This window comes from Eleutherodactylus coqui, chromosome 12, assembly GCF_035609145.1.
Source record: "Eleutherodactylus coqui strain aEleCoq1 chromosome 12, aEleCoq1.hap1, whole genome shotgun sequence".
NCBI lineage: Eukaryota > Metazoa > Chordata > Amphibia > Anura > Eleutherodactylidae > Eleutherodactylus > Eleutherodactylus coqui.
This window is the reverse complement of record NC_089848.1, coordinates 107,159,943-107,304,121: the sequence shown is the minus strand read 5'-3', so window position 1 is coordinate 107,304,121 and position 144,179 is coordinate 107,159,943. Positions and strand designations below refer to the sequence as shown.

General features: G+C 50.2%; 1 protein-coding gene across 8 annotated transcripts; it reads left to right on the top strand.

Moving 5' to 3' along the window:
- The first annotated feature begins 54,037 nt into the window (after positions 1-54,037).
- ARHGAP12 (Rho GTPase activating protein 12) lies at positions 54,038-119,980 on the top strand. Of its 8 annotated transcripts, XM_066584971.1 has the most exons (19): positions 54,038-54,179; positions 64,414-65,117; positions 82,121-82,360; positions 85,430-85,573; positions 86,772-86,852; positions 90,977-91,105; positions 91,304-91,384; positions 97,752-97,826; positions 101,581-101,642; positions 103,803-103,875; positions 106,493-106,597; positions 108,488-108,586; positions 109,354-109,465; positions 109,551-109,667; positions 112,440-112,538; positions 113,934-114,011; positions 114,227-114,361; positions 116,486-116,588; positions 117,471-119,980. In XM_066584971.1, the coding sequence occupies exons 2-19, from the start codon at positions 64,479-64,481 to the stop codon at positions 117,643-117,645; spliced, it is 2,547 nt and encodes an 848-aa protein (XP_066441068.1). In that variant the 5' UTR covers positions 54,038-54,179; positions 64,414-64,478; the 3' UTR covers positions 117,646-119,980. The 8 variants fall into 8 exon arrangements, with proteins under 8 accessions (XP_066441068.1, XP_066441073.1, XP_066441070.1 ...); XM_066584976.1 differs by lacking the exon at positions 82,121-82,360; XM_066584973.1 differs by lacking the exon at positions 85,430-85,573.
- Positions 119,981-144,179: the final 24,199 nt, after the last annotated feature.

Here is a 144,179-nt window from a genome sequence, read left to right as displayed (position 1 = left end):
TGGGAGTCACCATTATTACTGGGGCCAATATTCCTACTGCGATTACCAACAGGGTCACTATGACTACTGGGACCACCACTTGGGCTACTAAGGAGGACACTACTGTGGTCACTATTACTCTGTCACTTCTGAGAAGTTTCAATGCTTCAAATGTGTGTTGGATAAAATGAATGAGGGGGACATTTCACACTTTGCCTCAGGCAGTATAAAGGCTTGGGGCTCCTTAGGACATTGCATGGCACAAGTTGTCATGTAGTCAGCAGTCGGCCATCACACGTCTACAGTCTAAGGCCTGAATGTCTCAGATTCTGTCTGTATTAACCCACAGAGCCGGAGGAAGCTGCACAAGTCATTCCGGGAGATACTCCTCATTAGTGACCTGAAGAGATCACACATGTAATATCAGGCTGGGGATATTACACTGCAATATCTCCTCCCCTCAACCAGGTTATGCATGAGCCCACCCAGCCTCCGGGGTTGGAGGGTGACGGGCGCAGGGCCGGGATCTGCAGCGAACGGTTCTGCCAGTGCGATTCTAGAACAAAATACAAAGGACAACAATGAATTGTTGCAAATAAAGGACCCCGATGAATAGACACAAAGACAAAGGCAGCTTTCTGGACTGTTTGAGTGGTGAACAGGACGGCCTCCACTCGTGACACAAGTGTTACTGTCTTCTCGCATCATTCGGGTTAGTTGGAGAACACATTATTGCAGATCATCATATACTGAATGTACAAGGACATCGGGGATTTCATGCCGAGCTTCAGACTTGATGAATATGTAGAACATCAAGTCAAATTCAACTCTGATGTCTGAATGTGCAGATAAATAACGAACCTACTCATCAAACCTCATTACAGCAAATTAAGAGCACAAGCAGTGGGATGTGTCGAGTTTGGGGAATTAAGCAAAATATATGTTGTAACCAAGTGTGCTTCTAAGGGCTCCAGAGGAGCATGAATGGCCTTTTAAGTCTCCTCCCTCACCGCCTAGGTGCTCTCCCTAAGGAGAAGAGATAGCGCTTCTAAGGGCGCCTTCACACAGACAGATGCACAATGTATTTGCGCTGTGAACGAGGATTTTTTGCATGCATATCGATGTATATTTTGCTTTGTTTTGCATGCACAAGCCATAAAAACACACAAACAAGAAGTTGTCATAATTGTCGCTGCCCACTATAATCAGCCATATATAGGTCACGTGCGGCGCCGCACTATTCCGCGGTGCTTCTTGTACTGTCTGGGTTTGTGAGAGAGTCGCTGAGCTTGGAGACTCGTCATCTGATGAAGAGGATGTTTTTTTTGCTTCGGTTGCGACCGTGCAGTCACATGAGATGCGGGCGTATGTGCTTTGAAGGAGGAGGTTCATCCTCGGGTGTCAGAGCGTGCACATAACGGGAATTTCCATACTCTTTATACTGACTTGAGGCGCCATGCGAACAAGTTCATGGCCTTCTGTCGTTGGCCGGTCAAAATGTTCAATAAGCCTCGGAGGAGGTGCTGATCCAGAATTACGTACTCTGACACCAACATGCATCGGTGTATATTAGCTGAGGAAAGACTCCTGGTCACCTGGAGGTAAGTACATGGCTCTTCTATCTTCTAATCTGTTTTATAAATGTTTTCTCAACTCCATTGTGTTTATTAAAAATTAGCATTTTTAGTTAAAACATTTTTTGTCTGCTTAGGTTGTGCGGGTTCCTGGCCACTGGGAAGCCGCATGCTTCGTCGCATTTGGCGTTTCTACAATTTCTGGGATTGCCAGACTTGTGATGTCCTTTGGAAGTGTGTTTGGTGCCTTTGGTGATGGCTCTGCCCTCTCATCAAGACTGGATGGACATCACCATTCCATGCTGCTGCGCAGTTTCCGAACCGCATTGGAACGCTGAAGGCAAACACATCAATGTTAAAAAGCGGTCGGACTCCGGGTCCCGGTATTACAATTATAAGCAGTACTTCTTGGTTGTGCTGTTGGCTTTTGCTGATAGTGTAGTGACCCAGTACACCATCCTGGTTCCCTTCATAAATGTCATACATGTTTGTCCTATGTAGATGCACTGTGAAAAACCTGTCTTGTCATATATAGCATGTGTGTTGCACAGATGCGGTGCTTGAGAGGTAACTTTAATAAAATCCAAGAGCTGCAAGTAAATGTATCAAGTCTGTCATGTCATGTGGTATGAGAGAAGGAATAAATAGGAGTGATGGAGAGCAAGAAAGGGTCTTCCATCTTGTCTGCTACCGGAGTTCCGTCTTCTGGAGTTGAGAGAGTCTAAATCACAGATCCACATGGAGACACCTTCAGCTTCCTTGTAGTGAAGATAGAAGAAGAGGAAAGCTTTCCCATTCTGGATGTGAGTGGAGTGAGCCCCCAATAGTGAGAGAGCAATTGTGAGTAACTACTACTTCTGACAAGGCCAGTGCAGAGATACACCCTTTAACTGTCACACCCACACATCTCCAAGTCAGAGTGGAGGTACTGCAAGAAAATAATCTTTACTACGTTTGAGAGTCATTTGCCTGCACTGTAAAGTCTTAAAGTGAACTGCCTTGTAATAATTGTTTCAAGTTTATCAAGTAAAAGTTTATGCAGGGCCCTAACCGTTCCTAGGGACTCGTCGTACTAAAGGACTGTCTTTGTCTGTGATTATTCTCTGCCGAGTATCATTCCAGTGTGTAGGAACAGTGGCGTCACCTGTGACAACCACTACTCCTGTTATCCTGTTATTGGTATTCCCTATCCTAGGTGGCCTGCAGTGATACTCTGACCTCGGCTGTGTGTTCTCCCTCAGGGAAAGGAGTCTGGTAAGTGCCGCTGTGACAAGCTATCACTTTACCCTCCCAGCTCCCCATATATGTCAGGTGTCCGGGGTCTCCTTATGGGACACTGCAATAGTAACTATAGATTTCTGCTTGTGGATATTGGGGCCTATGGAATCACTGCAGATGCTTGCATTTTCAGGGCTTTCAGACTGAGGCAGAACTTTGGTCTGACCAGCTATTTCTGCCAGAACCATAGAATCTTCCTGGCTCTTCAGGTCCACCTGCCCTGTTTGTCTTTGTGGTGGATTAGCATTGTGTTCTGACTACTCATGTTCTGCTTTCGTTTGCTCACAGAGACATGAATGCCAGGAGGCGAGTCCTTAATTACCAATTCACCTGTGCCTGGCGGTTCATGGAGTGTGCCTCTGGAATTCTCACCAACTAGTGGAGAATTTTCCACAGTGCCCTACAACTGAAACCTGACAACGTGTGTGCGATAATTACAGTCGGCATGGTTCTGCATAACTTTTGCCGGGACAACGATGTGGTTTGGAATGCAGAACAGGCCGAACCTGCAACTCTCCCAGCGAAAGTTGTGGACAACCCCAGGTTGCATCGCAGACCAGCAGCATCTGCTCCCTGAATCAGGGACATCTTCACAGACTACTTTCTGAGTCCTCAGAGAGCCGTTCCATTGCAGATGGACTATGTTTGAGGAACCAGATAAACTGATCTCTGCAAACAGCAATATTTCTTTAACTGTCTGTGCTTTCATTTGTGATGTAGCTACTTATTGGCACATGTTTAGTTAGGGACCAGAAAGGTAACAAGGACCCTTGACACGGGTTGCGAGCTTAAAATCCCTGGACAAAATTAATACACGTTATATTTATTTTTAACAACACTTTTCTCTTAGGACTTTTAACAGCGTGTATAAGTTCGCAAAATTATTAACCAATACCTCATTGTCGCTTTGTCCACCCACAAAAATAGACAATAAATATTTTTTAAAATGCTGTTTGTCATGGCCTTTTAATAAAACCATATGCCATCTATCAAAATATGTTTGACTAAAAATGCGTTGGATAGTTGTGACTGTGCCATTACAGCTGTCAGGCAGGGTAGCGAAATACTGCCGCCCTACTGTTTGCATGTGCACTGTGGGTATCATACACTGTGGGAAACTAAATGGGAGCACACTGTATGAAAACAATGTAATAGCAGCATCAACCATGTGTTAGTGTGTCTATAGTATATAGTCAGTAAACATACATGTAAGAACTGTGGATGTGGAACCACCGTGCCAACCTATCGGGTAGGTGAAGATCCAACCAGCACGGCTGACAGCCAACCCCAGCATGGGAGGTAAGATACCGGATGAACAGCCCTGTATATGCATGGAAACTAGGGAAGGTATTTTGCCCTGAACTGATAACCAGAAGAGGATGACTCCTGCCTACAAGCGGAGCAGTCGTCCCGATAAGGATGACCCTACGGTCTTCCTCTAGCTGCTGACTTACCCTGGCGGGCCAAAATACCTATAGGACAAAGATAGAACAACACTGGGGAGTAAAGAAACAAAGGAGGAGTGAGCGGACAAGCGGCTGGATATGAAGTGAAGGGAACAAACTCTCATCAACACCGCAGCAGGGTCTGAGAAGCCCAGTGCAGCTATATAGGGTGGTGATTGAAAAAAGTGCATTAGCTGAACTGGAGGCCTGAAGCTATTAACCTTAGGAATGCTGGAAGAGAGTGAATGTAAGCTCAGGGAACAGAGAATGGGACGACACTAGAGATGAGCGAACGTACTCGGATAAGCACTACTCGTCCGAGTAATGTGCTTTATCCGAGTACCGCTGTGCTCGTCTTGAAAGATTCGGGGAGCGCCGCTGCTGACAGGTGAGTTGCGGCGGGGAGCAGGGGAGAGCGGACGGGAGAGAAGTAGAGAACAATCTCCCCTCTGTTCCTCCCCGCTCTCCCCTGCAGCTCCCCGCTCCGCGGCACTCCCCGAATCTTTCAAGACGAGCACAGCGATACTCGGATAAAGCACATTACTCGGACGAGTAGTGCTTATCCGAGTACGTTCGCTCATCTCTAGACGACACCCATATTTGCCAGACACAGAAGCAGAAGATTGTGTCTGAACAGTGCACCTAACAATACAGTAGCTCATAATGCAACAAATGTATAATTACTTCCCCAAAACTAGACATTTGACAATAGCTACACTATAGACATGTACCAGTTTACCAAGTAGGATGAAGAAAGTGCTACAACGCAGTTTGCTCAACCCAAATATTGTTATCAATAATAAATATATACATTAATGTCATTAAATAAAGGTACCAAAAAAATACCCTTTACAGTGCCTGAAATAATGTTCAGTGGCCCGTGGGTCCAGTGGCTCAGGCCCCTGTGTTAGAGCCAGGCTGGGGGTGGAGAGTCAGGAAAGGAGGGGTGATTTTGAAGTGTGATGGGGGCAGGGTGGAGTCTTAATAAGCTTAAAAAACACGTCTCGTGCCTCTTTGAGTTAAATGGGATTGTGCCTATAATTACATTTTTCTTCTTAAATTTATCTCATGCCTATGAAACTGACCATGGATTCTATCCGATGAAGGCTGAGACACATGGCCAGTTTCATAGGGCATGTAGCAATGGTTCTGGGGTTGGGGAGGTGGTGGAGGCATAGGCAAGTATTCTGCAGGACCTTGGAAACTCCTTCTGTGATTGATCCACCATTAATCTGGGCAATAAAGCACTTATCCCTTTCATTGGGTGGTAGACAGGCCTCAGTGTCGCTATTGCAGCCTACATGGTGTGAACCTGTAGTTATGCGCCAAGCTGCAGCAGTACAGGTCTACTCGTTCCTCCTTTCTCCCAGATTGCAAGCAGGCTGGGACATTTGGTCTACTTGCAATCCAGGATTCAGAGTCGCAGTTTATTCTTGCTGCCTTGGTGCATCAAGGCATTGCCGCAGAGCTAGAGGGCTATGCAAGATCCTTGGCAGCTTTCTGGTTCTCAGCCAGGGGTGTAACTAAAGGCTCAGGGGCCTGGGTGCAAAATTTCAGCTTGGATTGGAGGTTCCGTCACAGATCCGTCTAAAAATACTGGAAGCACTTTTTCTTCCATCCAAAAGCTTGGTAACTGGGAAGAAAGCAGGCGGACCTCATTATAGTCAATGGGGTCCTTCTAACGCTGTTCGATTCCATCCAAACATGGAGTCGTTTGGCCGCAGTGATTCCACTTTCCTGCTACCTGAATGGAGCAGAATGTGAAACCACCCTAACCTGGGTATTTACTGCTTATATGCATTTGGAGCGAAGAACAACTGCCATTGGCTTGGTGTGCATTCGCCCCCATTCAGTTTCATGAGGAACCCTCGCACATTTCACTACGGTATATACAGCAGATGTATAACTTATACTAGCTATATATGTATAATTATATACAGGAGATACCCAGGTTATACCAGCATGCTCCAAATCACTATATACAGGAGATTGACAGTATATGTGTATATACTAAGGGAAAATCTGCCTCACCTCTGTGTGTATAAACTGAGGAGAACCTACATCACCTCTATGTGTATATACTGAGGAGAATCTACCTCACCTCTATGTGTATATATACTAAGGAGAATCTACCTCACCTCTATGTGTATATACTGAGGAGAATCTACTTCCCCTCTATGTGTATAAAGTGAGGAGAACCTACCTCACCTCTATGTGTGTATACTGAGGAGAATCTGCCTCACCTCTGTGTGTATATACTGAGGAGAATCTACCTCCCCTCTGTGTGTATATACTGAGGAGAATCTACCTCACCTCTATGTGTATATACTGAGGAGGACCTACCTAACCTCTATGTGTATATACTGAGGAGAATCTACCTCACCTCTATGTGTATATACTGAGGAGAATCTACCTCCCCTCTGTGTGTATATACTGAGGAGAATCTACCTCACCTCTATGTGTATATACTGAGGAGGACCTACCTAACCTCTATGTGTATATACTGAGGAGAATCTACCTCACCTCTATGTGTATATATACTAAGGAGAATCTACCTCACCTCTATGTGTATATACTGAGGAGAATCTACTTCCCCTCTATGTGTATAAAGTGAGGAGAACCTACCTCACCTCTATGTGTGTATACTGAGGAGAATCTGCCTCACCTCTGTGTGTATATACTGAGGAGAATCTACCTCCCCTCTGTGTGTATATACTGAGGAGAATCTACCTCACCTCTATGTGTATATACTGAGGAGGACCTACCTAACCTCTATGTGTATATACTGAGGAGAATCTACCTCACCTCTATGTGTATATACTGAGGAGAATCTACCTCACCTCTATGTGTATATACTGAGGAGAATCTACCTCCCCTCTGTGTGTATATACTGAGGAGAATCTACCTCACCTCTATGTGTATATACTGAGGAGGACCTACCTAACCTCTATGTGTATATACTGAGGAGAATCTACCTCACCTCTATGTGTATATACTGAGGAGAATCTACCTCCCCTCTGTGTGTATATACTGAGGAGAATCTACATCCCTTCTATGTGTATATAGTGAGGAGAATCTACCTCACCTCTATGTGTATATACTGAGGAGAGTCTCCCTTATCTCTCTCTGTATATATTGAGGAGAATCTACCTCCCCTCTATGTGTGTATACTGAGGAGAATCTACCTCACCTCTCTCTGTATATACTGAGGAGAATCTACCTCCCCTCTATGTGTGTATAGTGAGGAGAATCTACCTCACCTCTATGTGTATATACTGAGGAGAGTCTCCCTTATCTCTCTCTGTATATATTGAGGAGAATCTACCTCCCCTCTGTGTGTATATACTGAGGAGAATCTACCTCACCTCTATGTGTATATACTGAGGAGGACCTACCTAACCTCTATGTGTATATACTGAGGAGAATCTACCTCACCTCTATGTGTATATATACTAAGGAGAATCTACCTCACCTCTATGTGTATATACTGAGGAGAATCTACTTCCCCTCTATGTGTATAAAGTGAGGAGAACCTACCTCACCTCTATGTGTGTATACTGAGGAGAATCTGCCTCACCTCTGTGTGTATATACTGAGGAGAATCTACCTCCCCTCTGTGTGTATATACTGAGGAGAATCTACCTCACCTCTATGTGTATATACTGAGGAGGACCTACCTAACCTCTATGTGTATATACTGAGGAGAATCTACCTCACCTCTATGTGTATATACTGAGGAGAATCTACCTCACCTCTATGTGTATATACTGAGGAGAATCTACCTCCCCTCTGTGTGTATATACTGAGGAGAATCTACCTCACCTCTATGTGTATATACTGAGGAGGACCTACCTAACCTCTATGTGTATATACTGAGGAGAATCTACCTCACCTCTATGTGTATATACTGAGGAGAATCTACCTCCCCTCTGTGTGTATATACTGAGGAGAATCTACATCCCTTCTATGTGTATATAGTGAGGAGAATCTACCTCACCTCTATGTGTATATACTGAGGAGAGTCTCCCTTATCTCTCTCTGTATATATTGAGGAGAATCTACCTCCCCTCTATGTGTGTATACTGAGGAGAATCTACCTCACCTCTCTCTGTATATACTGAGGAGAATCTACCTCCCCTCTATGTGTGTATAGTGAGGAGAATCTACCTCACCTCTCTCTGTATATACTGAGGAGAATCTACCTCCCCTCTATGTGTGTATACTGAGGAGAATCTACCTCACCTCTATGTGTATATACTGAGGAGAATGTACCTCACCTCTATGTGTATATACTGAGGAGAATCTACCTGACCTCCATGTGTATATACTGAGGAGAATCTACCTCACCTCTATGTGTATATACTGAGGAGAATCTACCTCACCTCTATGTGTGTATACTGAGGAGAATCTACCTCACCTCTATATGTATATACTGAGGAGAATCTACCTCCCCTCTATGTGTGTATACTGAGGAGAATCTACCTCACCTCTATGTGTATATACTGAGGAGAATCTACCTCACCTCTATATGTATATACTGAGGAGAATCTACCTCCCCTCTATGTGTGTATACTGAGGAGAATCTACCTCACCTCTCTCTGTATATACTGAGGAGAATCTACCTCCCCTCTATGTGTGTATACTGAGGAGAATCTACCTCCCCTCTATGTGTATATACTGAGGAGAATCTACCTGACCTCCATGTGTATATACTGAGGAGAATCTACCTCACCTCTATGTGTATATACTGAGGAGAATCTACCTCACCTCTTTGTGTATATACTGAGGAGAATCTACTTCCCCTATAGGGCAAAAACACATGGGCGTATGAGCAACTACGCTCGTCACTATGGAGCATAGTTGTGCATGAACCAGTGTCTTTGTTTTGCTTTATTGGGCCATTCAAACTCTGTGCCATATTGTGTGAATTTGAAAAAACTGCGGGAAGCTATGTCCTGCCCTATCTCTTCCAGACTTAGTATTAAGGTAAGTCCTATCCTTTCTTGCCAATTCTATTAACATTTAACAATACTGCTAATGAAAACAATGGTTTTGTTTTGACTCATTATGCAGCTGTGATCACGACCGCATATCAGGACTAAAACACACCCATGGGAAGATGCCCTTATATGTATATACTGGGGAGAATCTACCTCACATCTGTATATATAAATGCAAAAACCCTCACTGAATGATTCATCACTAAGGACTTCTTCACATTAACTCGGACGAAGTGTATGTCAGGTAGTATAATTATATACAGGAGATATCCAGGTTATACCAACATGGTTTATATCACCACTACATACAGGAGATAATAATAATCTTTATTTATATAGTGCCAACATATTCCGCAGCACGTACAATACAGGGGAAATAAAACAAGACCATAGTTACATGAAGTAATCAATTGATGGAGACAGCAGGGGTGTGGGGCTCAAATGAGCTTACATACTACAAATAGTGCGGTGATACAGAAGGTAAAGGGACTAGAGATGTGCACGGTATGGCGGGGTGGAGATGTGCACGGTATGGAGGGGTGGAGAGTAAGGGATGCTATACACACAGACAATGCTCAGGTCATATAGTGGGTGAATCGGTCTGACTGCAGGGGGCAGTTGATGACGGCTAGCAGGGGTTGCAGTCAGTAGGTCAGGGAGCATGTTATCAGGGAGTTACAGAGGGGTTTGCTTTAGGGGATATAGTATGCCTCCCTGAAAAGGTGCATTGTTAGAACACGCCTGAAGTTTAGGGTGTCAGCGATTGCCCAGATATTTTTTGGTAGTGTGTTCTAGAGGACTGATTCTGCTCTGGAGAAGTCTTGAAGGCGGGAATGAGTGGTTTGAATTAGAGGGGCGCTTTCGTTAGCAGAGCGGAGAGCCTGGGCTGAGTGATGGATTGAGGTGAGGGAGGTGATGTAGGGCGGTGCGTTGCTGTGGATGAGAGATACAATGTAGGGCAGCGTGGTGCTGCGGATGAGGGATACAATGTAGGGCGGCGCGGTGCTGTGGATGAGGGATACAATGTAGGGCGGCGCGGTGCTGTGGATGAGCTCCTGTATGGAGTGATACGGTTCATGTTGGTATAACCTACGTATCTCCTGTAAATAATTATATATGTACAGCTGGTATAGGTTATACATCTCCTGTATATAGTGATATGGTGGATGCTGGTATAACCTGGGTATCTCCTGTATATAATTATATATGTACAGCTGTTAAACATTATACATCTTCTGTATGTAGTGATATGGAGCATGCTGGTATAAGCGGAGTATCTCTTGTATATAATTATATATATATCAACCATATAATTATATATGTACAGTTGGTAGGTATTAGTGTATCTTGACGCCACCAGGAAGCTAGGGGTTTGACAGGAGAAACGCCCCAGTCATACCCCTAGCTTCCTATTGGTTGATGTCAGAAAGGTGCTAGCAGGACACTGTATACATGATCTTCTATGGGCGGCCAAAGACTGCAAGAAGTGCTTTCTAGCTCCAGAGAGCATCAAGAGGGGCCTAGACGGAGTCTGCTAGGTAATGTATTCCGTTTTTTTTTAAATGTAATGCAGCTAGGGCTTACTTTCAGGGTAGGGCTCATATTTTAAGCCTCCCAGTAAATCCTAAAAAATCGGGGAAACAGGGTGTGTGTATAGCATCCCACACTCTCCACCCCGCCATACCATGCACATCTCCGCTTCACCATACTGTGCACATCTCCATCACTTTACCTTCTGTATCCCCCATTATCTGTAGTATGTAAGCTCATTGGAGCCCGCACCCCTACTGTCTCCATCAACTGATTACTACATGGAACCAAGGTTTTTGTATCTTTATTTTATGTATCCCCCTGTTTTGTAAGCGCTATAGAATATGTTGGCGCTATATACAGTAAATAAAGATTATTATCACTATATACGGGGGGATATATAACTTATACCAGCTGTACATATATAATTATTAGAGTTGAGCGAACGTACTCTGCCAAGCTTGATGCTCGTTCGAGTATTAGCGTACTCGATGGTGCTCGTTACTCGAACGAGCATCAAGCCGTGTACGACCCCGCCCCAGTTTTTGGCTCCTCCCCACTGTGACGTGCCTGTTTTGGCCCCTCCCAGCCACGACGCAGCGCACGTCATTGGCAAATTTTTTGTCTGGCAGGCGAGAGAGAGAGACAACCAAGAAAAAACAAAAAAAAGCTTGGCGCTCGGCGTCCCACATAGAAAAATGCTCGGGTCTCCCATTGTAGTCAATGGGGTTCGTTACTCGAGTAAAGCTCTCGAATTTTACGAAAAGCTCGACTCGAATAGCACAGACCCGAGCATTTGGGTGCTCGCTCATCTCTAATAATTATATATAGGAGATCCCCAAGTTATACCAGCATGCTCCATATTACTATATACACATGTACATCACCTGTATATAGTGATATAGCTGTTTTAATCTGAATACCTCCTGTATATAATTATATGTACAATATACATAATTTCTACCAGCTATACATAAGTAGTGGCCTAGAGTTAGTAGGGCCCCTCCAGAATGTTCTATGTCTGTCTTGTGTCAAAGTCTTGTCAGTGTGTTGTTTGTAGAGTGCATCAAGATATGTGTATTGGATGTCTGCAGGCATGAAAGAGTTAATGTCTGGTCCTGTCTGGAAAATGTATTGTTATGTGTGTATCGTTTGTGGTCACGTGATAGTGTTATATATATATGTGTTTGAAAGAATTCAAAGGGAGTGGATAAGACTGTCAGATAGTGAGTGAGCCACACGGACACAGATCGGTGTGTGTGAGGAGCATGGAGGAGGCCGAGCGACTTCCTTGTGCTCAGCCTGGGCCCGTTCAACTCAGGAATCCTCGGTGCTTCTGCTGAGAGAGAGACAAACTGCTTCCTAGCGAAGAGAAGAGAAAGTGTGAGTGGTTGCCGGTGGAGGGAGAGAGAGTACTGAGAGTAATGGAACCTACAGATAACTTGGACTGTGGATTGTACAAATACCCCATGAGCTCCAATCAGATATTATACTTGTGAACTGTGATTTCTACAACTGTTCAGCAATTCTTAGTGACTTGATGCAAACGTTTAAGCAAATGGACAAGATCGACCATTCCCGGTTTTGTTCCAAAATATACTCTTCTGGTGTTGGACTACTTTATTCATTTACGAGACTCATCCCGGGAGAAGAAACAGTGGCGTCACGAGTGACAACTGGACTTAAGGTAACCCCGATAACTATCCCTGTGATCTCCCCATGCAGTAACGTGGTCAGGTCCCAGGCTACCCCCAGGGGAGGAGATGGTAGAGCCCCGTGACCAGGATTTTCTCTACCCCACTGTCTCCTTGGCTGTGGGCCCGCTCCTTGGACGCTGCACATATAAGATTACATGTGGTACATACCTTAGTGCACCCGATGGTCTGCTCTCCTCTTCACTATCTAGCACCACTGCCTGGACCATTCACAACTGTCGTTTCTCAGAGGAATAGAGGACCGCGCTCCAGGGGTGTTATCAGATGACCTAATAGCAGAAAAAACAGACTGTAATCCAACAGGTTATTAGAATGCTTGTTGTTTTAACAAAGTTCAAAACAGGTGACAGATATAAGTCTATAAAGTTTTTAAACACAGGTAAGTATCGGGCGGCTCTTCAGGGAGCCAAGCTGGCGGATGGAAAGCACAACTAGTCCATGCAACTTTCCAAAGCTTGTTGGGCATTCCCATCATGCTTCTGTGGTAATTTATAGGACACATGAAGGTCCACGATTGCCCAGCCCGCTGTCACTTACTCTATAAAAATGCAAACTGATGGGACATCTCACTGGAGAGACAATGTAACTATTGGGCAAATGTCGCCTTTTACTCTGCCAGATTATGGCACAGAGAGATCAATCAATGAAGCACAGACTCAAAGTGATAATCAAACCCCAGAAATACAAAAATGTAAAACCCCTCCAGGGCCGTGTCTACCACCCTTGGGGCCACGCCTGGTTTGGGAGCCATATCTGTGCCGTAACTGGTCTGGGGCCGTTTGCCAAGTGGTTTTCGCATGATTCACTATATGGTTGAAAGAAATTAAATTGGTCGGTATAAACAGTATATACAATCAAATAAACAAAAAGTACTGCAAGAATATGAACACTGCAAGCAAGACTACAAGAAAATGCTAGTTATTACACCAGTTAGCATCAGGCCAACCCAAATAATCTGTACACGGCTACATTGGGCATATAATCTATGTACAGGCACATTTGGGCACAATATCTATATACAGGGGCATTGGGCATATAATCTATATACAGGGGCATTGGACATATAACCTATATACAGGTACACTGGGCATATAATCTATATACAGGGGCATTGGGCATATAATTTATGTACAGAAACATTGGGTATATAATCTATATACAGTGGCATTAGGCATATAATCTATATACAGTGGCATTGGGCATATAATCTATATACAGGGGCATTTGGGTATATAATCTATATACAGGTACATTGGGCATATAATCTATGTACAGGGGCATTTGACATATAATATATATACAGATACATTGGGCATATAATCTATATACAGGGGCATTTGACATATAATCTATATACAGGAACATTGGGCATATAATCTATATACAGGGGCATTCGACATATAATCTATATACAGGTACATTGGGCATATAATCTATATACAGGGGCATTGGGTATATAATCTGTATACAGGAACATTGAACATATAATCTATATACACACACAACGTCTAGAAGTACACTGAAAATTTAAAGGGGTTTTCCAGTGAAATACTATGGTGATTTATCATCAGGATAGGTCATCAATAATTGATCGGCTAGAGTCTGTTGCCTTATAGTGGCCGGCGCTTGTAACTGCAGGCACAGCTACCATTGATTTCCATGAGAGCTGTGCCTGCAGTTACAAGCGCCGGCCACTACGCAGAGGTTTGCGCGGAGACTTCTGCTGCTTCCACTGCGACCAGGAGCACAGCTATAGCGGATGCAGGGGTAGCAGTTGCTACCGGGCCCTGGAGCCTTAGTGGGCCCAAAGGCCCCTCCATCATGTAAGAAGACACCAGTGTTATAAACAGCACATGGTAGGTAGGGGGCCCTGTTATATATTTGTATTGGGGCCTAAGAGTTTATAGTTATGCCTCTGACCTTTGAGTATATATGGCACTGACAGCATGCTCCAGCTCAGCCGATCGGTCGGGGTCCCAGGCAACGGATCCCAGCTGATCAACTATTGATGACCTATCCTGATGATAGGTCATTAATAGTATTTCACTGGCGAACCCGTTTAAAGCTGCCTCAAACCGAAAGTGTCACGAAGAGCACCAGACTAGGCATATGAACAATGTCGGCATGGCACATGTCTTGCTGAAGATGTTTCAGAAATAATACATGGCAAAATACATGAAAAACTACTTACAGAATTGCTTGCGCTGCTGCAATGTGGCATTGGCCAGTCTGTCCTCAGAAAAGCCCCTCCTGCTAGAAGATGTCCTTTGTACTCAGAGTATCCCAGAGAGACGGCCTCTGCTGCACCATAGAGGTTAGTATCTCCATATCAACACCACGGGGTATTTTTAATAATATTAATAATAATATCTTTATTTGTATAGTGCCATAGAATCCTAGGCTGGTAGATTCGGAAGGGTCTTTCCAGGTCTTCGGGACCTCTAGGGTCATCAGGACCTCCAGGGCCATCAGGACCTCCAGGGTCATCAGGTCCAACCACCTGCTCAGTGCAGGATCACTAAATAATCCAAGACTGATATTTGTCCAGCCTTTGTTTGAACACTTCCATTGAAGGAGAACTCATCCCCCCCCCCCCCCCCCCCCCGTGCCAACTTATTCCCCACGGCTTTAGAGGCACATGGGGAACACAAACAATACAAAATCTACAGAAATTACAAGAGTCACATGTGGTATTCAATTATTTAGAAACAGAGGAGGTGGGGGTGATACAGAAGGTACTGGGGCGGACGGCAGAGCAAGGAGGAACATAGCAATGCCATGATACCATGATATACAGTTTTTAGAACACACTGAGTGGGGTAGTACAGGAGGTGCAGGGCAGGAAGGGTACATGATAGGCAAAAGTGGAAAGCTATAGGGAGGGGTAGGGGGCATATTGTGCGGGTGGTGGACTAGAGGAGGTTTGGTATGCTTCTTTGAAGAGATGCATCTTTAAGGCATGTCTAAAGTTTCACTTGTCGGGGATTGGCCGGATGTTTTGGGGTAGAGCATTCCAGAGGATCGGTGCTGCTCTAGAGAGGTCCTGAAGATGAGCATGTAAAGTTTGTATAAGGGAGATGTCTAGTCTGACTGTGTTGGCAGAGCAGAGCACGCGGGGTGGATGATGTACAGACAGAAGGGAGACAATGTATGGTGGCACAGCACCATGGAGAGCTCTGTGAGGGACCAAAGACCCAGCCCTGGTGGACCCCAACAGGGGGGGAGAAGAGAGGAGAAGGACAAGGACCAAGCCTTGGGGGACCTTGACAGCGAGGGGAAGAAGAGTGGAGGAAGACAAGTACCGAGCCCTGGGGGACCCCAACAGCGAGGGGAAGAAGAGAAGAGAATGACAAGGACCAAGCCCTGGGGGACTCCAACAGCTAGGGGAAGAAGAGAGGAGGAGGCCAAGGAGCGAGCCCTGGGGGACTCCAACAGAGAAGGGAAGAAGAGAGGGCCAAGGAGTGAGCCCTGGGGGACCCCAACAGTGAGGGGAAGAAGAGAGGAGGAGGACAAGGACCAAGCCCTGGGGGACCTTAACAGCGAGGAGAAGTAGAGAGGAGATAGAAACAGTGATGGAGATGCTGAAAGAGCAATCATAGTGGTAGGCGTAGAGCTGGGGGAGAGCAGTGTCATTTAATCTGATGGAGCAAAGCATAGGAAGAAAAAGGTTATGGTCGGGAGTCTTAAATGCAGCGGAGACATCAAGGAGGATTAGTAGGGAGTAGTAGCCCCTCGACTTTGCCATCATCAGGTCATTTGATACTTTTGTGAGGGCAGTCTTGGTCAAATATAGGGGGCAGAAACCAGACTGGAGGGGGTCAAGGAGAGAGGCGTGTGAGGCAGGAATAGACCAGTTGTTCTAGTAGTTTGGAGATGAAGGGGAGGTTGGAGATGAGTAATTGGCAGCACCAGTTGGGTGAAGAGTCATATTTTTAGCAGAGGGGAAATGATGGAGTGTTTGAATGAGGATAGGAAAATTCCAGAAGTCAGGGAAAGGTTGAAGTTGGTGGTGAGGTGGGAGATGACAGCCGGAGAAAGGGACCGGAGGAGGTGTGAGGGAAGAGGGACCGGAGGAGGTGTGAGGGAAGAGAGACTGGAGGAGGTGTGAGGGAAGAGGGATCGGAGGAGGGGAGAGGGGCCGGAGGAGGTGTGAGGAGAGAGGGACTGGAGGAGGTGTGAGGAAAGAGGGTCACTGGTGCAGGTGGTGGGGAGAGCAGTAGAGAGCAGTCTGGAGACTTCTTCCTCTGTCATTGGTTCTAGTACAGATAGTGGGTGAGTGATGGATGCAGTGCTGAGGAGACTGGGATCGGGGCTAGCTGTGTAATATGATTTTAAAGCCAAATAAGGTAAAAAATATCTTAAATTATCTGCCGAGGCTGCCGTTTGATTTCCAACAGACTTTATAGCATCCTGACAGGTGGCTGCACAATTACACTGTGTATCACGATTTGCCTTCCGTATTGTGCTCGCATTTGTCCATCCTCATTGACTTCTATGGGGACCTTTAGTGCGCAAATGTGCAGGAAAGTAGAGCATGCTGTCTTTTTTTGCACATACACAATGTAAAATATGTAAAATATGGAAATGTGAACAAATTCATTGACATCAATCAGTTCTTTTCTCTACATACTGCGAGTACAAATACGCCCGTGTGAAGGGGTTCTAAGTGAGTAAAATATTTCTGACATGGATTTAGAATGGCGTGAACAGGCCACAAGATGTCAAAGAAATATCTGTATGGGACCCGCAGTGAAACTGACATGAGGTGTGGATTCGCAGCATTTCTATTTACGCCATGGCTTTTCAGTACAGATTTCACATCTTTAGATGAAAAACTGAAATCCGCATCAAAATCCATGTCAGGCTCCATAAAGCAATGTAGTTGCTTCCTAGGTGTATGTGGTTGACTTTAAGAGGTTTATCTTGTTTGCCACTTATCCTTTGCCTTACAGCCAAAACTGTATTGGTTTTCAGTCTAGTAATACTAATGGTCCCTCAATTGCCCAGACAAGCTAGTTGGTAAGCTATTAGCAGACCTGTCATTGGCGGATAAGTCCTCCACACAGGTTGCTTTAGAGAGATCAGCTAAAAGGAGATAAGGGATACCGCAGCAAAGAGTCTAGGAGAGGAGTCAAGGGAAGAGAGGATGAAGAAGCAAGAGCTATACAGAGACAGTGCAGTGAGAAGGAGAAAGTGTGAGTACAAAAGGAGTATTGTGTTCAAAGAGAGAACAATCAATTTATGTAAAGTGGAAGAAGAAAGGAGCTGCTTGAGTAACAGCAATGAACAAAAGAAGAAGATTTCTAACTTAAGTAATAGAAGGCAGAGAGAGAGAAGCAGGAGGGCAAAGCATAATGGAGAAAAGGAATTCCCGTGCTTTCAGCTGTTATGGAGCCCTAGTGTACAGATGTGGTTGCTGTACTTAATGCCGGCATGTAAATGGATGTGTGTATTGACCTCAAGCAACAGAGTAATGAAAGCTGTATGACGGTTCCTAAAAAATTTTTGTCTCTTAAACTGTTTATTGTTTCATCAACTGCTAGAGTCCTTTTCCACCACTTTACCATCAGCACTGAGTACCACACTATTTTCCAGGGAAAAGGATAATTTTCATTTTATTTTAAGTTTTCAATTTTTATTATTATTTTGCCTGGCACGGGTCTCGGCTGTATACAGACTGGCGTGACAAATATTAACACCATACCCCATCTGACCCCATGGTTAGCCCTAAATCGCCACCCTTATTATTCCTGCCTGTGTGTCGCTGTCTGTGAGGGCGCAAGACACAGCCACACCTCAAGTTAAATGGCAATTTAGCCTTATTAGTTCCCAATCTGTTCTTTTCCTTGTGAAATTTGCACCTCCCCTGCCCCCCCCCCCCCTCCACCTCACTATAGACTCCGATAGGGTTTTTGGTACGCAAATGCGCACTAAAATAGAGCATGCTGCAATTTTTTTCCGCATGTGTGAAATGTGTGCGTGCAAAAGCGAAAATGAGAGTGAACCATGTGGGTATTTTGCGTGCAAATACGACCGTTGGAAGCCATCCTTAAAATCCACACTGCAGGTTCATTTACGCTGCAGTTTTCTCTGCACCATGTTGACGGGCTTCCTTGGAATCTTCTCAGCACTGCTGGACTGTGAAATGCGGCAGGTTTTTCACAGTCAAACCCACTTCTGCGAGGTCTGCAGCATTTCTGCAACGTGTGAACTTATCCTACATATTCAGCGTCGGGAGCAGGTAGATAAACACGATGTGTAATCCCGCACCTACAAAGACATCATTAGAGGGGAATGAATAGATCATGAGAACGCCCCATAGGAAAACATTCCAATCTCTCCGTATGCACAGAACTATGTGCACATAGAAACAAGACGTGATAACAGGTGGATACAGTGCAAGCATTTCCTCACTCGCAACAATCGTCAGCCACAAGGACAGCAAATATTTGACAAGGACGGCCTAAAATCTATTATTTTCGATTCATCGTAGAACACAGGGGTATTGAAAAAAGTTTGTTCCAGTGTCGCGAGTAGAGCAAAATCTGATTGTTCCCAGCGGGAGAAGCCAAGTCATCTTGTAGATATGATACCTTTTAATGACTAACAAAAATAAATGATGTTACAGCAAGCTTCCGAACCAACGCATCATTCTGCACTCAGTACCCTGTAATGACAAAGTGATAACAAATGGGACAAATCTTTGTACATTTTTAAAAAAATGAAAAACTCCCATTCTGCATTAACATAAGTATTCACAACCTTTGGTGACACTTGTAGGTCTACAGGCTCCTATTTCTCTTGATCATCTGGGATGTTTCTACACCTTGATTGGAGTGGGAAATTCAGCTAATTGGACATAATAGCAACCCCCCCACCTTGTCCATATAAGGTCTCACCGCTCACAATGCATATCAGAGCCAAAACAAAGCCACGAGGAGGAAAAGATACTCTTTTCTTATGACACCAAGATGGAACTTTCTGGCCCCTGAGCGTTCAGTCTGGAGGAAGCAGGCGCTGCTCATCGCCGGCCCAATACCATCCCTACAGTGAAGCCTGGTGGTGGAGCGTCATGCTGGGGGAGGGGAGACCAGTTAGGGTGGATGGAAACCAGGCGCTGCTCATCACCTGCCTAATGTCCTGGAGAGACCTGACAATGGCTGTCTGCAAATGGCCCCCATCGAACCTGACAGAGGGCAGAAAATCCCCAAATCTAGGGGTACAAACCTTGTGGCATCATCCCCAAGAAGAATGGAGGCTGGTATTGCTGCTAAGGGGGCTACAAGTAAGTGCTGAGTACAGGGGTGGGAATACGTATCTCAAGGACAAAACGTAACAAAATGTAAGAATAGTGAGAGGGTGTGAAGACTTTCTGAATACACGGTAATTCACTATATCTGGTCATAAACTTAGGTCTCATTTATTTGTGCTCCTTACAGCTAAATTGAATGGTGACCACTCTCTACTGATCCTCCTGGATCTCTCTGCAGTATTCGGCACCGTAGACCACCAACTCCTCCTCATTACGCTCCACTCTATTGGCCTTAAGGATACCGCATTCTCCTTCTACCTCTCTGACTGCTTATTCAATGTATTATTTGGCGGCTCTACATCTTCTCATCTTGCTGTTGGGGTTCCTCTGGGTTTGGTCCCTTTTTCTGTCTACACGGCCCCCACTGGACAAACTATCAGCAGATTTGGCCTTCAACCCCATCTCTATGCTGACAACACCCAATTATACAATTATTCCCAAGACATCACACCTTCACTTCTACAAACCGCCGGTGATTGTCTGTCTGCTGTCTCTGACACTAGGTTGTCAGAAACTTAAAGAGTTTTTCAGGTTGTAGTAAAATTGTGGACAGGGCAGGAAATAGTTAAAAATAAAAATCTATGATATACTCATCACTTCTTTCCCCAGTGTTTCAGCACCGCCGCTCCCTTCCTCACCACCTGTTTACAGCAGTGATGTTCTGTATACAGTTGTGACGGCTGCAGCCAATCACTGACCTCAGGGATGTACGGTTTGAGACTGCTAGGGTTAGTGATTGGCTGCAGTAGTCATGGGTATATGCGGTCTCATCACCGCTTGCCAAGAAAGACCAGCGGTGAGCACAGGAGTGGCAACACTGGACCAGCAGGGTAACAGAGTTGTGAGTATCACTTAATTTTCTATTTTTAACCATTTTCTACCCTCTCCTCAATTTTACTATAGCATAAAAAGCCCATTTAATCCTTCAAAAAAACAGAACTTCTTGTGTTTCTGCCATCTACTAATCCACACAAAGTTTTTATCTCTACCCTAGTCTGTATATTTGTAAATGTGTGAAATTGTGTGTATATCACTTTAAACAGTCAGTAATGGGTTAACCTTTAGTGTTCCTACCACCTAACACTGTACGACTGTGCAGAGTACACCCTAACCTGCTCTAACAGCTGTCAGTTACCCCTAGCTAGCCTGGGATTGGGTAGTCAGATTTCCCCTATCTTAGGATTGTTGGAGAAGAAGGGTATAAAAGGTAGAGAGTGGGCTGGGTTAGCTAGTCTAGTCCTGGAGAGAGCCGAGAGAAGACAACCAGAGATAGAGAGAGAGACCAGGGAGGAACAAGGCAAACATCTTAACAAAGTTTTCTAAAGAGAGTCCATTCTAGTAATCATTCCAGGTTAGCCAGCATCAAGGAGCCTTAAGAAATCCAGGGAGAAGGAGTAGACAACAGCCAACAGCGATGGAAAGCTAGAACATCTGAAGAGTGAGTACTATAAACCAAGTTATGCTGGGGAGTTACCAGAGGAGAGAGAGATAGAGGGACAGAAGAGAAACAGAAGAGCAAAGGAGAAAGAAGCCAGAAAATTATATGCAAAGCATCAGTCAAAGCCAGGGATGAAAGCTGGAAGTATTTTACTGCAATGTGTTGCCACGACCCCCCTAAGAAAGTGTTTCAATGCAATATCTACTAATGTGATTCCAAGTCATCAACTACTTCAAGTCAATGTGATTCAACAGTTACTGCAAGTGAATGTAAATTGAGCTTATCTACTGCAAGGTCCATAGGCCATCTCTCCCTGCAAATAAAGAGTTAAATTGTTTTCATCATCTAAGTCTACTTCCTGGAGTGCTTTCCACCACTCACAAAATCTGCACTGAGGTACCACATGACACTGCTGGAGTGCAAGGACTACTATCCCCATTATTGTTTAGTTCTCCAACTTTTATATTTATTATTTCTGTCCAGTATGGGTCCTTACCTATATATGAACTGGCGTCACGACAAACCAACATCTTCCCCTACCTGACTCTGCGGCTAGCAGATTATAACAACTGCCTATTTTAATTGATTTATTTAATATTTTTTTACCACTGATGCATTTAGTCCCTAGATATCGGCATCTTTTCCCCTCTGCCGGGAGGAGCGGCAGAGCCACCGTGACTACCATCTCATTTCCCCTCGCTGCTTAACCCCACCTACATCTGGGTCGCTGCGGTACCACCATAACTCCTGCGCAGCACGCCTGCAGTCTTGGGGTCATATTTGATTCCAACCTTTAACGCACTCCCCAGTTTCTTGCTCTCTCATGTCACCTGCACCTCAAAAACATCTCATGAATCTGCCCCTTTCCTCACTGTGGTGACATCAAAAACTCTTATTGTTGCCCTGAGCACACTCGGACTGAATACTCTAACTCTCTACTGATCGCTCTCCCCCTCGCTAAGCTCTCAGTACTAATGCTTCCACCCTGTGCTAGTCACTATGAGGCTCAGTAGTACATGTGGGCCGTAGAGGTTTGGTAGCACGAGTTGGCGGTAGAGGTTCGGTAGCACATGTTGGCGGTAGAGGTTCAGTAGCACGTGTTGGCGGTAGAGGTTTGATAGCGTGTGTTGGCAGTAGAGGTTCAGTAGCATGTGTTGGCAATTGAGGTTCGGTAGCAGGTGTTGGCGGTAGACGTTTAGTAGCACGTGTTGGCGGTAGAGATTCAGTAGCACATGTTGGCAGTAGAGGTTCGATAGCGTGTGTTGGCAGTAGAGGTTCAGTAGCATTTGTTGGCAATAGAGGTTCGGTAGCAGGTGTTGGCGGTAGAGGTTTGGTAGCACATGTTGGCGGTAGAGATTCAGTAGCAGGTGTTGGCGGTAGAGGTTTGGTAGCACATGTTGGTGGTAGACGTTCAGTAGCACGTGTTGGCGGTAGAGGTTCGATAGCGTGTGTTGGCAGTAGAGGTTCAGTAGCATTTGTTGGCAATAGAGGTTCGGTAGCAGGTGTTGGCGGTAGAGGTTTGGTAGCACATGTTGGCGGTAGAGGTTCAGTAGCACGTGTTGGCGGTAGAGGTTCAGAAGCACGTGTTGGCAGTAGAGGTTTGGGAGCACGGGTTGGCGGTAGAGGTTCGATAGCGTGTGTTGGCAATAGAGGTTCGGTAGCAGGTGTTGGCGGTAGAGGTTCGGTAGCACATATTGGCAGTAGAGGTTCAGGAGCATGTGTTGGCAGCGGTAGAGGTTCGGTAGCACGTGTTGATGGTAGAGGTTCAGTAGCATGTGTTGGCGGTAGAGGTTTAGTAGCACGTGTTGGCGGTAGAGGTTCGGGAGCACGGGTTGGCAGTAGAGGTTCGATAGCGTGTGTTGGCAGTAGAGGTTCGGTAGCACGTGTTGGCAGTAGAGGTTCGGGAGCACAGGTTGGCGGTAGAGGTTCAATAGCGTGTGTTGGCGGTAGAGGTTCAGTAGCACATGTTAGCGGTAGAGGTTCGGGAGCAGGTGTTGGCGGTAGAGGTTCGATAGCGTGTGTTGGCAGTAGAGGTTCAGTAGCATGTGTTGGCAATAGAGGTTCGGTAGCAGGTGTTGGCGGTAGAGGTTCAGTAGCACATGTTGGCGGTAGAGGTTCAGTAGCAGGTGTTGGCGGTAGAGGTTCAGAAGCACGTGTTGGCGGTAGAGGTTCGGGAGCACGGGTTGGCGGTAGAGGTTGGATAGCGTGTGTTGGCGGTAGAAGTTCAGTAGCACATGTTAGCGGTAGAGGTTCAGTAGCACGTGTTGGCGGTAGAGGTTCGGGAGCACGGGTTGGCGGTAGAGGTTCGATAGCGTGTGTTGGCAATAGAGGTTCGGTAGCAGGTGTTGGCGGTAGAGGTTCGGTAGCACATGTTGGCAGTAGAGGTTCAGAAGCACGTGTTGGCGGTAGAGGTTCGGGAGCACGGGTTGGCGGTAGAGGTTCGATAGCGTGTGTTGGCGGTAGAGGTTCAGTAGCACATGTTGGCGGTAGAGGTTCGATAGCGCGTGTGGGCGGTAGAGGTTCAGTAGTACGTGTTGGCGATAGAGGTTCGGTAGCACGTGTTGGCGGTAGAGGTTCAGAAGCACGTGTTGGCGGTAGAGGTTCGGGAGCACGGGTTGGCGGTAGAGGTTCGATAGCGTGTGTTGGCGGTAGAGGTTCAGTAGCACATGTTGGCGGTAGAGGTTCAGTAGTACGTGTTGGCGATAGAGGTTCGGTAGCACGTGTTGGCGGTAGAGGTTTGGTAGCACGTGTTGGCGGTAGAGGTTCGGGAGCACGTGTTGGCGGTAGACATTCAGAAGCACGTGTTGGCAGTAGGGGTTCGGTAAGGTAAAAATGATTAAAAAGTAAACACTTGAATAATTATACCTATTTACTAAATCAATATTTTTTTTTTTCTGGGACTTAAAATGAGCAAACAAGCAGCTGCCAGATCTCATCCAGATGTCAGTCACCTTTCCTTGAAACTTTTTGGATATTTTTTGCAATACGGAATTCATAAAAGCAGAGTTAGGAGTAGGTGTGGGGCGAGGAAACGGCGGCGCTCCACAGTCTCCAGCTGTCAGCCTCTCATGTAATTAACGTCTTACATCTCATTCAGAAGACTCGTTTTGTACATTCACACTGTGGGTGAAATTGGCAAGAGCTGTGACAAGTACATTAAGCTAAAGCAACACATTAAAAAGTACCGTACAACCTCCCCCCTATACCGCGTGGTAGATATCAGTAACAGGATGCTGTACACTTGGAAGGAGGTCGCCAAAACTAAAATAGGTAAACCTCTTGGGGGCCACAGATAGGATTTTAGCGGCTCCCTTCGTAGCCGGTTGACATTAAAGTCATGTCCATGTGACATTTTTTGGTGTGATGTGCAGGACTATACTAGAAGAGGATGGCAGCCCAGTGAGGAAGTATCGCCGCAATCTTGTAGAGCTGTAAAGAGCGCCTCCCGTGTCCTCAGAAAGCTTCAAGTGTTGTTACCGGTACCTCGATGTGGCCGCACTGATCATAGCCCACTTTTTCACTAGCCCCTACGTTCCAGATATTGGCGCACTGATACATAAGGGTGTGTGTGTGGGGGGGGGGGAGACCTCTAGCTGTTCAGCATGGACGACTTCAGATTGGCTATTGGATCACGTGAGACCCAAAGCAGCCAAAGTCCATCAGTAGAGGATAGTCTACTTGCCTCCCTCCCCCACGAGCTGGAGGAACGCCAAGGAAGGAACTGGAGTAAAGGAGAAGGGGACATGAAAGTGCCTGCTGTCCCCAAGCCCCTCCAACAGGTGGAGCAGAGGAGAGAATAATGCTGAGCCGCTCTCTTCGCATGGACTGGACGGTGTCAGAGCTGCAAGGCACCCCTTCCTTTTGCATTGGTATGCTGGTGTCCATTAATGCATTCAGTCCTCATTTGCATATTGAACATGGAAACAAGTAGCAGTAATAATCTTGTTGGACCATGTGCAGTTAGTAGACTTTGTGGCACAGTCCCACGTGAGTCACAACATTTCTTCCTTCTTCACAGGGGGTTCCCGCTAAGACCTTGCCGCCAAAAAGTTCCAGCTTTGGCTATCCGCAAGGTAGGGGGGTGGACCACCCCTACTAAGAAGGTTTGGTGCCAATCTCAAGCCCGCCCCCAAAGGGTGGAGTCAAATACAACCCAGGAGCCCCTGGACTTGCCTGAACAGAGAGCTTCCAGCTATCCTGCTATCAAGCCGTATCCTACACGCAGAGACCTGTTGACGATGTACCAGCAGGAGCTCCTGCAAAGCGACCCCAGTATCACTGGGGAGAAGACCTACAGCTACTGCCTTTACTTCCACAGGACTTTTCTACTTCTCCACCACCTCAGGGATCAGCAGGAGTCACAGAAGCCGATGCAACTGCAGGGCCTGCTTGCCCTGTGTGTACTTTCAGGGTGGCAGATGTGATGGCTCAAGCCAAATACCCACTGTGGATCCTTATCCACCGCCGCAACTGTATGGGACTGTTTACCAGAACTTTTGAGGCACTTCGTAGTAGAATACGGTGACCAAAACCTTTCTTTCCTGTTTATGGGAGTGCGCCGTATTCTACCAAACCTGTCTCTGCAGCCACCTCAGCGCGGACCTACTACGTCCCTCCTCTCCATCAGATATACATCTTCGGAAGAGGAGGACTCTATGCTGACATCACTCTCTACGGCCAATTATACTGTGTCCGAGTCTCCTGATGAGTGCGACGAGGAAGTCAGCCGGTTGTACCAGACCAGTTCCTTGGGGAGCTGAGTGATCAAGGTGCCTGCCCAAGTAAATGTACAAGCGCCCATCATTATCACTGACTCAAGAGATCCTGGTTGCAAATCTGATCCGGCTACGTAACCAGTTTCTGTTCTAACCAGATGAACTCTTTGGGTTAGAGACATTTGTTGCCCCCATTAAGTCCCTGTTAGTTAAAAAGGACTCAAAAGTAATTTTATTATTTCCCTTTTCATAGTCCACTGCTAACGTTATTATTTCATATTGAAAAATGTTATTATTGTTATGCAATGTTTCGTTCAAGTACCATGCAGGAGGAAGTAGTTTAAATATGCTCATTGCTTTAAAGTAAAAGTTGTTTAGAGTAAGACTAAATGCTCCTGTCTGAATGAGATTCCTTGATTGATATGCCTGATTTTATGTGTATGACTGGAGGTTTATTGTTCCCCATGTCTAGTCTTTAGTGCCAGTGTTTGCCTACCGTCCTAGTCTGTTTCAGTAGGTGGGGCATCTTTTCACCTCATTCCTTTAGGGCTCATGTCCACGGGCAAAATATGATTTAAGATCCGCAGCGGATCTCCCGCATGCGGATCCGCATCCCATAGGGATGCATTGACCACCCGCGGGTAGATAAATACCCGCGGATCGTCAATAAAAGGGATTTTAAAAAAAATGGAGCATGGAAAAATCCGGACCATGCTCCATTTTCGTGCGGGTCTCCCGCGGGGACGGCTCCCGCGGGCTTCTATTGAAGCCTATGGAAGCCGTCCGGATCCGCGGGAGACCTAAAATAGGAATTTAAAGTATTTACCATCCGGCGCGGGCGGGGAAGGTCAGCTGTTCCTCACGGCCGCATCTTCCTTGCTTCGGCTCGGCGGATGTGCCCGGCGCATGCGCGCGGCACGTCGGCGACGTGCCGGCGATGTGCCGCCGGCGTCAGGAATTCATCCGCCGGCCGAAAATGAAGATCCGGCCGTGAGGAACAGCTGATCTTCTCCGCCCGCGCCGGATGGTAAATACTTTTAAATTCTTATTTTCGGCGCTCATGTCCGCGGGGCAGGAGGGACCCGCTGCAGATTCTACATGTAGAATCTGCAGCGGATCTGATTTTCCCCGTGGACATGAGGCCTTAGTCCCAGGTGTGGGGTATTGACTTAAGCTACCACTTGTCATGGAGTCTATTCCCTTTTTCAGAAAAAGTGATGGTCAATCCACTTGTCTCTTGTTTTACTGCCAGTCACTAGAGATGAGCGAACGTACTCGGTAAGGCCGATTTCGCAATCGAGCACCGCGATTTTCAAGTACTTCACTACTCGGGTGAAAAGTACTCGGGGGCGCTGTGGGTGAGCGGGGGGTTGCAGAGGGGAGTGGGGGGGGGGAGAGGGAGAGAGAGGGCTCCCCCCTGTTCCATGCTACTACCCCCCGCTCCACCATGCCATGCCCCGCCCCGAGTACTTTTCACCCGAGTAGTGAAGTACTCGAAAATCGCGGTGCTCGATTGCGAAATCGGCCTTACCGAGTACGTTCGCTCATCTCTACCAGTCACCCTTCTCTATTTTGAAGTTTTGCATCAGTGTGTATTCTCTTTCTGTCAGAGGAAGTGATGTTAATTCCACTTGCCTCATATTCTTTGTCTTTGGGGAGAAGAGTCATGCATGTGCCCCATAGCTATACTAGTGCATCCTGAATTCTGTTCAGCCTAGAGGAAACTTTCTCAAATGTACTTGCAAATCATAATTTCATACACGCTGTCATAATAATGCTTTACTCAAAAAGTGACATTCTTATAGTAGTCTCAGAATACCAGAATGGGTTAATCTTTTTATAAATAAATGGAGGCTAGGAGTTGTGTTTACAGGTTTTGCCTTGCACACTCCGTGACTGTGTAGTGTTCCTAAAGGTGAATTGGAATAGAACACTGAGATATCCCTTCTCCGGATATTATACCCTGCTTTAGAGGCGCCTGGGTTGGCTTATTTTAAGTAGCGGGTAACTATAGGGGCCCGAAGTCTATATTTCTGGCCCCTCCATTGTCGTACATGTCATGTATTTTGTGTAGATTCACTGTGCAAAATGTCTAGTCTCTTGTTATGTATTGCACAGCTGCAGCATTTAAGAGGTTAATGTCTGAAAGTGGCTGGGATATGTATGGAAAAGTATCAATATATGTCCTGTCACGTGGTATGCTAGACACTATAAATATGAGTGATTGGCGTGTGGTGAGAAAGTTCCTGATCTTCAAAGGTTGAGTGTGGAGTGGAGTGCTGGCCACATGGGGGTACCTTCAACCCTCATGTGGTGAAGTGATGGAGGAATATGAGAGGTATCCTGATGTCCCTAACCCAGGAACCTTTTGAGAGGGAGAGCTGAGTGGAGAGAGAAGTCCGCCGTGCAGTGCGTCAATATCTGAATCAAGTGAGTGTGTGGAGTAATCCTACCCCGTCTTCTCTGAAGAGTTCCCCCTTAGCAGTACCTTACAGATAATGTGGACTACAGGACCGATATCATCCTGAGTTTTCCTCCCTGGCCTCAAGTCTACTGTCTTATATGCACCGGTGCATAATTAAGCTGTAACTGGTCAAGTAACAAGGAACAGTGGCGTCATGCGTGACAAGTCTACAGTCCACCACACGTATACAGGTAACCACTGTCCCAGTGTTGCCTGGAAGAGGCCTAGCCGTACTTGGCCTCCCCTCCAGGGAGGAGTCTGATAAGAGCCACCGTGACAAGTGCCAACTCTACGCCGCCATCTCCTCAGCGTGGGCCTCGTGTCTAGGTGGCCGCAGGGACACTGCAGATGTACTTATGGTAATAGCCCAGCCTTACATCATGCAGCTCGCTGCTGGTTCAGTGTCTGTACAGAGCATGCACCGACAATCTGTATTCAGCTAGGTGTGCATGCTCCATCGCAGCTAAAGTGAATTGGAGGTATTTGTCATAGATTAGTACAATCTCCAGGCAGCGATGGCGTGCAGCTCCTCCATAGAGACTGCGCAAATATTCACACTGAAATACAGGTTAGAATTCAGGAGTTGACGATTCAGCAGGAGAATTACTGATGGTTGCTTGGGGATGATAATGGCCTTCTAGTATATAAATGCATACGTGTTACAGTTTACGGATGCCAGCTTACCCCTACTGGTGGCTGAAGAACACTGCTGGGACTTGTGCTCAGCAGTGGCCAGCTGCCACATTACTGGCGCTACTACCAGAGTAACGGCCTGGTGACGCCACAGTAAAACACAGATCCCTATTGGTGGGGCTAAAGGGTGAAGACCAGGGTACCTCTGGTGTCGCCTCTGGCCCAAAGCCAAACCAGTGGGTGGCACAGCGGGTCCTCATCTGCTGATCCTGACAATGTTAGCAGGTATAAATATTGTCACAGTTCTTTTAATACACCCAAATTAGTGTTATAGTATCGGCCATGGCTGTCTTATTACATAATACACTGGTATTGTAACCTTACAGGACAGATTTCAGCACTTCCTTAATTAGTAAATCAGCCAAGGACAAGTACATTTTTTCCATTTGCCATTATGTTTTTCTACTTGACAAATTGTTTCCACTGAAACATCAGGTGAAACAAATCATTAATCATGAAGCGCAGCAGCCAAGAAAAGACCTTTCATGCACAATTTATGAATGGTAAAGCTAAGTTTGCAGCATATGGCAGCGAGCCTGGTAATAAGCGGGCCCCACAGCTGTACATCCAGTTATGAGCTGATCTATCATTTGTTTAAAAAGGTACCTGCGCTTTTGTGTGACGTTTCCGCATAATCTCCTATCTGGGTAATTGAGGAATAACACTATTTCTGACCACATCCTGCATTTATCAACAGTTTTCTCCTCTGCAGGCTCCATCTCTAATTCTGAGTTCTCCCTGAGCTGGTGGGTGCAGACTGCTGCTAGGATGTCTTCATACACTGCACACATAGGAGAGCAGGATCTCTTCTCTATCTCTGAGCTGGTGGGTGTAGACTGCTGCTATGATGTCTCCATACACTGCACACATAGGAGAGCAGGATCTCTTCTCTATCTCTGAGCTGGTGGGTGTAGACTGCAGCTATGATGTCTCCATACACTGCACACATAGGAGAGCAGGATCTCTTCTCTATCTCTGAGCTGGTGGGTGTAGACTGCTGCTATGATGTCTCCATACACTGCACACATAGGAGAGCAGGATCTCTTCTCTATCTCTGAGCTGGTGGGTGTAGACTGCAGCTATGATGTCTCCATACACTGCACACATAGGAGAGCAGGATCTCTTCTCTATCTCTGAGCTGGTGGGTGTAGACTGCTGCTATGATGTCTCCATACACTGCACACATAGGAGAGCAGGATCTCTTCTCTCTCTCTGAGCTGGTGGGTGTAGACTGCTGCTATGATGTCTCCATACACTGCACACATAGGAGAGCAGGATCTCTTCTTCTCTATCTCTGAGCTGGTGGGTGCAGACTGCTGCTAGGATGTCTTCATACACTGTACACATAGGGGAGCAGGATCTCTTCTTTTGTATCTCTGGCCTGGAGAGTGTAGACTGCTGCAGTGATGACTCCATACAAATAGGAGAAAAGGATCTCTTCTGTCTCAGGACAGATTCACCCAAACGTGTTTACAGGCGCAACATCTGCGCATGCAATATGCAGAGAAGACCCATTTATTTCAGGGTGTACATTTCTATCACTTGTTTCTGTGTGCGTATTTTTCATGCTTGAAAAAAAAACGCAGCCTGTTCTACTATTGTGCACATTTGCGCACCAAAGGCTATGGGAGGTGGGCAAATGCGCACTTAATACCCGCATAATTGCGCCATAGGAAAGAGAACACATCTCGAACAAATTTAGGCTAAATAGCCATTTAAATCTGGACGTGGGCAACCTTGTGCATATAAGAGAGCAGAATCTCTTCTGTCTCAGAGCTGGTAGATATAGACTGTTGCTATGATGTGTGCATATACTGTACACATAGGAGAGCAGGATCTCCTCTCTATCTTTGAGTTGGTGGGTGCAGGTTGCTGCTATGATGGATCCATAAACTGTATACATAGGAGATCAGGATCTCTTCTCTATCTCTGAGCTGGTGGGTGTAGACTGCTGCTATGATGCCTCCATACACTGCACACATAGGAGAGCAGCATTTCTTCTCTATCTCTGAGCTGGTGGGTGTAGACTGCTGCTATGATGTCTACATGCCCTGCATACACATAGGAGAGTGGGATTTCTTCTCTATCTCTGAGCTAGTGGGTGTAGACTGCTGCTATGTTTCCATACACTGTACATATAGGAAAGCAGGATCTCTTCTCTATCTGTGAGCTGGTGGGTGTAGACTGCTGCTATGATGTCTACATGTCCCGCATACACATAGGAGAGCAGGATTTCTTCTCTATCTCTGAGCTGGTGGGAGTAGACTGATGCTATGATGGCTCCATACACTGTACACATAGTAGAACAGGATCTCTTCTCTATCTCTGAGCTGGTGGGTGTAGACTGATGCTATGATGGCTCCATACACTGTACATATAGTAGAGAAGGATCTCTTCTCTATCTCTGAGCTGGTGGGTGTAGACTGATGCTATGATGGCTCCATACACTGTACACATAGTAGAACAGGATCTCTTCTCTATCTCTGAGCTGGTGGGTGTAGACTGATGCTATGATGGCTCCATACACTGTACACATAGTAGAGCAGGATCTCTTCTCTGTCTCTGAGCTGGTGGGTGTAGACTGCTGCTATGATGTCTACATAACACTGCATACACATAGTAGAGCAGGATCTCTTCTCTATCTCTGAGCTAGTTGGCGTAGACTGCTGCTATAATGTCTCCATACACTGTACATATAGGAGAGCAGGATATCTTCTCTATCCCTGAGCTGGTGGGTGTAGACTGATGCTATAATGTCTCCATACACTGTACACATAGGATAGTGGGATTTCTTCTCTAACTCTGAGCTGGTGGGTGTAGACTGCAGCTATGATGTCTCCATACACTGCACATATAGGAGAGCAGGATCTCTTCTTCTCGTTCTCTGAGCTGGTGGGTGTGGACTGCAGCTATGATGTCTACATGCCCTGCGTGAAATAAAACATTATTGGAAGCTGCAGTGACGTTTCCTTGTGAGTCTCTTGCTGACAGCATCTACTCCATTATCCTCTTCTCTCTGTAGACCGCTATGGGAAGCATGAGACAGCAGCAAAGAACGACAACTCCACACACTTTCTGTAATCCATCTGCCTATCTCTATGAAGTTGCATTTACATGGGAGGGAAAACTGTGCAAGTTCTGTGCGATTGCGAGACATACAGAAATCACACATTGTAAGGGCGAGCACCCACTGGCGTTTTTTTACCTGCGTTTTGCGTTTTTCCTGCACAGGCATAGAGATAACATGTGTTCCTGTCCACTGGCGTTTTTTTTGCGTTGCGTTTGCGTTTTTAACATAGGAACTGTCAGTTGCATATGTGTCCTTATTTTTCTCCTAATGCACCCATGAAAGTCAATGGAAATTAATGGAAAAGCCGCGAAAACGCCGCGAAAAACGCGCGGAAAAATCGCGGGAAACGCGGCGAGAGAAAAGGTTTGGCTGCCGGCGCAGGTGACAGGTGAGTTGCGGCAGTGAGCAGGGGGAGCGGAGGGGGGGGGGCGGGGGAGAGAGAGATCTCCCCTCCATTCCTCCCCGCTCTCCCCCGCCGCCGGTGCTGAACCTTTTCTCTCGGGCAGGCAGGTACTCGCTAAGGACAATGCTCGCTCGAGCAATTGCCCTTAGCAAGTATGCTCGCTCCTCACTAAATCTAAATAATAAAACAAAAATACATGTTTGGTATGGCCACGCCTCTAAGCGTCCGATCTGTCAAAGTAACGCATTATTTACTTTGAATGTCGTTAGAGGAAGAAAAAAAGAACTCCAGAAATGCGCTTTTTTAGGCACCTCCTCTCTAAGAAAAAATGAATTAAAAAGTGATCAAAAAGTCGTATGTACTTCAAAATGTGACCAACGCAAACTACAGGGGCGTCTCACAAACAAATACGCTCTAGCACAACTATGTCGACGGAAAAATATAAAAGGTATTGCGCACAGAAGATGGTGGCAGAAGAAAAGTTTAAAAAATGTAAATATCTTTAAAAAAAATAAAAATAAAAGTAGTACAGCAAAAATAAAAAAAACTATACAAGTTTGGTATGGCAGTATTTGAGTCATCAGGTCATTTTTGCTGCAGTTTGTGCGCCGTAGAAAAAAGAAGCACTAAAAGATGATGCAGAATTTCGTCCTTTTCTCATTTTACTCCACTTAGAATTTTTTACACGTTTTTCAGTACATTAAATAGAACCATTGAAAAATGCAGCTCATCCCGCAAACAACAAGTCCTCATACAGCGACGTCGATGGATAAATAAAGGAGTTACGATTTTTTTAAAGGGGGGAGAAAAAAACTAAAAAGCAAAAAAAACAAAAGGGCCGCGTCTTTAAGGGGTTAATGGTCATGGAAACTGCAAGTCTGCATACTGCACAGCAAGTCAGCGGGGTATAAACTCTGTGTATTACACGCAAAATATGGAGCGCAAATCCGCTGCTGTGAACGAGGCGCTACTGGCACACATCAGCTGCTGATAACACACACGGAATGATAAATCTGGGAATACAAGGATGTATGGAGGGGCTGAAGTGCCACCACATCTGGACCCCGAGGTGCCACCACCAGGGAGGATGGGGACAGGACGGGGTCACTGCATGACTGCCACCAGGCCGGACACTGGCGGCCCGCAGGCTACAGCTGCAGAGGGGCAATGCTCACAGTCTGCCGCCATCATAGTAGCTGCTCGGCGCCAGCCTCCACAGGCTCACTGTGGCTCAAAGGCATCCGGAGTGGAAAAAGCGCCGGCCGAGGCAGAGAATTCGGAGCACCGCCCCCTGCTGGTGTCTATGTGGCAGGACGCGGTGGGAGATGGAGGGAAGCATCAGCAGCGTACAGCGTCAGGTGGAGGAGAAGCGGCAGTGACTGAGGGGAGATGAGACTGGGTGGGTAGGACCACAGCTGAGTTGTCACCCCCTCAGTGATAGCACCTGGGGCATGCCGCATCTGACGTACCCGGCTTCCTACACCACTGGCCTGCAGCACTCATTGTTGTCCCGCTCTCCACCATGCTTCACTGTTGACAAAAATAAAAATATTAAGACTTAGATCCTTGAAAGCATTCTTACTTTGCAGCATTTTTTTCACGCCCGCGAAAAACTTTTGCACAGTGATGTATCTAACTATCTTGATATGGAGGGGTCGCGTGCTACACTCATGACAAGGCCCAAACTCTACGCTGCTGTCTCCTAGGCTGTGGGCCTGCTCCTCGGATGCTGCAGGGTGGGGCTTTATGGCATCATGAACAGGATGATTCTTGCGTGCCTGTTCAAGAAGATGCAGAGAAGAAGTGCCTCCGCCATTTTCCCAGATTGGAGAGAAAAGTTGATGTCTGTGTCTCTACAAAGTTCTTCTTTTATTCCAGCCCTCTGAAGAGTCTACCGGAGAGACAAGGTTGAGCACCTGCCAAAGATGCAGAGAAAGAAAGTCCATCGTTCCAGTCTCATTTCTAGGTGGCAAAGATGCGCTACAAGTTACAAAGGGACTGTGTTGTGTTGTTCGACCGCGTGGAATGCCCACACTTCATGGTGAGCAACAAAGTGTGTATATGGACTTAGACTGTCTGATCGTGCAAGATGGCGCCCAGCCTTTCTGTTCTTCTTCACCCAAGCCTAAGCCTGCAAAAATTTCCCGCCTTCCTGTTCCTGCCAAAGCTGTGGGAAAAGTAGGGGGGGTCAACCCCACTGCAGAGCAAAGGAAAAAGCCAATCCAGTTACAGCAAGCTGAGGACAGCCCAGGTGAGCAGTCAACGAGCTCGGTGAGCGGACCGCTAGACTTGTCTCTACAGACTCACCAGGACACAGCAGGAGAGGACATGTCTTCTCATACTACCCTGCATTATGTGCCAGCCGGGTATCCCCCGCCTCAACCCAGGTTTTACTGGGGGGGATGAACCCGAGCTACAAGAGCTTATCGCAAGTACCTCCTCAGCGTCATCACCACCAAGAGAGAAGGCCTGGGAGCCTGCAAGGAAAATGTCACCTCCCACTGCCATCTTTTTGGAGGAGGAAGAGCTGCCGGAGCCACTTGAGGAAGCCCCTCAAAGTCTGTGCAACAGGCCGCACCTGCCATGAAGCCAACCAGGAGGCGAGAGCTGCCATTCCTCCAACTTTGCTCACTCTTATGCGTGGCTTTGGGGATCCTGGCGTACGGTTCTATTTCTCTGATGGGAGCCGGAGAGACCCCCAGAAAGCCTACGTCAGCCTCTCAGCCGTCCTCCAAGGTTGCTTTCTTGCCCGGAGCCTTAGGACCGTTCAGGACTTTCCTGCTACACTGTGGACCTGAGCTGCTCTGAGCCGCTTTAGTCAGTTCATGGTTTCCATCTCTCTGATGTGTTTTGGGAGGAAAGAAACTGAAATAAAGTGGAAAAAACAGATGTCTTTTCCCCCATTGATTTCAATAAAGTTCAAAAGAAAAGGAAATCAAGTGGGAGGCCTCCATTCCAGAAGGTTTCAGATCTTTTGGATGGAAGAATAACACTGCAGACTGCGCTATTTTCCCGTCCAAAAAAATGGTAATTAACGGAATGGAAGCCAATCAGGTTTGTTTAAACCCCATTGAAATCAATAAGGAAAAAAACAGATCCGGTTCTGTCCTTGAAGAAGTAGAGAAGCCCTAATCAGAGCCCAGCAACGGGAAGGCAGCCTTACACCGGGCACGCTTGGCCCTTGGGACAAGATGCCTTATATAAAAATATTACAAGATTTCTATTACAAAACGTGTTCAATCTGGAAGGTTCTGGGACAGCTGAGCTCATAGGAAATGACTAATATTTGGGTATTTTATGATGCTCATCGACCTGCAGCTAAAGTCATTTATTAGATCCTTGGAACAGTTTGTGATGCATTTATAAGCTGCATTCTTACAGTCGGGTTGGTCTAGGAGTGACTCCAGCAGCAATCCTATCATGGTGAATAGGGAAGAAGGAGCATCCTGTGTAGAGGGGCCGCCTCATGAAGAGACCCCCTTTCCATATATCCTACTAGGGAACATTATAGAAGGCTGGAGCCGGCGGGCAGGGCTGCTTGCAAGGAGCCTGAGTCATTCTGGAGGAACTAGTTCATGCATCACCGGGTACCGGGCAGGTAATACTACGTTTCCACCTCTCAGGCCCCACATTGATCCTCAGAATGAAGCAGTTCTTCATCAGTGCATCTCCAGACGCGATTTGTATGTTCATCTTTCACTACCAGAGATCATTGATTTTTAACGTCCTCAAAAAAAAACAAAAACAAAGGCCTCAGTTCCTTTTTTCCTGGATCCATGAAATATGGAAGGGACACGGATGGCGTCAGCGTGCTCCAAATTGTTTTGCTCCCCGTTGATTTGAATGGGCGGGTTCACTTATTCTCATCTAGGAAAATTAGAAAATACCAGGGAACTCGCGAGCAACCCTCCAATCAGTGATACAGGGGACCTCTCGAGCCGCTGTCCGGTCAGTGATACCAGGGATCTCTCCAGCCGCCGTCCGATCAGTGATACTGGGGACCTCTCCAGCCGCCCTCCGATCAGTGATACCGGGGATCTCTCGAGCCGCCATCCGGTCAGTGATACCGGGGACCTCTCAAGCTGCCCTCTGGTCAGGAATACCGGGGAGCTCTCGAACCGCCCTCTGGTCGGTGATAACGGGGACCTCTCGATCCACCCTCCCAGTCAGTGATACCGGGGACCTCTCGATCTGCCCTCTGGTCAGGAAAACCGGAGAGCTCTCGAACCGCCCTCTGGTCAGTGATACCGGGGACCTCTCAAGCCGCCCTCCGGTCAGTGATACCAGGGGTCCCCGTCCTCTGTGTAACAGGCTAGAACACCCAAACCTCCTCCATCGTACTGAACCCATCTTGGATCACCATAGGATGCTACAATGTTATAAGCTCGGTGGAATAAACCCACGCGGGGCGCATGCATCCATAGTACAAACCCTAAAAGTCACTCATAAGGCGTTATAGAGACCTCATATAATGCTTTACACCAAAAGGAGGACAACTATGTACTTGGTTGTACTTCCCAAGGAAATAAGACATGACATACTGCTAATAAAACGGTCTGATTTCACCGCCTTCACGCAGATTTTAATGAGTTGAAGTTCTAAGGATTTCTTTCTGCGAGCAGGAAAATAATTTTGTCTCAGATTGAGGGCAGTTTTTTCCGTCAGCGACATATGCTGATATTTCCTCTCTGGGATGATGCTACGGGGTTACATCATTATCACGCTATGGTTTGTTAGTTAAGCCTCGTCACCGACTAATGAACTCTGCTTGTATGTAACGTATGAAGACCTGAAGGTTCCGGACTCCAAAACAGCCGATTTATTCAACCAACAATAGGAAAGACGATGCAGACCGAGGGGATTTATTAAAGGGGTTGTCCCGCGAAACAAAGTTGGGGTATACACTTCTGTATGGCCATATTAATGCACTTTGTAATGTACATCGTTCATTAATTATGAGCCATACAGAAGTTATTCACTTACCTGTTCCGTTGCTAGCGTCCTCGTCTCCATGGTGCCGTCTAATTTTCAGCGTCTAATCGCCCGATTAGACGCGCTTGCGCAGTCCGGTCTTCTTTCTTCTGAATGGGGCCGCTCGTGCCGGAGAGCGGCTCCTCGTAGCTCCGCCCCGTCACGTGTGCCGATTCCAGCCAATCAGGAGGCTGGAATCGGCAATGGACCGCACAGAAGACCTGCGGTCCACCGAGAGTGAAGATCCCGGCGGCCATCTTCGCAAGGTAAGTAAGAAGTCACCGTAAGCACTATCAGGTAAGCACTATCCTTTTTTTTTTTTCAACACATGCATCGGGTTTGTCTCGCGCCGAACGGGGGGGCTATTGGAAAAAAAAAAACCCTTTAAGCTTGGCCTTCTATACACCAGACCTAATCTGTACCTTGTTGGGCTACTTTGGGGTGTACTGTACACCTATTAATATAATTCATGCACCTTTGGCTGTCCTTACATCCTAAATTGATTTGCGGTATAAGGCTGGGTTCAAACAAGATGGATTTGCTGTGAAAATTCTGTGGATGAGCCAGCCATGTCAACGAGATTTTGTAAAAATCTCATCCACACGGGACGGCCAATCTGTCGTGGCAAAGCCGGGCGGGAACCGGCGGTGTGATGCGGAATTGACAGCAGCAGCATGTCAATTCTTTTTTTTTTTTGTGGCCTCACTCCTCTTGATGACGAGAGAAAGCCGCAACGGAATGCCGGTAGCCGAACCGCTCCAAAACGCACAGCGAAATGCCGCGGGTTTTGAAGCTGTGGCTCTCCTGCGGAAATCTTGCAGCTTTTTGGTGCAGCCAAGCCGCAAGATTTCCTCTGGATTGGCGTCCCATGGAAACCCAGCCTAAGGGCTTATCCACAAAGCTGTGATTTACATCTTAAGCATATTGACTTCGTAGAGGAAGACCCCAATCACAAACTATGATGTCATAGGCATCACAGAAACTTGGTGGAATGATACACATGATTGGAATACAAGACTTGAAGGATACAATGCAGGGGCATAACTATAGGGGGTGCAGGGGATGCGGTTGCACCTGGCCCCTGGAGCCTTAGGGGGCCCATAAGGCCTCTCTTCTCCATATAGGGAGCCCAGTCTATGAATAAAGCGTTATAGTTGGGGGCCCCGTTACAGGTTTTGCATTGGGGCCCAGGGGCTTCAAGTTACGCCTCTGATACAATGTATTTATAAGAAACAGACTTAATAAAAGGGGAGGAGGTATTGCGTTGTATGTTAGGACAACATTAATCTCCACAGAGATTCAAGCTTCAGAGCTGGGAGTTCTGTAGAAACTGTTTGGGTAAGAATACAAGGAGAGAACAACAGAAAGGACACCATTGTAGGCATTTACTATAGGCCGCCTGGACAAGCAGAAGATATGGAGGAACTCTTTCTACATCAGATGGCCAAGTTCTCAAAGAAGCCCAACATAGTGATCATGGGAGATGTTACCGATCCAGGCATTTGTTGGGAATCTCTCTCAGGTAAAAGTAATGGATCCAACAAATTCTTATCCGCTCTTGCTGACAACTTTATCCTTCAGAAGGAAGAAGAGAAAACAAATGGATCTGCTATCTTGGGTCTAATTGTTACCAACAGGGAGGGAATGATTGAGGAAGTAAGGGTGGCTGGGACCTTAGGAGGCAGTGATCAGGATATCTTTGGATGTTGGATAACAAGGGGATGAAGACCTGAGAAGACTCAGACCTCAAGGTGGGATTTCAGAAAGGGAGATTTCAATAAACTCAGAAAGAGGTGTGGCAAGTTGGGGTCTGCTTGCCACAGGATTGCCCACTTTGTGATACCGGAATGGCCACCTCACACGAAATATGCTCCAGCAACAGAAGTTTATATACAGTCCACAAAAGCAAATAGGGTTCCCAACCCACAGGGTTCTGTCACTAACTCCTCCTAGGGCGTCTGGAGGGCGTCTCTTCCTCCTTCAGACCTGGTGACAGATCCAACTGGTCCACACTGGACCTCCGCTTGCAGCCTGTCCTGCACTGCCAAACTGTATCTTCCCCCTTGCTTCTGGTAGGAACTGGCTTTTATGCAACCAATTCCTGCTACACCCATCGGGTGTTAATCCTTTACTTCTTTTTACATGTGTCAGAATGCCTATCTAGCACCCTCTGCAGGCTAGTCTGACACTGCCTTGCTACAGAAGATAGGAAGGATCCAATGGCTGGATGTTCTTAAGGACAGAAATGTCTAAGAAGGTTGGGAAATATTGTGAAATGAGATTCTCAAAGCATAATCATTAACAATCCCTAAAAGAAGGAAGAGTGGGAAGCATTTAAAGAGACCAGGATGGATGAACACAGAACTTACATACATGTTAAAAAGGAAGAAAAATATGTTTATCAAATGGAAAGAAGGGGGAATATCTAAAGAAGAATATAATGCGGTCTGCAGAAACTGTAGGACAAGTGTCAGAAAATCTAAAGCTAATAATGAATTGAGGCCTGTACAGAGGCCAAAGGCAATAAAAAGGATTGGGGGGGAGGGTCAAATGAAAAGTCAAAGATGCTATTGGATGCTTACAGGATGAAAATGGTCACTTAGTTAAGAATGATGTTGAGAAGGCCGAATTTTTAAATTCCTATTTTGTATCTGTTTTCTCTCAGAAAGAAGATGGAACATCAACTGATCTTCCCTGTGCTATTGGGGGAATAAAATAATGCAGCCTATCTATAAGCAGAGAGATGGTGAGGGAGCACTTAGCTAACTTAAATGAATTCAAGTCTCAAGGTCTAGATGAATTACATCCTAGGATACTAAAGGAAGCAGCAGAGGTAATTGCTGAACTACTCGCCATAATCTTTGAAAATTCTTGGAGAACAGGAGAAGTCCTAGAAGATTGGAAAAGGTCAAATGTTGTGCCCATCTTCGAAAAAAGGAAGAAGGCGGATCCAGGAAACTACAGGCCTGTGAGCCTGACTTCTACACCGGGGGAAGATCTTTGGACAGTTTATTAAACAGCATGTATGCAAGTACTTGGATGAAAATGGAGTAATTAACCAGAGCCAGCATGGGTTTGTAACAAACAAGTCATGCCAGGCGAATCTAATTTCCTTCTATGACAGAATCACCGACTGGGTTGATCAGGGAAATGCGGTGGATACAGTATATCTTGACTTTAGTAAAGTATTTGACAGAGTATCTCATACCATACTTATTGAAAAAATGACCAAATATGGGATTGACAAGGCAACTGTTAGGTGGATTCACAACTGGCTGAGTGATCGCACTCAAAGAGTGGTCATAAATGGCTGCACATCCAAGTGGAAGAATGTATCAAATGGGGTACCACAAGGCTCTGTCCTGGGCCCAGTGTTGGTCAACATTTTTGATCTAGAGGAGGGAATGGAGGGGAAACTGATCATGTTTTCTGACAACAAAGAGCTAGGAGGGATAGCTAGCACTAGGGAAGAGAGAGGATAAGCTGGAACAGTGGGCGGAGACTAACAGGGAGAAATGCAAAGTACTACATCAAGAAAAATAAAGAAAGCACATACAGAATAGGATGAATTAGGCTGAGTAGCAGCACATGTGAAAAAGACTTGAGTATACTAATAGATCATAGACTGAATATGAGTCAACAATGTGACGCAGCAGCCAAAAAGGCAAACACAATTCTGGAATATATTAAGAGAAGCACAGAGTCTAGATCATGTGAGGTCATTATCCCCGTCTACTCTTCCTTAGTCAGACCTCATGTGGAATTTACGACGTGCTTCAGTAGAAAGGAGTGACATGTCCCTTCTTCATACGGATCCACATGAAAACGCATCAGAAATTTTATAAGGCTAGATCCATGTGAGGATCCGCTGCAAGAACCACTGCAGAACAGATGCAAATTTCTGTTGCGGTCTCACAGAAAGATTCAATGCAGAAAATTATGCGGTGGAATCAGCCATGCAAACATGCTTACTTGTCTGCGATCAATGTGCAATCCATGTAATGCTGAAAAATAAAAAACAAGGCTCTATTCAGCTATTTTGCTTTCCTTGGTCTTCACTCACATCCGGGTAGTGCGATCATATTCCACTCAAGCATGTGACCACTGCGGGTAATGACTCGCCTCAGCCATCCCAACACCAGATTGAATGCAATGGTCATATGCTTCGGCAGCATGTAACCGGCAACCAGAAGGCAAGACGGTGACCGGAGAAGCAGAAGTGGTCAATATAGTGTCTTATAGAATTCCCCCACTTTATAGAGGAAACTACAGCGGCTGGGCCGGTAGATCCAAGCCGTCTTTCCAGGCATTACATAGTCACTAGAGATGAGCGAGTATACTCGCTAAGGCACATTGCTCGAGCGAGTAGTGCCTTAGCTGAGTATCTCCCTGAGTATCGGGGGCCGGCGTGGGTGACAGGTGAGTTGCGGCGGGTAGCGGGGGGGGGGGGGGGGGGGAAGAGAGGGAGAGAGAGATCTCCCCTCCGTTCCTCCCCGATCTCTCCCCCGCTGCTCCCTGCCTTTTTAGAGACGAGCGGGGAGATACTCGGCTAAGGCACTACTCGCTCGAGTAACGTGCCTTAGCGACTATACTCGCTCATCTCTAATAGTCACCATCCATTGGATTCCTGTGCAGCTTTCCCTAATGATGACCGTAAGGGGTGGCGAGATGAGAGAACTACTTTTAGAAGTTTGCCTCTTCTGCAATAAAACTTTCTAAGAGGGTTTTCCCGTCTATTGATGGACATGACAGTGTAGATGGGGGTAATGCGGCACATGTCTGGCGCTGCATGTACCGAGCCAAGTTCAGCCTTGGAAATTCAAAAGATTATTGTACTGTACCATGTGAATCACTGGTTAGTTTCCTAGGAAACCCGACCTGACATATTGCGCTTTGCTGTGTACCTAGTGATGGTTATGTAAGTCGCGCTGCATGTTCCAACAGATTATCTTGTATGAATAATAACTTGCCCGAGTCACGGGAACCGAGGCCGACTTCCACTGAGCTTTGCATTCACTTCTGCATTTTTATAGGGCCGACGTTTGTATTTTCTGAGCTATAGTAAGACAATTGTAAAGTGAAGCTGCCCAAAGTGAGAAAAGGATAGCTGCGAGTCAAAACCCGGGGCTGTCCCTAAGAACTGTGGCGAATGGCCAAGTGTGTGCAACTTCTACTGATGCCGCGTGCCGCTGCCAGCGCGCTCTTACTGCACACAGAAGTATTTGGCAGTCGTCCACGTATTCAGATTTAATCTGACCCTTAAAAAAAATTGCAGTGTAGGGATGAGAATGTAACAGGCCAAGACGGGCCTGCTGCGCCGCACTGGAGAGGCGATACCCCGCGGACAGCACGCCGAAGGCCATGTGAGATCAGTAAACGCTGTAATGTGTATTGCAAGAGGAGCCCGAAAAACATATGCGACATGGAAACTATCTGCAAGGCAGCTCCATTACCAGACATGATAGGAGAGCTGTAAGCCGTGTCTGATGTCTGCAGGCATATCCGCTGCTCAAGGGGGTCCCCAATAACACCCAAGCAGTTCTGATTTCGGCAAATTACTGCATGAAAACATGGCTTTTGATCGTCCGCAGGAATAATTCTGCACGGCGTTGCAAGGTATTTCCACAATGCAGCTGCTTTTCGACAGTATACCAACCCTTTAGAGTTCGCACAGGTAGGAATCGAGGGGAATTAAATTAGGGGTACACAGAGGGAATTGAACAGCACCCCTTGCCCTATCCTGGCAGGATGTCATTGGGGCAGGCTCTCACGGCTCAGTGGTTGTGTGCCATCTTGCTGGAAGTAAAATTGCGGGTAAAATGGATGCGTGAAGAGGTGGAGGTGCTCCGGCCAGTGACAGGGGTAGACCGGCCATACAACCTAAAGTTCCAGGCGGGCTGGTCGGGTCCTGGAGCCAGCAGAAAGGAGTGATGCTTTGGTGAAATGTAGAAAAAAAATGTATGACTCACCCCGCTACCGTCCACCGCAGACCGCGCCAATGACGTTCACCTGCTAAACTCCAGGTGGAGAGATTCCTGCTCTAAGTAACTCAGCAGGTAAGGATAGGGCCCCATGGGACCGAAAACCGCACGGAAATACTGCGAGATTTCCACGGGAGAAATGCAGCTTCAAAACCCACAGCCTTTCGCTTCGCCGCCTGCATTCCGCTGCGGCCATCTCTCACCATAGAGAGGAGAGTGGGTGGCGCGGAAATGGGGAAAGAATTGACACGCCGCGTCTTTGAATTCTTTCTGGCATATCAATTTTAGCGTGGCTTGGCCACAACATGTGGATGAGATTTGTGCAAATCTCGTCCACTTTGCTGCTTTATCCGGGGATAAAAAGCCGCAGGCAGAATTTCCATGCAGAAAGTCTCCACGGAAATTCCGTCCAATGGGAACTCAGCCTAAGAGTGCCGCATGAACTGCAGCGGCCGGCAGCGGGATGAGTCCGACATGGGAGTATAGCTTATTCTTAATACGTTCAACGGGCATTATTACTGAGCGCAGCGTGAGATAATTAAAGCTCCTCCCTCTGTCTCATCGCCTGGGTACCGCAGTCACTATTGACCGTGGCATCTAGGGGGTTAAATGACAGCAATCATTGTCTCCCATTACAGCGGGCTGTCAGTCGGCGCAGGGATGGTGCGTCTGCAGGACATGTGACATAGAGGCTAAAGACAAGTCTGTCATCATTGGGACTTAATGGGTTCGAAGCAGGCGGCACCTTAATGGGACCTCCGGCCCAACATGTTCTGTGCCCGCACACAGGCTCCTCCCGCTGACCCCTGCCTACTTGTATTCGCCCCACTTGCTGCTGGTTTGGCCCACCTACAACATCCACTGCTGCCAGTGACTGCGGCTACAAATTAAGCGCGGTCCAGTTACTCCGGATGGCGCCCAGATGTGGAGCCCGCTAACACACTTATGACAATTAGTTTAAATTGTGCTTCATCGGGCCAAACGATTTGCTCCCCGCGCTCCTTATTGTCATGTATGACCCTGCCTCACATACATGTTTGTGGTGAGTGTGCGAGGAGGCAGGCATGGCTGCTGTGTGGCGCCTCCCAGAACTTTGCTTGCGCACATCACACACGGCGCCACATAATGCCATCATCTTCATTTCAGATTTTAACCCCTTAGTGACCACTAATACACCTTTTTACCGTTAACAATCAGGTTTGTATTTGGGGATATTCGTCTGGCGCTCCACCCTCCAGTGCGTTTTGATACCGTAGGACAGTGTTTCCCACCTCCAGTGCTCAGGGACCCCCAACAGGTCATGTTTTCAGGATATCCTCAGTATTGCACAGGTGATGTAATTATTGTCGGGGCCTCAGACATTAACATCGGTGGTCTTACTATAGGATATCCTGAAAACATGACCTGTTGGTGGTCCCTGAGGACTGGAGTTGGGGACCCCTGCCGTAGGATACAATAGTCTTGCGAAGGATAACAGAACCATAGAGATCTGCTACTGCGGTCTGTTCTGGGAAGGCTAAAACCATAGACTGCATTACCTTAAAGGGGTTGTCCTGCGAAAGCAAGTGGGTCTATACACTTCTGTATGGCCATATTAATGCACTTTGTAATGTACATCGTGCATTAATTATGAGCCATACAGAAGTTATTCACTTACCTGCTCCGTTGCTAGCGTCCTCGTCTCCAGGGTGCCGTCTAACTTCAGCGTCTAATCGCCCGATTAGACGCGCGTGCGCAGAAGGGTCTTCTGCCTTCTGGACGGTCTGGGCACGAGCTGCGTTCTGGCTCCGCCCCCTTCTACGCGTCATCGCGTAGCTCCGCCCTGTCACGTGTGCCAATTCCAGTCAATCAGGAGGCTGGAATCGGCAATGGAACGCACAGAGCCCATGGTGCACCACGGGAGAAGACCCGCGGTGCACCATGGGAGAAAACCGCAGTGCATCCCTGGGAAAGGACCGGCAGCCATCTTTGGGAGATTTTTTAAAGTCCTTATTTCATCGGATCGGTGAGTAGCAAGTGGTTTAAAAACCGCTTTAATTTGCTATTTTATGCCAGGGGGGTGACAGGGGGAATGGGGTAAGGTCCAATTTTGAGGTTTGCAGCGAGACAACCCCTTTAAGAGCTTCCCTCCGAGCCGCCCCCACGTTACATTTCTTAACCTTTAACCAAACTTGTAACATTTTTGCTCGATGTCCTGATCTTGCCTTATTTTTTCCCAGCACTGGAAGGTCTTGTCAACTTCTATTTACAAAGGTAGCCCCCCATTTTGTTCCTGTAAGCGAGACAGCGAGGGTCTCCCCACAGGGAGTCAACCATATATATCAAAATCTTTACTTCATGAAGATTTGCTAACCTGCTTCTACAAAATGCAAGACCCTGCTGTAGTGGCCCAGAGTTAGCGGGGCCCCTCCATTATGTTATCTGTTTGTCTCGTGCCATTGTATTGTCTGTGTCTTACATGTAGTGCGCATTTGGCATGTGTATTGCACCTCTGCAGCACTGAATGGGTTAATGTCTGGGTTATATCTGGAAAATGCGTCATGTCGTGTGTTATGTGACTATGCTTTATATATGAGTTTGCAAGGGAGTGTTAGGGGGAGTTGGAGTCAGTCTGCAAGTGAGTGAACCCCACAGACACTGGTCGATCTGTGTACATATAATGGAAGAAGCTGAGCGATACCCGGCAGTTTGGCCTGTGCCTACGCTACCCAGGATGTGCCAGGGCTTCTACTAAAGCCCTGAGGGAGAGAAAAGCACATGAAGCACGAGTGTTAATCGGTAGAGAGTCAGATAGAGAGAGAGTTGCCAGGAGCGGGATCACACAGATAACTGGGACTGTGGATTTCCCCGAGAGATCCTCCCTGATCCTCACTACTGTTACTTGTTGGAACTTTGTTGAAGTTAAAGTAAATGGACATTACCGACCGTTTCCGGTTTGTCCAGAAAGTTATCCCTGTGTGTGGACTATTTATTACAACTTCAGGATTCACCGCAGAGGATGGAACAGTGGCGTCACGAGTGACAAAGGCCTTTAAGGTAACTGCTTGTTACTTTTTCCCTGTGACCTCCCCCAGCAGTAACTTGGCTGGGTCCCAAGCTAACTGCAGGGGAGGAGATGGTAGAGCCCTATAACAAAGCCTTAATCTACCCCGCCATCCCCTCGGCTGTTGGCTTGCTCCTTGGACGCTGCACTGCCCTATCTGTGGGAAGTGTGAATCGGGTAGGTTGAATGTGGTTATTGATTTGTGAGACTTCAGCCATCTATTCTTGCTTTCATGCATCAAGAGTCTACGCATCTCCTTCCAGGCCATTATTGTGTTCCGCAGTAAAAATCGAGCCTTTGATCTGTAGCGGCAGACAAGAGAAGTGCGCCTGTAAAATAGCGACTAGATCCCATGGGTGAGCATGGTAAGACTCAGCTGTACGACAAGTAAAATGGTCTGCATCCCTCAACCGTTCAGCAACGTGCCGCATTAAACAGGCTACATTGCAGCTCCTGATATTGCGGAAATGTATACCTCCTTCCATTCTCAATGTTTGTAGCGAGATTCATGGTGTTTTGTTTGTCCAAATGAATTTAGTGAAGGCTGAATTTAATTGGGTTACAGGTCCTCGTGTTTGAGTAACTTCAGGACAGTTTGCATGGGAAAGAACAATTTAGAGAAGCTCATTATCTTGATTAAGTAGCAGTGGCCCATTAGGAACAATGGCACTGCAGGATTGTTAGCAGCCCAAACAGGAGCCTCAGCTTGGCTGTGGAGACCAGCAGGAGTAAAGTAGACCTGGACTCAACACAAAGTGAACCTCAAGGCTGGGATAAGGTTCAAGCGCTATTGTGAGGGGATAGTGAAAGAACAGGAGAAAAGCTGGGAACACCTAAAGTAAGTGACTCCGATTTAAAGGGGTTGTCCCGCGCCGAAACGTTTTTTTTTTTTTTTTCAATAGCCCCCCCGTTCGGCGCGAGACAAACCCGATGCAGGGGTTAAAAAAGAAAACGGGATAGTGCTTACCTGAATCCCCGTGCTCCGGTGACTTCTTACCTGGTGAAGATGGCCGCCGGGATCTTCTCCCTCGGTGGACCGCAGGTCTTCTGTGCGGTCCATTGCCGATTCCAGCCTCCTGATTGGCTGGAATCGGCACGTGACGGGGCGGAGCTACAAGGAGCTGCTCTCCGGCACGAGCGGCCCCATTCAGAAGAGAAGAAGACCGGACTGCGCAAGCGCGTCTAATTGGGCGATTAGACGCTGAAAATTAGACGGCACCATGGAGACGAGGACGCCAGCAACGGAACAGGTAAGTGAATAACTTCTGTATGGCTCATAATTAATGCACGATGTATATTACAAAGTGCATTAATATGGCCATACAGAAGTGTATACCCCAACTTGCTTTCGCGGGACAACCCCTTTAAACTGCTGGCACACACTGGAGATACTACGGACTTCACACGTATTGTGATTGCTGTGGTAAAATTGGCTGCAACCTGCTGCTAAATGTTCAGTAAGCCTCTAGCTGCTGTTTTCAGAAACCCCCTGCCTCTTATTTGGCCTGCACTGAGCACGTCGTTCACCGTATAAAATACCTGCCGGGTGTCTTGATACTACAAAACTGGCATCACGAACAGGATCAAATGCGCTGTACCTTGTGTAGAGGCTGTGTTTGCTATAGCCCCTCAAGGGTTAATATCTTCAGAGATTTACCAGCTAAGGAATGTACCTCTATGACCCATTTATGCTGTGAGACCTCAGCTGTATAAGGCCTCCTTCCCACGAACGGATTTCCGCCGCGTAATTCGCGGCGAAAATCCGCTGCGTTGCCCGCAGCTATTAGGTTCTATTGAACCTAATAGCACAATGCTCACGATGCGTAATTCCACCGCGGAATTACGCACCGCGATTTCTCCCGTCCTCACCCGCAGCATGCTCTATTTTCTGCGGGTGAGGACGGGCTGTACGCACTGACGGCTTCCATTGCAGTCAATGGAAGCCGTCCGTTCACGCTATCTCCCGCTGCAACCAGCGGGAGATAGCGTGAAAAAACGCTTTCCCGCCCACCGCCGCGCGTCATATGACGCCATATGACGCGGCCGGCCGCATCACGTGACACGGCTGGTGACGCGGCGGCGGTGGGCGGTGACGCAGCGGCGGTGGGCGGGGAAGCGATTTCACGCTATCTCCCGCAGGTAAGTATAGGGGCTCTGGGGGGCGCCGTGACGGGCTTCGCAGCAGAATATTACGCGGCGGAGCCCGTCACGCTCGTGGGAAGGAGGCCTAAGTTAAGGTGCCTGACTGAATCGTTTGGCTTCTGAACAATTATCGTTGAGTGTAGATGCATGCACCACCGAACGACGAACAAGAATTTGTTCGCTTTTCACCTGTCATTTAGTTTCTGTATGCAGAAAACCAAATGAATTGGCGCGAGTAAATGGGCAGTATCACTTATTAACCCTTTCCAATCCACTGCCTGACGTCTGAAGACATTATGATTTAAGGCTGTACAGCTCCGATGTTGGAAGACGTCCGTCGGGGTTCTCTTACTGTATATTGCCAGCCTCTCTGTTGTCGGAGCCTATCCAACGTGTCACCTCATGCAGTACTGGCTTTAGCCAGCATATAGCGCCGTTGTATAATGGCAGAAAAAGAGTAAAACCCCTAGGAAAACCAGGATAGAAATTGGGTTGGAAAGGGTTAGTTTATTGTGAATGGAGGCAGGTGGGCTGGAACGATCCCTAGCTTGCTTCGCCTCCATTAACTAGCAATGATTGTTCCTGATGCAGGAATGTTTATCGATGGAACAACCTGTTGGGTATCTGGCGCCCAACAGCTCGCCCCGTGTAAAAGCACCTTTACTGACACAGAAGACTAACATTAAACTGTGATGTGAATCTGTTACTTTAAGAAGTTTGTACACTGCCAGGTCATGGTTCTGTGCAGCGCTAGCGAGATGTCCAGTGACTGCTAACTGACCAAGTGCAGCCCTAGCAAGATGTCCGATACTGCCGGGCGGCCCCGTCTCCGGTTCCCCCAATGCCGCCGGGCAGCCCGATCACCGGTTCCCCCGATGTTGCCAAATCACAGGTTCCCCTGATACCGCCGGGTGGCCCGATCACCGGACCCTCCGATGCCACCGGGCGGCCCAATCACTGGTTCCCCTGGTAGCAGACAAGACTGCAATACAGGGTAGCTAAATGTTCAGTGCCAACTAATGAACAGCCACTCAACTGAACCCAAGGTGGGGGAGGGGTGACTGCAGAGAACATTGTCTGCTCATGTGAACGGATACCAAGGATGCCGGCCATCGACAAGTGCTCACTGCCCAGCGGAGCATGCAGGAACATTGGCAGCCCTCTGCATCGCCACTGCGCCATATCTGGCCGTAGAGTTTCATACAGCAAGAGCTCCGTCACCAGACCTGTTAGGAGAGTGACGGGGATGGACGCTGGGTCACCGGAAGAGGATCCGGACAGCTGGGGGGGAGGAGATCCCGTGGGACCGGAGGGGGGGGGGGGGGGGGGATTCGGTATGTAGACAGCCGCAGAGGAACAGGTAAGTGTAGGATTTTTTTTTCTAACGACAGGCCCCTTTAAGGAAGCACATTTGGGTAAATTCAGAAAAACCTTCTCCACGACGGCGACGCTTCTGACCGCTTCCTCTAACATTAATTTTGTTTGTTGCGCGGAGCATCTGCTAAAAATGGCGCCTCCGGCATCCGAGCGCTTCGGGATGCGGGTCCCCGTGTTGGAGAAGATCTGCTAAGGTGGCATCAGTATTGGCGGCCGCCTCCTGCCGTGATATCTTTGAGGGCGTCTATGGTTGGCGACTTCTTGCTGCATGCACAACAGTCAGTAACCCCCAAGAGAACCCCGTGCGCCCGGCTGATGATCTCGAAGGACGCAGATCTTTCTGAATTAACCTGTAACCAAAATAGCGCAGTCTCCCTCCTGCTACGGTGGACGCGCCGCCATTTGCGAACAGAAACCGCTGACTTCAATGGCTTCATTCACTTTTTCGTATATCGCACGCACAGTTTAGTTGCGAAATAAAAGAAACAGAACGCACCGGACCCTTCTGCGCACCCAAAGGTCCACATAGAACTTAACAGCGGTGCGCAAAAAGGGTGCGGAATACGTATGGAGATACGCGAGATGCCACATGATTCCGCGGGAAAAAGAAGACATCTGGAGCTAATTAGGCGTTTGTCAGTTTATGTCCTGCGTGCCGATGACCGCCCCGCCGACGCGAAAAGTACGGCCGCGCCGATGACCGCCCCGCGGACACGAAGAGTATGGCCGCGCCAATGACCGCCCCGCCGACGCGAAGAGTACGGCTGCGCCGATGACCGCCCCGCCGACACGAAGAGTACGGCCGCGCCGATGACCGCCCCGCCGACACGAAGAGTACAGCCGCACCGATGACCGTCCCACCGACACGAAGAGTACAGCCGCACCGATGACCGTCCCGCCGACACGAAGAGTACAGCCGCACCGATGACCGTCCCGCGAACAGGAAGAGTACAGCCGCACCGATGACCGTCCCGCGAACAGGAAGAGTACAGCCGCACCGATGACCGTCCCGCAGACACGAAGAGTACAGCCGCACCGATGACCGTCCCGCCGACACGAAGAGTACAGCCGCACCGATGACCGTCCCGCCGACACGAAGAGTACAGCCGCACCGATGACCGTCCCGCCGACACGAAGAGTACAGCCGCACCGATGACCGTCCCGCCGACACGAAGAGTACAGCCGCACCGATGACCGTCCCGCGAACAGGAAGAGTACAGCCGCACCGATGACCGTCCCGCGAACAGGAAGAGTACAGCCGCACCGATGACCGTCCCGCGAACAGGAAGAGTACAGCCGCACCGATGACTGTCCCGCAAACAGGAAGAGTACGGCCGCGCCGATGACCGCCCCGCCGACACGAAGAGTACGGCCGCGCCGATGACCTTCCCGCCGACACGAAGAGTACAGCCGCACCGATGACCGTCCCGCGAACAGGAAGAGTACAGCCGCACCGATGACCGTCCCGCGAACAGGAAGAGTACAGCCGCACCGATGACCGTCCCGCGAACAGGAAGAGTACGGCTGCGCCGATGACCACCCCGCCGACACGAAGAGTACGGCCGCGCCGATGACCGTCCCGCAGACACGAAGAGTACAGCCGCACCGATGACCGTCCCACCGACACGAAGAGTACAGCCGCACCGATGACCGTCCCGCGAACAGGAAGAGTACAGCCGCACCGATGACCGTCCCGCGAACAGGAAGAGTACAGCCGCACCGATGACCGTCCCGCGAACAGGAAGAGTACAGCCGCACCGATGACCGTCCCGCCGACACGAAGAGTACAGCCGCACCGATGACCGTCCCGCGAACAGGAAGAGTACAGCCGCACCGATGACCGTCCCGCGAACAGGAAGAGTACAGCCGCACCGATGACCGTCCCGCGAACAGGAAGAGTACGGCCGCGCCGATGACCGCCCCGCCGACACGAAGAGTACGGCCGCGCCGATGACCGTCCCGCCGACACGAAGAGTACAGCCGCACCGATGACCGTCCCGCGAACAGGAAGAGTACAGCCGCACCGATGACCGTCCCGCGAACAGGAAGAGTACAGCCGCACCGATGACCGTCCCGCGAACAGGAAGAGTACGGCTGCGCCGATGACCGCCCCGCCGACACGAAGAGTACGGCCGCGCCGATGACCGTCCCGCAGACACGAAGAGTACAGCCGCACCGATGACCGTCCCACCGACACGAAGAGTACAGCCGCACCGATGACCGTCCCGCGAACAGGAAGAGTACAGCCGCACCGATGACCGTCCCGCGAACAGGAAGAGTACAGCCGCACCGATGACCGTCCCGCGAACAGGAAGAGTACAGCCGCACCGATGACCGTCCCGCCGACACGAAGAGTACAGCCGCACCGATGACCGTCCCGCGAACAGGAAGAGTACAGCCGCACCGATGACCGTCCCGCAGACACGAAGAGTACAGCCGCACCGATGACCGTCCCGCAGACACGAAGAGTACAGCCGCACCGATTACCGTCCCGCCGACACGAAGAGTACAGCCGCACCGATGACCGTCCCGCGAACAGGAAGAGTACAGCCGCACCGATGACCGTCCCCGCGAACAGGAAGAGTACAGCCGCACCGATGACCGTCCCGCGAACAGGAAGAGTACAGCCGCACCGATGACCGTCCCGCGAACAGGAAGAGTACGGCTGCGCCGATGACCGTCCCGCGAACAGGAAGAGTACAGCCGCACCGATGACCGTCCCGCCGACACGAAGAGTACAGCCGCACCGATGACCGTCCCGCAGACACGAAGAGTACAGCCGCACCGATGACCGTCCCGCAGACACGAAGAGTACAGCCGCACCGATTACCGTCCCGCCGACACGAAGAGTACAGCCGCACCGATGACCGTCCCGCGAACAGGAAGAGTACAGCCGCACCGATGACCGTCCCGCGAACAGGAAGAGTACAGCCGCACCGATGACCGTCCCGCGAACAGGAAGAGTACAGCCGCACCGATGACCGTCCCGCGAACAGGAAGAGTACGGCTGCGCCGATGACCGTCCCGCGAACAGGAAGAGTACGGCTGCGCCGATGCGCGTGCAAAAAGGCCTCATTCCATACGGAAACACGCAGCGCTGATGCCCAAGTGAAGCCGGCCGTAGGGAGCCTTTCCAGAGGACGGTCGGTGACTATCACGGCCGTGCGCGGCAGTCTGATGATCGGAGCCGGACGGCTTGTATCCGTGGGACGGCAGTTGCTCCGTGGTTCCAACAAGTGGGCGCACATTCAGAGCCGTCGGCGGACGCTTCTTCACAGGGCGACTATCGCCCCAATTCCCCGTGCCAGCGAGGGCCGCACCGCGAGAAGCCGATCTTTATTCTGGAACGCCCGCGGGATTGTTCAAAATAACTCATCAGAACTCACAAACTGAGGACAACTTGTGGCGCAACGACGCAAACGCCAACGCAGCCGCGCCACGTCCGTCACCCGCAGCAACGCTGGCATAGGCTTCGGGAGACATTTCTGCGCTGCCCCTAGCAACCAATCACAGCGCAGCTCTATTGCCCTTGTACGAGGTAAGATGAATGCTGCGCTGTGGTTGGTCGATCAGTCGCTGTGATTGGTCGGTCTGTCGCTGTGATTGATTGGTTGGTCGGTCGATGTGATTGGTTGGTTGGTTGGTCGGTCACTGATTAGTCGCTCGCTAGCAGTACACAGTTTTCATCCACCCGCTTCACGCCACTTGCAGGGTTATGACGGGATGTCCGCCGCCCCACATTCACGGCTGCTTTCTCCACAGTCGCCGCTACCGCCGCAGCTCCCCGTCAGCCCACCATCTCTGCGCACCGAGCGAAGGACAGTGGGCGGGGTTTACATAAGGGAGGCGTGGTGAATAGGTCCGTCGTGACGTTCCGAGAGAGGGCGGGGCCACATCATCCGGGGGGTGTGGCCGAGCACACTGGCGGCTGCGTGTTGACTTCCTCCTAGTGGTCTCTCTGGCGGCTGCTGATCCGACCGCAGAGCTGCCCGCCGTCCGCCGAGCGAGCTGTGAGGGGCGGCCGTCACTGCGGGGGCGCTGAGAGGGCGGTAAGTGCGGGAGTGGGGGATGGTGAGCAGTCGGTGCGGGGGGGGCGGCACTTACCCCTTTGTTAGTCCGGGGGCTGCTGGAAGTTACTGGGCGAGAAGGGGGTCAAAAAGAGGGGAAAGTCGGAGCAAAAGAGAAAACTTCCTCACCTGTCAGTCACTTCCTGAGGAGCACTTCCTCCTCCTGCCTCACCTGAGTCCAACCCCCCACCGCGAGCTGTCACCTGTCCTCTACGTCACCAGTCTCCTCCACTACGTCATTAGCCACGTCCTCCACGTCACTAGTCACCTCCTGCAAGTCACTAGCCGACATCTACAGAGATCTCTGCCATCATCCATTATACCGAGGACTGTAACAAGGGGGCGCTCTAATAACTATGTATAATATATCAGGGGTCACTAGAGAGATCTCTCCCATCATCTATTATACCCAGGACTGTAACAAGGGGGCGCTCTAATAACTATGTATAGGTAGATGATGGAAGAGATCTCTGTACTGTCCCCTGATATATCATATCCAGGACTGTAACAAGGGGGTGCTCTAATAACTATGTATAGATATATTAGGGGTCAGTACAGAGATCTCTCCCATCATCTATTATACCCAGGACTGTCACAAGGGGGCGCTCTAATAACTATGTATAATGTATCAGGGGTCGGTACAGAGATCTCTCCCATCATCTATTATACCCAGGACTGTAACAAGGGGGCGCTCTAATAACTATGTATAGATATATCAGAGGTCAGTACAGAGATCTCTCCCATCATCTATTATACCCAGGACTGTAACAAGGGCGCGCTCTAATAACTATGTATAATATATCAGGGGTCAGTACAGAGATCTCTCCCATCATCTATTATACGTAGGACTGTAACAAGGGGGCGCTCTCTAGATCTAGAGGATAGAAGGTTTCTGCACAACATAGAAGGTGTTCTTTACTGTAAGAGCAGTGAGACTGTGTGTGAGGACGCGGTGATGGGGATACGATATAAGCGGTTCTGGACGTCTTTCTGGAGTGTTACAATATTACATGTTATATCACTGAGATGGTATATTTGTATACGGGGTGAAGTCCAAGCTGCGCCCGCTGGCCGTGGCATGTACGTTACATCTGACGCTGGCGTCTTGTCGGAGTATCTTGGTGCGGGCTTCGAGCGCTCTTCACTCCGGCGCTGTTGGAGCGATGGATCTCCATGCCTGTATAGGACTCCTACGTGGGCCCGTCTGTCCGTGCTTTAGAAGTGGCGCGGCTCGCCGAGCGTCTGTTCACACGTATCGGATTCAACTTGGATTTCACTGCTTCAAGTGAGGGACTGAAATCTGCGCGGCCCACGAGGACTTGGATGCGGATCTGTTGTGGGCGTGCGCCATGTAGCCGAAGGGCGCCCGCACGCGGTGGAATATCGCTGCCATCGGGCACAAATGTGGCACCCAGATCCGTGGCGAAATGCGCATGATTCCAGTTTTGTAAATGCTCTGAGACTCCCGGCGCAGTTCGTGCCGCGCAGATTTGTCCGTGGTGCGGTAAGGAGTCCGTTGGGCTGCGGCACGGTAACAATATCCATGGTGGAACTCTGGGGTTCATCTATGAAGTCCTGCTTTAGCGCACATTGACACGGCCGGCGTGCTCACGCGATATCTGGGCGGATATCACACATATCACACAATCGGACGACCGGCGGATTCAGATGATTTAATCACTTGAGCAGTTTTTTTCCCCTCCTCGGCGAAGGGATGAGATAATCGCTGCGCGCCCCGTTTCTCAGATTTGCTGGAGATTCGCGGCGTTCTCGGGTTTTGTCCCGACTGCTGAGATATCATATCTGATTTAGAAATAATTATTGAAGCGCGCGGTTTGCGTATTGTGTGACTAGTCAGGCACTCGCACGCCCCACACGGGCGCAGACAGCTGCTTGATTGCGGTACTGAAAAGCGCGCCATTTTTTTTCAAGCGGTGCATGTTCTATTTTTGGGTGTTTCAGCATTTTTACACTGAATGAATGGGCAGAGTTTTCGGCGCCCGGTGTTTGACAGCGCCGAACGTCCTAGTTGCCCTACGTGAAAAAAAGCAATCCTCGCCTGCGCGGTCCGGGTCCGTCCTGCTCTCCGCAACTCCTGCAGGCTTCCCCGCAACGGTCAGCACCAACGGAGCATATATTGCAGGTAACAGGGATTGAAAACCCCGCCTCCAGCAAGAGATTGCGCCGATTGGTTCATTCAGTGCTTGCTCAGCCAATCAGAGCCAGCGTTCAATCAACTAATCACAGCGATTCAATGAATGGCTGTGATTGGTGCAGCGAGCATCGGCTCTGATTTGCTGAGATAACCAATCAGAGAAATCTCTTGCTGGAGGCGGAGTTTTCAATCCCTGTTACCTGCAATATATGCTCCGTTGGTGCGGACCGGTGCGGGGAAGCCTGTAGGAGTTGCGGTGAGCAGCGGGACGCACTCGGATGGCGCTGGCTAGGTGAGTTGTTTTTTTTTTTCCGTTTTCCTTGGCGCCACTCACTGCGTCGCTCAAGAACCAATCAGAGCCAGTGCTTTTTAGAGGCGGGTTTTTGAACTCCCTGACAAGGAAGCTGTGGCTAAAGACTACAAACAAGTGTAGTGAGACACTACTTGCCTCTCTTATGCCCCCTGGAGGTCAGAGGATGCTCCTGAATGTTAGCGCTGCTGCTGCAGCCTGTGATTGGCTGCAGCGGTCACCTGACGTCCGGCCAGCGGGGGGAGAAGGAAGATAAGTAGTCTTGTTACTTTTTAACTTGCCAAGCTAATAAAAGGAGAAGCCTTTTATACTCCGACAACCCATTTAAGTCTTCTCCCCTCCACCTGCCGGGGGTCTTGCCGCTGGATCTGCCCACCCTGCATGTGTCCGGATTGGCGATCCGCTCACTTCTGTCTTCCATGCCTTAGAAGTAAATGCAGCCACGGTGCGGCGTGCAGCGCTCTGGTCACATGGCGCACCCGTAGGGGCGCTGCGGCGGCCGGACGTTCACCCCCCATCCTGAAGCGACCCAGTTCACATCCATGCGGGGGATCTTGGAGGTGATTGGATTAGTCGTGATGATACTGCGGGCGGACGCGGCTCGCCAGGGGTAATTGGCGCGGCGTTCCGACTTCCAAGTGGCGGTATTACACATATAATACAGCAGAAATAGGATGAAGGGATTTTGTCTCTTTCTCACTAAAGGGATGTCGGCCGCTCGGATTCCAGTCCAAGGGGCTTACGAGGCATTAATGCTGTTAACCCCGCCGCTGCTGGGCCCTGTGGACGCTGTGCGGCGGGGCGAACGCTGCAAAAAACGAATCGTCCGTTCCTGAGCTGAGGCGCTGTGAGGTGGAATGTTATGCGGGCGGCGCTGGGTGCACAGACACATGGCGAGAGGGCGGGCGCGGGCTTCACGCTTGTTTGGGCGCTCTTCATCGTTAGACACTTAACTCTTCTACTGCCAGCTGCAATTTTAATTTGCATTGAAAATGGAAGCTGTTCGGGTTTTTCGGCAGCCGCGCTCGGGCCTAACAACGGCGCTTGTGACATCTCGTGGGCAGACTTGTCGTAGTCTACGGGACGCGCCGTTGTGGCGCAGCCGCTGACTGATACAAGCGCACATCAGGGAGTTAAAGGAGAGCAAAACCCAAAGCCTATAAAAGCCTTCTATGGCGCGAGGCGGCGGTGGGGGGGAGCGCGGGACGGCGCGGCGGTGGGGGGGGAGCGCGGGACGGCGCGGCGGTGGGGGGGGAGCGCGGGACGGCGCGGCGGTGGGGGGGGAGCGCGGGACGGCGCGGCGGTGGGGGGGGAGCGCGGGACGGCGCGGCGGTGGGGGGGGGAGCGCGGGACGGCGCGGCGGTGGGGGGGAGCGCGGGACGGCGCGGCGGTGGGGGGGGAGCGCGGGACGGCGCGGCGGTGGGGGGGGGAGCGCGGGACGGCGCGGCGGTGGGGGGGGGAGCGCGGGACGGCGCGGCGGTGGGGGGGGAGCGCGGGACGGCGCGGCGGTGGGGGGGGGAGCGCGGGACGGCGCGGCGGTGGGGGGGAGCGCGGGACGGCGCGGCGGTGGGGGGGGGCGCGGGACGGCGCGGCGGTGGGGGGGGGGCGCGGGACGGCGCGGCGGTGGGGGGGGGGCGCGGGACGGCGCGGCGGTGGGGGGGGGAGCGCGGGACGGCGCGGCGGTGGGGGGGGGGAGCGCGCGGGACGGCGCGGCGGTGGGGGGGGGGAGCGCGCGGGACGGCGCGGCGGTGGGGGGGGGGAGCGCGCGGGACGGCGCGGCGGTGGGGGGGGAGCGCGCGGGACGGCGCGGCGGTGGGGGGGGAGCGCGCGGGACGGCGCGGCGGTGGGGGGGGGAGCGCGGGACGGCGCGGCGGTGGGGGGGGAGCGCGGGACGGCGCGGCGGTGGGGGGAGTGCAGGGCGGCTATCATTGCAACAACTTGTGATTTTCCTGCACCGATGGGATCTCACAAAATGCAGCGCAGTCGCAGCGAGAATCACAAGTCTGCGAGCGCGATAACGCTCCGAGTTTCTCCAGAGACCGACCACCGCTGGGGTATCACTACCGCTGCAGAAGCCAGGGGGCTACTACCGTGGCTACGTCTTGGGGGGGTCACAGGCTGCCATGCCATTCTTATTTTCCGTGCCTTGCGGGGTTCTTGGACCGCAGTAATACGGCGGGTGGGACGGTTTCTGAATTTCCTGCTCGTTATCGCAAGGGTCCCGGGATTAGGAAACCTTTGGATACTTAGTTCGGAGGCAGCTTGTTGCGAGTGCGGGTCCCAACAAAACTGTGTAATGCTTTATCTTACCTATGGAGGCGCTGTAGAGGATCGTAAGACTCCCAGCTGAATGCGGGGGATCCATACTATGGGGGGCGCTCAGAAGGGGGTGGTCCCTGGGGGCGATCAAACGCGGATGGTCCACGGGGGCGGCCAGGTGGTATAGTCTGTCCGCCTGCGGAGCTACAGTCCGTCTGCTTCTCCCCGATCGCAGATAACCCAATTTGTTATACGTGTTAATTCACATAATTATTTCTCCCGACGTGTTTGATGTCCGCGCCGTATAAACGCCATCCGGATAAATACGACGGGGATTGCACTGTGTGAGCCCTGAAGTGGCTGCTTACAGAGAACAATAACCTCAAGGTAAAGGCCCATTTAGACACAATGATTATCAGAATTCTCTCAAAAGCCATCTTTTGAGTGATAACCGTTGCGTCTAAATGCACGGATATGGGGCGGTTTTCGTGCACAAGTCGTTCCTCGCTCAATTCTAGTTTTGTAGAATTGAGCGATGAACTCTTATCAGCGGTGCAGGTTGTTGTCACAGTTGGCAGTGCTGATAAGATTCTTTCAGCTTGTGTCTCCCTGGTAGTTTACAGCAGGACACGGGCTGTAAGTGCGGAGAACAATGCAGCTGTTTGCTAATGCAGAACAGTTGTATTGTTCGCTGAGTGATAGCGGCCGTGTCCCTGTATAGTAGCTACTATAGACGATGCAAAAATGATCACTCCAAGCGGTCACTCAGACTGCCGGGCGCCATCTGAAGTGTAAAAAAACTAAACATTAAAAAGTAAAAAAAATGTTTTCTAATCCCCATATTTTGTTTCGTTGTACGCTTAACTTTTTATACTACACCACAATGCTGTTAACCCCTTAGTGTCCTTTGGGCCAAAATAGGGATATATTTGGGGATTTTCATCTCCACTGTTGAAAAGCCAATTTTTTTTTTCGAGGGCGTCACGTCCGCCATTGTTTTGTAACATAAAGGCTTTTCTATGTTTGCCCATCCCCCCCCCCCCCCCCACCGTAAACTTTTGTCCCGTAGCATTAAAATAGATAAACTTCAAAAGTAGCTTAAATGCTTTTGCTCATTTCGCTTCTTAAAAAAAGAGTGCGATGAAAGTGATCAAAAGAGCCAAATCTACCCAAAATGTTACCACTAAAGACTGCGGCTCGTCGTACAGGAAGCGATGCTGCACGGAGCTCCGTCCGGGGCGACGTTCTGGGCTCGGAGTGCAGCGATGCAAGAAATAACGTATTTGCAAAAGGGTTGTAATTATACAGACGTCCAAAAGCGTAAAAAAAATACATAATTTTGGTGTCGTAATCGTACCGACCCGCAGAAAATAACGGATCCTGTCTTTATGCAGCAGGATTAATGGCGGACTGATGACGTCTCTCTGCTCTGCAATAGATCATGTGACCCAAATATGGTGCCAATAAACCGACAGCTCGCCGCACGGAGCGGCCCCCCCCCCCGCCGCGGGTCCGTGGATTCTACAGGTGGCCGTGCCGTGATACATTATTTTCCACACACAGACCTCCGGCAGTAAAGCGTGCGGCGCTACAGGAGGACGTGAAACTGGATGCTGCTGACCAGATCATGTGACTGCAGCAGCCAATCCCTGCCCAAAGCGGCCACCTCTGGAGACGGCGATTGGCTGCAGAAGTCACATGATCTGGTCAGCAGCGGCTGTGAAGCAGTTGTAGGTCTCCGGATTCTCCCTTTAAAGACCTTTATCCACAGGCGAGGGGGTACATGCCTGCTGGGGTCCGACCGCTGGCACCCGCAGTGACCCCAGGATCGGCACACGCTGTACGGAGTGGCGGTGCGCGTCCTTCGGTTACATGTGGTGGCAGTTAGGCTCTGTTCACATGGGCTGTTTGAGGTGCGCCGGTCTCCTGAGCCAGCCGAGCGCACGGACACCCTGCGCACGCCCCTCGGCGGCGCCTCCTTATTGTGCGCACGGACGCCCTGCGCACGCTCCTCGGCGTCGCCTCCTTATTGTGCGGAGAGCGTCTGCACTGGGCCAGTCTTGGGTCTGGTCACCCCCCCCAGCGCCCTGTATCTGTACTGGTCAGACTGTTATCAGGCTTCTCCTATTGAGGGAGGGCGGCTTACATCGTATATTGGCCGTCCGCCTACATCTACCTAAAGTATTAGCGCTGGTCTGCCGCCTGCATCTGGCCTAGTAGCCCCGCCTACTGCTGGATTTGCGCTGTCATACGGGACCGCCGTGCCTTCATCTTTGGCCAGAGTGTCTTCCATGTGGTGATATCAGCCAATACGTTTCTCCTGCGCCATGCGTTTATGAGCCCTGGTGGTCCTCTTCTGCCAGCGGTCTCTTCCCCCCCCCCCCCCCCCCCCGTTCCTGCTAAAGCCCACCCCCTTCTTGCTGTGGCCTCTAGCTCCTCCCACTGGAAACATCATGCATCCACCTCCCAGTGGTCGGCACATGTGCAGCAACTCGTTCTTGGGTCAGTCGAACGTCAAGCGCGGCCTCCATGCACCCTGGCTTTATTACATGTTAATTGGAAGTGTAAAGCAGCATGGTGGGCAGAGGGCGGGCGTAGTGGGCAGAGGGTGGGCGTGGTGGGCAGAGGGCGGGCGCGGTGGGGCGGATGTCGGTTTTAGGCTATGATCTCATGTTGCTGATTCGCTGCTGGTCTTCCACTCGTATTGCCACAGTATTCCATATTTCTCAGTCGGCGTTGTCCAGCTTGGCGCTTCTTGCGGGCTGGAGCCGCAGCGAGCTTTGGTCCATTCATATGCTGTGTATTCACGGACCGAGACCCCCGTATGCCCCCATCTGAGCCCTCCAGCCCGGCTGCTGGTAATGACTGCGGCTCCTCTTATGGTCGGGCTTTTACGCTTCGTGTTTTCTGTTGCACATTTCGTGGCCTCAGTGGTTCTCGTAGAATAAGTAAGCGTATAAACCGCGGCTGGCACGGTCGGAGGATGTTGGTGCGCGGTTTCTTCTGGCCCACATGCTGAGCGTTAGATCTAAGTCTCAGGTAATGTGACCACCTCGCTCCAGCCTGATACCATAAAACAGTAGCTTGCATTCATGTAGAGGATGACATTGGGTCACTGGCTATTAAAATGGTGCCTTGTTGTGACAACCTTTATTAAACGGCCACGGGAGGAGACACAGATTAGATATTGGACAGTGAGGGGATCAATGAGTGGAACAGGTTGCCACAGGAGGTGGTGAGTTCTGCTTCAATGGAAGTGTTCAGAGGCCGGACAGACATCTGTCTGGGATGACTTAGTGATCCTGCACTGAGCAGGGGGTCGGACCCGATGACCCCTAGAGAGCCTGATGACCCTTCCAATTCTACCTTCATGCAGTCGGGACCCCTGTTCTTGTGTTCTGTGGGGGCCCCAGCGATCCAACCTCTCCCTTGTCCAGAGTGGATAGCCTCATTGTGTGGGACCACCCGTCTGCAGGTATCACAGGACATCGTAGGGGTCTTATGGACTTGAGGGGGTCTACACAGGTTTGGGCAGGTGGTTATGGCCTTGCTGGGGGGCTCCTCCGTGCCGGGCGAGGGCTGCTGACTGCATTCTGGATGCCGCTCTGTATAATCACGAGTCTGTACTCTACCGTGGCAGCGTGGGCAGACGCCGTGGGCGCCGCTGTGTGGGCGCAGCTTCTCTGTTTGAACTGGATTTCGAGAGAACACGGATTCATCACAAAATGAAAAGCAAGGAAGCAACTTTTTGGTCTTTTTTTTTGCATTGTCATTTCTTCTTTCTTCCGTCAGTAATTTTTCATGTTTACGAATAATCCTTGATCGCGGATTGTTGCGGCTCGTCTGCGCTGTAAAATACGAGCTGCTTGATGGGATCTCGTTCATCAGAACTGCCGAAAAGAAGAACTTTGTCGCCCGTAGCAACCAATCGCAGCACGGCTTTCACTTCTGTAACTGCGCTGGTAAAGTGAATGCTGCGCTGTGATTGGTCACTACGGGCAAGAAGGGGGGTTTACTGTCGACCGTTATGATAAACAATCGGTCAGTTCTGAACCTAAAATCTAAGTCCATATAATATAAGTCATGTGACCTCCCCAATATCAGAGCGTTCTGGAACTCTGATCATATCCAGGGGAACCAATCACAAGCAGCCAGCAATTGCGTCCCCATTTATAAAATATATACGTGTTGCCGACCCGCATGGGCGCCGGTGCAGGCCCGTTCATTCATGATTGTTGTATGGATGAGGAGGCGGGGCCTGCAGACGTCTTGGGGGTTCACAATGTCGCTAAACTGGATGGTAAAGAAACCATTTAGTACCTGAAACTTTTCAGTCATTTTCTTCAGTCCTGACTTTCGAACCGCGGCGTCCGGGAACCGCCGGGCTCTAGAGACTCCAGCGGATCGCTGAAACTGCAGATGTCTGACACTCGTCTCTGCACTGCACGAAAGATGGCCGCTCCTCCAACCCTGCCCCCTCCGTGCCACCACACACACTACCCCCTGAATATGTGCTTGCCCTGAGGATCCCGGTGTGGAGTCCGTGGTAAATGATGCCCACTTAATGCCACCGGAGATGCCCCATGCATATCCCTTAGTGCCCGCGAGTGTCGCCATGTAAATGCCCTTCTCACTGCCATGGAGGCACTCACTCTGTGGCAGCGGCTGGTGGGATGACAGCCATGCGTTGCACTTTCCTGCTCCAAGCGTCCCGGGGCATGCAGCAGCCTCCTGGGTCAGTGGGACCGGACGGTTGGCAGACAAGTACTTGTATGATTGGGAGGACTCCGGTCTGTTGGGCCCACCAAACAATACCACGTCCCATCGCACTCCTGTAACTCCCCTAATGCCTGCCCTGCCCCCGTGGTGGACCATTGCTGCCCCTGAGGATGCCAGCATGTTACCAGGAGATGGCACGGCTCGTAGCGGCTCGGGCCGTGCTTTTCTAGGACTTTGTGCAAACTTCAAAGTTTGGCGTCATCATTTTTACCCTATTTACAACAGTTTTGGTTTTATTTTTGTTGGCCTTCACTATGCGGGATAAATAAATAAAAACTTTATTCAATCTTTTTTTTTTTTTCACGCTTTTGTTTCGTGCCCACAGAGGACTTGAACTTGTGATCATTTAATCCCTTCTACTATATACTGCAGTACTTGAGTATTGCCATGGGCAGGGCTTAATAGCCCGGGAAGTCTTCAGTAGCATCCCGGCTGCCATGTTGGCCCTCTGATCATAGTGCAGGAAGGGTCGGCTCTGATGGTGGCATCCAAAGAGTTAATTCCTGCGAGTAGAGGTAAGCCTGCACTTTCCGGCGGCGGTCAGAAGCAGCGTGTAGCCGGCGGGTGTGGTGTGGACTGTGGTGCAGGTTTTAGGTCTTTACACAAGCTTCAGAGTTTGGCGCCGCTCTTCCACATGTCCGGCGCTGCGAGGAGACTTCTTGTTCTTCGCGTTTCTATTACGAAGATTCTAATTTCTTGTCTTCTGTCCGCAGAGTTCTCGTCTCAAGACGTCAGAATGCTCCCCGCGTTCCTGGAAAGGTGATCGACATAATTGAAAATGGCTGACAAAAGCGCGCGTCCCGCGGCCGGCCCCGTGTTCATCGAGGTGGAGTACGACTACGAATACGAGTATAAAAACAAGAAGATCATCATCAAACAAGGCGAGAGATACATTCTCATCAAGAAGTCCAACGAGGACTGGTGGCAGGTGAAGAAGGACGAGAACGCCAAGCCGCTGTACGTGCCGGCGCAGTACGTCCGCGAGGTGGGCAGAAAGGCACTGATGCCACCTATCAAACAGGGCGTTCTGCCCAACAGCCCTCTGAAGGTCATGCAGGGGCTGCAGAGGTCGACCGAGAACGTCAATAAGTCTCCAGAGCTTACAAGTTTTGGGAAAACCTCAACTATTCGGGATGCCAATCAGAACTTTGGACCCAGCAGCAGCCCCGGCCTGACGAGGGGGCTTACCCTGGACCTGGTCCATAACAATGGGAAGCTAGGGACGGACCTGCACTCGCCCAAGGCCACCAGCAGGAGCCCCTCCGCCATCTACTTTCCTGCCCCGGAGCTCATGGAGATCGAGAAGACCAGCTTTTCTAACGACCACTCTGACTCCGCCGGGGAGAACTCTGAAAGACTTCTGGCGGATTCGGAGTCTGGAGACGAGCTGAGCAGCAGCTCCACCGAACAGCTGCAGGTACGGCGCTGGGGGCAGCGGGGGGCTCTGGGGGCTTCAGTGTCGCTGTGCTGCGGGTCTGGTCTTATATGATGAACCGCGAAAAGATGTTATCCCTGTCCTTGGGACCAGAGATGGCCTCTGGGACCCCCACTGACTGGGTCCTGTGTCCCCCTCTCTGCGGGCAGTTGCTCTAGTCCTCCTCACTGGGACCGCTAGCGATAGCGGAGCGCTTGGACTCTGCTGCCACTTGTGACTGGCGCTCCATTTAATGTCACCGGGGTGGTGAAGCAAGCCGGCAGTGAGGAGAGGGGGCCATGGCATATAGATATATGACTGGCGCTTCAATCATTGGTCTCATTATGGTTCCACGCCTTCTTCTACATCTCCGTCCATCTATGCGACTAAAGAGTAAGTCTGTGGTGGCCACACCCCCTCTGGACAAGCGGCGCCGCGGTGTGTACAGCGTCTTGGGCTAGTAAGCTAATGCCATATTGTCTCTCTCCACCATGTGCCTCGCCTATCCTTGGCTGGCAGAGGTCGCCGCTCGGCACACTAAAAGCGCCCGCTATCCACTATGGGATTTGTGTTTGCCGGTTCGGCTCATTAGCGTGTAGCAAAGTCGTTCTTGGCGCGGTTGGCTTCGTTGCAGCATTGTGATCGCCCTCACAATTCTGGGATCCGCCGGGTTAGATGCTGTAATTTGGCGGCATTTTAGGGTCTGTATTAACACGGCGCTGGGACCACCTCAGTTCTACGAAGCAAACTTGCATCCTTGTAGAGCTGGATGGCTGTTTAAAGGGCTTGTGCAGTTGTGAACTGATAGCCTAGCCCCAGGTTAGGCTGTTAGTAGTAGATCAGTGCAGGCTGGTTGCCCTGGACCCCCGTCATTTAGCTGTTAGCCTGTGCACTGATTTCTGCAGGAAGCAGACAGCTCCGTTCTTACTGCAGTGGCCATGCTTGGTATTGCAGGGGAAGGTCCCATTAAAGTGAACGGTCCGTAATACCAAGCCTGACCACTGCAGTGGGAACAGAGCTCTCTGCTCCCTGCTGACATCCGCTTGGTGCACTGGCCCGGCGACGGTGGTCTTTCGGGACTGACATGTGCCGACCTGCTATTGAACGTAGGCTATCGATGGCTTACAACTGGGCGGCCCTTCTAAGTTCATTTTAATGCAAAGGTATAGCTATGAGGCCATCCTGCAGATCATGATGTGAGGCCGGGTCCAAGTGGGTCACCCGTGGTCACTGTGGGGGTGTTACCCCCATCGTCTTCAGGAGGACGCGATTGGTGAAGTCGCGGTAAGTGGTGGTGGGGTTACATTTTGCCGAGCGCCACCTTAATCCTGCCCCCCGCTGTCTAATTAGCTGCTGGCGTGTTCTTTTGCTGTAACTGATTTGCGTTCGGCGCTCTGAGGGAGGCGATTCGCCGTTCGTGTCTCTTGTCGGCTCTGATGTTTGGTGTTGCCTGCGCTGCTTTTGTGACCCCCTCCGCCCCCATGGTTGCAGGGCTAAGGGGCTATTTGTCGCCGGCAGTAACCGGCCTCTTCAGGGGTTTCATCCGAAGACAGAAGCAGACTTGTAGGGTACCTGCTGCCCCGCGGCGCGAGCCGAGAGACCCACCCGTCTACCTGCATCGGGATCAACGGACTGAAAAGTACAACGTACCGACCGGACGCTGGATGTAGGGGAGAGATGTAGAATCCACCCCCATGATTGGCTTTCTATGCATTGTGCTGTTCCTCTTTTATTCCTCCTGGAAACGTATGACTTGACAGCTGAATGCCCCCATTCTCCTTGGGGGCCGGGTTTCTTTACACTGTTTATGAGACACCCAGTTGTTATTGGATCCATACAATTCCAGGAGGAATTATAGAGGAATAGCACAAGAAGAGCTGCTGCGGTGTTGTGCCTGACGCAGCGAGTGGGGAGTACTGGATGCGACGCATCTCGACAGGTATCCGGACGGACGGCGGCGGGGCTGGTGCTACATTTTGCAACTCTTTAGTAAATTCCCCCATGGTCCCTGGGAGTCCTTGCGGGTTCATGATGTGTCCTTATGTGCTGCCATACAGCCTGTACATATGGATGCCATACTGTCACGCCGCGCTGCCTGGCGAAGCGGCCGGTTGCTCTTGTCCCACGCCGCGTCTCTGACGCTTATGCTGGTGGCTTGCGGTGACTCTGGTTGGTCTCTGCGGAGGCGTATGGCGGCACGCCCTCCTATTACAGGCCTCGTCTGTAGGTGTGACCATGGGAAGCAGCTCCTTGGCGAATGAAAGATGGCGTCCGTGTCTCATCTGGGGGCACTTAGACGGAGCAGCAGATACTTCACCGAGGCGCGGGCCCACTTTGCACCCCAAGAATAGGGGGTCCCCATAGATCAGGTAACAATGTGCCTAGGAGAGTGGTTCTGCTCACCTACTTGTTTTCTATTATGGTCTTCGAAGGTTCCTGGGGGTCTTAAGACCCCCAAACAGATTGGGGGTCATTCCCACGATCCCACCGCGTTTTATGTGGTGAATGGAGTCAATGAAAGTACATTTACATTAGTGTGTACATGCGCCATCTCCCTGTGCATCGCGCATCCGGCCTTGTTCTCTGCGGGCAGCGCATCCAACGCCGTAAGTACACAACACATTCAGACGGCGCTCCGCTATGTGACGGAGCAGGGAAGTCACACTGTGCATGGCGGCGGGTGCGGGTGTGCTGGCGGCGCGCGCTGGGCGCTAGCGGAGGCGCGTAGGGTGCTCTGTCATACGCTACTCCTACAAATGTCATCAGGGAGGAGGAGGATTGAGGATACTACATACTTTCATCCCTGGGAGATAAGCCATCAGCAGAGCTGCCGCGACTTACCTCTCTAAACGCACGCTCCCACTGCCAACCGTTGATGTTATCGGGTGCTACTGGAAAAAGCTGTCGGCTGCGCAGTGGGCGCCCACAAACCCTCAGCGGTTAACAGCTATTTCCCCAACGCCCCGCACGACACGATGCCGCCCGATTCTCATGCGCTTTCAGTGGAGATGGCGGCGGACAGCTGCTTATCACATAATTATACCACATGGGGACACCAGAAAATCCCCCGAGCCGCTCGTTGATCTGTTTCCTCCAGAAGAATTATTACTGGAGGTTCTTGAACACGTTTTATGTCCCTGAAATGTATAAAAACTAGAACTCGTCCCGCGACGCTGACGAACACGAAAAGAAGTGGCAACCGCTGGAACACGAACGGGGAAGCGGCTCAGGGCTCGGGCGGGCGATTGGTAAGTTCAGGCACATAACTTCGCAGGGTATTCATGTGAGTGAAATGTAGACATTCTCGGCGTATTGCGGGCAGTGTTTCGTGCGTAAGAACAGTACTGCGGACTGCGCCATTTTGGTCCTCGACAGAATGCACCCAGTCTAAGTGTGAACAGAGTCTTCCAGACGTCTCCTGTAGAGTGTGGTCAGTGGAGGTCGCCATCTTCACGGCCTGACTGACCGCTGGCGCTCCTGGCGCTGTCAGCGTGTGACATCTAAGGTCCGGCGAGCGCCAGCCTTCTCCGCGGAGCCGCCTCCAGAATGCAGTAACGCTCGTTGTTCTTGCAGAATGAAGCGTCTAATGAGCTGCTTTCAGTCTTTTCTCCCACTGCAACTTCACGTCCCGAGTAAGGCAGCGCAGTCAGATGTGGCCCGACTGATGGCCGGCTGTGTACTGGAGACCCTCAGAGAAATGTGGCTATGTGCTTGATGATGCTGAGGGACACCCCAAAGGGGCGCTGCTCCGGAGGGGCTGTGACGATCCACGTTGACGGACGATCGGAGCTTGTGTGGCTGTTCTCGTGGTGTACGGGCGTACGATCCTTCGTCCTCCGCCACACTGTTTTACGTGGGACTGCCTGCGCCCTTGTTTTATGTGTCGTATCGCAGCGAGCGATGAGACGGTCCGTGTGTCTGTGAGGCGCTCTGGTGTCCGTGTGGTGGGCCAGTTGGGGCACAGGCCGTTACACGGAGACGATTGCCGCTAGAGGATGCGAAGCCGTATAAGATCCGTTTCCGCTCGGTTTGGAACCCGCCTTGGGTTTTTGCTTCCAAATGTGGATACATAATATTGACCAAACCTGCAATATTGGGTTATTAAAGGGGTTTCCCAGGACTTGTTCTCAGTGTAGGACATCAGTAGGGGAACGATGGGGGTCCGCAGCTTTGAATCCCAACCAATAAGCTGCTCCCCGGGCAGACAGTACGGTAAGCAGGTAGCACCATCTGTATCGCAGTGGCGTATGTTTGTAATTGAAGGTGCAGCTCCTATAGAATTCAATGCAATACCAACCCCGACCACTGTAGCAGCGACGGCGCTATCCGCTTCCTGCATCGAGTGGAGAAAGATACTGTGATTTGTTATCCCTTAAAATGCAGATCTTTGAGGGAGCCGTGGGTCCTGAGCTCCGCTGTGGCTGAATGTGGAGGACCTGTAGTCACTTGTTCTGGCCCCGATGTAGACCCTCGGAGGTGTAATATAGTGTGTTGGAGAGTCTGCAGGGAGATGGTAGATAACAGCGAGCGACGCTCAGTGGCTGTATAGAAATGGCTACGTGGTTGATGTGATGGAAGACTGGAAGTACAACCTGCTGACAGCCATACGGGGGCGCCGAGGGGATGGAACCGGATGATGATCCCATCCGAATAAAAGTAATCCATGCGCTACTTATAACCAGAAAATTAGGGCAATTAGAGTGGAACTGACTTCACTGAGGGGTCCGGGGGGCCGAATATATGGAGAGGAGATGGAGACGGGCAGACGTATAGTATACAGCAGTAGGTACCATATACCATTGTCGGCTCTACACCTGGTGACATCCCCCCACCAGACCCCGTTGTCGGCTCTACACCTGGTGACATCCCCCCCACCAGACCCCGTTCATAGCTCTACACCTGGTGACATCCCCCCCACCAGACCCCGTTGTCAGCTCTACACCTGGTGACATCCCCCCCGCCAGACCCTGTTGTCAGCTCTACTCCTGGTGACATCCCCCCACTGCATATATCTATATTGCACCCCAGTTCGGCACTAACAACCAATCAGGTTGAATCAGGGAACCCAAACTACCAATGAGGTTGAATCACACAAGCCAAACAACCAATCAGGTTGCTGGAATTGTGAATCAGAACCAATGAGGTTGTTGGAATTGCTGCATAGTGCCGAACTGGGGTGTAATATAGATATATGCCCCCCCCCACCAGACCCTGTTGGCAGGTCTACACCTGGTGACATGCCCACTGCCAGACCCCGTTGGCAGGTCTACACCTGGTGACATGCCCCCTGCCAGACCCCGTTGGCAGCTCTACACCTGGTGACATGCCCCCCGCATGAGGGGAGGTGTGATCGTCTTATGCTGCATGAAGGGTGCAGGTTGTACTTATAACTTCTAGCCCCGTGATCCCGTTGCACCCCATAACTATAAGACTGGTGGTATTACTGGCCTCCTTGACACCCCGGACCCCCAGGTGGTTGGTTGTCAGACGTCCTGCAGAAGTGACAAATATGAGGTATTGGTGGATATTTTGGTCTTGTAGTCCCTCAGAGGTCCTTGTTATTCTGCGAGTCCCTAAAACTAATAAACATCTCAGATCCAATCTGCTTTAAATCCCAGAACAAGATCCTATCCCTGATCTATAGGTGCGGGGGCGGGTACAGACTGCTATATGGGGGAGGGGAGGCCCTAGCTGCGGACAGCGCCGATCCCAGAGGTGGGTCCACCTATCAGACTCTTGTGGCATCCCCTGTTATGGGGTCTTTCCTCCTAGTTTCAGCGCTTCTGGGGGGGTTGGCGCCATATTTAAGCTACAGCTTCACGATACAGAAGGAAGGGTTGAGAAGACAGAAGGGCCGGAGGCGCGAGACGTCAGACCTTGCGGGGATGTTAATGGTGACGGGATCGGGATTTACCTTTTGATCATCATTTCTGCTGCGATCTCACCATGCTATAAGGAGGGTGCCTTTAAGTGGAGCGTTGAGGTAAAGCGCCGCACGCTGGATGTCCTCCTGACTTACCGTGGGGACGTTTTAATGTTCCCAAAGCAAAAACCCAAACCACTTTCTGTGGACCTTTGATCCCGGCATCCACCGACTCGCGTCTGTAAATATTAGTGGTGGCGAATCCGGAGAGGCCTGTTTCACAGCTCGGCGCTGACTGAAGCCTCCATGTTCTGCCGGCGGTGAGAAGGTCCCCACCGCACGTTATACAGCACATGCAGAAACGCCGAGGTCCTGTGATCGCTCCCTGCTGTGCAGCAGTCCTACGGAAATCTTACGGGATCGACTACAGGGCTGCAGGATCTCTTCTGCACACTCTCGGGGACGCTTAAAGTGCCCATTGGACCTTGTTAACTCTTTCATGTCTGTTATAAATCCTCAGTGTGAAGCTGCTCTCATCTACAAAGAGAACGGGGCGCCAGCGGCAGGGATACCAGCTCTGGTGTTTTTTGGGCCAATAGAGCTACCTGGTGCCGGCCTGGGAGAGCAGCTACCAATACAGAACATCAGACTCTCGTGTCGCCTTCATGGGGTCTGTATGACGACGCGATCAGTAGCCGTTGGAGGGTATTTTGTGGGGCTCTGGTAGCTCCTCTGGTCCCTCAGGTCCTGATCCTGGGGGGTATTCTGTAGGGCTCTGGTAGCTCTTCTTGTTCCTCCAGTCCTGATGCTGGAGGGTATTTTGTGGTGCTCTGTTAGCTCCTCCTGGTCCTTGCTGTTCTCCACTCTTGTCTGCAAGGCTGTGACTGGTGTTGCATCGCTTCACGTGGCTGATGAACCCCTAATCATGGCCGCCCCCTCAGTATCAGTGATGTTCCTATATGTCCGCTCCCTGCCGCCGCGTTCACACAGCATGTTGGAAAAATTAATGGCGCATCTGCTGCAAAATTCCAAGCCTCAAATATGCCCCGACAGCCACCACGGGCGCCCGCCACCGCATGGGGACATTGTCTTCTATCAGGCCAACATACAATGTCCTTCTAGTTCAGCCCGCCCCCCACCCCCCTTGTTGATCCAGAGGAAGGCAAAAAACCCCAAGAGGCAGAAGCTAATTACCCAAAATTCCTTCCCGACTCCATAATGGCAGTCAGGATAATCCCCGGATCAACCTTTGATAGTTCCTACCTGACTGTAAGACCCGGATCACCAACCCCGCTGGTCACCTAATGTCTATATCCTGTAATATCATAGAAAGACATCTAGCCCCTCTTAAACTCCTCTATGGATTCTGCCATCACCACATCCTCAGGCAGACAGTTCCACAGTCTCACTGCTCTTACAGTAAAGAACCCCCTTCTATGTTAGCGATGAAACCTGCTTTCCTCTAGACGTAGCGGATGCCCTCTTGTTACCGTCGCAGTCCTGGGTATAAACAGATCATGAGAGATCCTTGTATGTCCCCTCATGTATTTACACAGTTATTTGGTCGCCCCTTAGCCGTCCTTTTTTTGGGGTGAATAATCCCAGTTTTGGTGCCTCTCTGGGTATTCCAGTCCTCTCATTCCATTTATTAGTTGAGTCGCCCGTCTTTGTACCCCTCATGCAGGCACAATTTCCACATCAAATGTCCTGTAATGGTGGCAGTCCGCGCCGTACAAGCTGCGGCGTAGTTCCGCATGAACAGGATGCACAGACAGTAATGCGGCAGGTCTGACGGGCCGAGCGGACGGCGTCCCGTACCTGTAATGTTATCTGCTCGGCGTGCTAAACCTGCGGCCGACGCCGGTGCACCCGTCTTCCGTTAATGGGATTCGCCCACGGTTTTTCCCTTGCACGCTCACACCTCATCATTTGACACCTATTTAACGGTAAAACGCGCTTCGGATTCGCGCTCCATTCATTGGTAATGGGCATCCATCTTCCCGTCTTGGCTTCGTGTTTTTCTCCGACACGTTTTTAAAATCTGCGTTACAAATAAGTGATTCGTCGCCTCCTTTCATAAATTTTTGTTATAGAAATCAATGGAACTTCAAAATATGCGTGAAATGCAAACAATGCGCCTAAAAGCTCCGTGTGCGGCTTATTTGTTTCCGCCCGTCCTCCCTTACAATGTCAGCCAGCGGGCTGATTGACAAGGGGGTGTTACGCTGCGGTCCGCGGATACGTAATGTTTTCACGGAGCTCCATGAATCCGACCTTCCTGCGTATTTTACGTGCGTGTTCATATTTACATGCGCAAAAACACGTGGGTCTCGCCGCCTTGCGTAAATCTGCGTGTCACGGTGACTTGAATGGACGATTGTCTTTCTGTAACTTGGACCTCCGTAGGACAGGTCACATGACCCCAGGATGTCCGGCGTGGTGGGAGGAGTTATAGCGGCCCGCACACTGACATGGGGGTCAGTAGATGGGAACACAAGAAGGTTGGTCTTGGAGATCTTGGCCAGGTTGTGGTTCTGCCGGTGAGCGGCCGCCACAACCAAGAACCTGGCGGCGCGGCGCTGACCTACATGCGAAGGTTATTAGTCGCTGATCCTCTTAAGTAGTTACTATTGCTACAATTGTGCAGCCGGATTAGGAGGCGGATGACCGTCTTACTTTGATTAACTGTGAGTGGTTAAGCCCCGCGGCTCGGGGAACGCGCCATTTTCTGCCCTTTCTAACGGCAGCGAATCTTCAGATGTTTTCTGAACGTGGAAATAAATATTTGCATCCTTTTTGAAGAGTGAAAGCGAGGAAGACGAAGGGGAAAGTTCTGCAGACTTGGCACAAACTTTGTGTTTGGTTTCCTTCCTGTTTTAGAATCTGCCTGTCAGTGAATGAAAACCTTCCTGTTTGCATCCAGTCAGCACAACGGCCGCGCCGCTCTCCTTCATTATGCTGTACTATCACTTAAGTGGGGGTCCGACCTCCAGGACCCCCACTGATGTCTGACACAATGGCGCTGGAACAGGCTGTCCACTGTTATCCCATCCGTGCGGAGGAACGGCGAGTTGTGCGTTCGGACACGTTAGTTGGAGCTCCAGCGTTGCACTCAGCTGACTGCGCAGCCTGAGCGATTCCTGACATCCTCCTCAGACCCCTTTCAGTGATGAGTTGTTTCTGTCCGCAGGATCCTGTCTTGCTGGATGTTTTCCTCAATCGCGCCATTCTCTGTATACTCTTTACACCGTTACATGATAAACGCCCGCGGTTGGCAGTGAGACCCCGGCTAGTGTAGCACCGATGACCGGCCTCGTTGGAAGGCGCTCTGATCGCTGGATCTTCCATGTAAATCCTCGGGCGCAGCCCCACGTCGCATTTGGCACTCTGCTCAATATTGCGCTCGCCAACATGCAATTTTGCATGTTTTGTATCACAACGGCCTTGCATCCCTTCAGGGAAATGGCGCTCCTCTGCCGCGGCGGTCAGCCGTGCCCGAGGGTCGCCTGTAGTATTGGAGACAATAGGCGGGCAGAGGCGTAACTTGAAGCTTCAGGGATCCAACGCAAAACCCATAACGGGGCCCCCGACTATAATGCTTTATTCATAGTACTGGGCTCCCTATATGGAGAGGCCTTATTGGGGCCCGTAATCCTCTGGGGCCCGATGCAACCACATCCCCTATAGTTATGTCCCTGTTAGTGGTGCAGTGCGAGGGCACACCCAGAGATTGGACGCACCGCTCACGGGTATGAGAATAGGGTTCACATACGTGCGGATTTGTACGACTCGCAATGCAAGAATCTCAGCATGTGACACCGCCCTAAGGCTGCACTTGCGCGGGGGATTTACGGACACGGGTGATGTTGCTCTGACCGACTCGCAGCCATTTCACATTTGCAAAGCTGCAGCTTGTATGCGATGAGAAAACCGCCTTGCATTCCCATCGCAGCTTCCCATATGGGTTGGCGCTCGCATGCACTTTGCGCGGCAAGTGGCTAGGAGGCCTTTTTTTTAAGGTCCATAGAGATTAATGGGCGTTCTTGTCCAAAAATAGGACCTAGTGCAATATTTTTTTTCTTTCGTAGAATCACAGCAAAAAAAAAGTCAAGAAGGAGGCGGATATAATCAGTCCTTAAGGAGCACCTAGAAGGTGTGAGGAGGCTTATAAGGCCGTGCGGGTCGATGCGGGTGTGGATGTCATGGTGGATGCAACGCTGCGCTGTAGAATAGCCTGCTCTGTTCCTGCATGATACAGGTGGGCATGGAGGCTCTAGTACCCTGTTGTACCACCTCTAGCTTGGATACAAGATGTGATACAGGCGGGCATGGAGGCTCTAGTGCCCTGTTGTACCACCTCTAGCTTGGATACAAGATGTGATACAGGCGGGCATGGAGGCTCTAGTAACCTGTTGTACCGCCTCTAGCTTGGATACAAGATGTGATACGGGAGCACAGTGGCTCTAGTACCCTGTTGTACCACCCATCTTGGATACAAGATGGGATATGAGGGGGCATGTAGGCTTAAGTGTGACAATGTTGTGGGGGGCTCCTGGGACCCCCTTGTGTGCACGGCCGAGCATTATCCATTAGCGGAACACGTGGCTGCAGGATGTCCTGAAGATATCGCTGAGCTGTCATTGTGCCTCGGACCACCATTAGGGGGACCGATTGTCGTATTCGGTGGCCCCCCAGACCATCACACCAGCAGGGGGCAGGATTGAGGCGTCACCCCGAGGTCTGCAGACCATCGCACCAGCAGTTGTAACATGTCATCTACATAATGCAGAGAAAATCTGTGCAGAATTGAAATCTGCGGCTTGTTAATTAGCTTTTCCCACCCCAAAATCTGACCGGGCGTTGCGCTGCAGGTCTGTTGTAGACGCTCCGCAGCAACTTCTGCCCCGCGTAGATCCTAAGCCATCATTGTTTTATCTCTGTGACCATCATTCTCATCAACCCGTGCTGCTCGCCCCACGCCACTCACACCGCACCCCGCGCCGCTCGCTCCATGCTGTTCGCCCCGCACCGCTCGCTCCATGCTGTTCGCCCCGCTCGCTCCGCCTCCCTTTTTCTTGACCTCTTCAAATATGATTGTGTGGAAGTGAAATCTCTCTTCTGCAAGTTGAGCAGATTTGTCGTGTTTACTCGTCGCTCTGGGATTAGTAACCCCCACGGCCGCCAGCGAGTCGCACACATTATTCCTGTAGCTTGTGGTCAGACGGCCTCCGCCGCAAGTGCTTTCAGTTGGAACCACGGAGGGCAGAACTGTTGCTAGATTGCTTGTTTGTTAATGGCTGTGAGATTGTCGGCTGTGAGGGATACTTTGTTACCATTGGGGCTCATTCACACAAACGTACATTACGGGGGAATGAGGTCAATGAAAGTATTTTGTCCCACGAGCTTCTATTATTGCATATGATACGCAAGTTCTGTGTTACCCTGTGCCAACCGTACCGCACTTCAGATGACTCTTCAGAACAGGCGGAGGGCCCTGCGCAGGAGGGGCGAGGGCGGAGGGCCCTGCGCAGGAGGGGCGAGGGCGGAGGGCCCTGCGCAGGAGGGGCGAGGGCGGAGGGCCCTGCGCAGGAGGGGCGAGGGCGGAGGGCCCTGCGCAGGAGGGGCGAGGGCGGAGGGCCCTGCGCAGGAGGGGCGAGGGCGGAGGGCCCTGCGCAGGAGGTTTTCTTCTGCAGACTGGGAGGCAAATCCACATTTGAGTTTTTCCACTTGTGCTCGCTCATCTGCACTTACACATCAAAACTGAAATGGCTGAGAATTAATAATTGTGCAGGTGTAGAAGGGAGGAGCGGCCTGAGGAGGGTGATGCCCAGTGTAGCCGGTGCCCGCTGACACAAGGGTTCCTCAGGTAGATATTGCGGGTCTTCGGGCTCCCCTACAAGTTGTCGGGCTGCACTAGATGTACTGATGATACTGACTCGCAGTTAAAAATCCGTTCCACCTTTTTGTGTGTTAAACTTTTAAACCGCACCTTGAAGTCGGGATTTTCTGCAGATTAGCGGGGGATCATTGGAGCGCGGCTGGCGTAACGCTGGCCGTCGTGTCACTGTGAGCGTTCTTGTCATCCGCCAGAAGAGATCCCATAACACTCCCTGTTACACTAATTAGTGATTGTCACCTAGAAGATGTAATCTAATTATTGCGTTGCGCGGTGTTCGCGCTGCGAGGATGTCGGCGCATCAGATAGCGTGAAATGTGAGGCCAGATGGGAGACAACGAACACAATACCGTGAAATAGAAGACAGCGCGGAGATGAGAGACGAGCGGCCGTGCGCTCCGGCAGGGTGGATCCGACTCCCGGGAGTCAGGGAAGTTTGAGTTCTTAGTTCCGTGTTTGCGCGTGTTCTGCGTTCCTAGGATGCACGTAATGCGGATCCTGAGTGCAGCTGTGTGTCCTCGTGCGACGCGCCTCTAGCGGAGCGCCGCGCTGTCCAACTCCAAGTGATCTTACTTTAGAACGGCTGCAACAAGCTTTCTGGTCTACTCTGTGGGGCGGAAGAAGAATCTCAGGGATTGGAAGAGTCTTCTGCGTAGCTTTGCTGGCGGAGGGCGCGGTCGGGCCATCGCAGCGATAATCGTCCTTGTGCTTATAGTTCCTGACTGCGCGGAGGAGGTGGAGCCGCCAGGCATTATTCGCAGTAAGCAGGCGTTCGCTCATTAGTGATGCGGCGTCCGGTCTTCTTTGTGCACAACCTTCACCGCTAGATGGGTCATGCATTTGCGCTGCATGATGGTTCTACGTTAAAGCACCTTAAGGCGGTACCGAACGGTACTCTTTCTTCGCTCTGTGGAGCGCGTGCGGAGCTGGGCGACCCGGACGCCGTACATCTACGGGGGAATCCCTATTTGCTTGCAGCACTTGATAAAACGAAACCTCAGCTATGAAGTTGGAGACTGTAAACGTATACAAAGCAATAGTATGGCGGTGCGCATTGGGAAAAAAGGCGGAGCCTGTGGCTTTATATCCCAGCAGTCTCTGGGATAACTTCCTCAGGCCACTCCCACATGTCGCAAAACGCTGCTTCCAAAACCGCAATTTCGTGTGGCGTTTCAATCGCCTTTTACAACATTAACGCACCCCATCATTGCGATGGGCGATGAGGTGTTTAACAAGTGCTGAAATGCACAGAGCCGATAGCGGCGTTAGACACCTCCCCTCCGAGGGCTCGTCTGCAAAGCCCCATGGCAATCACTGGGAGCGCTCTGTGTGAGAGCGGCCTGAGGGTCTGTCCGACCTTCTAGTAGGCCACAGACCGTGACTGAGGATATGAGACCCCCATCTGCAGACGGCTATTTCGGGGTTCCCCTAACAGTACACAGTAGGATTCTGGTTGCCCACCAATGTGAGTCCTGGTGGGTACTGCTTCACCTTGTGGAGAACGTCAAGTAGGCCATGCAGTGCTCCCTGGGAAATCTGGTATGCAAATTGAAGATGGTAGAAGGAGAAACAGCGCCCCTCCCGTCCCACGTCACCGGCGCCTCACCCCGCCAACCTGATGAGGGACAAGCATCCCAAAACGGCCATCTGTGGCTGGGGGTCTTTCCTTCTGGGGAGGCTCCGGCACATAGGGTAGCTGCCTTGCAGTAGGGGGCGCTGTAAAGGCCATTCGGATGTCTGTAATACAAGTTTGTGGGAGATGTCCATGGGGTCAGTATATGGTCTCGGGTGAAGACCCTTTTAGCTCTTATTCATGGATGCCCCCAGTTTTGATGTGGGCATGAGCCAGTCTTGATTAAAGGGGTAGTTTGGCAGGGTTCACTAATTGGGATCCCTGGCGATCAGCTGATATTGGCTGCCCGCTCTCAGTGCAGATGGAGCTGGAAGCTGGTAGCTCCTTCCGCATTACAGGAGTCCAGTTTGGGATTTGCAGGCCCGGCTCCTATTGAATTTAGTGCCTGCAGTACCAAGCCTGGCTGCTGTGGGGCAGTGGCTAGCACTCCTCCCTCAGGGAAGCGGCTGGCGCTCCTCCGGCGCTCCTCCGGCGCTCCTCTTGTGGGCCGACGGCCGGGTGTAATTTATCTATTAAAAATAAAATCTAAGGTTTTTTTTTTTCTGTAAGCTTCCGTAGGCTGAGCGTTCTGAGCAGCGGTAGAAGGAACCTGCGGAGTGGTGATGGCGTCGGCGGACCCTGCGTGCCCCCCACTCCCTGCGTGGCTCCCCCATCCCCCGCTCAAGGTCTTCAAAATATGTAATTGTGACTTTTCTCGATCTGTCCGGCGCCGTCCTTCCTGCAATACCACATTTGTGTATAAATAGATATTTTTATACTACTTTTGCACAATAAAAGCGCTGATAACGGACGCCATGACTGTGGATCATCGCTCTGCGCAGTGCGCTCTGTGGGGGTCGTTCGTCAGATGTCTGCATGAAGAATTACAACCTGTTGGACGAGCCCATAACTGTAACGTGTAGTTCAGAGCACTTGGTCTTTCCTACATTTTGGCCTCTGTGTTCTTCATGTATCCGTTTTGCTTTTGATGCTTCCTTCGTGAATAGCAGTTGAATGGAGACACAAGGCGGGACGCCCTCTTGGTCTTAAACACCTAAAAAAAGAAAAAAGTATTTTTTAGGTAATAGAGTGCACATCTATACACTCTAATGTGCGGCAGTACTGAAGAGCGGCCCTACTTACCGATACAGAATGCCATACATGGAGGTAGAAGCATTCTGTCCTCTGTAAGTTGCTAGGAATGGCTGTCTGTACTTGCCCCTGCAGCTTTGTGTCCGTAAGTGTGGCCGCTCTTCAGTGATTTTTGTATGGATTTGATCCTTCTTTCTCAGTGAATTGTTAATACACTAAAAAGGCTTTAAAAATGTATAAATGTTTGCTGTCTCATACAAGTTTAACGTATTCACTGACTGTTAGAACTGTGATGTGAGGAGCCCCCAATATGAGCTGCAATATGATGCAAATCAATGACGCCAGTAATTAAACTAAACCCACCTCGTGGGGCGTATCTGAGACGCGAGGGGGCCCTCGGGAAGTGCATCCAAGACGCGAGGGGGAGGGGACCCTTGGGGCGCGTATCTGAGACGCGAGGGGGAAGGGGCCCTCGGGGGGCGCGTATCCGAGACGCGAGGGGGAAGGGGCCCTCGGGGGGCGCGTATCCGAGACGCGAGGGGGAAGGGGCCCTCGGGGGGCGCGTATCCGAGACGCGAGGGGGAAGGGGCCCTCGGGGGGCGCGTATCCGAGACGCGAGGGGGAAGGGGCCCTCGGGGGGCGCGTATCCGAGACGCGAGGGGGAAGGGGCCCTCGGGGGGCGCGTATCCGAGACGCGAGGGGGAAGGGGCCCTCGGGGGGCGCGTATCCGAGACGCGAGGGGGAAGGGGCCCTCGGGGGGCGCGTATCCGAGACGCGAGGGGGAAGGGGCCCTCGGGGGGCGCGTATCCGAGACGCGAGGGGGAAGGGGCCCTCGGGGGGCGCGTATCCGAGACGCGAGGGGGGCCCTCGGGGGGGCGCGTATCCGAGACGCGAGGGGGGCCCTCGGGGGGGCGCGTATCCGAGACGCGAGGGGGGCCCTCGGGGGGGCGCGTATCCGAGACGCGAGGGGGGGCCCTCGGGGGGGGCGCGTATCCGAGACGCGAGGGGGGCCCTCGGGGGGGGCGCGTATCCGAGACGCGAGGGGGGGCCCTCGGGGGGGGGCGCGTATCCGAGACGCGAGGGGGGCCCTCGGGGGGGGGGCGCGTATCCGAGACGCGAGGGGGGCCCTCGGGGGGGGGCGCGTATCCGAGACGCGAGGGGGGCCCTCGGGGGGGGGCGCGTATCCGAGACGCGAGGGGGGCCCTCGGGGGGGGGCGCGTATCCGAGACGCGAGGGGGGCCCTCGGGGGGGGCGCGTATCCGAGACGCGAGGGGGGCCCTCGGGGGGGGGCGCGTATCCGAGACGCGAGGGGGGCCCTCGGGGGGGGCGCGTATCCGAGACGCGAGGGGGGCCCTCGGGGGGGGGCGCGTATCCGAGACGCGAGGGGGGCCCTCGGGGGGGGGCGCGTATCCGAGACGCGAGGGGGGCCCTCGGGGGGGGCGCGTATCCGAGACGCGAGGGGGGCCCTCGGGGGGGGCGCGTATCCGAGACGCGAGGGGGGCCCTCGGGGGGGGCGCGTATCCGAGACGCGAGGGGGGCCCTCGGGGGGGGCGCGTATCCGAGACGCGAGGGGGGCCCTCGGGGGGGGCGCGTATCCGAGACGCGAGGGGGGCCCTCGGGGGGGCGCGTATCCGAGACGCAGGGAGGAAGGGGCGCATCAGACGCGGGGGCACATCTGACACCGGGCTCCTTAGGGGCATATCAGACGTGGGGGGCCATCACCACTAAAGCTAAACCGTTGGATGGTTCGCCTGTCACCGCCTCACAATACGGCACCCCTTTGGTTCTGCATCGATGCAGAGGCGATCCGCAGGTCACTGACAAGTTTCTTTTCTTAGAGGATCAAGAAATGAACTTTGCAGAGATGTCACTTTGTCAGGGAGATGGTCAGCGGTGCCTCGTTGTCTCCTGGTCACAAGCAGGCAGCCTTCATACAGCACCATAATCTCAGCTTCCTGTAGGGATTTTGCAGACAGACCTCAGCTTTTGAGTGGAGCTAGCCCTTTACTGCAAGGCATCTATCTCTATTATAGGCGTTCTTTCCCTTTAACTCTGCAGTCAAGCAAAATGGCAGCTGTGCTGTAAATTCAAAGGGGTTGTCCGGTTTTAATCTAATGATGGCTAATAGGCTTCTTCCACCTGGGACCCTTGGTGATCAGCTGACTGCCAGACCAGTGCACTGAGCGGACTTGTGCAGGAAGCGGACAGCTCCAGTTCTACTGCAGTGGTCAGGCTTGGTATTACAGGCCATTTACTTCCATGTGAACTTTGCCTGCAATATTAAGCCTGTCCACTGCAGTGGAAGTGGAGCTGTCTGCTTCCTGCAGAGGTCAGCTCAGTATACTGGCTCACTGGCCCAGCAAACAGCCGATCGGTGGGGGTCCGGGAAGACCCCTACTGATCTACTACTGAGGACAGGCCATCAATAGTTTACAATCGGAGAGTCTCTTTTAATTGAATGGGGACTTGTTAATTTTGGGTGTTGGTGACGGTGTCTCTCTGTTGATTGGTAACTCTCTCTCTCTGGTGTCTCTTCTCTTCAGTTCTCTGTCTCTCCCGCCACTGCAAGACCCGACTCTCCTGTGTATGCCAATCTGCAAGAGCTGAAGATCTCTCAGTCTAATCTTCCCCCTCAGCCGAACGCCCCCCCAGTCCAAACCAGCGGGGAGTGGGAGACGCACAAAGATAACACTGGACGCTTCTATTACTATAATAAGGCCACGCAGGAACGGACGTGGAAGCCGCCGCGCTGCACTAAAGAGACCAGTAGGGGGGAGTCCGAGGTAGGTGGTGAAGCGGGGCTGGCAGTGGGGTTCACACTACAGGGGGTTATCGCCCAGTTCACGGCGGACCTCACCCACGGGCTTTTATGAAAAATATTGTCCTTTCAGGTTTAAACATTTCTTTCCAGTACTTCAAACATCTGCAGAGACTCAGTATGATGGTGGCTCCCCTGGCTGCAGTGGTCACGCAGGGGGCCAGACTCAGTCTGATAGTGGCTCCCTCAGCTGCGGCGGTCTTGCAGGGGGCCAGACTCAGTATGATAGTGGCTCCCTCAGCTGCGGCGGTCTTGCAGGGGGCCAGACTCAGTATGATAGTGGCTCCCTCAGCTGCGGCGGTCTTGCAGGGGGCCAGACTCAGTATGATGGTGGCTCCCTCAGCTGCTGCGGTCTTGCAGGGGGCCAGACTCAGTATGATGGTGGCTCCCTCAGCTGCGGAGGTCACGCAGGGGGCCAGACTCAGTATGATGGTGGCTCCCTCAGCTGCGGAGGTCACGCAGGGGGCCAGACTCAGTATGATGGTGGCTCCCTCGGCTACAGCGATCACGCAGGGGGTCAGACTCTGCATGATGGTGGCTCCCTCAGCTGCGGCGGTCACGCAGGAGTGTAGACTCAGCATGATGGCAGCTCCCTCAGCTGCGGCCGTCACATTTTATGGCTCTGGAGTCTGCTGTGACCCGGCGTATCTCGCAAACGCTGTCGTACCGGGATTTTTTTTCTTTATATTTCCCCTGCTGCCGCTTAGCGATTACATGTATACATGCCGCCAATACGCAGTGTAATTGTGTACGGACGCATGTATATATGTGCCCATAGAGAACAGTGGGTGTATCTCACGTATTTACGTTGCAGGATAGAACTTGCTGCCTTCTTTCTTTGCGCTCACATATTTTGACATGCTAGTGTGATTGGAACTGTGAAAGGCAATCTGTTTGCCTGCAAGATACCGCATATCACACAGGTGCCCAGGGCCCGCGTAATACGAGGAAATCATACACGTGCGAGAGCCCGGCTAGGAGCGAGAGAATTGCTTGAAGCGATATCTGCTCTGAGATTGATAAATGTCCAGCAAACAACATGGGGAGCGGCTCCTCTTGTCACCAATCGGCACCTGCAACATGAACACAACGTCCAGTGGGGTCCCACGGCAGCCGAGGTCTGACAGGGCCTCTGTATCTGCAATGTAACTCGGCATATCAGACCCCGCCTCCCACAGAGCCACATAGGCCCCGCCTCCCACAGAGCCACATAGGCTGCTGTCATTGGCTTGGTAGAATGCAGTACACAAGTAATGCAGTGTACTATTCTAGTGATCGAGGGATCACATCTTCAAGTCCCCTTCAGAGGCTGACCTATAGTGTCAAAGTACAACAGTGTTTACACTTAGCGGAAATGCCACGGATTCTCCAGAGCGCCCAGCGCCCCTGCTCTTATAGAGACTGCGGAGGTGGGGGGGTGCGGTATCTTCTGAAATCAGCTGCCGATACGGATGTTTTACTTCGTTTGGATGTGGAAATGCTGCAACCTTTCCGCTAAGTGTAAACGTACCGGTAAAGAAAATGAATCCAGATTAAAAAGACACATTTTTAATTAGACAAAATTCCCTAGAATTGTATTTTTAAAAAGCAGCACAATCCATATTACCTCAAAAAAATGTAAGCTGCCACAATAGCAAGTTTTGGTTATCCCCAATGCCTGCATTAAAAAAAAATTGGAAATCCTTCATAAGCAAAACGTCTTCACAATAGTGAATAGAACTCATATCGGAGAGACCTTCAATTTCATAAAAAAAAAAAAAAAACTCATTTAGAAATTGATGGCAGCCACACATCTCACAAAAGTTGGTCCGAGGGTAACAAAAGGGGTGGAAAAGTAAATGGTAATAATGAAAAACAGCTGGAGGGTCAATTCTCTACTAAGTCACATGACTGTGTATAAAAAGAGCATGTAAGAGAGGCCGAGTCTCTCAGAAGCAGAGATGGTCGGAGGTCACCAATCTGTGAAAAACTGTATTAAAATTGTGGGACAATTTCAGAAAAATGCCAGTAGACATGGAATTGGAAAGACTGAATATTCTCCATCTCCAGTACATCATTTCATCTGGAAAAATTCTTGTGCACAAGGGACAAGGCCGACTGTCAGTAATGGATGCTGAAGATCTACGGGCCCTGCATTAATAACAGGCATGATTCTGTAACGCCAATCACTGCAGGGCTCAGGAATACTTCCAGAAATCATTGTCTGTGAACAGTTCGCCGTACAATCCGCAAATGTAAGTTATAGCTGTACCATACAAAGTAGAAGCCATACAACACAATTCAGAAACGCCGGCGTCTTCTCTGGGCCAAAACCCATTTACAACAGGCGGAGGCAAAATGGAAAACTGTTCTGTGGGCAGGGAAATCAAAATTTTAAATTTTTCTTGGAAACCACTGAGCCGTGTCTTGCGGACTCAAGAGGAGAGACCATCCAGCTTGGATGGCGAATCTCTCCAGATTCTCTGAATCTTTAGATGGTGGGACATTCAAACTCTTTGCAATTTAACAATGAGGAATGTTTTTCTGACATTGTCCCACAATTTTTATACAGTTTTTCCCAGATTGGCGACTTCTCACCCTCTCTGCTTCTGAGAGACTCGGCCTCTCTAACATGCTCTTTTTATAGACAGTCATGTGACTTAGTACTAATGAAAAACAGCTGGAGGGTCAGTTCTCAACTCCCTTACTTTCCCATCCTTTTGTTACTTCTGGCCCAACCTTTGTAAAATGTAATGTAAAACGATCTCTCTCTTCACCCCCCCCCCCCCTCCCCGATGTGTTCTGCTGTGGGTAACATATGGGTAGATGAGATTTCCCAAACCTTGCACTCCTGTTAATTATTAATTGTTAATTATTTCCTCCAGATCGCCCCTTTAATTTCTTAAAGTCTCTGACAAATCTTTTTAAGTAACGGGACAGGACTTGAATGAATTTAATGAAATTTGTATCTTTGCTTATTTCTTCTGGGTGATTTTTCGTACTTTCTCTGATCATCTTTTGTTCTAGAGCTTTACATTTTTCCAACTCTTTCTAGCAAATTTCAGCTGAAGAAAATTTTCACAACGCTTGTGACAACAATCAGTCAGATAGTCTGTACGGCTCTCCTCCTAAGGGGTGGTCGGAAGAACTGGATCAGCACGGCCATACCTTCTTTATCAATGACCAGACCAATGAGAAGGTACACCCGCCCTATACTCTTCTTGACTTTGTCTCCCGACCTTGAAGCTCCGCCTCCTCTTGTAGTTTGTGGTTCTTGCGTAACAGTGAGATGTATTGGTGTTATGGTCTCAAAATATCGCTACAAAATGCATGTATGTGACGCTCCTGGTCTTGAACGGGTTCTTCCACATTAGATGTTTTGTAGCCTGACAGAACCCATTGGAGACCAGGAGCGTCACATACGGGCGTTTTGTAGTGATGATTTTGTAGCCTGTGTGAAAGAGCGCCCAAAGCATATCTGAGTTTTCAACACGTTTTCTACAATACATCTTCACCCCCTTCCCCTCATTTTCTGTGGTTTCATGTCTTGGACTTCTGATTTTCAGGTGGTCTTCCCCATGTTTATGCTGTTTTGCTATTTGCAATCAACAACCAGGGAATGGGCATGTAGCAAGCGTAGAATTCTGCCAGTAGTTCCCTGTCTTGCATTTTCTTGCCCTGATTTCCCATGCTGCGTTGCTCTGTCTGTGGTCTAATCAGCCCTCCCCTCTGCTTTCCCAGGATAATCAGTCATTTATAGACATTTTGGTAAAATGATTAGTAAACCCACAATGTGTGTAATGTGTGCACAGAGGCAGAGACACGAGATCCTTAACACAGTGTCTGCAGATCTGTCAGTCTGCAGCCTCTTGGTGCGCGAGAACTGTCTGTAAAGACAGCCCCTCCCCATGTTGCTATGGAAATGTCCCTGTGCCCTTGTTACTAAGGAAGTTCTTTATCTGACAGAGTGGATTGCAGAGAAGCTGGAAGGGAGCCCCCTAGTGGCAGCTACTTCAGGCGTGATTTAGGGTTCTTTATTTGTATTACAGATTTGATGAGACAAACCCAATCTAGTAGATGAGCAAAAGTTGTCCGAAAAGTTACTGCCCCTTAAAGTCTAGGTAGCCAATGTATAACAAGTAATGTTCATATGATTGGGGGACCCCTTTAATATTTGGCCCACAATAAAATAAGCTAAGCAATGTTTTCCTTTAATTAGGTCAGGCTTGAGGGGGCGCCGCTGGTCTGGTTTTTGGGGTAAGCAAAAGAAGCCGGGGCCGCCTCATCGACGCTCCTACGCCTCCCCACTAGTTCTAGCCATGAGGCGGGCTGCACTGCTGCTAGCTGCTGACCAGCTTTATTGTACAAGTGTGTTTAATGCTGCGGTGTCGTTACAGTGGATAAAGCATGTGGATGATCAAGGCCGACCGTATTACTACAGCGCTGATGGATCGCGCTCTGAGTGGGAGCTGCCAAAGGTACGTTTTAAGTACTAATTATCTGCGCAGTAATGTGGCTTGTAGCATCCGTGTAGGAAACAAAGTAGATGAGAGAAGAAATCAAATTCAGATTAAAGGGGTTACCAGGGTTACCCCCCCCCCTCTCCCCGGCTTGCTCTGGCCCCCCTCTCCCCGGCTTGCTCTGGCCCCCCTCTCCCCGGCTTGCTCTGGCCCCCCCCCCTCTCCCCGGCTTGCTCTGGCCCCCCCCCCTCTCCCCGGCTTGCTCTGGCCCCCCCCCCTCTCCCCGGCTTGCTCTGGCCCCCCCCCCTCTCCCCGGCTTGCTCTGGCCCCCCCCCCTCTCCCCGGCTTGCTCTGGCCCCCCCCCCTCTCCCCGGCTTGCTCTGGCCCCCCCCCCTCTCCCCGGCTTGCTCTGGCCCCCCCCCCTCTCCCCGGCTTGCTCTGGCCCCCCCCCCTCTCCCCGGCTTGCTCTGGCCCCCCCCCCTCTCCCCGGCTTGCTCTGGCCCCCCCCCCTCTCCCCGGCTTGCTCTGGCCCCCCCCCCTCTCCCCGGCTTGCTCTGGCCCCCCCCCCCTCTCCCCGGCTTGCTCTGGCCCCCCCCCCTCTCCCCGGCTTGCTCTGGCCCCCCCCCCTCTCCCCGGCTTGCTCTGGCCCCCCCCCCTCTCCCCGGCTTGCTCTGGCCCCCCCCCCTCTCCCCGGCTTGCTCTGGCCCCCCCCCCTCTCCCCGGCTTGCTCTGGCCCCCCCCCCTCTCCCCGGCTTGCTCTGGCCCCCCCCCCTCTCCCCGGCTTGCTCTGGCCCCCCCCCCTCTCCCCGGCTTGCTCTGGCCCCCCCCCCTCTCCCCGGCTTGCTCTGGCCCCCCCCCCTCTCCCCGGCTTGCTCTGGCCCCCCCCCCTCTCCCCGGCTTGCTCTGGCCCCCCCCCCTCTCCCCGGCTTGCTCTGGCCCCCCCCCCTCTCCCCGGCTTGCTCTGGCCCCCCCCCCTCTCCCCGGCTTGCTCTGGCCCCCCCCCCTCTCCCCGGCTTGCTCTGGCCCCCCCCCCTCTCCCCGGCTTGCTCTGGCCCCCCCCCCCCTCTCCCCGGCTTGCTCTGGCCCCCCCCCCTCTCCCCGGCTTGCTCTGGCCCCCCCCCCTCTCCCCGGCTTGCTCTGGCCCCCCCCCCTCTCCCCGGCTTGCTCTGGCCCCCCCCCCTCTCCCCGGCTTGCTCTGGCCCCCCCCCCTCTCCCCGGCTTGCTCTGGCCCCCCCCCCTCTCCCCGGCTTGCTCTGGCCCCCCCCCCTCTCCCCGGCTTGCTCTGGCCCCCCCCCCTCTCCCCGGCTTGCTCTGGCCCCCCCCCCTCTCCCCGGCTTGCTCTGGCCCCCCCCCCTCTCCCCGGCTTGCTCTGGCCCCCCCCCCCCTCTCCCCGGCTTGCTCTGGCCCCCCCCCCCCTCTCCCCGGCTTGCTCTGGCCCCCCCCCCTCTCCCCGGCTTGCTCTGGCCCCCCCCCCCTCTCCCCGGCTTGCTCTGGCCCCCCCCCCCCTCTCCCCGGCTTGCTCTGGCCCCCCCCCCCCTCTCCCCGGCTTGCTCTGGCCCCCCCCCCCCCTCTCCCCGGCTTGCTCTGGCCCCCCCCCCCTCTCCCCGGCTTGCTCTGGCCCCCCCCCCCCTCTCCCCGGCTTGCTCTGGCCCCCCCCCCCCCCTCTCCCCGGCTTGCTCTGGCCCCCCCCCCCCCCCTCTCCCCGGCTTGCTCTGGCCCCCCCCCCCCCTCTCCCCGGCTTGCTCTGGCCCCCTCTCCCTCAGATTGGCTGAGCTGCTAAGTTGATCAATGTGCATCATGTGACCGCTAAAGTTGCTTCTGGGGTTGCAGCAGTGGGGAATTGGGGGGCACATAAGAGGTGAGCGCACCTTTTCTTGTTTTTTAACATTGGTAAATTTATTTATTTATTTATTTTTTTCATTTCACTGTTAGAAAACACCTTTAAAGAGTTTGTGGTTAGAAAAACATGTCTGCTTGTGTGGCATTGCATCGGAGCTCAATACCTCAAACAACCCTGTGGGCAAGGGGGGCGCTATGTTTAGAAGGAAGCAGCCATGTTTTTCTAACACTGGATAACCTCTTTAAAGTGACCCTTCAGTCCAAGTAGAAAATCTGTCCTCTGACAGGAGGTGATTGTAATATTACCTGCCCCTCTTCCTTTGTGCGGTTGTCCCATGGCTCCTCTTCCAAGATGGTGTCCCTGGTGCAGAGTGTGCGTTGGCAGTCTTGGGTTGCTCTAACGAGACAGTGCAGGCCAACCGGACCAGTGTGCACCGAGCCGTCTAGGAATGGCATTGGTCAGCCTAGAAGATGGAGGGTTGGGGGGGATACTCGTAGCTCCGAGGCTGAAGCGGATGACGCCACACCGTTCCCCGTCTCGGGTAGCATTAGTAATCAGATCTTTCTAGAAAGTAAACTTTGCCAGAGAACCTCTTTTTGGGCGAGTCTATCAGGCCCTTAAATCCCCATGAGCTAAATGTATGGACCCCTTGGAGCTGAACCGCTGAACCCGGCTATGGGTCTTGGGCTGTATTCGCACGGGCCGGTCTCATGTAGGTCGGGGACTTGCATCGCACCTGTTTACCTGCGACGTTGCGAGATTTACACATACAATATATTTTTTTCCGTTAAAATAGTAAAACCGCACGGCAAGTAAGTGTAAGGCGTCTTCATTGCCATGGCAGATAACGGGCAGTTCTTGAACAAGAACCAAAAATAGGAGATTTCTATGTGAATTTATCCATTGGAATGAATGGCTTCTCTTCAAGGCCTTCTGTTCCCGCAATTGGACAGAACTTGTGTGTGACAATCACCCGTATGAATAAGGTGGGGGGCACAGGTTGTGTCTGATACACGGACTGGCCGCACACTGATCTGTATGTATGTCCTATCCTTGTCTGTGCAGGTTGTCAGTAAACCTCCTCCTCCCAGAGGACCATGCATGGCCTTGGAAGTCTCCTCGCTCACCTCCTTGGTGCTCTCCCTAAGGAGAGATGTCACCCCTCCTCCTCCTAGACGACCATGCATGGCCTTATAAGTCTCTATTTGCTCACCTCCTTGGTGCTCTCCCTAAGAAGAGATGTCACCCCTCTCGCTTTCCTACTCCCAGAGGAGCCTGCATGGCCTTATAAGTCTCTACTCGCTCACTTTCTTGGTGCTCTCCCTAAGGTGAAATGTCACCCTCTCCTGCCTTCCTCCTCTCAGAGGACCATGCATGACCTTATAACCCTCCTCACTCACTACCTTGGTACTTTCTCTAAGGAGAGATGTCACCCCTCCTCCTCCCAGAGGACCATGCATGACCTTATAACCCTCCTCACTCACTACCTTGGTACTTTCTCTAAGGAGAGATGTCACCCCTCCTCCTCCCAGAGGACCATGCATGGCGTTATAACCCTCCTCACTCACTACCTTGGTGCTTTCTCTAAGGAGAGATGTCACCCCTCCTCCTCCCAGAGGACCATGCATGGCCTTATAAGATTCCTCGCTCACCCTCTTGGTGCTTTCATTAAGGAGAGATGTCACCCCTCTCTGCTTCCTCCTCCCAGAGGACTATGCATGGCCTTATAAGACTCCTCGTTCTTCTTGGTGCTCTCCGTAGGCAGTGATGTTGCCCCGTCCATCCTCCTCCTCCTCCTCCTTCGTCCCGCGCTGCTTCAGTAATTAGATTTTTCTGCAATGTAATAGAGGTGGGAACTTCTGACCCCGTTTTCTGTGGTTGAGATCTTGGCCTCCGTTTATTCCAGTGTTGCTCTCGGCTTTCCACTATTTAGGCCACCTGCAGACGGGCGGAAATTCCGCGGCGGGATTTACCGCGGAATTTCCGCCCGTTGAAGCTGCCATAGGATTGCGTTAACAAACGCAATCCTAGGCAGACGGCCGCGATTTGGCCGTGCAAAATCTTGCGTGGCAAACAAATTGCGGCATGCTCTATTTCTGTGCGGGGCTTGGCACATGAAAGAGCCGGGGCCACGGGAGCAGGTGAGTGACACGCTGCTCTCTGCAGACGCTCAGGTCGGGTCCCGCTGCGAGAATTCTCGCAGCCGGATCCGATCCGGCCGTCTGCAGGCGGCCTTAAATTAATTTTTCTCTGAAGCTCCACAACATTGATTTTTTTTTTTTTTTGGCATTTTTCTTTTTAGTACAATTCCTTATTACCGCCTCATCAGAGAGAGATTACGAAAAGCCGGAGCCTCGATAGAAAGTTCCAAGAACCAATAGTTTTAACCAAGTGGCGTCACAGCACGTATCTACTGGAGGCCAACGATAAGGTACGGTAATGCCGGATCACATGGCGTAACAACCGCGCAGCATTTACCAGACGCTCCGTCATGAGATTATATTATTGTGGGTCTGTCCTCTGTATGTCCTGGGGCGGCACCCATAGAGCGCCCGCTCGCCCGCACTAGTTCTAGAAGCTCCGGCCGAAGACGCCCATGGCATTAACAGGTTCGTTTTGTTTTTTGCAGTTGCATATCAAGCAAAAGCGTAATTCCACTGAGTATTACATCCCTAGCCCCGGTTTTATGACCTCCTCCTATTCTATGAAAGTTAGTATTCCGTCTGGTGTGTGCCTGCTTGCCAACACATGTCCACATTCCAAAACTTCTCCAAATCTGTGAATACGCTTGTCTGCCTGCTGCGGAATGACAGAAAGAAAAGTTCTTTTGCTCTTGATAGGAAGGCTAATAGTTTTCTTTATGGCCCGAATTTCTTCGTGAAGTAACACCCAGGATCAATTTTAAAGGGGTTTTCAGCACCCAATTATTGCTGACCTCCTACCCTCAGGATAAGTCATCAGCTGTTGATTGGCAGGGATCTGCTGCCTGGGACCCCTTAACTCTCAGCTGATCACTAGATGGATGCGCTAGTGTACAGAGCCAATGTGGTGCTGAAAACACACAGCTCCGCACATGCGGCCGTGGCTCAAGATGGTATTGCAGACACAGTTGTCATTCGAATGAACGGGAATTGTGCTTGCAGTACCATCTTGGGCCACCGAAGCGTGTACGGAGCTGTGCGCATGGGTCCAGTGATGATCTGAGTGGCAGGGAGACTCCTGCTGATCAGCTATTGATCCAGAGGATAGGTCATCAGTTGTCCAGTCCTGCAAAAAACCCCTTTAATTCCTGGTGTACAGGTATGAAACCTACTGCCCCCAGTGCACTTCTCATGGGTTTTGGATGTTTGAGCCTCAAGTTGGGAAGCAAAATTGCTTGTTTACCTAAATTAGAAGCACCGTAGACCTCCAGCGGTGATAAAACATTCCTCTGCTTGAGTCCTTCAGCAAGGCCCAGCCTGGCCATATACCACCTCTGTATCCCAACTGGAAGGGGAGGGGCTTCATTCTTGCAGCTCCTTAAAGGGAATGTATCAATAATTGGATTTCAGTGTGTAGATGAGAAATAATTTCTTTTTCTTTCTACATTGTACCTTTTCTCTCGGCGGCCATATTGGCAGCAAATATGGACTGCCTTGTATTGTGTGTATACACAGCGCTTCGTAGCAGTTGCAATAAATGGAAGCAACTTGCCAGAGGTCATTTATTGAATCCGGACGTCGCCCCCCAGAGACCAGAGGAGACGCGTGCAGAGCTCTACTAGTGTGTCTAGTGTTGCCTTTATCTAGTCCTCCAGCCATCATTAAAGGGGTTGGCCGCCTTATAGTAGTACAGGGCAGCAGATGATGTGTATGTTGGCAACTTCCTAATGTAATTAGCAAGTCTCCACCGTTCTCTTGTTTTCCGAAACCACACCCTCTTGCCACAGAAGTCGCCTTCCTGACAGCGCTGCCACGCCACGTGACCCCTCCATCAGCGCCTCACATACGCATATATAGAGATAGTATAATTCCATGCAGAATTTGTTGCAGATTTGCTTTCATAGGATTTTACGAGCGGTTTGACGTGTTCTGTTCATCAAAGCCTCCATCTATCAACCACATTGACAACGAGGACGTGGAATGTTGGACGTCACTCGGTTATTTTATCACAATGCGAAGGAGTCTGGGAAAATCGAGGAGTCGGAGGTTTGGCTTGGCAACTGCACAGACCTGGACGAAGGGGTGTGGCCTCATAACGCAAGAAAACAGCAGAGATCTGCTAATTATATTAACCCTTTGCAATCCAATTTTGGATTCAGGGTTTCCTAGGGGGATTTCTCTTTCTGCCATTATACAATGGCGCCATCTGCTGGCTAGAGCCAGTACTGCGATATGTGACATGCTGGAGAGGCCCCCGACAAAAGAGCGGCCAGTAATATACAGTAAGAACACCCTGCCGGACGTCTTCCGACATCGGAGCTGTACAGCCTTCACTGAGAATGTCTTTAGACGTCAGACAGTGGATTGGAAAGGGTTAAGTTGCCAACATGCACATATATAAGGGCAGCACCATCTAATCTCTCACCCTGTGCTGATCCTGTCCTAGTCTGCACAGTAAAGCTGACAGCTGAGTACAAGGATCAGAACGCGTCAGCTCATTAAGTCTGATCTGTGATTGTGAAAACTGGAATATATATAATGTATATACTTGTTATGTGGCTAATTTAAAAAATACAGAAAAACACTAAAAATATGGGGAAAAAAGTTGCCACATTTAAATGTGATTTTCTAATGATGCATTCCCTTTAAGTGGCAAGTTCGGGGCTATTTTAGTAGATGGGGTTGTGGCCACTGGGTCAGGTTTGACGGGTTGCTGCACAGGTATATTTATGTCAAGGGCTCCCGTCTGGCCCCGGTTATTCCGGTTCTCTGGCTTCGGCCGGATGTTTGCCGTCTTACACTTTTCTTTCTGCTTCATTTGCAGTTTGTATTAGGACTTTCAGATTAGTTAGTTAGATGCCGATCTCCAATAACAGACCTCCTCCCGCGTTCCTGCATGTCATTAATGTTGTACTTGTGCCCCGGGCTGCTGCCTTGCTGTAATCGGGTAACCTTACTAACAGCAATCACATGGGGTCTGGTGCCCATGCAGGTCCCCCTCACCAGAGCCCGTTCTGCTTCTGCACCCCTCGGCCAAGTAAGTAGGTTGCCATTCTGTTTGTTTTGGCAGAAGCATGGTCACATTGAATGGAATGTGGCGCTGGAGGCTTCGCTGAGCACACCGCTCATTGGTGGCTGAAGGGCAACCTGATTTTGTGATCCACAGATAGCTGGCAGTGCCCACTATACCCACGACTGAGGATTGTGGAGGATGGGATCCTGACATTGCAGTGTTGGACCAGCTTTATAGGAGCAGTAGAAAGAAATGCATAGTAGCTTTGCTTCCTATGTTAGTCTGGCTGAAAGGAATGTGAAGCGTGCGGGAGTTCGGACGACGTTTCAGAACAAGCTGCCGTGTGCATGAGGATAAACAGCGTGACCATTCTATTACTTGTATCCGGCATCTATCCCCCCGCAGCCTCCATCTCTAAATCTCAGTTCTATCTAAGCTCATCGGAGGAGTCGCTATTCTGTCTTCTATACACTGCACATGGTGAAAACTGCAGATTCTGCTTCCTAAATCTCAGTTGCCCACATAGAGGACATTATACAGCAGTACTGAGCAGTGTAGATGTGATTACAGTCACTGTAGCACAGTAAATCACCTACTGTAACCTGCAGCATCTGTGTGTCTCCTCCAGCAGCTCAGTCCCCTCCCCTCTGCTCTTTATAGACTTCTATGGGCAGCACAAGACAACAAACACAGAAATCTTACAAAGCAGCTTCTCCAGTCAAAAGGGTGTTTCCCGTGGCTCCATATCTCATACATTTGCTCAAAGCATTTTATATTGAATATATACTTTACCACCACAGGTATATTCACTCAAGTGCTGTAAGGAAGGCCACTAACTGCAGACCAGGGATGAGTGGAGGCTGGAGATAAAGCATACAGGCACAGCGATGTTTCGGCAGCTCCACCCCATCCTCGGGCATGCCGTAGTGTGCGCCTTCCACCAAAAAATGGAAACCTAAGGCATGGTGGCCTCTTGTAGCTGCTACCTGTGAGTCTAGAACAGGACCCCCAGTCCCTGAAGAGGCTCTGGTGGTCACATGACCTTCATTATGCACATGATCGCTCAGCCAATCACACGTTTCTCTGGTAATTGTGCCACAAATGGCATGCGTCCACGGTAGCCTATGATTGGCTGAGCAGTCACGTACAAAGTGAACGATACGTGGCCGACTTATCACGCTTGTGGTCAGAGTGCAGAGCGGTGGTCCCTGTGGCTCTGGTGCTGGACTTTGGGACGGGGTGGCTACAAGAGAGGGGACTGTGGCTTATTCTATTTATTTTTAACCTTTCCCCATGCATGATTTTTTTCTTTTTTCACTCCCAGGAAATTCCTTTAACACATAGCAGGCTTTTTGTGGCCGGACTCTGATCCATCGATCCCTTAAAGGGGTTGCTCAGTTCTAAACGTTTGATGGCCTGTCTTTAGGACAAGCCATTGACAGTTGGTTGCCAAGGGGCCATCGACTGTGACCGCTGCCCAATCAGCTGTCCCGGGATGTAGAACCCTGCTGATCTACTATCCTGCAAGAAGCAGGGGACCAGCAGAGCACTGACTGGTCGGCTTGTTGTCTGTTACTATGGTGACACATAGATCTACAGAGATCTAGAGAAGTTTACAAAGTTGTTATTTAGTTTCCATTTTAGAAGCCTTGATACCATTAACCCTTTCCAATCCACTGTGACGTCTCAAGACATTATGATTTCAGGCTGTACAGCTCCGATGTTGGAAGACGTCCGTCGGGGTTCTCTTACTGTATATTGCCAACCTCTCTGCTGTCGGAGCCTATCCAATGTGTCACCTCATGCAGTACTGGCTCTAGCCAGCAGATAGCGCCATTGTATAACAGCAGAAAAAGATTTAGCCCCCTAGGAAAACCAGGATAGAAATTGGGTTGGAAAGGGTTAAAAAAAAAAAAAGTACACTACCGTTCAAAAGTTTGGGGTCACATTGAAATGTCCTTATTTTTGAAGGAAAAGCACTGTACTTTTCAATGAAGATAACTTTAAACTAGTCCTAACTTTAAACAAATGCACTCTATACATTGCTAATGTGGTAAATGACTATTCTAGCTGCAAATGCCTATTTTTTTGTGCAAAATCTACAGAGGTGAATAGAGGCCCATTTCCAGCAACTATCACTCCAGTGTTCTAATGGTACAATGTGTTTGCTCATTGGCTCAGAAGGCTAATTGATGATTAGAAAACCCTTGTGCAATCATGTTCACACATCTGAAAACAGTCTAGCTCGTTACAGAAGCTACAAAACTGACCTTCCTGTGAGCAGATTGAGTTTCTGGAGCATCACATTTGTGGGGTCAATTAAACGCTCAAAATGGCCAGAAAAAGAGAACTTTCATCTGAAACTCGACAGTCTATTCTTGTTCTTAGAAATGAAGGCTATTCCATGCGAGAAATTGCTAAGAAATTGAAGATTTCCTACAACGGTGTGTACTACTCCCTTCAGAGGACAGCACAAACAGGCTCTAACCAGAGTAGAAAAAGAAGTGGGAGGCCGCGTTGCACAACTAAGCAAGAAGATAAGCACATTAGAGTCTCTAGTTTGAGAAACAGACGCCTCACAGGTACCCAACTGGCATCTTCGTTAAATAGTACCCGCAAAACACCAGTGTCAACATCTACAGTGAAGAGGCGGCTGCGGGATTTTGGGCTTCAGGGCAGAGTGGCAAAGAAAAAGCCATATCTGAGACTGGCCAATAAAAGAAAAAGATTAAGATGGGCAAAAGAACACAGACATTGGACAGAGGAAGACTGGAAAAAAGTGTTGTGGACGGATGAATCCAAGTTTGAGGTGTTTGGATCACAAAGAAGAACGTTTTAGAGAAGCAGAACAAATGAAAAGATGCTGGAAGAATGCCTGACGCCATCTGTTAAGCATGGTGGAGGTAATGTGATGGTCTGGGGTTGCTTTGGTGCTGGTAAGGTGGGAGATTTGTACAGGGTAAAAGGGATTCTGAATAAGGAAGGCTTTCACTCCATTTTGCAACGCCATGCCATACCCAGTGGACAGCGCTTGATTGGAACCAATTTCATCCTACAACAGGACAATGACCCTAAACACACCTCCAAATTGTGCAAGAACTATTTACAGCAGAAGCAGGCAGCTGGTATTCTATGGGTAATGGAGTGGCCAGCGCAGTCACCAGATCTGAACCCCATTGAGCTGTTGTGGGAGCAGCTTGACCGTATGGTACGCCAGAAGTGCCCATCCAACCAATCCAACTTGTGGGAGATGCTTCTAGAAGCGTGGGGTGCAATTTCACAAGCTTACCTCAACAAATTAACAGCTAGAATGTCAAAGGTGTGCAATGCTGTAATTGCTGCAAAAGGAGGATTCTTTGACGAAAGCAAAGTTTGATGTAAAAACAATGTTATTTCAAATACAAATCATTATTTCTAACCTTGTCAATGTCTTGACTCTATTGTCTATTCATTTCACAACGCATGGTGGTGAATAAGTGTGACTTTTCATGGAAAACACAAAATTGTTTGGGTGACCCCAAACTTTTGAACGGTAGTGTATGTAAATTAAACTGTGGATCTAAAGGCTTCACGGAGTGTAACGAAGGCTCTTTGGTTGCAATGGCTGACGATCCCTTCTCTAATTAGCTGGTTTTGGCGCGCTGGTCGAGTATTGCAGTGTGTTGGCTCCCTATCAGCATGATTCTTCTTCTCCTGCGGTTTGGGCATCTGCTCGGACATCTACTGGGTCACAAATACATTAAGCTGAACCTGCGGACAATCCTTTCTGCCAGTGAAGTGCCCTTCAGCCTGCCTGTGCCCGGTGTCATTGGTGTCCGATCGGCCTTTGTAGTGTACAGTTTGCTGTGTTTTCTTTCTCGTCGTGTTTCCCCCCCGGCACCCGCTGCCATAGCAAAAATGTAACGTACGCCTTCTTTTTATAGGAATCGACCGCTACAATGAAGCAAAACTTCCCTGACGTGGAGACATCGCCATCTTCTCCAAAGCACCAGTCTATGGTTAGTACTGCCGAACTGATTGCTGATATTGGGTGGCATTGAACTGGTAATTACAGGGGCACTGGGAGATTTAAAGGGGTTATTCACTTGTAAACTATCAGGATGTGACATCAGTAGTAGGTTGGTGGGGTCCGTCACCTGGGACCTCCACCGATCAGCTGTTCTCTGCGCCGGGCGCTCTTGCACAGAGTTAATTTCCGACAAATCAGTTCCCACTGCAGTGGCCAGGGTTGATATTGCAGGCTATTGATTTCGATGGGATTTTGCCTGCAATACCAAGCCTGACCACTGCAGTGGGAATGGAGCTGTCTGCTTCCTGCAGCAATTAGCTCAGTGGGCCAGAGAACAGCTGATTGATGGAGGTCCCAGGTGATGGATCCACAACAATCTACTAATGATGACATATCCTGAGGATAGGCGATCATTCGTTTTAAAACTGGATAACCCTCTTAAAAACCCCACAGCAGAGAATAATAAGATTTTACTACTTTGGTGGGATGAAAACTGTATTCGGAAAACAAGCTGTACTTGTCCATTATACAAGAGTAGATCTAGTTGGGGCTGTGATGGGTAAACCTGTCCTCCTAAATCTTGTATATGAAGATCATCAATGGTGAAGGTTCTCCAGCTTGAGTATAAAACCTCAAAAGGAGATTTGATATATCTATACATAGTTATTAGAGCGCCCCCTTGTTACAGTCCTTGGTATGATAGATGAGGGCAGAGATCTCTGTACTGTCCCCTGATATATCCATATAGTTATTAGAGCGCCCCCTTGTTACAGTCCTGGGTATAACAGATGATGGGAGAGATCTCTGTACTGACCCCTCATATATCTATACATAGTTATTAGAGCGCCCCCTTGTTACAGTCCTGGGTATAATAGATGATGGGAGAGATCTCTGTACTGACCCCTGATATATTATACATAGTTATTAGAGCACCCCCTTGTTACAGTCCTGGGTATAATAGATGATGGCAGAGATCTCTGTATGGTCCCCTTATATATCTATACATAGTTAATAGAGCGCCCCCTTGTTACAGTCCTTGGTATAATAGATGAGGGCAGAGATCTCTGTACTGTCCCCTGATATATCTATACATAGTTATTAGAGCGCCCCCTTGTTACAGTCCTAGGTATAATAGATGATGGCAGAGATCTCTGTACTGACCCCTGATATATCTATACATAGTTATTAGAGCGCCCCCTTGTTACAGTCCTGGGTATAATAGATGATGGGAGAGATATTTGTACTGACCGCCTGATATATTATACCTCTGGGTATTGTGGTCCGCCTGCTCTGTTTATTACTTTAGTTGCCCGCCTCTGTACCCGCTCAAGCTCTGATATGGCCTTCTTGAGTACCGGGACCCAAAACTGTCCACAATATCCCATGTATGGTCTGACCAGTGACTTGTAAAGAGGAAGAACAATGTTCTCATCACGCACCCCTAGACCTCTTCTGATGCCCCCATGATCCTATCTGTCTTGGCAGCAGCTGCCTGACACTGGTTGCTCCAGTTCAGTTTACAGTTATAAACCCCAAGTCCTTCTCCATGTTGGTTTTCCCTAATGACGAACAATAAAACAGAATTCTGTCCAGGACTATCTTCCACCGGCCTCACAGGAAGTCATCGGTTAATGCTGTTTGCGCCAAATTCTGACCTCCCATCACCAACACAAATCTGGACCCATCTGACCAGGAGATGTTTCTCCGCTGCTCAGTGATACAAGTTTTGCGCTCTTTTGCCCGCTGGAGTCTTTCTGTTTCTCTTAGACACAATGGCGCTGGAACTGGTTGTCTGCTGTTATACCATCCGTGTCAAGGAACGGCGAGTTGTGCGTTCGGACACGTTAGTTGGAGCTCCAGCGTTGTATTCAGCTGACTGTGCAGCCTGTTGGTCAGAGCAATTCCTGACATCCTCCTCCGACCCCTTTCAGTGATGAGTTGTTCCCATCCACATGATCCCCTTTGCTGGATGTTTTCCTCGATCGCGCCATTCTCTGTATACTCTCCCCACCATTACATGAGAAACCCCCTCGCGGTTGGCGGTGAGACCCCGGCTAGTCCAGCACCGATGACCGGCCTCAAAAGTTGCTCCAATCGCTGGATTTTCCAATCTAATGTGGATTCACACTAAAACTGATCTGCGGAAAACTTGTCACGTGACTTTATGTCGCACTCCGGGGTCATGGGGAGAATTACCATACAGGGAAGCGCCAATCGTGAGGCCGTGTGGGGGTCTAATAAAGGGATGATGGCTCTGGTAAAGGGGGCATTCCATGTGCATTCAGAATGTAATATCAGTCTAGCAAATAGTCTTGCGCTGAGAATCTCGCCGGCAGGCGGTATAAGTGGAAATCGCCAAAATAGAGTGTTGCTGGTGATGTGCGCTGCGGACAGAAGGCGTTCAGTAAATGTACTTGTCTAAAAGCGTAGAGAGAACTCTTTATGGGTTGTGTTCCTGGGCGCTGCTGTTGGCGAAGGCCTTCATCCTGGCGCAGCGGTTTCGTGGCACGTTCAGCACTTGGCACGTTGGACTCTTGTCTTTCCTCCGCTGCAGTTTCTCTAGTAGTTGCCAGAATGTTACTACGGACCTGCGGCTCTTCCCACCAGCTTCATGGTTCTGTCTGCAGGATCCGTGACTGATGTGAGGGATCACTTATGATCCACTCATTAGATCCGCTGCTCCTGTTCTCCCCCCACTTAAAGGGGTTGTCCCGCGGCAGCAAGTGGGTCTATACACTTCTGTATGGCCATAATAATGCACTTTGTAATATACATTGTGCATTAATTATGAGCCATACAGAAGTTATAAAAAGTTTTTTACTTACCTGCTCCGTTGCTGGCGTCCTCGTTCCCATGGAGCCGACTAATTTTCGCCCTCCGATGGCCAAATTAGCCGCGCTTGCGCAGTCCGGGTCTTCTGCTCTCTTCAATGGAGCCGCTCGTGCAGAATGCCGACTCCTTGTAGCTCCGCCCCGTCACGTGCCGATTCCAGCCAATCAGGAGGCTGGAATTGGCAATGGACCGCACAGAAGAGCTGCGGTCCACGGAGGAAGAGGATCCCGGCGGCCATCTTCACCGGTAAGTATAGAAGTCACCGGAGCGCGGCGATTCAGGTAAGCGCTCCGGTAAGTTTTCTTTAGGTCCCTGCATCGGGGTTGTCTCGCGCCGACCGGGGGGGGGGGGGTTGAAAGAAAAAAAAAACCCGTTTCGGCGCGGGACAACCCCTTTAAGGCCATTTTACTCGGGATGATGATCATTCTGGTTGTTGCGCCCGCTGCGCCCCGAGGGGGGTTAACCAAGAATCGTCCCGTGTAACAGCCTGCAGAGACTGGGCGGCTTACAGTCCGCCCGATGCATCGTTCAGTGTAACCGGCAGCCGCTCAGTGCTGACCGCCCGCTGCTTGCAGTGAACGGAGAGGGGACGCTCCTGCAGCTGCCGCGCTGTCAGCCTCCTGTGTGACAGCACCGCAGCGAGCACACACGTGGGCGAGTGTCCGCATCGTTGTGTGTAACCGGACCCTTACTGATGTCTCTGGCAAGCTTATTCTAGTTTTTTTTTTTCGGAATAGGATTGAATGGCGCGGCGTGCTACGCTAATGGGCAGCAGGAAACGATGCCAGCCCGACAGAAAGGAGCTGATGGAATTGTGTTCACAGCCGGGAGTTTTGAGCAAAGTTCATTTTTTAAACTTTCCATTGTTTTCCACTTTGTACAGTTTGTGAGGTTGTTTTTTGCTTTTGCAGGATCAAGAAAAGTACGGTGTGCTAAATGTAACCAAAATCACAGAGAATGGGAAGAAAGTCAGGTTAGTATGACTGGCGATCCGCTAACTCCTGTGTCGTGTGGGGGCAGTCGTGGGGTTTTGTGTGACCTGGTGGTTAGCTGCGGTCCCACCAGGAGTGTCCTGTGCCCGCAGCCTCCCTGCACCTCACACACTGCCCCCCCCCCCTCCTGTACTGCAGCGCCGTGCCACATAAAGGTGTAGCTGCGGGCTCTTCTCCGCAGACCAGGGATCGTCCAGATTCTTCCTACATCGCGGGAATCTTCACAATTGTCGCTCATTGTCAATGCAGCAACTGCGCAGAGAGTGATGATCCTCGTTCAGTTTCTATGCACAAAGCTGAACACTGATTGGCTGTGTAAACGGGGAGTTACTCTTCTATTTCCGGCCGCTCCGACTCCATTCACTGATGATCGCTCCTGTGTAAAAGCATCGGAGCAACCATCACTGGGAAGACTATTGGGCGCATCTGCAGCCACCAACCACCCCGTGTAGAATGCCCCTTACCACTCTCCTCTACGTCCAGTAATATGGGGGAGCTGCCGGCGGCCTCGCGGCTTAGATGTACTATATTGTCCACCAACATAAGTGGTCTCAATGTGATAACTGACAACCCGTGCTGAAAAGTTACTCTAAAGTGCAGCGTACGAGCGGTCTCTCTCCCTCCCATTCACTTTTATGGCAATTATGGAAACTGCATAGCCCGGCCGCACTCCACTGCTTACAGGTTTGGCTGCATTGGGAACGCCTCTTTCAATTCACAAATCCTTAAACCACTCTGTAAACACACATTACATAATCTTTACTTATCCTGTACTGATCCTGAGTTACATCCTGCATTACACTCCAGAGCTGCACTCACTATTCTGCTGGTGGAGTCACTGTGTACATACATTACTTATCCTGTACTGATCCTGAGTTACATCCTGTATTATACTCCAGAGCTGCACTCACTATTCTGCTGGTGGAGTCACTGTGTACATATATTACTTATCCTGTAATGATCCTGAGTTACATCCTGTATTATACCCAGAGCTGTACTCGCTATTCTGCTGGTGGAGTCACTTTGTACATACATTACTTATCCTGTACTGATCCTGAGTTACATCCTGTATTATACTCCAGAGCTGCACTCACTATTCTGCTGCTGCAGTCACTGTGTGCATACATTACTTATCCTGTACTGATCCTGAGTTACATCCTGTATTATACCCCAGAGCTGCACTCACTATTCTGCTGCTGGAGTCACTGTGTGCATACATTACTTATCCTGTACTGATCCTGAGTTATATCCTGTATTATACTCCAGAGCTGCACTCACTATTCTGCTGCTGGAGTCCCACATTTCTTATCCTGTACTGATCCTGAGTTACATCCTGCGTTACATTCCAGAGCTGCACTCACTATTCTGCTTGTGGAGTCGCTGTGTACATACATTACATATCCTGTATTATACTCCAGAGCTGCACTCACTATTCTGCTGGTGGAGTCCCTGTGTACATACATTACTTATCCTGTACTGATCCTGAGTTACATCCTGCGTTACACTCCAGAGCTGCACTCACTATGCTGCTGGTGGAGTCACTGTGTACATACATTACTCATCCTGTACTGATCCTGAGTTACATCCTGTGTTATACTCCAGAGCTGCACTCGCTATTCTGCTGCTGGAGTCACTGTGTACATATATTACTTATCCTGTACTGCTCCTGAGTTACATCCTGTGTTATACTCCAGAGCTGCACTCACTATTCTGCTGGTGGAGTCACTGTGTACATACATTTATCCTGTACTGCTCCTGAGTTACATCCTGTATTATACTCCAGAGCTGCACTCACTGTTCTGCTGGTGGAGTCACTGTGTACATACATTTATCCTGTACTGCTCCTGAGTTACATCCTGTATTATACTCCAGAGCTGCACTCACTATTCTGCTGGTGGAGTCACTGTGTACATACATTACTTATCCTGTACTGATCCTGAGTTACATCCTGCGTTACACTCCAGAGCTGCACTCACTATTCTGCTGGTGGAGTCGCTGTGTACATACATTACATATCCTGTATTATACTTCAGAGCTGCACTCACTATTCTGCTGGTGGAGTCGCTGTGTACATACATTACTTTTAGTTGTATTTCAGTGATGACTGGTCTGACATTTAATAAACTGCTTTGGTGTTTCAGGAAGAACTGGACCTCGTCTTGGGCCGTCCTGCAGGGGGCGTCCATATTGTTCCAAGGCACTGGAGCCAGCTGGGTAAGGAGTTCGGTGTGAAAACTCATCCCGGGTGCGGCTGATATAATCGGTAGAACGGCGCAGTTGATAGTTTGGAGCGCCCGTTGTCCCTGCCGCCTACTTGTAGTTAAGGAGAAGCGGTGCCTCCACCAAACCAGTGCTCCATTTCCCTCTTACGACCCGGTTGACCTCCTGGTCGGAGCGCCTCCTTATCGAAGGCCTCCGGAGCGTCTGGTTGGACGGTTCGGGGAACCGCGATGTGTGATGTCACTCAGCCAGCCCAAAGAGAGGTTTCTGTTCCATGGGAGAACTTGCTGGTTGCGAGGCAGAGTAGGGACCCCGCAGGGTAGGGACCCCGCTGTCTGGGAGCCGCAGTCACTGGATTGCATGCCCAGCAGCGTATTGTATGGGGATCCCATTTACTTGATTGGGGCTGAGCTGCTCTCTGGCCATGTGTCCAAGCGCTGCGGCCTCTTCAGACAGGTGATCCCAGTAGCTCAGTGGGCATCCCAAGTGACAGACCCCCACTAATCTGATATTGACGCCCTATCCTGAGGAGAAGTCATTAAAGGGGTTGTTCAGTAGTAAACTATTGATGGTCTATTCTTAGGACAGGCCGTCGATAGCTGATTGGATGGGATCCTGGGTGGTCAATCCCTGTCAATCAGCCATTCACCAGGCTGGATCGCTCGTGCACTGAGCTGGTTTGGGCAGGAAGCGGACAGCTCCGTTCCCACTGCAGTGGCCAGGCTTGGTCTTACAGGCAAAGTTGCCATTCACTTCCATGGTAATCTGGCCTGCAATATGAAAGCTGCAGTGGGAACGGAGCTTCCTGCATAAATCAGCATTCTAGCCCAACAAATGGCTGATTTGAGGGGGTCCTGGAGAACCCCTTTAATGTTTTATTCATTAGGTAAATGTTGGCAGGTTTGGCTGACCGTCTAGTGTGTATGGAGGTTATTACACGCTCCGCTGATATCTGATCGGGTATGGTGGATCTAAACATGTCCGATCCTTTGTCAGAGGGGTCCACAACCTCTTTTACCCCTCTCCTCATTGCAAGCACCCCATACTTGGGTTATGGGGGGGTGGTGGGACGGGCTGTTGGCTGGATTAGCATCCATTGACTGAGTATAGTATGAAAGGCTCATAGCTGCAGGTGCCCCGCTGGAGCCGCACATCAGACGCCGGCCCGCCTGTTGGTTGGGAGTACCGGCCGTCCCGCACGGTTTCCATAACTGAGGTCTCATTTACACGGGCGTGAAAAACAAGCAAGTTCTGCGACTGCGTGATGTCCCGATCTCGCAGATTGTAATATCCTATTGTTGTCAATGGCTTAGTTCACACCGATGCCGCGAGACGAAAAAACTGAGGCAGATCCTATTTTCGCGTGAGTCCGGTGTGAGAATAGGAATTTTCCGTGTGTTGTGCGACGCGAATGGCGCCTGGGAATGTCGGGCGGAACTCGCTATCGGCTTCACTAATGATGTATCCCAATGCTCTGTGTGCATCAGGTAGTCAGACGAGCGGCGTAGCCATCTTGTTTTGTCTGGAGCCGGAGGGCTGCTCTAAGCCTATAAATGCGCTACCCAAATGTTGATCTTTAAGGTTGAAAATCAAAAAAATATTACATGCAAGATAAAAAAAAATGTCTGCAGCTAGCCGCGGACCGCGCAGCGTTCATCACAGACGGCGGCTGGGGGGGGGGGGGGAGGCGGCGGCGCTGCTCACGTGACTGGGAGGGGGGCAGAGCGCTGCTCACGTGACTGGGAGGGGGGCAGAGCGCTGCTCACGTGACTGGGAGGGGGGCAGAGCGCTGCTCACGTGACTGGGAGGGGGGCAGAGCGCTGCTCACGTGACTGGGAGGGGGGCAGAGCGCTGCTCACGTGACTGGGAGGGGGGCAGAGCGCTGCTCACGTGACTGGGAGGGGGGCAGAGCGCTGCTCACGTGACTGGGAGGGGGGCAGAGCGCTGCTCACGTGACTGGGAGGGGGGCAGAGCGCTGCTCACGTGACTGGGAGGGGGGCAGAGCGCTGCTCACGTGACTGAGAGGGGGGCAGAGCGCTGCTCACGTGACTGGGAGGGGGCAGAGCGCTGCTCACGTGACTGGGAGGGGGCAGAGCGCTGCTCACGTGACTGGGAGGGGGGCAGAGCGCTGCTCACGTGACTGGGAGGGGGGCAGAGCGCTGCTCACGTGACTGGGAGGGGGGCAGAGCGCTGCTCACGTGACTGGGAGGGGGGCAGAGCGCTGCTCACGTGACTGGGAGGGGGGCAGAGCGCTGCTCACGTGACTGGGAGGGGGGCAGAGCGCTGCTCACGTGACTGGGAGGGGGGCAGAGCGCTGCTCACGTGACTGGGAGGGGGGCAGAGCGCTGCTCACGTGACTGGGAGTGGGGCAGAGCGCTGCTCACGTGACCGGGGGCATAGCGGTGCTAATGCCCAGATTTTAACCTACTTTCTATGAATGATTGGCTGCAGTCCTGCCATCAGAGACTTTAGGCAGCTTTGTAAGTGAGCGGCCGACTCTGCGTAGTTTGTCAGTTTTTGGCATAAAATGCTCCAAAGTAAAATTCTGTAATATATCAAATATGCTAAAAAACGGACTGTAAAGTGATCTGACATTTCTTACTTTGTTTAGAAGTTTGGTGGGAATCAGTCGAAACCGGAGTTCACGGTTGATCTTAAAGGAGCCTCGGTGGAGTGGGCCACGAAGGATAAGTCCAGCAAGAAGAACGTCATAGAGGTATCCTGTCCTCACAAGGGAGGGGCGGCTGAGCCCAAATAACTCACATTCCTTCTCTGTATTGTAAGGGAAATTGTTAGCATCTGTTGCGTTAGTCCTCAGTCACATCTGCCAGCGGGCCGTGAGCCCCCAAGTAGTGCCGACTAGAAGAGCTGCTCATGCTAACAGTGGGAGGAATAAGTCGGGGGCTTCCCTGTACTGTATATACACTACGTGGAGGAAAGTATTGGCCCCCCAAGCAGTCAGGTGCCATCAGGTAATGTGTAGGATCACACAGGAGCCCCTAGTACAGAAACCATCAGATGCCCCTAGAGCTGACAACGGGGTCTGGCGGGGGATGCCACCAGGTGTAGAGCTGTCAAACGGGGTCTGGTTGGGGGATGTCACCAGGTGTAGAGCTAAAAACGGGGTCTGGTGGGGGGATGTCACTAGGTGTAGAGCTAAAAACGGGGTCTGGTGGGGGGATGTCACTAGGTGTAGAGCTGACAATGGGGTCTGGTGGGATGTCACCAGGTGTAGAGCTGACAACGGGGTCTGGTGGGATGTCACCAGGTGTAGAGCTGACAACGGGGTCTGGTGGGGGGATGTCACCAGGTGTAGAGCTGACAACGGGGTCTGGTGGGATGTCACCAGGTGTAGAGCTGACAACGGGGTCTGGTGGAGGGATGTCACCAGGTGTAGAGCTGACACCGGGGTCTGGCGGGGGGATGTCACCAGGTGTAGAGCTGACAACGGGGTCTGGTGGGGGGGATGTCATTAGGTGTAGAGCTGACAACGGAGTCTGGTGGTGGGATGTCACCAGGTGTAGAGCTGACAACGGGGTCTGGTGGGGGGGATGTCACTAGGTGTAGAGCTGACAACGGAGTCTGGTGGTGGGATGTCACCAGGTGTAGAGCTGGAACGGGGTCTGCTGGGGGGATGTCACCAGGTGTAGAGCTAAAAACGGGGTCTGGTGGGGGGGATGTCACCAGGTGTAGAGCTGACAACGGGGCCTGGTGATGGGATGTCACCAGGTGTAGAGCTAAAAACGGGGTCTGGTGGGGGGGATGTCACCAGGTGTAGAGCCGACAATGGGGGCTGGCGGTGGGATGTCACCAGGTGTAGAGCTGGAACGGGGTCTGCTGGGGGGATGTCACCAGATGTAGAGCTGACAATGGGGTCTGGTGGGGGGGATGTCACCAGGTGTAGAGCTGACAACGGGGTCTGGTGGGGGGCATGTCACCAGGTGTAGAGCTGACAACGGGGTCTGGTGGGGGGGATGTCACCAGGTGTAGAGCTGACAACGGGGTCTGGTGGGGGGGATGTCACCAGGTGTAGAGCTGACAACGGGGTCTGGTGGGGGGGATGTCACCAGGTGTAGAGCTGACAACGGGGTCTGGTGGGGGGGATGTCACCAGGTGTAGAGCTGACAACGGGGTCTGGTGGGGGGGATGTCACCAGGTGTAGAGCTGACAACGGGGTCTGGTGGGGGGGATGTCACCAGGTGTAGAGCTGACAACGGGGTCTGGTGGGGGTATGTCACCAGGTGTAGAGCTAAAAACGGGGTCTGGTGGGGGGATGTCACCAGGTGTAGAGCCGACAATGGGGGCTGGCGGTGGGATGTCACCAGGTGTGGAGCTGACAACAGGGTCTGGCGGGGGGGGTACGGTCAGTACGGTCATCGCAGCTTCTGGGCCTTCCACTGTTGGCCATGTTATTGGGAGATGTAAGCCATCCGGTGTGTGCCGTGCCGCCACGTTCAGGGACCTCATAAACTAACAGAACGTGGACAACGAAGCCTTGTAGGGGCTATGAAGGCATCACACACATCGTCTGCCCTCGCTCAGGGGGTCTCGCATCCATTAGCACCGTGACATGTGATGAGTATCTCCTGCTCTTTCTCTCCTACAGCTGAAGACCTCCTCGGGGACGGAGCTCCTCATACAGACTGAAAATGACAGTATGATTAAAGAATGGTACTCGGCGCTCTGCACCACCATCGGCATCCCGGTACGGCGGCTCTATATATGTCCTGATCAGAACCAGTTAGTTGTTGATGTGTCTTCAGCAGGAGGCCCAGCAGATGGTCGTCTGGTGTTGCTCTTCAGCTCCATTCACTTCTGCACCCAATGAAGCATTTCCAACTTCATAAATGGGGTATTTAGTCTGAACCCCAGATTTTTAATGTATTTGCCCCACCGCTGGCATAAATACACTCCTGAAACTGCGGCATACAGCTCTGTCTCTCTGCTTATCTTCACTCTAGAGCTGATCCGACTGGCTTCCTGCAGCCACCACTAGGGGGCGCTCAGCGCATAGGAATTTATACAGCTGCCCTCTGTGCCAGGTACTGATAGATGTTGGGAAGCGCTGTAGTCTGTCAGGAGGCTGCGGTTCAGAGCCGCCCCATAACTGCCAGTATATACAACTCTGCAGGCTTCGCGGCTGCGTTTCCTGCTTGTTCAGTGTCGGCACAGAGATCCCCCGATTTGCACTTCCTGGCAGAGTAGTGTTCATGGCCTCTACTGCTTTGGGGTGATTGTCACTAAGCGTGCAGAACTGTGATTGCAGCTGTGGGATACAGTAAAAGCTGCAATTCCTAATAATGCTCTACCTTACTGTAAGGTAATCCTAAACAAAATGGCGGTCGTCAGGCGTTGATCAGGGGGCGGGGCTGTTGGCTCTCATCGCTGATGTCTGGCGCAGTTCGCTATATTACATCCGGCGTTACATTGATTTGATGACATAATAAATGTATTTGTTGTCTCTTCCTTCAGATTCTGGAGTCTGAGGAGCCCAATGAGGAGAACGTTCCCGACTCCCCGGTAGAGAAAGTGGGCAAAGATAAACACGAGAAGGAGAAGGATCACGATTCCAAGAAGAATCGCTGTAAGTCCTCTCGGAGGGACGCGTTCACACCGCACTCTCTGCCGTTAGGAAGTCACTCTAATATTTGGTGTGTTTGTATCTTCAGCCATCAAGCAGACGTCCATTGATAATGCAGAGCAGAAGAAGACCAAAACAAAGTTAAAGAAGTTTCTTACAAGGCGTCCAACAATGCAGGCGGTTCGTGAGAAGGGCTACATTAAAGGTAACGCGCTCAAGGCCTGAGGATCAGCTTGTTGGAAGGAGTGCTGGTCGACAATTGGGGCTCATTTACTGTCATTCACATGCGGCAAAGTGGAGCAACCCAGACAAGAATGAAGGCGGGGGACTAGATCCTCCGTGGGGTGTGTAGACTGCATCCTTTATGGCAGAGCGTTCTCTGTACTGCAGCCAACACCACGGACCCGCCACAGCCTTCAGGGTGGACAATAGGCACCAGGAAGGTTAATAAAACTGGGATTAAGGTGCAGCCTGGGAACATATGAAAGTACACAAGGCAAAGTTTGCTTAACTTCGCTGCTGCCTAACCAGCATATAGACGTGTTTCACGGCTACAAAGCCCCTTCCTCAGTATTTGCTGGGGACATGCGTCAGGAGTTTGGAGCCTTCCAAGGAGAACCTCAGCATAGGACATGAGTAGTTGATGGACGGGGTCCACCGCTCGGGACCTCATCCATCAGCTGATTGCCCAACCCGCTGTCAGTGATCAGAGGAGGAAGTGGGAGCGCCGCGTTGCTCGGGACAGGAAGTGGCGTCCGGACCCTGAGAGGAGCAGAAAGCATTGGGGCAATGCGGTGCTCGCATGTGTTCCCACTGATGATGATGTGCGGCCTGCTGCACTGACAGCGGGCCGGGTGATCAGCTAATGGACAGAGGGGTCCTCAGTGGTAGACCCTCGTCCATCAACTACTGATGACCTAGCCAGAGGATCGGTCATCAGTTAAAGCCTGGAATGCCCCTTTAAAGGAGCTGTCCATAAAAAATATCCACTCAGTAGGGGACAACTAATGTGACTGCTGAGAGCCCTACCAACCATGAGAGCGGGGTGAATTAATGGGTTGGCAGTCCCATTGAAGTGACTGAGGCCGTGCGCTGCTCCTTTCAGTTGGAGACCTTCGGGCCAGCCATTCTTGTGATTGGTGGTTCCAGTAGTGACATCACTACCCATCAGTGACCCACTATGGGGGGTAAGCTCCTTGATGTATGACACATTGGAGCATCTGACCTCTAGGACATGCGCATTGAACAATATGACACTATTAACTCTGTGTAGTTGAGCGCAGAACTTCTGGCTGTAATCCGTTGCGGCCATCTTTTTATACCGCGCTAATTTTCTTCAAATAGACAAAATCAATCAGGGAAAATCTCTCCTTCCCACTGAGAAACGTCGGGCGAAACCGCAGAGCTGATGCATCAGGATGAAGCATACGGGGGCGACCACTAGAAGCGTGAACCTCCGTTCTAGCCGCTCGCTGCGCAGCTAACCCTGTGCCAGCGCCGTCGGCCAGCTTAACGTGCTGCATCGGTTGCCTTCAGGGATTACAATGTGCGGCGCTTTCTATACATGCGACTAAAGCTCCATTTACACGGGACAAGTTGTCAGGCAAATGAAGCCCAACCGCACGTCCCAGTGAGGCTCGCTGGAATATAGCTGGATCGCATGGAGGCGGGGTGGCCGGACAGCGCTCTTTCCCCGCCCGCCTCCATTCACTGCAAGCAGACAGTCGTTCAGCAGTGACCCGCTGCTGCGTACACCACACGGAGCGGGGTTCAGCTTCCCGCATGTATTTACATGGGACAACTATGGCTTAAATACCCGCGAGAGCGTGGGAATGGGAACAACGCTCAATGATGATCGTCCCATATAGAAGGGCCTTTATCATCCTGCTTCCCTGATGTGGAGTTGGCTAAGTTTGTTTTAGACTTGGAAAAGTTCTGCCGCTGCGAAGCGATTTGCAAGAAAAACGCATCATATCTAGAGATGAGCGAGCATCGCTCTTATCGTGTAACTGCTTACTGGTCCGAGCAGGCACGTGGGGAGGTGGGTGTTAGCGGGGGGTAGCGAGAGAGAGATCTCTCTCTCTCCTCCCCGCTACCCCCTGCTCACCTCCCCCCCCCCCCCCCCCCCCCCCCCCCAAGCCTGCTCGGACCAGTAAGCCGTTACTCGAGAAGAGCGATGCTCGCTCATCTCTAATCCTATCCTTTCACTTGCGATTTTCACGCCCGTAAAAAGCATGCTCGAAAATATCATGTTGTTCAATTAGTCAAAGAAGAAAATCACATAATGCAAAAATACATCAAGCTGCAAGACAGGAAGAGTCCGGCCAGAGAGCATCGCACATGTGAAGAAACCCCTTGCAAATAATGAGTTTTATTTCCATGTGAGTTTTGCGTCTCTCGCAACGCACAAAAATGTGGACTATGAAATCGCTGTGTAGAAGCGCCATAACAGACAGGCCAGCAGCGGGACACAGAAAGCTGGTCTGTGGGAGGCTGAATGTGTGTGGCTGACAGAGCAGCTCCTAGGGGGCTCTGTGTTTTGGTGCTGGTCAGTGAGTGCCAGCGTTGCGTTTGGTGAAAGATGTGGGCTTTTCGACCCCCGAGTGAATTGTCTCACAAGAGCGTCTCGCCTCCTACTTGCTGATTAATGGTTCAAATGAATGAATTTGAGCGATAATCGTTAAGTGTAAACGCAAAAAAAATCTCACTATTTGTTCGTGGTTGATTAGCACTGAGTTCCGTTTGTCAAAAAACCAATCACTGGATCACAGGCTTCTCGCCGCGTGTAAACGCTCAGCGCTTCACATAGAAGGGGAAGCGTTAAGCGTGAAGCCAGCAATGTCTTTCAGTGTAAACGCTCTGTAGGAGCGCTGACGACCTTATTGGTGACGCCAGCACTCCTGCAGTCGCTGACCCGACTATCGGTCCCAGCGCCGTAAGCCAATCAATAGTGATCCTTGTGTGTTTCTGTTTGCAGATCCCGTCTTCGGCTCCAGCCTGGCCAGTCTCTGTCAAAGAGAAAACACTACAGTGCCAAAATTTGTGAAAATGTGCATCGACCATATAGAAGCACACGGTATGTAATATATGTACATAGGACAGAGCTGCAGTACCAGGCACAGCCACAACCGGATGTGCGGCATCATACCTGGAAATGGGAGTCCCAAGCCGGGGTCTGAACAATACCTGATGAGAGTTGGACTCCCACCGATCAGATATTGGTGACCCATCCAAGAGGCTTCTGGGACTCTCTGTAATAAACCCACACTGATCGTGTCCTTCGCACTCCTGATATAACCAAATGTGTTGCCATTCACAGACAGCAAACAAAAATATTGAACATCACGAGGAATTCAGTGACCAAGTGTGTCAGGAAGTCGCCCGACTTCATTTTACAGGGACTCAATGAATATTCCAATTTCAATAAACAAAACTTATTCCGATATGCCATCTATGTTCGCTCCTCGCGGGTTTTCAAGATCTCTGCTTGCTGTCATTTCATTATAACTTTAATTTCCTCCCATTGCAATAAAATCTGTAATGACCGGGTAGAATGTGCCTCCCCCTCCTAATTAATACCACCCTAATAATGTGTCTCTTTCTAGTAGCGCGAACCCTTCCAGCCGTCATTATCTCTTCCGTACAGAAAGCGTTACTGCCGGCCGCCGGTGGGCTTGTCGGGCTGGAAACAGGCTAGTCACCATCTAGTCTAGCCCACCCCTTGGGTACGGCTCTAGAACGTCCGCGGTCGTCGTGGTCCTCCAATGACAGACGAGAAAACGGGATTGTTGTTACTTACCGTAAAATCCCTTGCTCGTCACATTTATTGGGGGGACATATATATCCTAAACATATAAAAACCTAAAAAAAACAAGCCCCCGCAGAGCTCCGCCCATGGAAGAGGAAAAACGCTCTGGGGCTTTGAACGCAGCAATTCAAAGCATTTTATATATTTTACAGAAAAAATGTCTCCTGTCATTTATGCCACACGGCAGATTGAATGCGGTTTTTTTTTTTTGGTTTTTTTTTTCTCCTGGCCCTCCCAAAAAATTGCTAAAGCTTATACAATACATTATATGTACCCAAAAGTAGTACCAATAAAAACTACAACTCGCCGCGCAAAAAACAAGCCGTCATGCGACCGCGTCATCGGTAATATAAAAAATGTACCACTTTTGAAAAGTGGAGATGAAAATCCCCCCAAAATCGTTGCATCCCTAGGACCAAAATAAGCCGCGTCAGTGAGGGGTTAAATGGGGTATTGCTGCTGACAGCGATGAAATAGCGCGGGGGACGAGGGACTGCGCGAATGATCGTACTTCGCCTGTACATGCGGAGCTGGCCTCTGAAGGCCAGAGAAACGTGCGCCAATCTTCTTGTTTGGCGCTCGTTACACATTCTCGGGGATGCAGATGTATTTTGCTACAAGCGGCGACCGCGACGAGACACGGGGTTTCTTTATGTCTTTTAGGTCTGGATGTCGATGGCTTGTACCGAGTCAGCGGGAACCTCGCCGTCATACAGAAGCTCCGATTCGCAGTGACGCACGGTAAGTCCAGGGTCAGCTGAACCCTCCAGTCCCGTCATCCCTTTGTCAGCCTGTGGAATGCTGGGATTTGTAGTCTCTCCATGGATTTAGGGGTCCCCTGCCTGATCACATCCACACGGGATCTGTTTTCCCAACTACCGCAGATGCTAGTCACTGTCAGCTCCGGTCGCACGTGACCCGTGCGTTTTACCACGTTTTGTGTCTTTTTGCCGCAGACGAGAAGCTGGACCTGAATGACAGTAAGTGGGAGGACATCCATGTCATCACCGGAGCGCTGAAGATGTTCTTCCGGGAGCTGCCGGAGCCGCTCTTCACCTTCAACCATTTCAATGACTTTGTGAATGCCATCAGTAAGTACGGAGCTGGCGCTCAGCAGGATTGCGCACATTCGCTCTCACCATTTTTAACCCTGGGATGTCATGTTCTACGGCTTTAGTCATATCTGTGTCAGAAGCTCCATTAAAGAGGTTGTCCAGTTGTGAAACTAATGATGGCCTTTCTGCGGGTTAGGCCAACAATAGTGGGTCAGCTGGCGCCTGCCACCCAGGACCTGCCAGGCTGCTGCGCTGATGCACAGAGCTGATTATTGCCGCAAGCAGACAGCTCCGTTTCTGCTGCAGTGGCCAGGCTTGGTATTACAGGTGGATATACCATTCCTTTCTATACCTACAATGTTCTCTCGCACTGGCCTGGTGAGCAGCTGATCACAGGGGTCTCGGCGGGGAAAACTCACCAATCTACTCTTGATGGCCATCAGTGGTTTGTAGTTAGACAACCCCTTTAAAGGAGTTTTCCGATGACCCATGTTCAGGACATGTCATCAGTATCTGATCAGTGGGGACCCCTGCTAATCTGATGCTGGAAGGCTGCAGGAACAACGCCTTGCAATGTAATAGCAGCTCAATCCCAGCTGTTCTCAGGCTGAGGGACGTGAAGGGGGTCTCGGAGCCCACCCGAGTGCCACAGTCTCTCCAAGCAGATGACTGGTGGGAGTCCCAAATGATGGACCTCTTCTGGCCGGATATTGATGGTGAGCCTCTGTTGCAGATTGATGGAACGAATAACTGTGCGTGCAGCACTCTTTATTCCATAAAACCAACAGATAGCGGTGGAGCCCAAAGGATTCCATTAGAGGGCGCTGCGGTTCATCCAACGTCACTTATTTCCCTTGTGGAAAACATCTTGCAGTGCTTTGTGGTTTCCGTTTATGATGGAAACCGTGACGCTGATTGGGACCGAGCCTGAGATATGCAAATGATAAGAGGTGGTCGCTGCAATCTTCTACAACAGCGGTCCTCCGTGTAATCCCACCCTGTAGCCCCCTGATGTCGCAGTAGATGGGTGTATATCTGCTGTACTGGAGCCTTCACCCACCAGCTCTACAACTATTTATCAGACCCTAGTGCGCTTGTTATGTGATGCATTCAGGCCATGATAGCGGAGTATGTTACTGCTCATATTGCAAACAGATGACCTCGTGCGCCCTCCAAACTCTGGTTGAAAAAGAGATTTTGCCTGTCCTGAGATTTTATTGGTGGTTCCTTACTGTGGCCACTAGAGGGCACTGCAGAATAGAGTATAAAGCTTCTTTTATATGGACCATATAACAAATGTGTGAGTATATAATACACATGAAGGTAAAAAAAAAGTCAATCCCTCCGAAAAAGTTTTTGTTCTGCTGCAGACCCCGTCCTGCAGTTCCATCTCAGGCAGATCTGTATATGAGAGTTGTGGTGATTAGATGAACGGTCACCGGAGGCCCTAGAAGTGGTTCCTCCCTTGGCCTATAAGAGGCTCTCGGAGGCTCCTTGTATGTAGTGACCTCTTCTTCCCCTTGTGAGGCGCTTGTTTACCACTAGACGCCTCCACGACGCAGAGAAGAGATTTCACCCCGTTACCAGAGTCTGAGAGGGGCGCATTATTGGGATGCCCTCCCATATCACATCTTGTATCCAAGCTAGAGGTGGTACAACAGGGTACTAGAGCCTCCATGCCCACCCGTATCACATCTTGTATTTAAGCTACAGGTGGTACAACAGGGTACTAGAGCCTCCATGCCCACCTGTATCACATCTCGTATCCAAGGTACTGGTGGTACAACAAGGTACTAAAGCCCCCATGCACCCATATCACATCTTGTACCACCTCTAGCTTGGATACAACTGGGTACTATAGCCTCCATGCCCTCCATATCACATCTTTTATCATCAACTTGTGACCCATTTACTTTTCTTATTTAGGACCTAAAGAATGGTTGTGCCAAATTTCATGTTTGTACAACAGTAGGAAGTTAGAGAATTAGTGGCCAGTCAGTCAGTTCGTGATGGCCTTCACACACACGTGTGTGTGTATATAAAATATTAGTGTGTATATTAGTGTGTATGTGTATATATATAATATGCACTGCAGTCCATGTCTGTAGTTGTAGCAGTTTTAGGACTTTGCTAGTAACCTTTTCCTCTCCGTCTTCCCAGAACAAGAGGCGAAGCTCCGCGTTCCGGGCGTCAGAGATTTAATTAAGCAGTTGCCAAAGCCGAACCAGGACACGATGCAGGCGCTGTTCAAGCATCTGAAGCAGTGAGTAGACAGCGAGGAGCGCAGGTGGATGTGGATTTCTGTGTGTTTTCTTGCGTTCCGCTGAGCTCGGCTGTTTTCTTGGCTGGGATTTTGGAAGCCGAGAATCGCCGGACGGGAAAGAACCTCCAGTAGAATGCCGATCGTCCGCCGCCCGTTGCGTGCCGCTTATCTCACTCACACGTCGCTCATCCAGAGATTTATCATGTGATAAACCACAACTTGTATAACACACAGAGGAGCGCAGTAGGTGGGTTGTAATTAAAGGGGATGTTTTACCTGTAGTTCACTAATTAAAACTAAATACTGACACACGTTTACATTCCACCTGTACCTGGCGGGAAGGGGTGAGGCGGAGGCCGTCTTGCCTGTACCGGGCCGAGGCGGAGGCCGTCTTGCCTGTACCGGGCCGAGGCGGAGGCCGTCTTGCCTGTACCGGGCAGAGGCGGAGGCCGTCTTGCCTGTACCGGGCCGAGGCGGAGGCCGTCTTGCCTGTACCGGGCCGGGGCGGAGGCCGTCTTGCCTGTACCGGGCCGGGGCGGAGGCCGTCTTGCCTGTACCGGGGCGGAGGCCGTCTTGCCTGTACCGGGCCGGGGCGGAGGCCGTCTTGCCTGTACCGGGCCGGAGGGGGAAGGGGAAGTGGCGGTTGTTGCCCTCTTGCCTGGCAGGGGAGGAGGTGAGCTTTAACCTATTGTGAATGTGATTACTCCTCTCAGTGTAATCCTGCCTGTACAGGGGGAGGAGGAGGTGAGCTGTGACTATTGTGAATGGTGGGTCCTGTGTTATCTCTATAGAGGCATCACCTCTCACTGTAATCCTGTCTGCAGCGAGGGGAGGAGGTGAGCTGTGACTATGACTAATTCTTATATTTTTTTGTCTTCGCAGCGTTGTGGATACTGGAGAAAAGAACAGAATGAACGTTCAAAGTTTAGCAATTGTCTTTGGCCCCACGTTACTGAAGCCGGAGCACGAGACGGGCAACATCGCCATTCACACTGTCTATCAGAATCAGATCGTAGAACTGATCCTGCTTGAGTACAACTCTGTGTTCAGCCGCTGACATCACATTTCTCGGTTGGACGACTCTGAAGGACGACCTGTTATTTGCAGGACGGAGATTTTAGTTTTGGACCAAACCTTTTTGCGCTCGCGTTGCACTTGTATGAAGATGGAGAGAAAAATCTCATGCGGTTTTGGACTTACGCGACTTCCTCTTGGCATTGAGAATATCATTCGTGACTCTTTATATCATTTTTTATTGTTTTTGTGCATTCGGTTGCTTTTTCTCCTTAACAGAGCTGCAAGTCTGCCGACGACACTGGATGGGACTGGAAGATAAAACTACTAATCTGACGCCGCTGCTCCGAGCCGCTGATCTCTATTGCTTGCGCTGAAGTGTTTGAAGCCAATCCTTGGTGGTGAATCATTTGTAGTGAAGCTGCATCTCGTTTGCGTCTCTCGGTGTCGGCGGTCAGTAGAGGCTGCTCCGTCGCACCGCTAACAGTCTGGCCGCGAGCTGCGCAGTACTAATAGTGTCCATTGAAACCACTGAAATCCTCTCGGGATTCTCGTATTTTCTTGAACTGACTTTTGATTGTGTGTAATAGTCGGGTATTCCATGATATTACTGTGTATTAGAGCACTTCTGTATCCAGTCCTGGGGTTGTCACTGTGACATCTGGAGAGCTGGGTGACAACCAGTATGGCTGCATTGGACCTCTCTCGGGGTTGTCAGAGTGCCGAATGGTTTCTTGGTCTGCATTTAAAGGGGAAGGTTCTATGGCCGCATATCACCTCATTGGGCTGGGTAGGACCGATCCCCTTAAGTCCCATTATAGCCAAACACACGGCCCTGTAAATAAAGCTTGGTGTTCAGGCGCCTACGGGTTGCCGTTGCTTTCCCTTGTACGTCTCCATCCTAGGAACAGAGCAACACAAGAACCAGAAGGGCCGGGTCCGGTATGTGCCAGAGCATGACGGACTCCTTTGCCTATCATTGGGTCCGTCTGGCTTCAGACATGCCCTCCAGTATTTTGTGCGGGGTCTGCGGAAGAGACTCAAAGTGCAACTTCCAGTGCAGACGTGAACATAGCCTAATTAAAGGGGTTGCCTAGTTGTAAACCAGTGATACCGTATCCTTAGCATAGGTCATCAATATTAGATTGGCAGAGGTCTGTTGCCCAGGCCATCTGCTGATCCGCTGTTACCTGGACCATTGTTCTTTTGCACTAAACTGATCGCTACAGGAAGCTAACAGTGCCGCTCTTCCTGCAGTGGTCAGGCTTGGTATTACAGGCAAAGTTCTCATTTATTTCAATGCCTGGAATACCAAGCCTGGTCACTGTAGTAAAAACAGAGCTGTCTGCTTCCTGCAGCCATCGGCTCAGTACATAAGCATAGAGTCCCAGAGAAGAGCTGATATGTGAGGGTCCCTGAAGTCGGACCTTCCCCAATCTACTGTTGATGGCCTATAGGCCACCATTAGTTTATAACTGGGCATGCCCTTTTTAAGTCCTCTGTAGAAGCTGCAATCAGTATTTTTGCACCAATGGCCTGTCCTCAGGCTAAGACATCAGTAGTTGATGGGTGGAGGTCTATTGATCAAGCCTTGCTGATCGGCTGTCGCTGGGCTGGTGTCCTCGTACTGAACTGGCATTTTGCAGGAAGCAGACAGCCCCTTTCATACTGTAGTGGCCACGCTTGGTATTTCAGGCCAATGGTCTGCTATACCAAGCCTGGCCACTTCTGTGAGAACGGAGCCGTCTGCTTCCTGTAGATATCGCTTCGTTGCAGAAACATGCAAGCCTAGGAAATAGCTTAATTTGACAGGGGTCCGTTGGCCAGACCCCCACAACCTACTTATTGATGACTTATCCGGAGGTCGGGACAACCCCTTTAAATGTCAGAGGGTTAGTTCATGGCCTGCACCATATATCTATTGTATGGCTTTTAGTGGGAAGTTCTCCCCAGCCTCCTCTGGTCCCTGCGGCCATCAGCTCTTCTGATCCTTCACTGATGTATAAAGCCGCTCGGCGTGTTGTATATAATGGCCGCTGTACAGTCGCACCCGCCGCTCCTCCACAACTAGATGCACTTTTAGACGGGATGATTTTATTGGCCGGTTAGACCTTTTACGCATTCGGTACTGGAAGTATCAAAAGGCTCCAGCCGAGGGGTATTTAATGTGTACAGTGGATTTTAGGGAAAGCCGAAACTGCAGAAGAAACTTCTAGATTTCATTGTGCCTGTTGGGAGGAAAAAAGAGAAACTTTAAGGTGCGGTTTGAGTTGGTGAAGAAGATATGGCTGCGCGGAGAAGTGCGAGAACTCGTGGCGCCGAACGATGGAAACCGATTGTAAAATAAAATGGAATTGGAAGATTTTGTTACGAGGAAACTGCGTGATCCGTTTTTATTGTTCGCCTCTTTTGAATGATCCTGAATTATGTTTTCATACTTTCATGTAAGTTTTCATCTCTTCTGCGCAGTTGAAGCGACTTCTTCCCGGTGGAGCCGTCACTATATTGTAGCCACCCAACTAAATTTTAAAGGGCTTTTACAGGATTTAGTAAAACGTGGCTGCCGGCTGCCCGTCCGTCCGTGGCTGCCGGCTGCCCGTCCGTCCGTGGCTGCCGGCTGCCTGGCTCATCTCCATAGAAATGAATACGGCTGAGCTGCAATACCGCACGTAACCTACGGGCAGGTTTGGCACGGGTTTTTGTTTTTTTTAAAACCATGGCCACGGTCTATGTTGTACCACCCCTTTAATGTGACGTAGAGGCCACCTCCACACCCCTCCAGGTGGCTACAGGTGTAGATTGGATGTATTGTAGTCAGAAAGGTTTCGTTTGGCCTGCAGACTTAAGTTCGCTCATCTCTGAGACTTTCTGTTCTCCTGATCCTTGCTTCAACCCATTGATGAGGTCCGTCCGGCGTCTCTCTTGCCCCCCAGCATGTTCCCTGGCATAATAGTGCAGCCTGCTGGACCGCCGTGTGCCGCCGCCGCGCCAGAGACTCCAACGCAGATGTGAACAGAGCCTAAGATATTCTCCCTCCATGCCTGTGCAGTGGGCGGAGCCTCCTGGTGTGATGGTCGCGCCATGTCCTCCCCTGCGGCTCCGCCTCTTCTGTACCTTTGAGGTCTCTGACACACTTGCCGTGTGTCTGAGTTGCCCCCAGAGGGGTAGGTTGCATGGGATGCCACACGGACAGCTGTTCGCCATGCGGACGCCCGCGCACTGATATTTGTACTGCTTCTTGTCCGCCCTACAGACGAACGCAGCTTAGTTTTTTGGTGCGTAACCATTGGTCCATGTGAAAGAACAGCAGCGGGCGGCCCCCGTAAGCTATAATGGGCCCGTGCGACAGGCATGGATTAATACCAACCGCACACAAAGCCCAACACGCCAGGGCGCTGGAGGCCTTACACTGTTACACAGACACACTGACGAGCTTCCTCCCACCCTCATGTTAATTTATGTTGGGCGGAGCCGAGTCCATACCCGGCGGCTGTCATCTGTTTCTGACAGCCACCAGTAGCTGCCATCCATTAACTCTTTCGATGCCACAGTCAAAGCTGATCACTTGTCTAAACAGCCGGAGGGGGAATCTCTTGCCGTGCTGCATGTACCCCTCTCCATGTGATCAGATAGTGCCAAGGGGCTAGCCAGGAGCCTACTGTAGGCCGCCAGACCTGCCATGCATAATGTCTATCAAGCCCTGCCCTTAGCAAGCAACATCAAAGGTCATTATATACTGCGATACTGAAGTATTACAGCATATAGTGATCGTATGATCGCAAGTTCAATTCCCCCTGTGGGGTCCAAAGAAAAGTGTAAAAAAAAAAAAAAGTTAATATTTTTTCACTGTAAAAATAACTTGTTAAAAAAAAACTTTTCCCCATAAAAAACCCTCCAGACTTCGCAGCCTAATCGACGGGGGGGAAAAATAGATTCTGAGACCCGTAACTTTACTTTTTTAAAATACGAAAAAAACGTGTTTTTTTTTTTTAAAAACTCTATAGATTTGGTATCGCTCTGATTGTACCGACCCGTAGAACAACGTTCATGTCATTTTTACTGTATTGTGAACGCTCTAAGACAAAATCTCCCTAAAAATGGCGCAATTGCATTTTCTTGTCACAAAAAAATTTTACGTTTTTTTCCCCCTGAACATTATATATTACATTAAATGGTTCCATTAAAAGTACAATTTGTCCTACAACCCCCCCCCCCCCCCGCCCCCCAACGAAATAAAGATGTGGCTGGTGGAAGGCGGGGACGAAAAAGCGAAAAAACATGTCTCCTGCGATGGTTAACGGTAAAATCTTCAGCTGTGAGTGTATTGGCAAATACTTTGCTGCGCTAATTTTGAATTGTGTAATTTCATGCTGCTGCAGTATTGCCGGCTCACAGCGGGGCGGCTGCAGCAGATTTCTCCCCCCCCCCCCCCCCCCCCTCCTCATTGATATAACACAGCGGCCGTTCACTACTAATGGCTGCTATTTACATTGAGGGATCAGCTCATCGTCTTCATGTGATGCCGCTCCTGCCTGTAGGGGTGATGATGTCATCAGGGGGCCACGAGGACCTGCATACCCCATGTGACTCCTAGGTCAGCAGTTCCTACGTCGGCGTCCATCGCTGCAGTCTTGGGACTGTTCTGCAGAGAGATGCGGCCTCGCTGCTTTGTAATGTTGGGAATGACAATATGGCACATAAGTCTCCGGCTGGAGCGCGGCAGTCGCTGCCCAGAAAGTGCACAAGATGCGGCTCAGCTTCTTCTGTTGTTTATGACGGTAATCATGTCAGAAAGAGAGATTAAAAATCCGTCTCACGGCCGGCCCCCTCAGCCCGCCGCACGTGCCGCCCCCGTCCTCCTTCCATCAGATGACTCTGCGGTTGGCGCTCGCAAGGAAGACACTTTCCATGGAAAAATGCTTGAGTGGAAATGATGCAGCCAGAACGTAAAGCCCGGCGGTCCGCACCGCCCGCAGGCACAGCTCCCCCGTATTTACACCTTGTGCGCCGCTTTCAAAAATGGGAGTGAATTTTCTTGGTGTGGGGTTACACGCCGATGCATCATGTAATGTGAAGTGAATGCGCTCACCTTGTGACGCACAGAAGTATTCCTTGCGGTTATGATGCGACCGCGTTCCCTGGCATGCGGACGTGATGCAGTAGGACACTTGTGCGATCTTTGGCCAGGCACTTCTGATCTGGAGCGGTCTTCCCATCCTTGGTCACAGATGGCCGTGATGGGAACACCACTGATCATGTGATGGCCGGGCGCTCTCAATTCCCATAGAACTCAATGGGAGCTGCACAAGTAGCGCAGCACGCACTTCAAGCTACGCCGATTTTACGGAAACCGCTGAGCTCATCGGCTTCTGTTTGCAGTAATGGAAATTGCATAGTGCAGGATCGTCGGCTGGACTCGGGGTGGCCGTGTCCCCGCACTGCATGCATGCTGCACCCCCAGCAGTGAGGAGGAGATCGAGGGGACTGGAAGTCCTATTTTCAGTGGTCCGGACGGCTATACTGGAGGGCTTGCATTCAGATATTCTTGTGGACCCCACTGCAATGGAGTAGCCCCACAAAGACGACTGCCGCTCTGCTCCCTCTGATGTCACTGCGAATGGGTGTAGAAACCCCACAGTAACAAGAAAAGGTGACATGGGACCCGTTCTGGAGATCTGTGGGACCTCCACTGATCAGACTTGGATCAAAAGTCATATTTGCTACAACTCCTTTAAGGACAAGCTTCCGTGTGACTCCTATCCCGCCTGAGCTGGAAAACATCAGGGAGAAGACACCCAAGCCCCCTGATTTTGGCAAGACTGCACTGCTGCTGTTTATGTAGGGGGGAAGGAAGGATGGGGCATGCTGAACTCCAACGGCTGGTCCTTTCATTCTCCATGGAGGTAAGTTGTCGCAGGAGTCGGCTGCTTACTCCCCTCTACCAATGGAAGAAAAACCAATGCTGAGCCAACCCGGCCGTTCCTGTAATGGGGAGATGAGGTCATCGGCTAGGGAAGGTCACCTTAAAGGGGTTTCTCAAATTATTTTTTTATATAGTTTTGGTTTTCTGACCGCTGATGTAAAGAGAAAACCGGAGCAGCGAGAGCGATTTTGCTTTTCAGTATACTACAGATACGGTTTTCTTTAGCTGGACTCTTCGCAACGCGCCCTGATATTACGTTGCGCTCTAAAGGTGGTTTATTTACACTTTGCATTACTTTTCCAATGGTTTTTGTTGTATAAAGGCTCTTTTACACGGAATGATTGTCGTTCAAAAAATCATTCAAATGAGCGTAAATCACCTTTATTTGTGCAGCGCCGACCTATTCCGTGTAAACGCAACCAACAAAAAAAATGGAGGGCGATAAATTGTTGACTTTTCATTCGGAATCCATTTTCTACAGACATCCTTGTTCACGTACCGCTCGGTTTACATGGCGATTGGTCGGTTGTTCTCACTTCTACAACAATCTCTCCTTTGGATGAGCCGGGCTGCAGGAGCGAATGGGTGAATCTGACATCGATCGCTCATTCAAACGATAAATCGCTTGCTGTAAACGGGTGGATAAGAGAACAAGATTTTAATAGGTTTAGATAACGTCCTGCACCGTACTATCACAAGCAAGCTAATACCCAGGACTGCAGCAAGGGGGCGCTCTAATAACTATGTATAGATATATCAGGGGACAATACAGAGATCTCTACTATCATCTATCTATATATAGTTACTAGAGTTCCCCCTTGTTATAGTCCTGGGTATAATAGATGATGGGAGAGATCTCTGTACTGACTCCTCTTATATCTATTAATAGTTTTTAGAGCGCCCCCTTGTTACAGTCCTGGGTATAATAGATGATTTGAGAGATCTCTGTACTGACCTCTGATATATTATACATAGTTATTAGAGCGCCCCCTTGTTACAGTCCTGGGTATAATAGGTGATGGGAGAGATCTCTGTACTGACCCCTCTTATATCTATTAATAGTTTTTAGAGCGCCCCCTTGTTACAGTCCTGGGTATAATAGATGATGGGAGAGATCTCTGTACTGACCCCTGATATATTATATATAGTTATTAGAGCGCCCCCTTGTTACAGTCCTCGGTATAATGGATGATGGTAGAGATCTCTCTACTGACCCTGATATATCTATTAATAGTTTTTAGAGCGCCCCCTTGTTACAGTCCTGGATATAATAGATGATGGGAGAGATCTCTGTACTGACCCCTGATATATTATATATAGTTATTAGAGCGCCCCCTTGTTACAGTCCTCGGTATAATGGATGATGGGAGAGATCTCTGTACTGACCACTGATATATCTATACATAGGTATTAGAGCGCCCCCTTGTTACAGTCCTGGATATAATAGATGATGGGAGAGATCTCTGTACTGACCCCTGATATATTATATATAGTTATTAGAGCGCCCCCTTGTTACAGTCCTCGGTATAATAGATGATGGGAGAGATCTCTGTACTGACTCCTCTTATATCTATTAATAGTTTTTAGAGCGCCCCCTTGTTACAGTCCTGGGTATAATAGATGATTTGAGAGATCTCTGTACTGACCTCTGATATATTATACATAGTTATTAGAGCGCCCCCTTGTTACAGTCCTGGGTATAATAGGTGATGGGAGAGATCTCTGTACTGACCCCTCTTATATCTATTAATAGTTTTTAGAGCGCCCCCTTGTTACAGTCCTGGGTATAATAGATGATGGGAGAGATCTCTGTACTGACCCCTGATATATTATACATAGTTATTAGAGCGCCCCCTTGTTACAGTCCTCGGTATAATAGATGATGGGAGAGATCTCTCTACTGACCCTGATATATCTATTCATAGTTATTAGAGCGCCCCCTTGTTACAGTCCTGGGTATAATAGATGATGAGAGAGATCTCTGTACTGACCCCTCTTATATCTATTAATAGTTTTTAGAGCGCCCCCTTGTTACAGTCCTGGGTATAATAGATGATGAGAGAGATCTCTGTACTGACCCCTCTTATATCTATTAATAGTTTTTAGAGCGCCCCCTTGTTACAGTCCTGGGTATAATAGATGATGGGAGAGATCTCTGTACTGACCCCTGATATATTATATATAGTTATTAGAGCGCCCCCTTGTTACAGTCCTCGGTATAATGGATGATGGTAGAGATCTCTCTACTGACCCTGATATATCTATTAATAGTTTTTAGAGCGCCCCCTTGTTACAGTCCTGGGTATAATAGATGATGAGAGAGATCTGTGTACTGACCCCTCTTATATCTATTAATAGTTTTTAGAGCGCCCCCTTGTTACAGTCCTGGATATAATAGATGATGGGAGAGATCTCTGTACTGACCCCTGATACAAATAGTAAAAAGGTTAATTACTGAAAATGTTGGCACTTTTAACGGTTGGTATATACATTAAGAATGCTTTGTCTAGGCGAGAATGTGTGTAAGCAGGTAAGTAATTGGTTATTGACAGAAAGCAGGGCTGGGTTATAAATGTTATATACTCTGATTGGGTCACTATTACTAATGGGGTACCAGAGGGGGCAGTATTGGAGGGGTCACTGTTACTAGAGTATATTCCAATAATAACCCCCCTCTGATTTCTATCACTGACTGGTTATTTACCCCTTTACACACATTCTCACCCAGACCGAGCCTTCTCATTTTATATACCCACCTTGTATGCGGCACAGTATCAAATGCTTTGGAAATGTCCAGCTACACCAGATCCAGTGACTCCCTGGTCCAGGCCAGAACCTACCTCCTCGTAGAGGATGATCAGGTTGGTGTGACAGGAGCGACCCCCTCATAAACCCGCTGATACAGAGTTAGACCCCATTTGGACCCATAGATTATCATCCAATGTTCGTTATAACGATAAAAGTGAGCAATGCTTTTGCTCTTAAAGGGGTTGTCCCGCGGCAGCAAGTGGGTCTATACACTTCTGTATGGCCATATTAATGCACTTTGTAATGTACATTGTGCATTAATTATGAGCCATACAGAAGTTATAAAAAGTTTTATACTTACCTGCTCCGTTGCTAGCGTCCTCGTTCCCATGGAGCCGACTAATTTTCGCCCTCCGATGGCCAAATTAGCCGCGCTTGCGCAGTCCGGGTCTTCTGCAGTCTTCTATGAATGCCGGCTCTGTGTAGCTCCGCCCCGTCACGTGCCGATTCCAGCCAATCAGGAGGCTGGAATCGGCAATGGACCGCACAGAAGCCCTGCGGTCCACGGAGACAGAGGATCCCGGCGGCCATCTTCAGCAGGTAAGTATGAAGACGCCGGACCGCCGGGATTCAGGTAAGCGCTGTGCGGGTTGTTTTTTTAACCCCTGCATCGGGGTTGTCTCGCGCCGAACGGGGGGGGGGGGGCTTAAAAAAAAACAAACCCGTTTCGGCGCGGGACAACCCCTTTAAAGACGGACATTTAAACCTATCATTGGGCTTTGCAGTCATCGTATCATCGTTGGGTTGTGTTTGCATTGAACGAAAAATAAACGGTAATTGAGCGATAGTTTGGTTGAGCACCAGGTGGGCGTGTTCAAAGCGAAGCTTTGTCATCCCTGGGGCTGTAGCCTGTTGAATGTACGCCCTCACCAAATGCTTAAAAACTGCCCTCAACTCGCTGAACGACTGAACGAAAGTCGAAAGAGGAAGCGAACAGCTGAACGACGGATTGTTCGGCGCGAGACAACCCCGATGCAGGGGTTAAAAAAACAAACCGGAGAGTGCTTACCTGAATCCCGGCAGTCCGGCGTCTTCATACTCACCTGCTGAAGATGGCCGCCGGGGTCTGCTCCCTCCGTGGACCGCAGCTCTTCTGTGCGGTCCTCTGTGCGGTCCATTGCCGAATCGGCACGTGACGGGGCGGAGCTACACGGAGCCGGCATTCTGCACGAGCGGCTGCATTGAAGAGAACAGAAGACCCGGACTGCGCAACGCGGCTAATTTGGCCATCGGAGGCCGAAAATTAGTCGGCACCATGGAGACGAGGACGCCAGCAACGGAGCAGGTAAGTATAAAACTTTTGATAACTTCTGTATGGCTCATAATTAATGCACGATGTACATTACAAAGTGCATTAATATGGCCATACAGAAGTGTATAGACCCACTTGCTGCCGCGGGACAACCCCTTTAACGAAGACTGCATGACAAGCACAAGATTTCACAACTATTATCGCTAAGATGATGGCTTTTGCGCAATAATCGTGTCTAAACCAACCATTATACAGCTATTCTCCTTGAGGTCCTCCTGGACAACATCTCTTAGAAACCCTTCAAACATTTTACCCACAATAGAAGTCAGACTTGCCGGCCTGTACTTTCCAGGTTCACTTTTTGACGCCTTTTGAATAGCAGCACCACATTAGCTATGTGCCAATCCAGTGGCACAGACCCCGTCACTATACAGTCCTTAAATATAAGAAACAAGGGTCTATCTATCACATTACTTAATTCCCTAGGAACCCGGGGATGTATGCCATCAGGACCAGGTGATTTGTCTATTTGTATATTGTAGTATAGCTCTGCACTTCTTCCTGGGTTAGACTGGCGACATTTAGTGAAGAGTTTACTTTATCACTCTGCATCTCATCTGACATACACTAGAGAAAAAAACTATTTAATAGATTTGCTTTCTCCTCATCACCCTCTACAACATCTCTTACAACATTTATTAAAGGTCCAACACTTTCAGTATTCATCTTTTTACTATTTATACTGTTGAAGAACAGTTTAGGGTTTGTTTTACTCTCGTAGGCAAGAAGTCTCTCTGTCTCCATCTTTGCTGCTTTTATCTGATTTTTACAGTGTCTATTTTTTCCTTACAGGTTTTTACTGCTTCTTCGCCATCTTTTTGCTTTAGAAGTTGAAACACTTTCTTGTTTATTGCCCACTGGTTTTCTCCTATTGCATAGTCTTTTATTCCTGTAAGCTGTGCTCCGCTCCCAGCAAGTAATTTGCATATTTTTAAACATGTTCACATTTATCCTTTGTACTCTTCTTCCTGAGGACATTGTCCCAGTCTATAAGATTAAGGGGATATCTCTATGCGGAGATGAAAATGTTCAAAAATTGTCACATCCTCAAGTTCCAAACTAGGCTGAGTCCTTGAGGGGTTGAAGAAGTTCTGCAGAAATGCACGCCCCTATTCAGATTTTTGAAACTTGGAGCGTTCAGCTACATCACATGGATGGCCGTCCTGCAATAATAGGAGGACCGCTTATTTAGCGACTCTCCATTCTGGGACATAGAGAGGGGTTAGAGGACTTCACTTTATGATGTTCATATGTCTGAAAGAGGGGATGCCATTTTTGCACAACCCCCTTGAGGGTTCTTTTACATGGGCAGATTCAGATTTCGGTCCGTGAATATGCAGTATATTCACAGATTGAAGAAATGTGGAAGAAAAAAAGTCAGAAACCCCATTGATCTCAGGTGTGACTACGCCTATTTCATGCATAGTCTCTGCATATTTGCGCAGTCCTATTCGCTTCAATGGGCTGCTTTAGTGCATAATAAGCACCAAAATAGGACACACGACCTTAACTGAAGGTTACGTGAAAAATACATCCGTCTGAAGACCCCAATGTGGATTCAATATAACATATTACATGCGTAAAAATACACTCATGTGAATGAGCCCTAAGAGAGAAGCTCTAACGAAATGTGGCAGCTCCTTAAAAAACAGTGAAAGCCTAGTTCCTCCAAGATGCAGACTTCAGTGTCTTATTAATTCCCCCGGTTCTTCTCTTAGCGTCTGAAGGTAAGAATTAGGTTATCCGGATTCCCTTAGAAGCACATAAATAAATAAATTGAACGGTTTCTCCAATTCAGAGACTTTTCCATTGGAGTGCGAATACAAAGTAGCCGCCCCGTAGGGCGCCCAGTGGCCGTCCGTTGATGAATCTCCATAGTAACCCCCCTTGCGCCGCTCGTCTTCCCTCCTCTCTTATCTCTGCTCCTTACAGGAGATGAAGGAGTTCTATTTTCTCCTTGCCTCTCAGGTTGACACTCGCTTTAACCCCAATTAATCTAAGAGTATAATATTTTCTGAAAGCAGAGCCAGGTGATGGCTTTGTGACGCCTCTCGGCACCTTTTACCCCCGTGGAATCGATGCAGGAGATTGGTGGGAGTCGGGGATTCTGCACGTCTCCGGCTAGAGGAATCAGCCTGGATGGTTGGCTGCGGCTCCTGCTGCGGTTATGACACGGTGTAATTATGGGAGCCGACAGCTGAAGACGCGGCTTCTCACTTCTTCTTCCTCATTCTGCCACCATCGCTGGCATAGAAAAATGCTGATTATCCGTAAACAATAATTACGGCTGACAACAAGCTGCTGAGCGCGGGGGGCGCCGGCGGGACGAGAAATGACCTGGATTCTCTTTCTTCAGCACTGTGTTTCCTCTGAGGGCTTCCAAAAATCCAATTAACGACACCATTTGTACAGTTAATTAGATGAATGTTCATTACTCGTGTTAAAGTTCAGACTTCCGTAGATCTTCTCTTCTTGGCCAGGAGCGCGGGTCACAGAGGAGAAAGAGTTTCGGGAAGCTGTGAATGAGGCTCAGAGCCTCACTGTGATTTCCTGCAACACTTTATATACAATGGGGCTTATTTACTAATAAATACTTAGTGCGAACATAGACTAGACCGTCTTACATGAAATGATAAATCTGTCTGATTTTAAGACTGTCTAGTCTAAGTTTAGACAACCTATTAGCTGACTTAATTTGCGCCTAAAATTTTGTGTAATTCACAACAATTTGGCACAATTTTTGGCGCAATTTAGGTCACACCCCTTTTGCGAACAAGTTGGAAAAACTGTTTAAAAGTGTCTGCGTCACTGCTGCAAAAACAATTTTTTCCATCTCTGCCCCCCTCACTTGATTGCCTGTCACAGTCTGGAGGTCTCTTATGCGTATTCCGGTCACTTCCACGAGGAGCCCCCTGTCTGATGCTTAGCTGCCAACATTTAGATGGTGACATTTTTTGGTTTCGCTTTCACATCAATGCCATCATTAATCAGCACAGCATTAGCTAGAGGCTATACCATATCTGCCTGCTGGGGGTGACAGTTTAATTATCATTACCTTCTACATTCACGTAAATAAACCACAGCCCATAAGTATATAGTCAGGAAGATGAGCTGTGATCTCCTCTATTATGCCTGTGTGATCATCTCCAGTAACTGTAACAGGAGTCCCCGTGTCCCTCTAGGAGGTTTCTGTGGTAAAATTTATGCATCAGCATTAGGCTTCTTTCACATGGGCGCATATCGGCCGGCCGTTTTCACGGCGCTGTGATCTGATGCATTGGATTCCAATGCATCAGATCACATGGGCGTATTTCTGAGAGGTAAAAATGCCCAGCCAAGCCAATATAGCATGGGGCGTTTTTACGTCGGGCCAAAAAGATACCCTGGAACTATCTTTTGGGCTGGAATATGTCGGCCGCTGCATGGGCTTTTATGGGAGCCCATGGCAGCGGCTGTAGGTGGGAGGGACTTTAGAAGCATGGCTGCTAAACTCCCTCCCTCTGTTCTCCTCCCCGCTCATTCTGTGCAATGGGAGGGGGTGGTGCAGGGGCGGAGCTAAGTGCCCACCCTCTCTGCTCCTCTTGTCCATATCCATTAATGGGAGGAGGTGGGGCAGACAGGAGCTTAGCTCTGCCTCCGTCCCGCCCTCTCCCATTGCACAGAACGAGTGCGGAGGAACAAGAGGTGAGCCTGCTATGGGGAGGGAGGGCGGGCAAATGGGCGATGGCCTGGTGAGCTCGGCGCATTTGCGCCAGCCTCACCTGGCCATATGGACGGGCGCACAAATGTTTGATTTGTGCGCCCGTTCACCAGATTTTTCACTCCCAACGTAGCGTATATCAGCCGGCTGTGAAAACGGGCGGCTGATATGCGCTCATGTGAAACAAGCTTTACACAGACCGAGAAACTGACTAGAGAGTTTACACCTAACCCAAGTAGATCAGAGACGGACAGAACTGAGATCACATGACCATCTCAGGAGGACGAGTCGGGGGGAAAGCATAAAGTCCAGGAACAGGTGAAGTCCAGAAGCCAGAGCACTGGGGTGGGGGCACCAGGAGCAAGCAGACTCCAGGAACAAGGGGCTATGGACAGGCGTATTTGCTGTGCAGATTCTGTTTGTATTTTTTACTGTCCGAATACGATTGAATTAAATGTAAATATTCAGACGTGTGTTTGATGTGCAAGAAAAAAAAAGTCAACCTGTCCTATTTTGGTCATAATTCACTGCATGTTGCCAGGAGACGGCGTGAAAAATAGAGCAACATCAATTGGGCCTTCTTGTGTTGTTGTTAAGTTTCACCTGATAAACAATAATTTTGGTTCCAATTGTCCATTATCATCGACTTTAGTCCATTGTGTACGGGTACATTAGGTCCATCAGATATACCGGTAATATGAGCTGATTCTGGAATAATCCACCTGTCAGAATGAAATGTTTTAGTATTCAAGATGGAAATGGTAATAATACAAAGTATCGCAGCCGCCACTTGTAAAAAACGTAAAATTAGAAACAGAAAAAACAACAGGAAATTGCTTAATAGATGCCGGGTGGGATGAGAATGCGGGGCAGGAAATGGTTGTGCAGATAAGGCATTCTGCCGCGTGTGCGAGGCGAGGAATAATAGTGCGACCGCTGCTTCCAGTGACATTCACCTTTGCTAACAATGGCGCCCGGGCTCCGGAAGGATGTTTGTCCTGATGGAAGGCTCTGGCCGCTTCCTTCTATAGCCGGGAATGATCACAGACCTGTCTAATGAGCAGGATGGCAATCAGGTAACAGGATGGAGCTGGGAGCTCATGTAAACTACGGGGCACCTTTAAAGCAAAACAGATGGCGGTGCGGCGCCCTCCGCTGCTACCTGGGATCGGTTCCCTGGATGAGCGGGAAGACCGCCGCACTTCATTACATTGGAATCTGCCGCTTATGGCTTCTTCATGTAAAAACCATTGACTCTTCAATGTATCAAAAACAATCAGACTAGAAATCTGCTACCTGTTTACCGACTGTAGCGATACGTGTCATTATTACAGTCACTACAAGGTCGTCATCCTGCTGCTGCTCCACTCGTGTTCTTGACGTTAAGATCCTTTCTTAGTATCTGAGTCAAGTTGGACGAAGCTGTCAACTACTGGCAAGCCGCCAGTCAACCCTTCCATGAGCCGATTATCCTTGCTTACTTCATGATCGCCCCATCTTCTGCCTTCAGCAGTGGCGGCCTGGCAGGTGTGCGCCATGATAACACCTCTGCTGAAGGGGGCCCCGCAGACCATGTAGGACCCGAGGTCTGTGACCACAATGACTTTATTCCACTCTCACATTGCGCTGTATGGTGATATTGTCTGGCACTACTGCCCGTCCGTGTGGCGGTGATGGCACCGTATGGCAGCGTTATTAACAACTCTGTACGCAAGTGATTTGACTAATGTGTCGCTCTGTTAGTTGAGCGTTGGATTTTAACCCCTTGACCATTTTGGGCATATATGTATGAAGCGGGCTTGGGAGCTGATCCTACCACAAACAGGGTGGGTGCTGGCTGCTTCTGACAGCTGACACCCGCCACGATCTGTGCTCTTGCTGGTCACGGCTATTAATCCTTTAAACAGAGCAATCGGCGTTCAGAGGTCCCAAGTGGCCATTTCATGATGAGATCACAGGGTGCCGTTTGGTTGGCATGGCAGCTTGGGGCCCAATGAAAATGCGGTATAATCTATTACTATGGTATTACACTATACTCTATGAGTGATCCAATGATCGCAAGTTCAGGTCCAATATATCGGAACTGCGTTTTTTTTCTCCGTTTCACACCACTTTGAGTTTTTTTTAAGTAATTAAAACCACTGAAAAACAAGAAGCCCTCAGACAGCGACGGTGAGGGGTAAATAAAAGAGGTAAGATTTTCTTGATAGTGGGGAGGAAAAAAGCAAACATGAAGAAAAACATCGGGCCGCATCATTAAGGGGTTTTCAAGGACTCCCAAAAATTCTGCGGCCATGGAATAGTGTGAAATACAGAAAAAAAAGCAATGGTCACCTCCTTCATTGGCATCCCGTACCTCCGTTACAGAACCCAAAAGAAGTGGGCCACGGTCATGTGCACCGAACCGCTCAGCCAATCACAGGCCCAAGCAGTGGATCTGTCAGAAATGGCGCGTAACTGCTGGGACCGGTTATTGGCTGAGCGGTCACATGCACAATGACTGGACACGACTGCAGCCGATTTCTTCCAGGTTCGCAGGGACTGAAGCTCCAGTGCTGGACAGGGAGCCTCTGAAGGAGATTCGTCTGCTGGCTCCTGCTTCCGGGCGACGGCTCCAGCGGCGGATCCCGCAACGCCCGTGGACAGGCAGCCTTAGGACGTCTACCGTCTCCGGCTAACCACATATTGCTTATCTATTACCAGAAGCTTCTACAACAACTTCTTCTCCAAGTTTATTTGTATATTTCCGTAAGCCCGGTGTCCGCAGTGTAACGATTCCTGTGTCGCGTATCGCTGCCGTGACGGAGTCACGAAGGATTACTTGGCAGCGATCAATAGGTCACTTGGCAGTAACAATTCTTTGTAAAACAAGCCGCACTCAGAGAGACGGAGCAGCTGCCAGCGTGGAGTGAAATGAAGAATTCAACAGTTTCAAGCAGCCAAATGGGGCGACCTTCAAGCGCCGCAGCAGAGAGCCATGATGGAAGGAGCCAGTGAGGTGCAGGGACAGTGACTTACTCCAGTCGTCCGGGAACCAGAGCAAGAACCAGCAGAGAAACAGGAAGGGGACAGAGACACCGGCGGTACCAAGTAGGCCCCTGCCCAGGAGGACCCTCAGCCGACTGCCGCACTGACTTCTAGCTTGCAGTCCCTCTCATTAGTCCGTGACTTAGTGTTACGGTATAGGAGGGGATACTCTTTCTTCCATTTCTTGCAGCAGTGAAACATAGGTTTGCGGTAGATATCAGGCTTCTCGACGGAACTCTCCTTGATTTCACAAGGTCTCCCATAGAAAAACACTCTTTCCTGGGGTTCACAGGTTGGGCTGCAGCTTCAGCATGTAGGCTGTGCCAGGGGGCCTGGTACAGAACCGAGCTGGCAGCCAATCCATGCCAGGGGGTCTGGCACAGAACCCAGCTGGCAGCCGATACATGCCAGTGGGCATGGTACAGCATCTCCAGGGCAGCTACTCCTCCCTTCTCACATCTCTGCTGGCGGACTCTGCTCTGACACTTTATTTGCTGCCCTTAGGGTTGCCACTCGCCCGGTATTTTTCCCGCCAGGCTGGTGCCGGTATTTTTTTCTACCGGCCCTATTACAGACCAGTATTTTGGTTGGGCTGCCATGTCCCCTGCGGGGATGAAGAACACATCTGCCACATGCAGCAGATGTTTTCTTCATCCTCGCGGAGAATTAAGAATTCCCTGCTGCACCTGCCACAGATGACAGCTGCGGTAGCGGATCCAGCTGCCGGCACCCCGTAATTGTTTTTCAAGGAAGGGCTTCAAATATAAACCCCTCCCTGAAAAACAACCCAAACTGATTTAAAAAAAAGAAAAATCATACCTTCCTTCAGCCGCCGGGGCTCAGCCGCGTCCTCTCTGTGCTATTCTGCACTGAAGTTCTTTCAGCAGGAGGAGAATTAAAATCCCTGCCTGTTGAAAGAGCTTCTTCTGATTGGCTGAGGCGCTCAGCCAATCACAGGCAGCTCTCGCCTGTCATTCATTGACTACAGGGGGCTGCTGTGGGTTGTCACTATTAACGCTGGGGCCACTGTGAGGGTTGTCACACGCGCCTGCGTGTAGATTGTATGTGATGCGAGCGTCTGCAGCATGTTCTTGCGAGTAGATGACATGTGAATCACACTAAACGTCATTTATTCGCGACAACATGCTGGCTTGGATCCCTTACATGCGCATGGCCGCTGGATGGGATCCAGGAGATAAAGGAGAAAAAAATTGATATAAGCCACGCCCCCAGGCCTCACACCAAGCCACGCCCCCTTTTAACAATGGCTGTCATTTTTTCATGACAAAGGTAGCCATCCTAGCTGCCCCAGAGCCTTCAGGACCTCTCCACCATGTGACCTCCTGACAGTCAGTACCAAGTCTACATTTACATTGCAATAGGAACCAAAAGCTGTAGCACTGAGTGACCACTAGAGGGCGGCCTTCAACCGCAGCTCAAGGGCTTAAACAGATGTGCGCTTCGAATCTATTATGCAGCCATGAAAATCACTGCATAAGGGGACCAAACGAAAGCATTGGTGATACTGCGAGCCAGAAGAGCTGAGAGCCGCCCTGTCCGTCCCTCATGTGGCTTTCCTATAGGGCAGGACCGATCTGCACGCTTTTTCTTTTCAAACTCGCAGACAATAGCACAAAGTTTAAATAGTCCAACCCCCCCCCCCCAGTTCTTGTGCTGATACGCTCCGTAGCTGCGAGTGTATTGGCACATGCGCCCACGTGTTTTTGCCCTAACACAAATATCAACATACTATACCTGAATATAAGAAAATGGCGCGCGTTCCTTCACGACCGCCCTGCATGAGCATCACGTTTTGTTTATCATCCTTCCAACGGTCTTGAAATCTTTATGAGCTGCAGCCTAAAAAGTAGTGATCAGCGGATCTCTGTCATGCGACACCTAAGAACTGCGACTGACAGATCGAATGAATGGGTCAGCTCCCACCGTCAATGTATCTCCGCTGCTCAGGGATACAGGTGTGGCGCTCTTTTGCCCACTGGAGTCCTTCTATTTCTCTTATACACAATGGCGCTGGAACTGGTCGTCTGCTGTTATATCATCCGTGCGGAGAAACGGCGAGTTGTGCTTTTGGACACGTTAGTTGGAGCTCCAGCGTTGTATTCAGCTGACTGTGCAGCCTGTTGGTCAGAACGATTCCTGACATCCTCCTCCGACCCCTTTCAGTGAGGAGTTGTTTCCATCCACAGGATCCCCTTTCACTGGATGTTTTCCTCGAACGCGCCATTCTTAGTATACTCTCCACCCTGTAACATGAGAAAACCCCCCACGGTTGGCAGTGAGACCCCGGCTAGTCTATCACCAATGACCGGACCTCGTTGGAAGTCGCTCCAATCGCAGGATTTTCCCATTTAATGTGGATTCACTGAAACTAATCAACGGAAAACTTGTCACGTGATTTTATGCCGCACTGGTGTCTCTAACAAATTGGTCATTTCGGCCCGATGTCCACGGCCGGATCGGATTTGTGGAAAGATCTGCAAACCAAGCTGCCATAGGGAAGCACGGACGCCCGCAAGAAAAATAGAGCACGGGGATTTGATTTGTGGACAATTTGGTCCAGAAACAAATCGCAGCGCGCTCCATTTCAGTGCGGCTCTTGCACGGACGGCTTCCATTGAAGTCAATGGCAGCTGTCCGATCTGTTCAATTGCAGATGGGCCGCGGATTCCACGGGAAAGCAGTAGTTTTAAAAAAAACCTCCACTGCGCATTTGCGGCTTCACGCCAACCGACGCTTCCTCACACCTTCGCAGTGAAGAACAGAGCAGACCCGGACAAGGAAGTAGTAGTCTCGCAGTGTCCTCGGCCGTGGGCAGGGTTGGCTTCGGCTGCAGGCCCCCACATACGGAATCCGATCCGCCTGTGGACATGAGGGCTAAGTGTAGACTTCTGAAAAAATTGGCGCAGCAAGTGGAGATTCACTTTAAAGGGCCCCTGTCCAGTCCCATGAACTAAGTGATGGTGCTGTTAGGGGACGTGACAGCGAGCCGGGGGATGGACGTTTTATACTTATCCGCTCCTGAGATCCAGCACTGTCGCCATCCGAAGATCGTGTGGCGTTGGATATTCTGTCTCTTCTCAGAGTCCCGCGCTCTCATAGACTTGTATAGGACTCTCTGAAATTCGACAGCGCTGGATCTGGGGAGCGGATGAGTATAATACATCCATCGCCCGTCTCGCCGGCACGTCCCTAACAGCACTATAACCTGGTTTGTGGGACCCTCTACGGCCTTGCGTCCGTCACATGTGCGGTATTAGACCTTCTCCAGACCCTGGCAACCATTTCAGCTCCCAGATGTTATATCTGTGGTCTGTAGGCCGGACACACTAACGGCTGATGACGCAGCATCCTACCAAGCGGGTGACTCGTGAGGCTGCTGAGTGCCGGCACCGTGGCCGTTGTGTGACTTTATTCCATTAAGGTATAATTGTATTAAATGTAAATCTAATTTACAAACAAGCCGCGGTTTCGAGTCTTCGTCTTTTAGAAAATGACTTTCAGCACGACTAATCCACATTACATAAAGTGCGCTTGCATCGCTTTCCTGCTCGTCCGCCGCTCCTTTCTCACTAATTGGAAGGCCGGGCTCCATTCTGTTTATCTCCGGCGCTGCTTCCTTCCAGGAAAAGACAAATGCAGGTAATCTCGGATTAAATGTGCAGCGGTTATTTGCAGTAACCCTAAAGGGGAATTATCACCTTTTAATTAAAGAGAGCATGTGAAGAGAATTAGCGCGAGGCGTCCTTGGGACAGACGCGAAGGGCATTACTCCTATGGGAATCTTTACATAAATTATCCACCTGCAATACAACCCTTTATTCAATGATTACATATGGCGCAATCCTTTTCATTAGATATGAAGCGTCAATGGCACCAACTACAGGCCGAATCAGGTACTGCACAGCGAGCAGCGCCGCCACACAGAACCTGGGTTGTAGACACAGAACAGCTCACTGTGTAACGTCTATTTACTTCTATGGGAAACACGGATACTTCCGTTCTGCTGGCCACCTTGTTCAGAGCAGTATTTCCATCACAGCCATGGTTTGTCAAGATGAGAACACCCCTTTAAGGCCTAGTGTCCACGGCCGTGGCGGGCTCCGCAGGAGGAATTCCGCAGCGGAGCAATTGTTATATTGGCGGCAGTGTGTGGGTGGGGGAATAAACCCAGTACTTACCTCTTCGCTGTCGGATGGTCTCCTGCAGCGGTCCTCTACTTCTCTGCAGCAAATATAACTACTGACGATACGTGACTGATAGCCAACTGATAGAATAATGTCCCTTTTACACAACAGCCGCAGGCGCGCTGACGCCACCGCTAAGGTCATCAAAGATCAGCTGAACTGTGAAGGAGGAATGATTTTTGTGCATTTACATTGAATGATTATCCTCCTACCTGGGTGCCTTGCTGCCCCCTTCCATCCTCTTATATGACATAGCAAACAGGTTACATAACATCACAGATATTACAATCTGACCGCATTACATTACAAAGACATAAGGACTACCCCGCGAGGCCTTGAAGCAAACTATGGCACCAAACAACAGTTACTCTAGTGATACCTCTTTTCTTGCATCCCATAAGGTCCTTGATGTCCATCCTGGCCAAGGAAGTGAGACAGACACTGCTCTGAGTCCATCGCGCTGTCAGTCCCCAGTCACTCAATCGTCAGGGTTATTGCTTATTGCGGCCCCCGGCAGTAATAGGAGACCCCCATTGCGGCCCTCAGCAGTAATAGGCTACGCCTATTGCGGCCCCCAGAAGTAATAGGCAACCCCTATTGCGGCCCCCAGCAGTAATAGGCAACCCCTATTGCACTCCAGCCAGTAATAGGCGACCCCTATTGCAGCCCCCAGCAGCAATAGGCGACCCCTATTGCGGCTCCCAGCAGTAATAGGCGACCCCTATTGTGGCCCCCGGCAGTAGTAGGTGACCCCTATTGCAGTCCCCGGCAGTAATAGATGACCCCTTTTGTGGCCCCAGTAGTAATAGCGACCCCCTTTTGCGGCACCAGTAGTATTAGCGACACCCTATTACAGCCCCAGTACTGATAGCGACCCCCTATTGCAGCCCCAGTAGTAATAGCGACCCCCTATTGCAGCCCCAGTAGTAATAGCGACCCCTATTGAAGCCCCAGTAGTAATAGCGACCCCCTTTTGCGGCCCCAGTAGTATTAGCGACACCCTATTACAGCCCCAGTACTGATAGCGACCCCCTATTGCAGCCCCAGTAGTAATAGCGACCCCCTATTGCAGCCCCAGTAGTAATAGCGATTCCTATTGCGGCCCCAGTAGTAATAGGGACCCCTATTGCGGCCCCAGTAGTAATAGTGACCCCCTATTATGGTCCTAGTACTATTAGCGACCCCTTATTGCAGCCCCAGTACTAATAGCGACCCCCTATTGCAGCCCCAGTAGTAATAGCGACCCCTATTGAAGCCCCAGTAGTAATAGCGATCCCTATTGCAGCCCCAGTAGTAATAGCGACCCCTATTGCGGCCCCAGTAGTAATCGTGACCCCTATTGCTGTCCCAGTAGCAATAGCGACCCCTATTGCTGTCCCAGTAGTAATAGCGACCCCTATTGCTGCCCCAGTAGTAATAGTAACCTCAGTAGTTATAGCGACCCCTATTGCAACTCCAATAGTAATAGGGACCCCTATTGCGGTCTCAGTAGTAATATGAAACCCACATTCCCCGATCACTCAATCGTCAGGGTTTGCTGGTCTTACAGCATCATCTTCTTCTGTCCCCAGGTCATCAGGACTCACTGTTGGTCTCTCTGGATCCAGGGGCCCCGTTGCTCAGACCCTCTCCTGGCTGCACCGGCCTGGAATAGGACTCCACCTTGCTGGTAAAGTGAGCAGGAGTAACTCGAGTGGGTGCAACACCTCTGGCCTTGTCACAGTGGTGGCTACTCTGCCTGAGTCGATAGCTCAAACTGCAAGTGGGATTGTAAAGGGTTTTTTGGCTAAAGAGATTAGTGTAGATTTTTTGTGACGCCAGTGCCATAGGAAAAATTAGTACTTCGGTGAAATAAAGAAACCAGTCCAATGATGCAATAGTGAAACTAAAGGCACACAGTTTACTTAATCTTAAGCACTGAGTACAATGTTCATACTTTTCTTAAAGCAAACAGTAAAGTCTCCAACAACTTCTTCAACATGTTGAAAGGCATACATTGATTCCTTTACACTCCCCTTTAGAATGGGGGGAACAGTGCATGCTCCACTGTGTGCACAGTCAAACTCACAGTTGTGATGTCCGGTCTAGTTCTGGCTGAAATGAGGTTCTTCCCTTGCTCAGGTGCCTCCTGGCAGGGGTGAAATAGATCCTTCTCCCGCTCCGGGCTCCTGCACTCCTCCACACATGCGATTCTTCCCATCCTCTCTTCCCTGCTGACTCACTGCCCTTCCCCAATCCAGCTCCAACACTTGGGCTTTCTTGACTTCTTCCACTCCAATCCCCGGGGCTCTCACAGTCTCTGCTTTATCAGGTCACATGGGCAGTCTCACCCAGTAACCTAATTCAAGAGACGAGGCTGATCAAACAGAAAATTAGCTGTAGGCAGCCAATCACAAAGGCCACCGTTGGTAGGCAGATCACATTTAACCCAATACGCAGGGGAAAACAGTGTTTTTCTCCTGAAGGGTGCCTTTTATGTCCCCCTAAGGACTCATAGTGCAGCGTCCGAGGAGTGGACCCACGGCCGAAGAGATGCCGGGGTAGATAAAGGATAATTATGTCACAGTGGTTCTACCATCTCCCCTGGGGGTAACTTGGGACCCGTCCAAGTTACTGCTGGGGGAGGTCACAGGGGAAAAGTAACCAGGAGTTACCTTAAAATTCTTTGTCACTCGTGACGCCACCATTCCGTCCTCTGCGGTCAATCTCACTGACGCAAATAACTTAGTCCACACACAGGGAAACTTTCTGGACAAACTGGGAACAGCCGGTAATGTCCATTTACTGTAACTTCGGCAAATCCCAATGTACAACAGTATGGCACAATTACACGCATAGAAGGTGGTGTGACAGGGAGGATTCTCGGAGTAATCCAGACAATTCACAGCCCTAAATTATCTGTGTGATCCCACTCACAGCAACTTTCTACCGGTCAACACTCACACTTCTGGTGCCTTTCTTTCTCAAGCAGCGGTCCTTCTTTTTCTCACTCAGCACTTAGTGTTAGCACTGGCATATCCTGGGTACAGTAGGCCCATGCCAAGCAGAAGGGTATTGCTCAGCTTCTTCCATTCTCCACACACAGACCAATGAATGTCTGCGGGGGTCACTCCCTGACGTAAAAGCAGAACTTCTTGCACTTGCACTCTTTTTGCTCAGACTCTCCGTTTCCTTGACTCCCTAGACTAATTCTATGACTCTCTTGCATTCACCTTGCAACCACATATATATCACAGGGTCACATGACACACAACATGATACATTTTCATACATAACTCAGGCATTAACCCATTCAGCGCTACAGAGGTGCAATACACATAATCCAAATGCATACCACGCATAAGAAACTGACAAGAGAAATGGCACGAGACACACATATAACATTATGGAGGGGCCCCACTAACTCTGGGCCACTACAATAGCGAGGTCACTACTCTGGCGGCTGCTCTTGGGCTCAGCTCCACACTGCTGCTGTCTGATGTCCCTTATATAGCAGGAGAATGTTCCTGAGGATTCTGAAAGGGGGCGGGCCTAGTCCTGTTGTCTGCTTCCTGGCAGTGATGTCATCTGGGGGTGGAGCCTAAGGTCCTTTTAGTCCAGAGCCACAAAATTGCAGTGAATGATGTCATGTGACCTCTCTGTGAAGGTCCTTGAACGTGCACTAGTCCACCCGTGTACAGACAGGCACATCACAGAGGTTTAAGCCGTTTACACAAACGCGTCTTCTGTAGCTATTCTGTCGGAAGACCTTAAATTAATCATTATTTCTATTAGTACCTATTATAAATGATGCCCCAGTACAGTTTTGATGAAGATGTTGGCGCCCCCTGGTGTGCCTAATGTCTCTTGCTTCATCTGTCCATCTCAGTCTCCCATCTGGGGGGAAAAGCATGCATCGTGGCCTGGGGATTTACTTGCTATAATGTAGTGGCCCCTTCCATGATGTCATACATGTATGTTTTATGTAGATGTTCTGTGCAAAACTGTCTTGTCATTCTGTTATGTGTATTGCACAGCTGCAGTGTGTGAGGAGTTAATGTCTGCAAAGTGTGAGCCGACTGTAAATATAACAATTCTATTCTGTCACGTGGTGTGAGAGAGGCTATAAATGTGAGTGATTGAGAGCAGGAAAAGGAGTTCCATGTCTTCATGAGTCATAGTTGGGAGGTCCAGCTGTAGGGGGGCACCTTCAGCCCTCATGTAGTGAAGCATGGAAGAGGAGGAGAGGTTTTGTGGATGTATTTGTGAGGAGGAGAGGAGTGAGAGCAAGAGCAGTTGTGAGCGAGTGCGCATCAAGGCCCGGTGCATTTTATATTTTCCTACGCGACCGCCTGAAGTATGGATCACCGCTTAGAGGTACACCCTTTTGTCTGTCACGCAGGGGTTGATCTGAAGTCTGGGTCACCATGTGGAGGTACTACTGTCAAGTTTGTTTTTTGCCTGCACTGTCATCACTTCAAATTGTGCATTGTATTTTAAAAGTTATGTTGAGTTAAGTTATTTTGAGGCCCTGACCATTCCCGGGGACCTGAGGCACTATTAAACTGTCTGTGGTTCATGTATTTCCCTGCCGTCCATGCCTGGGGGTACAGGAACAGTGGCGTCACCCGTGACAAATTCCTTCACTCCTATTATGCTGCTTATTGGGCATCCCCATGCTGGGGGTGTTTGGAAGAGGCCTAGCGCTGCCCTGGTGCTGGCTGCGTGCGTCCCTTCGTGAGGGAGAGTGGTAAGTGCCACCATGACAAGCCAGCATATTGCCCTCCCAGCTCCTTAGTGTACCCTATGTGTCCAGGGTCACCCTGCGGGTCACTGCAACCTCATGGTGCCACAAGTGCTGTATCCTTCCACCTCGGGCTCTGGGAGGGGACGCGTCGTGGATGAAGTCATCACGCTCCTAATTGAAACGCACGGAGAGTGTCAACACTATGTATGGAAGCCGACAAGCCCCATGTTTAAGTCGGCATGCACGGACACAAAACTAGTCCTGCTGCATAAATAGTACCCGCAGCGTATTTTTACATACTGTCAGTGGGCTACATTACTAGGTGGTGATTCATAAAACATAATACATATGTACGTTTATAAATAAACGGGACTTATTACCGGGGAATATTACAATAGAAATAATACCTTCATTCTATACTACTTATCTCATACAACACAATCATATTCAATATAACTAATACCATCATTAAAAATTTCTCTATTTGACACTCCTAATTTGTTCAAGAAATAAAATGTGTTGTTAATAAAATGAGGTCATAACTCCTAAAACCTAAAAAACTCCAGGGTCATCACCTCGTCTACCTATAAATACTATATATTGTGTATACCCATCTTAAATATGCCAAATTAAAACAGCAACAGGTTCTAAATACATAAATAACTATAAAAAGCAATAACAATACATAAGATAAATATATCAATAAGAATCCTCATAAATACATAATAAATCATATTAAAATCCTCAAAAGTGACATAAACTCACTGAGTTTTCTTATGTGATTTTTTTCTAGAGTTTCATTTAGACCGTTGGGATTTAATGAATCCATACGGAAGATCCAGAACATTTCCCGTTCACGAAGACAAACCAGACAGA

What these genes read in the sequence shown, in the direction of transcription:
- ARHGAP12 (XM_066584971.1), top strand. Translation starts at nt 64,479, where the DNA reads ATGGCTGACAAAAGCGCGCGTCCCGCGGCCGGCCCCGTGTTCATCGAG. An exon ending in AAGGCACTGGAGCCAGCTGG is followed by an intron (nt 103,876 to 106,492) that starts GTAAGGAGTTCG and finishes TACTTTGTTTAG; the next exon opens with AAGTTTGGTGGGAATCAGTC. An exon ending in TGAGAAGGGCTACATTAAAG is followed by an intron (nt 109,668 to 112,439) that starts GTAACGCGCTCA and finishes TTCTGTTTGCAG; the next exon opens with ATCCCGTCTTCGGCTCCAGC.